Raw genomic sequence first — 123,594 nt, 5'->3', positions numbered from 1 at the left:
ATTGGATCGTTTTATCTTAATTAAGTGTGCAGAATCCATCCAGGTTGGGGAGAGTGCCAATTTTCTTTTTCGCCCCATTCCGCTCTGCTTTTCCAGTTTGGAAAAAAAAAAAGAATCCCCACTTTAATAAATATTTCTGGAGCCGGGCTGTGATATCACCGAGGAGCAGCGATCGGATGCTGTCGGGTTTCTGTGGCTTAAACAGATTGTCTGCTCGCTGTTGTCAGTGGAGCTGCAGTGGTTTTCGCTCGGTCGGGTGTTGTTCCACACCTCCTCCTGCCTTCATCTCTCCTTCCTTTCCCTCACTCCTGTGTGTTTGTGAGTGTATTTTACGCTCTGCACACGAAAGTGGTGAAAACTCCGAGGACTTAGTCCAGATTTTTGAATCTGAAGAAACTTTCCCCAAATCACAAATCTGGGAAAGATTCTTCGCAGCCTGTGCATGGTTCGTTTTTTTTTGGCTCGTCCACTTCATGACATTTACATTTCTTATTCTCTTCTAAAGCCTTTCCCCAACAAAGGTTTTAGAGCTGCAGGAGTGATTGACATTTCTCTTTTCATTAGTATGTTCCCTTTGCAAGCACCAGCCTCCTGCTGTGAACAGCCAGGCTCGCAATTAGGATACAATAATGTGAAATTAAGAAATGAAAAGTAGCATTTAAAATCAAGAGATGTAGTTTGCTCATTAGAGTTAATATAAAATGTTATTCCTTCATACCTACACATCTTCACTGATTGTTAACCTTGAGACACTAATAATAATTTCCTCAATAATGAGCAATTAAATGGAATCATGTTCCCAGTCTGATCCCGCGGCCCCGGCACCTATTCAACATGTAATTTTTGCAGCTTTAATTGCCCGCAGCAATTAAATAGCCCGTTCTAATTGTTCCATTGTGAGCGTATTAATAATGAAGCACTAAATTTAAATTCTGCTTTGGCTTTGCCTTAAAGATAAATTCAGAGGGACCATTTTGTTAAAGCAAAGTCGCCCAAAGGCAAAACTTTCCCCTCAAGCGTACGGCTAATGTCCACAGGTCTCGCCTCCATTAGAAAAAGCTTGAACTTGAATTGTAGAAGTAAAATTCTGGATTTGGGGGAAGAGTGTTGGAAGAGGAGATAAGGCGAGAAGGGAGAGGAAAAAAAGAGAATTGAGAGAGAGAGAGAGAGAGAGAGAGAGAGACTGCAGCCTTGACAATCTCCCCGTGATTATTGCAGCACACATCCCTCCCTCCTGTGCTCGGAGCCAAGGTCACACCGGATGATTTCAACAATAATTCCACACCTGACTCGTCCATCGCAGCGTCCCGGGCAGATTACCCCGCGGTGTGAACAGGCTCAGGACGGCAGAGCGCCGCGCTGCCAGCCGACAAGATGTTTTCAAACAGGTCTGATTTTATCTGGCTCACGTAGCGCGAAGTGGCACAACACTCACCGAGGCCCGGGAATCTGAGAGCTGCATCAAGCGCAGATCATCAGAGTTTAGACACAGGGGGAAGAGATGAAGAGAGGAGAATTAACTGGAGGTCTAACAACAGCGGTGCTCACTCGGGCAGACGATTTACATCACCGACAAAATCTGTCTGTTCTGTACACGACAGGTTGAATAGGGAGCAGTGATGAGGCCAAATCACTGCATACATTCATTTTGTGGAGCTGTAACAAGGCAAATCACATTTCCTCATGTAAACGCCACTTTAAAATACAATTTCCTGTAAATATAGGTTGTGAGGCGTTTAACAGTAACACGTGTACAGGCCAAGATCAGACGTTTTTCCAATGTTCCGAATCTTACCCCAGCAAACCTGGACACGCTGAAAAACACGAGCCGGAGATGGAGTCACAGACCGTACAATCAATGAGGATCCACACCTGTCTCCGGAGCTGACACAAACCCGATTCCTCCTGCGTTTGGAAATGCATGATGGGACTTTGAAGGGACGGGACCAATGATCCAGAGTGCTTTTGTCTCCCGCAGACAAACTGTGTTTCCTCTGCAGCAGCAACGCAGACACTTTCCCATAAGTTTGCCGCAGGTTTTTTAAAAATTGATTTCCAGAGGCGTGCGTCGATTTCCGTTTACCTCAGCATCAGCTTGAAGAGAATGAATGCCACGTTTATCAATATTTTTCATATTAGCAATGAAACAAATGACTGTGTCACCTAAAAGAGTCAGTTTTTTATGACAAACCCACAGAGAATAACAGCCAACATTCTGAATATGAATATAGAGCAGCTAACTCAGGAGCTAATGTAAGTACAGCCTACGTCACTCAGCGAGTTTATGATAGTGTCCTGTGTTATCACTACACACAAACATATATGTGGCATTGGTCATAAACTCTGCCTCCTCCATGTTAATGTATGAGACGAGTATGGTTTCTGTCATTTCAGCTAGTTCTTATCCAGTGATGCGTGTTAAAGTTTTGGATTGTTCCAGTACGTTTGATTTGAACTATTTTTATTTGATTGACATGATTTAATATCATGATTGACAGCTGAGATGGCCTTGTGATTGGCCAAGCTCCAATTGATGTCAACAGTGCAAGATGGTTGCACTAAAGTCCAGTTTGATCCAGTTTGAAATTCACAATAATGATGAAGAAATGCACCTTTAAAGAAAACAATGCTAGATGCTGAAAGTAAATGAGTTCTTCTCTGGCCCTTACCTTCCACCAAGTTTGAATAAAATTGGTTGAGGTAGTTTTTTGTGAAATCCTAGGAACAGCCAGGCAACCAGCAGTGACAACCTCCTTGAGCTAATGCTGCCGGAACCTAATCGATGAACTAACAGGGACATTGTGAAGAGGACGATAACGATTTGAAAGCTCATTTGCTCCATTAAAACCAGCTTTTAACCATCTTGACAGACAGAGGGACTAAAAACCCATTATACAACTTTTCTTCCCATCTCCAGATATAAAACTAAAAACACACCTATTCAGACTATACCTTGAATAAAAAAAAAAAAAATGACTAACAATTTTTTAAAAATTACAATTTAGTACCACTTAAATGGCACTTACTTATAGAATTTGGTAGTTTTGCTTAATTTTTGAAGAAATTGTACTTAATTCTTGTTGTTCTTGGTTTGTACCCTCGGGGTTGAATCGTATTGTAAGTCGCTTTGGATAAAAGGGTCAGCTAAACAGTGGTGGAGGAAGTACTGAAGTTTAGTACTTAAGTGAAAGTACAAGTACCCAGGAAAATATATACTTAAGTAAAAGTAAAAGTACCCCTATCAACAATCCTACTTAAGTAAAAGTAAAAAGTACTTACTTTTAAATTTACTTTAAGTATTAAAAGGAGCCACTCCGTCACAGCAACATTTTGGCGAAACTGTGTTCATAAAATGTAACGAGTAACGACACATATTGTAGAAATGTAGCGGAGTAAAAGTATAGATAATAGCTGCAAAATGTAACAGAGTAAAAGTAAAAAGTATGCACTATTATTTTTACTTAAGTAAAGTACAGATACGTAAAAATGTACTTAAGTACAGTAACGAAGTAAAAATACTTCGTTACATTCCACCACTGCAGCTAAATGAAATGTAATGTAATGTAAAAAAAAAACAGGTAAATCTCTGAGTGAAAGTGAAAAGAAGGGACGCCTGCTTCCTCCGCTTCACGTGTGGCTAAATGAAAGACAAATGCGTCTAATTAGTCAGACAGCAGGTGCAGTAAAATGCTTGGTTTTGGCAGCGGGGGGGGCATCTCCTTCGGTGGGCTGTAAATATTGACTGCTGCAGATCGGGGGGCGTCGCGAGCCGGTTGCGGCTGCGGCGGGGGGGAGGCAGCTGACCGTGACAGCAGCTGTGACAGCCGGCGTGCACTTCCTCTCAGCTCGCCACGCAGAGTCAGCGTCCTCCGTGTCTGGGGACGGAACCACTGCTCGGCAGCGCTTGTGCATTCATGAGTCTGCGTTTGCAATTGTCGGTCTCTCTCTTCGGGGGTTGTGTATACACAGAGTGACTTCACCGGGACGCCTGTGGTGCTTCATGCTAAGTCGGCCTGCGTGACTCTGACATCGCCACGTGCTCACTGTACATCTGTTTCCTGTACTTATACAGTGCACACAGGCCCGGATCTAGACTGCTCAGATCGGAGGGGGCAATCAAATTTGGGGTGGGCGTTTTCACACAGTGGAATTAGTGTTTTAAAGAACGCGTCACAATATTATCAGATCGGTCCGTCCCTTTTATGAATCGTTATCGGATCATTGAAATTAAGATACATTTTAATCAGAGAATAGTTTTTCTTTTAAACCCAGCCCTATGTCCAACCAGCAATTCAGAAAACAGGAAATTCGGACTTGGCGATTTAAAAGAGCAAAGTTGACCAATTGGATGGGCAGAGTAGAAATTTGGGTACCACAGCCAGCCACCAGGGGGCTGTCAAGAGGATTTGGCTTCAAGTTTGGTGTCTGTCATGTCGCTCGACCTTTTTTGAAATTAGGACAGAGCAGAACATTTCCTCGCGATCCGGGCCCACTTGCACACTGGTCTACATGCATGTTTTTGTGTTTGCCCGTATGTGTGTGTGTGTGTGTGTGTGTGTGTGTGTGTGTGTGAGAGACTGACAGCGGTGTCACTGCAAAGCCTGTGTGATGTGGTCGCTGGTGGAGACCCGAGGGATTCAAGCTCTCCAGGGTCCAGGATGAGGGAAAGGGAAGAGAGACAAAAAAGAGAGGGAGAGGTGGAGAGACAGATGGAGGAGGTGAGGTTGAAAAAGAGATATGCTGAATATATAAGGAAGGAGAGAGAGAGGACGACAAGAGAGACAGATAACAGAACTGTTTTGATCAAAAGCGCTCGTATTTACTCTGCCTGAACTCGCCAAATGAACTTTACATCAGGACGGATAAAAATAATGTGCTTTATGAAATAAATTGAAATAGATTTAATTAAGTGTCAACTGTAAAACCAACAGAGTGTAATGATTTATATTATCTGCTTAAAAGTGCAGTGCAGCTCGAGTGCGTGCCCAGCTGTAAATGCCATAGCACGGGGCCGATCTGAATCTATCTGCAAAACTGAATACATTTCATATATTTACAACACCCACATTCGGGTGGTCCATGTTTTATTTATACGTCTAAACTCCATCTGAATATGAACTCTTTCAATGCGACCAGGCAAGAGGAAGTGTGCACGTGATTCACGAGCCGTCGCTTACAATTAGCGCCCGGTGAGCTGCCATCATCGATCACGCTAAAGAGTGGGATGGTCTTAATCTGATCTGCTGTTACATCTTCATTAAGATGATCCTCTCGAAGATGAATAGCGAAGGCCCACGCCAGCGTCTCCTGGATGTTAGCAAACACTGTCATTCTACATGTTGGTCTTAAGAAACAGAATGAAGGATGTTGCAGTTAGATATGATTACAGTACAGTTAGGAATTCAATTAGCTTAAATAGATTCTTTTTTTATAATGTCTACTGAACTTGAAAGAGACGGACACACTAGTGCTGAAATGAAATGTTGAATTACTCGTTTAATCATTTATTTATTTCATCAGCTTTTTCTGTTTGATATCAAAGTAAAAGTCACTCAGTCAGTAGGTTGAGTTGGTTATGTGGCTGGGTGTGTCTGTTGGTCTTTTGGTCAGTGGGTTTGTTTTTCAATCTGTTAGTGGTTTGGTTGGTCTGCTGGTTGCTTGGAAAACGATGTGAAATAAAAAAGACGATAAATTAGTACATTTTCAAGTTCATTCTGGGGTCTTGACGATTCAGAGATCTGCGTCCATGAAATTTTGACATGCATTATTCATTCATCATCATTTTACAAACTCAACAATTGCCAAATGAATGAAAAAGTAATGAAGAGATTCAATTAAAATTAAAAGATAAAACATTTTTTGCAGTTTAATCAAACCAATGGTCCTTCAGCGTTTCTCTTTTGTTATTCCCTAGGATAGTTACCAACACACCGAAAAAAAATCTGAACAGGAAACAGTAAATGATGCATGAAGGGGACAAAGGGAGGGAAATTGAAATAGAACTTGAGCGAGAGATGAAATAATAGAAGAGGAGAAAGAGGTTTGGCTGTTTTTTTCGGTTCTATCATTATATTGTTCCTTGGAAATTGTGCTTATAAGTTACTGTGAAACCCGAGACATGCCCACAGTTCAATTAGTTTCACCGTTTAGATCAAGAGAGACAGTGAAGCAACCGGGAGCATATGTGTGTTTCTCTGTGTGTGTGTGTGTGTTTGTGTGTGTGTTGAATTCTAAGACCCCCTCTGAGCCGCCCAATATTCCTTTTCATTCCCAAGCCACTGAGCAGTGTGTGCTGTCAGCTCGGCAGCAGTGTGTACTGGTAGGAACAGGCACTCCTCTACATGGCCCACTGATCTCTACAGGGAGCAGAGCACAGATCTGGAACGCACACACACACACACACACATATAGACGGAACACACACACACACAAAGACAAATCCTATAAAGTAGATCTATTCTATGTTCTGAGGTATTCATCTCAGTCCATATTTATCCAAACACCACATGGGTAGAACATGCACTAACCGTTGTATTGTTTATTTACACACAGACGCAGGGGCCACCCACACCCACACACACACAAACACACACACATGCACAGACACGATCCCCATTCCCGAGCGCAGCACTGCAGACCCCCCCCCCTCGCACAGAAAACAGCGTGACCTTTGAAGCCATCTCATCTCTGGCTGAACGAGGAACGTGAAGCATCCTGTGTGGTTCAGAAATGAGTTCACAGTTATGCCCGAGTTGAGAATGAGAGCCCTGGAGAGATTGCCCAGCGATGAACAGCAACCTTATGGAGGGGGGGGGGGGTGGGGTGGTGGGGGCGAGAGGGGGTTCAGGCCTGAGTTCTGTTGCCACTGACAGACCACGACACGCTGGGATAGATGGAGGCTTCACACGGTTTCGAAGCCAATGCGGCGTTTATAAAAAAAATCTGAATCTGTTGTTCATTTGTCCGTTAGTTTCTTCTTTCTGTCTCTGCCCTTCATTGCTTCATGACTAATTAATTCGCTGGATTAATCGTGAAATAAGTTTAGATTCACATAAAAAATTTACTCAACTCATGTTTAGGATAGATAATGAATTTGAGTCAAACAGAAATGCCCAATAGTGGCTCTTCAAATGTAGTGATTAAATATGTTGATATATTTTATGACATGATAAATTCAAAATCTCTTTCCTTCTTGACTGTTGTTTGGATAAAACTAACACTTTCAAGAAGAGATCGTGATTTTTATCACTTGTGAAAATACAGCCCAGTTCGAGAGATTTATCCAAACAGAAAAGGCTTTTCTCGCAGAAGGAATTACAGAAACAGTAAGGAACCTTATTTACTTCTAAAGATTTATTTACACTGTCATAGTAGTTTCTTCTGACCTACCTGCATATTTACAATTCCTCGGAAACCGACAGCGTTTCTCGGAGGTTACAGTGCTGGTTCCTCACTGTAAACATTAATTAGTATATGTACATATTTAGATTCCGCACTCGTGTTTTACTTGTTTTCTCCACATTGGTCCTTCAAACCGTTCGCTCCTTTCATTTCATCACAAATAGCCCAATCGCTCCAGGAGCAGTGCGACTTCGTGCATTTCATTTGCATGAATCTGTGTCACTGGCTCCGAGTTCTGTTCAAGGACCAGTTTGGTTTTTTCTCCCCGAGATCAGTGTTTCGAGCTGTTAAAATTTCACGACTGTTGTCTCTGTGTGACAAAGACCAACTGTGCTTTTTATCTTTGATGGCTGTTGCCGATGAGGAGCGAACATAAAAAAACAACAACAGGAGCTTTCCGGTGGGCACGGAGCTACGCTGAGCTGCCAGCAGATGAAAGGAAGGCTGCCCAGTGTGATTCTCATGAACGGCTCAGCTGGGTTGTTAAAAACACAACTAGCCATTGAATGTGGGGCTCAAAGTAACGACATTTATAGCTGCAGTTACTGAATACAAAATTAATAGCTGCTTTGTGTTTTTCTTTTTGCCTCCTGTCTCGCTTGGCAGGCCAACAACTCTGGTGTATGCATCGTCCTGTGAGCCATGTTCACAGTCGGCTTTAAGTGGGTCTCTGTCAACACAATGACTATGTCCTGGTCCAAACTACTGCAAAGTAACCCCAGAGTGAGTCCTCCTGTGCTGCTATTTAGGAAAAAGGTCATTAGCTTTGAATAGAGAATAATTTGGGGTTCCCGGTTTGCTTGGTGATGATAATCGACGGCTTAGGTATCGATCTGCTCTCATCAACAGAGTGCTTTTCTCTATGAGCCGACTCGGCTTTCTGGACAAGCGAGACGTGTGGTATGAATACCAATGCATTCAAGCACAAATGCACTCATCCACATGCTGAAAGAGAAAATCACGAGATTAAGTATAAGGGCACTCATTAGAGTTTTCTCGGCGAACCACAGGGCATAATCGCTGTGTGATGCTCTTTTCACTGCAGCAATTTCTGTTCATTTTCATGCAAGCTTGTTCAACCTCTTGTTCCCCTCGGAGAAACAGGTTATTGCTAAGAATGAGAACGGAGGAGAGGGCAAGTGATACTCAGGGGTCCATTGCACCAACTGGTCTTAACTAAGCCCGGCCTTAATGATGCTTGTTCACGTGAAGGCCCACTTTTGTGATCACTGTGATCAACGACAGCCAATCGCCAATTAAGTCAAAATTACATTCACGTTGGTATCTCTCACATAGGGTTGCAAAATTCCGGGAATATTCAAAGTTGGAAACTTTCCATGGGAATTAACGGGAATTAACGGGAGTATACGGGAATTAACGGGAATAAACGGGAATATACAGGAATTAACGGGAATAAACTGGAGTAAACTGGAGATGTTGTGGGTAATTTATCCTAACTGTATTTACCTTGTCATATACATACATAAATATAAACATTTTGTTTTGTCGTAGGCTGATTTGAGCCCTGAGGAAACTTTGGGCACTTCACTATATGCTTCTGCATCTTTGTGTCATTCTTAACATAGGTCTTTGCACAGTATTTGCAAATGTACACAGCCTTTCCTTCTACATTGGATGGGGTGAAATGTCTCCACACATGAGATAGTGCACGTGGCATTGTTCTGTAGAATAAGATGAGAAAAAAGTTTGTAAAAAACACTAATGCAATGCCAGAGATATAAATAGTTTGCCAAACAATTGGAATCGTATGTAAACATATTTTACAATTGATGGATAAATGAATGGAAATAGGCTAGATGAACAGATGAACAATCCTCAATCAGCATGCTAATATATTTTCCCCAGTAATATCATCGAAACTTACCTGACTAGTCCTGCACACTACATTCCTTACATCTTTAAAATAGAGTTTTGAATGATGATTTTTTTGCTCAGCGTTTAATATTGCTTTTTTTTTTTTCAAAATTCCCCAAATTCCCGAGCTAAACTTCCCATTTTAACATGTCTCCCCCAAAGCTCCGAGGGAGAATAAGCATGAGAAAGACGAGTTTCACTCACACAACACCCAGTCTCCGTGAGAAGAAGGTTGAAGCCTAAATGGTGCAACTGGTCTAACCGTCAGGTCGGGCTTAGAATGCCAAGTTACCCCCGACTCAGCTTGAGATCACAAATTACCAGTTGGGCGAACCGGCACTAGACTGGCAGCTGGAGAATGGTGTGACGGTTCCCTGTATGTTGTGTCTTCCATTTGTTTCTAGGACTGGGGAGCAGAGACCTACTTAATTGGTCATTAGGAGTGATTGGCGTGCACCTGGGCCCGGGTGCCAACGCCCTATAAGAGTCTGCTTCCCCAGTCCTTCTCTCTCTGTTCTTTGCAGCTCCATAGCCATGCACACCTTTCAACACTTATGTTGAAACAACACACACCTATAATCCACTCATGCATACACACTCCACACTACGGACTTACTGACTTCCACATCCCATACTTTTATTATAAGTTGAGCACTTGGATTGGTTTGGTTTGATTAAATACTTATTTTGATTGGGAAACTGTTGTCTCCCGTCTTTTTTGTTGTGTAGCCTGGCGCCCCTAGGCCAGGTGCGTAACAAAGTGGGGGCTCGTCCAATAATTTGTTTGTACAGTGAGTTTGGAGCGTCAATTTAGTCTCCCTCCTGTATTGGATTTGTGAATGGAGTGTCAGTTGGGAATCTTTCCGGGAGGTTCCGTCGTTCCATTGTTTGGTCAACAGTCCGGTGAGTAGACAAAGCAATGTTACAGGCTTGTTATTCGGACTTTGGGGAGATGCAGTTAATTGTTATGAGTTGAATTAATCTGTTTAAATTTGAGTTAATTTGATTAGGTTTGGTTATTTCAGTACAGTACGGTAGCTGTTTGGTTCATTTTGTGCGGTTGGAGAGTTGTTTATTTCTGGTAGTTGTGCAGCTAAGTAAACGTCATTTGGGACGTCAAAAGTTGCCTGGCTGGGTTTTTTTTTGTATTTGTTGATACGAGTGTCCCTGGTAGGTGCGCTTAGCTGCCTGGGTAAAATAGCTCGTTGGTTTAGGCCGGGGGGTGGCTAGGTGCGTCAGGTGCGGCAGTAGCGAGAAGTTCGAACTGAATATCTCGACTCGGGGGCACGGCTAAGGGGGGCATGCGGGTCGCCAGTTATTGGTTGCCTTTCCTCCCCTTTGGTATGAGCTAGGCCTTTGCGGTGGCCTTCAGTGCTTAGAAATCCTCCGCAACCGGCACACGAAGAGGGTGGAGTTAGCTGGGGTTTATATAGGCTAGGGGGACACTTGTATGGTATTTTGTTTGTTTGTTTTTGTTTGGTTTGCCAGCTAGGAGGTTCTTAAAGCGCACAATACCCAGGATGGTGACAGTGGATGACGTTGTTCAGTCTCCCTCGGTGGAGCTCTTAAAGCAATGCACCAAAGACCAATTGCTGAACATTGCAGATCGTTTTGGATTGAAAATTGAAGCTAGTGATAGAAGGTTAAAAGAGACGTTGTTGGAAGTCTTGAAAAGAGAGCTATGTGGTATAGCGGTTTCAACTGAGGAACGGGATAAGAAAGAGGAGGCGTCTCTTTCTCCCGCAGTAGGTGCCGCAATGGCGGTGCCTTCACCAGCAGCTATGTCAGGGTTGACGTTCGACCAACAAAAAGAATTAATCATTTTGCAAGCTAAAATACAAACTGATCGGGACCACCAACAAAAAGAATTAATCATTTTGCAAGCTAAATTACAAACTGATCAGGAACAACTTAGGCTAGATAGTGAGTATGCTATTGAAAAAATGAAACAGCAGACAGAACAGGCTAAGTTGCAGGTAGAGCAAAATAGATTGGACTTGATAGGGGATGGTAAGATTTCAGCGGCTGCACAAGGGTTTTCAGAACCTGCAGAACGGTCTGCAGGGGGGTTTGACATTAGTGGCAATCTACGTCTGGTGCCCAAGTTTTCAGAACGTGATCCTGAGGCATTCTTTGCCATGTTTGAGAGGGTGGCAGATATGCGTAAATGGCCTGACTCGGCGCGCACATTGATGCTGCAGTGCGTCTTAACAGGCAGGGCGCAAGAGGTTTTTTCGGCTATGAATGCGGCTGACAGTCAAGAGTATGCCCGTGTTAAGGCGGTGGTACTGAAGTCATACGAGCTCGTTCCTGAGGCTTATAGGCAGCGGTTTCGATTTTGGAAGAAACATGACAGACAAAGTCATTTGGAATTTGCACGTGATTTGACGACGAGCTTTAACCGCTGGTGTAACGCCTCGGAGGTGGAAGATTTCGAAGGCTTACAAGATTTGATGATTTTGTAGCAGTTCAAAGATTCTGTTCCAGCTCGTGTGGCAACATATATCAGTGAGCAGAAAGCACGCAACGCAGCAGATGCGGCGGCGCTCGCAGATGACTTTGTCTTAACGCACCGTGGAGAGTTTAGAGCGGGCGGTGGCAATTATGTTGCTGCCAGTGAGTCGCATGGCCGATTTAATAAACCTCTGCCTGTCGATTCCAGAGCTAACGCCAACAACAGTAGGGATGTGCGTGACTCGGGGAAGGTTTGCCATCACTGTAACAAATGGGGGCACTGGAAAAAAGATTGCTTCTTGTTAAATTCCCCTAAGGCGGGTCATTGGGAACCAAAAGGGGTTGCTACGGCAGCTCCAGTTCGTCCGGTGTCCACTTGTGTTACACCTATTTTCGGTTCAAATGAGAATACATCGGTTGTAGCTCTGAATGCTTACCGTCCATTTATCATGCAGGGGACTGTGTCTTTGGTGCAGGGTGGGGAAGAAGTACCGGTAACTATTTTGAGGGACACTGGGGCTTTTGATTCATTCATTCAAGCTGGTGTTCTCCCTTTGACTAATGTTTCTGACACTGGTGATAAGGTTCCTATCCGGGGCATAGACATGAATATTTTGTTGGTTCCCTTGCATAATGTTGTCCTAAAATGTGAACTGTTCCAGGGAGAAGCAAAGCTCGCTGTGCGCCCAGCACTGCCTATTCCGGGTGTGACGCTGATCCTGGGCAACGACCTGGTGGGTGCTAAGGTCTGGGCTGGGGTCCCGCCGCAGCCGGCAGTGGTGACCGCTGTTCCCTTGGTAACGGAGGAAGCTGATGAATGTGAACATGACTTCCCAGAGGTTTTTGCAGCGTGTGCGGTGACCCGTGCAATGGCTAAGTTAAAAGAGAAATCTCATTTAAATGATTAAATTAAGACAAAAGTATCTGAAAAGTTTTCGATACCTCTTTCTGATTTTCCATTGTCCATAACCCGTTCAGATCTGGTTGCGGAACAGCAGGCTGATGCCTATCTGAAGGAGATATTTCCATTGGTACGGCCAGAGGAGGAGCTGTTTGACAGTGCTTGTGGGTATTTTCTGCAGGACTCATTGTTGGTGAGAAAATGGCTGTCACATAAAGGAAGGTTTGTGGGTGAACCAGTGTTCCAAATTGTGTTGCCAGAGAAACTTCGCCAGTCAGTGTTAAAAGTAGCGCATAATGAATCTGGACATGCTGGTGTGAGAAAAACGTACGATAGACTACTTAGGCATTTCTTTTGGCCTCGTATGAAGAGAGATGTGTCAGCATTTATCAAAACTTGTCATACATGCCAGTTAACTAACAAGCACATGATTAATCTTCTGCAGCTGAAACGATTGTTTGGATCGAAGATGAAGAAACGACAGAAGAAGAAGAAGAAGAAAAGGGATCGAATCGTTAATGTCTGGTCATCCGCTTGCCAAGAAGCATTTGAGCAGGCTAAAAAGCTCTTGTGTACTGCTCCGGTTCTTGCAGCTCCCCGCTTAGACAGGTCATTCACAGTCTACACTGATGCTAGTCATGTGGGGGGCGGGGGCCGTTCTAATGCAAGAGGACAACCTGGGCATAGATAAACCTGTTAGCTTCTATTCTAAGAAATTCAACTCTTACCAGCTAAATTACTCTGTCTGTCTTGCACCCCTTAAAGTGCTTCCGTGGTACCGGTTGCTGGGGTGGAGGCCTGTGACAGTGGGCAGGCGGCCATTTGAGTAGAGGTTGGGTATGATAGAGAGTAGATAGTATATATTTATCTAATGTTAAATGGGTTGCCGGTGATCCCTTTGGGACTCCATCTTTATGGGGGGGGGTGTGACGGTTCCCTGTATGTTGTGTCTTCCATTTGTTTCTAGGACTGGGGAGCAGAGACCTACTTAATTGGTCATTAGGAGTGATTGGCGTGCACCTGGGCCCGGGTGCCAACGCCCTATAAGAGTCTGCTTCCCCAGTCCTTCTCTCTCTGTTCTTTGCAGCTCCATAGCCATGCACACCTTTCAACACTTATGTTGAAACAACACACACCTATAATCCACTCATGCATACACACTCCACACTACGGACTTACTGACTTCCACATCCCATACTTTTATTATAAGTTGAGCACTTGGATTGGTTTGGTTTGATTAAATACTTATTTTGATTGGGAAACTGTTGTCTCCCGTCTTTTTTGTTGTGTAGCCTGGCGCCCCTAGGCCAGGTGCGTAACAATGGGAACACATATGTAGGCAACACATGCCCTTGACAGATATCCACTGATACCAATCAATTTGGATGTGTCAGACTGTGAATTAATGTCATTGTGGCTACATGTTGTACATGATGTGATTAAAGCAAATACACAACGTTGGGGGAAGCAGAAGAGTCAAAGAGACTGTGCAGCTGAGGAGAGGATAGTTGTGAAAAGGCAGAAACAAAGATACAGTTTATTTTGAGTTTAATGCATGAGGACATTATTGATGTGCTGATATTTAACAGGTATGACATTTTCCATGTTAACCATCTAACACTTCCTTATTAGCACTAATAGTTATGTTAGTTTTGCAGGTACTAACTGTCCCCTCTGCCCGGCTTACCACCATGGGGAGCAGAGCTTTCAGCCGCTCTGCTCCCAAACTCTGGAACTCACTCCCACCTGACATCCGAAACATTGACTCCTTCCCTCAGTTCAAATCCTTTCTAAAAACCCACCTTTTCAGGATTGCATTCTCACTGTAGTTGTCATGCTGTTTTTACTTGCACTTTAATTTTAATTGTTTTGTTATTTGTTTGCTCCTGTTTTAAATTGTAAAGCGTCCTTGAGTGACATGAAAGGCGCTGTGAAATAAAATGTATTATTATTATTTGGTCAATAACCAAATAACTGGACAATGTAAAACTTTGATCTGATGATGATGCTGGAGGGAAACAACATTATAATTGCTCTAGTATATGGATCATGTATCATTGCAATCCATCCAGTAACTGACTGAATATTTAATTCAGAACCAAATATGTCAACCTGCTGGTGGAGCTAAGGAAGATTCATCCTCTGGGGACCACGAATGCTTTTTTTAGATTGTGACAATCCAGCCAAGAGTTGGTTCTTATTATAGAAACCAACGAGGTGGACTGACCGGTCACCATTTACTATTCATAGATCCAGGTGAACTTCTGCATGAAGGACTTTCACATGGGATGGAGCTCTGAGCCTCAACGGCCACACTGACCTTTACAAGGGGGCATTGTCGCAATATGTGATGTCATAGTGTGTTATTGCCTTGTCTTGTGTTGGTTATATGGTTTGTACCCAGTCTTATTATAGATCAGACTGGGAATATATAGAAACATATTGTATATATATATATATATATATATATAATACGCTAGTGCTTAGCAGACATTTAAAATATTGTAGTCATTAATATTATTATGCTTAATATTGATTCATGAGCAGTCAGATGAGGGCATGGGGGATATAAAGGGACAGATTACTTTGCTTTAGTAAAATGTCCTTAGAAAAGCTTTTACCTGCCGTGGGTCTATCACTATGTTAGAATTATGGATGTTTTTATAATCCACAGGGTTATGTAAAAGATCACACACCCGTATGCTGTTTAGTTTTTTCCCTGGTCTCTTTATGTTACCCCTAGACATGTTAACAAATAATTTCAAAGAACTAAATCATTTTCCTGTGAGATATAAGGGATTAAACAAACAAACAAACAATAGGTTTCTCGATGACATTTCCTTTCCTAAGTGCCTAAGTGAATTAGATTTTACCAATTTGACTGTTCTAGTTTCTATTTTAGTTCTTGTACAACCTGGCAATTGTCGGTGTTGTTGCCATTACACAAACACACAAACACAAACACACACACACCCACACCCTCTTCAGAAGGAAACAAACCTCCAACAGCATCACCTCCATTAGAAGAAACAACAACTCTCCAGTGGATACTTGTAAACAAACAAGCCTGTAAAGATGATTATATCTGGGGCTGAAGACCTGCTGTAGTTTAGTGCTTTAATATCCTGCAGCCGTGATGTGAAATCACACAACGTTGTGTTATATTGCCCCGTCTACGTTTAGCATTCGCAATCAAAGCTCACACGTGTACCTGTAAATCCTTTTAACGATGCATTTTTCTCTCACGTTATTTTGCAGGGAAATCTCTCTGTCCTCCACTGAGACGAACTGTATAGAGCCCTGTTGGCCGTCACTGATAAAACCTGAGTGGATGGTGTTTTAAGGATATCCTGCTGATGTGATGCATTGTGATAAGACTTTTTGAAGATTCTCACCTGGCAGCGGGCTCTCGGAGAACTGAGAGGAAGTTTGGTTTCGAGGGCTTTTTCTGCTCATCGGCCACTTAGAGATTTAGGTGGAGTGATTATTCCAGGAAGCAGTTTCACCTGCTAACATCCCTCACATGACGGTTTTTCAAATCTTCAACAGAAAAACATTTCTTCCCTGTCCTCAGCGAGAGGCCAACTCAAAGTGCAGCTATTCTTCTTCTTTCTGCTGCCGCTGAACTGCAGGGTGCTCCACAATTTAACGTCCTTGTGCTTTTTCTACAAGGTAATTTACTTTTGCCAACACTCACAAGTGTTTTGAAGATTCTCCGACCACATCAGCCTTTTCTCCTCTTCTCCACAACCTGATATAGTTGAGGGCCCCTTGAGTTCTCCTCGGGACAAAGAGCGAATAAAGACCACGTTAGTAATTGTTCCGTATATAGAAGGTTAAATAACACACTGTCAATCTTTAACTTAGATTTATTCTATATTTATTCTTCTTGCCTAAAGGATGGGTAACCTTCCCTTCATCATGCATTTCAGCCGTGATGTACCAAAGAGAGACGGCTTTTTAAAGAGTGCCACGGTGGTGTAAAGACACTTTATGATGCGTGGCATCCTATTTTATGACCGGCTATAAAAGAATGAAGAAACTCTGAAAAGCTTTTTCTCAGCAAAAAAACCCAAGGCGATCGTGAGGTAATTATCCGACTAAACCTTTAACAGCTTCTGTTCGTCAGAAAATCTGTCCATTGAAGGATGGGTCCGACAAATCAAACTGGGTCTGAGCATTGAGGGGAAATGATAGACAGCCTTTTCTCTCGGAATCTTTATTTCCATTCCCACTAAGCTCAGTCAAAGACTCAAAATTCTCTCTGGCTGCTTTTGAGGGAGGATATAGATAAAGCAATGCATGTCGTGAGCGTTGCTCGATGCAGGGGGAGACCTCCGAGTTCATCTCATTTCAGAGTTTCTGAGCAGCAGCGGAATGACTGTCTGTCCCCCCCCTATCCCCTCCCCTGCTCTTGCTGGAGCGTGCACTTCCTCGGGGCCATGAGAGACCAGGCGTCTCTCTTCCATGCTGCTCCCCACCTCGCTGCTGTCAGAGACACACAGCTCTCCTCCTGTGCGGGCGATCAACAGTCCACTTCATGTGTGCCAGAGGCGTCTCACAGCGCTACACACACACTCACCAAATGCATGTGGGCCATTCCTACACATATTTCAGCGAGAGCTTTAGACGCTAAACTTTTGATCATCTGCAGTTTGACCGGTGGGGTACACACAGGGCTCAGAAAAATCTAAATTTATATAGATGGATTTGCCCGAGGCTGTGTCACAGTTTTCTCTATGAAGTCTCTCTGATCATCACACACACATAGTCACGCACATGCATGAACGTGCATTTACACACAAATGAATGCATAATAAAGTTGGATGAATCTTCGAATTCACATACATTTGCTGCACAAGCAAGGCTGTTACTATAGTTACTACTTGCCTAAACCTAACTATATCCTAATCTTTAACCCAAAACTAATCTTAACCTTGACCTTTACATAACCTAACTCTAACTATATCCTAACCTTAAAACAGGCCTTCACCTTGAAGGGACATACAAGGCCCCTCTCTCTCTCTCTCTCTCTCTTTCTCTCGTCTTTTTGTTGCATATCTTCACCGCGCGCTTTGTTTCTCCTACTGCCTAACCCTTAACCTATAACTTAACCTAAGCCAGACCATAACCTTAACCTTAACCTAACTCTTACCTAAAATTAACTATATCCTAATCTTTAACCCAAAACTGATATAAGCTAAACATAACTTTGACTCTCTCTCTCTCTCTCTCTCTCTCTCTCTCTCTCTCTCTCTCTCTCTCTCTCTCTCTCTCTCTCTCTCTCTCTCTCTCTCTCTCTCTCTCTCTTTTCTTTTTGTTGCATGTCGCTTTGTCTCTCCCACTGCCGACCACATAAACCTTGACACATGCAGTATGCTGTCACACCTACGGCTCTCGTTTTATGGAAGCACCCCCCCTTCCCCCCCCTCACCACCACCCCCTCCCACTCGTGTCTAATTCCCCCTCCGCCAGGCAGCAGATACAGATCCTTGAGCTGTAACAAATGTCTTGTGCAGGAGCTTTGTGCAATTACAGCTGTCCACAGAGCGCATCGCTAACATCTCCGAATCCTCTAATACAACCATGTAGCCAAATGTCATTGTTTTACATGACTGTGCTGGGATATTGGGCGCGTGGAGCCCGAGCTCGGCGCCGCTGCTCAGCCCATCACACTTCTCACGGACGTTTGAACTCAAGCGAGTGTGTCCGTCACTCGAGAGACATTCACACACCTTAACTGCCCTTTTTGCAAAATAACACTTTCATATAGAGGAGGACGAAAGGTTGTTATCCTCTGCTCTTCTACCTGTCTGAAGGATAAATAAACTCAAGTGTAAAGTGTCCTGAAGCATCCTGATATTATCTTTATTTGTTAATTTCTTAGATTTGAGTATCTACGTTTATATTCTTTTACTATGCACCACTTCCCTTCATCGATCTCGACCAGCTCACCTGCAGACATCATTTCCTGTCCCTGATTCAATCGCTTTTAATACGTCTTCGATTATTGGTATGAAATCAGTCCTGCTAAGCTCTCGTGGCTCGGGGAGAACATTATTCAAACAAACAAATTAGCGATGAAGGATTTATCCGTGGTGAATTTGCAGATGTTTGAAAGGAGTGATTTCCTATCGATAGCTGAAGACATTAAACCCCCGCAAATCACTTTATACTGGTGAGCAATATTGTTCCTATTCAATGACCAGGATGTTCTTATTATTATCTTTAAATTATATTTTGGGAGGTCTATACAAATTGTGGAACAAAACTGTATCACTATCCACACTTACCTTTGTATTTAAATCATGAAATTACACAGAATTATTGTCCCTACCCTTCTCTGAACATACTTAATATGGTGGTTTGCATTGTTTGAGTTCCTGGAGCCGCTGCAGAGCCTGATGCCCGGGGCCCACTGACTTCCTCACAATGTAACCATGCTGAAAATGCCAGGACATTACTCACCCTGCTCCTTTTGGCCAACTCCCTGCATTACTCTTCCCTATTTAACAGGCCCTGATTTCATATATTTGCAAAGGAAGAAAAAAAATATACTCTCCCCGGTGAATAATACCCGGTATAACCCAAATGGATTCACGTGGACATGATGAGTAGGTGCCGGGAGTCGTTGTTATTTACGACACGGGTTCTCCTTCTGTCTAAGTGCACCGCGGCGTCGTCCGTCTCTGTCACTACTTTGATTTGACTCACTTTTATAAAATGTATTTTCTCCGGTAAGAGCCAGGGGCCGGTCACATTGATCAGCTCGCCGGGGCCGGACCCGTGCTTTTAAGTGACCGGAGCGGGTTCTACATTGTTAAAGCTGAAGCCTGGGATCGCAGGCTAACTGCTGCTCTGCTCCGCTCAGCACATTTGGTCCCGGCTCCTTCAAGAGCTCTTGTCTCCGTCTCATCTAAACAACCAGCAGCTCCTTAGTGAGTCCCGCTCCGCCATTCACTGTACAATACACAACACTGGGCCCACAGGCAATGGGCAGAATTGAAGGGTCATAAAAAGCCTGTTTGTGTCCCCAAAGTGTCTTCAAGCTCTCGGTGTTGTTTCCCCCCCCTTCCTGTCTGGGCAACTGGCGCAGTGCTGTTCATTGCTGTTGCTCCATTCCCCCACCAGGGAGACATGCCGCCTCGCAGAATGAGTCGGGAAAATGAGCTTAATGCGGTCGGAGAAATGTTTGGAAGCGGCTGGATGTTTTTTCCCCAGTCGGGCATAACTAATGCCGAGACAGGAGCTTTATCTTTTTTATTTTCCATTAGTGTTTCTTTAAGATTCCTGCAACACCAAAATGCATTATTTCCAAGCGGGCAGAGAGAGGGGTGATGGATTTTAAATGTCATTCGTGGCAGCAGTTACCTTTCGGATCTAATTTAGGCTGAAACTCCCGGGCTGTTTAAGAAAGCTTACAAACAACTCATTTTCACCATTGTTTCGACCATGTAATGTGTAATTACTCTCAGCGTTTCCATTCCGGCGGAGAGCAGGAGGGAATCTGAGCTCTCCTCTTTTTTGGGCCGTGTCCTTGATGATAATGTGATACTTTTAAATTTGCTCTTTACATCTGTAGCATACAAAATGTGCCGTCTCCAATATGTCTGCGACTCTACCTTCAAAAAACAGTAGAGGGCACGATCAAGGGATAATAAGCAGAGTGATCCAACATTGTTTCATCCTCTTTCAGTTAATTTATTTTACTTAATTAGTTATTGAAAAGAGGCATAACACTGCAAATGAACATTATTTGAAATATATATTAACATATTATACAAAGGCATCATTTTTCTTCATCATCCTTACTGAGCCCGTTATTTCAGAACATGTCTTTTTTCTTTCATGCGTATGAATAATTATGTTAATAATTCGTTCTTAATTGTATTGAGATGTGCCTTTGCTGCCAGAAGCTTAATTTACTAGACTAGTTCAGTGCCCGTTCTAAACATGCATTGTTGGAATGGGGTGTGTGCTTGGTCCGTGGTAACGCTGGTTACAGCTTTATTTCTAAATCTGCATGAAGAACTGTTCACATGTTAATTTAATGTATGGTGAACATGCTGTTGTTGTGAATGATTACGTTGATGAGTAAGTGTGGCAAACTTAAACGGTTGGATTTAGAGAGCCGCTGTTCCTGTAGGTTATCCAATCGTGCCCGTTACTGTTTCACGAGAAGTAAAAACACTTGTTTCTGTGGGTTATCTAAGGACGTAGAAGAAGACCTGTTCAGATCGACCCACAGACGGTTGCTGGCCCAGCCTCAGGGACTGCAAAGCGCTGGGCTCCTGTTTATTCAACGTTTATTAGTATTGAACGGATCATGTGTCCAAATCACATCGAATCGACACAGCACTTCATTGGGCCCAAAACAACACGCATGACAAGTGTGAAGCCGATAAGGAAATAGTTCTTGAGATACGTGTTTAATTTTTAGACAGAGATTATTGGAATTAATAGATAGATAGATAGATAGATAGATAGATAGATAGATAGATAGATAGATAGATAGATAGATAGATAGATAGATAGATAGATAGATAGATAGATAGATAGATAGATAGATAGATAGATAGATAGATAGATAGATAGATAGATAGATAGATAGATAGATAGATAGATAGATAGATAGATAGATAGATACATAGATAGATAGGTAGGTAGGTAGATAGATAGATAGATAGATAGATAGATAGATAGATAGATAGATAGATAGATAGATAGATAGATAGATAGATAGATAGATAGATAGATAGATAGATAGATAGATAGATAGATAGACCGATAGACGTATGGACGTATGGACGTATGGACGTATGGATAGATAGATAGATAGATAGATAGATAGATAGATAGATAGATAGATAGATAGATAGATAGATAGATAGATAGATAGATAGATAGATAGATAGATAGATAGATAGACCGATAGACGTATGGACGTATGGATAGATAGATAGATAGATAGATAGATAGATAGATAGATAGATAGATAGATAGATAGATAGATAGATAGATAGATAGATAGATAGATAGATAGATAGATAGATAGATGGATGGATGGATGGATGGATGGATGGATGGATGGATGGATGGATGGATGGATGGATGGATGGATGGGTGGGTGGGTGGGTGGGTGGGTGGGTGGATGGATGGATGGATGGATGGATGGATGGATGGATGGATGGATGGATGGATGGATGGATGGACGGACGGACGGACGGACGGACGGACGGGCGGGCGGGCGGGCGGGCGGGCGGGCGGGCGGGCGGGCGGGTGGATGGATGGATGGATGGATGGATAGATAGGAATGCGAACCTATATAAATCAACAGTATATCTGTATGGATTTGATAATGTGTCAGTGTGTTGTGTTTGGAAGGTGAGAAGAGAGGCAGCTGCTTGGGAGGAAGGGAGATGAAGAGCCTTCTGTAAATGACTTAGATTCACACTCAGGGAATTTATCGACTGAAATGAGCCAGTGGCCATTTGTGGAACCAAAGAGGCCATAAGATATGTCAGAGAGGAAAACAACTCTAAGTTTGGGGGAAACACAAGGCCCATGACTTATTGCTGATATCTGTGAGGTATGAGGCCCGGCCTCATCCATCTCGGCCGGGTCACAACACTTCATTTTCCCTCATTTCTCTGAAAGGAGAAAATATGATTCCACCTATCGATTGCTGCATAAATGTGTTGCCTAGTGATGAAAGATGAGGTGTGCCTTGCTTTTATGTGATCCGATTAACCTCCAGCTGGGAGTGGGCTCTCTGCTCGGCTCTGGTTCTCCTGCAGTGTCAGGGTGCATGTGATGGGCACTTAGGGCGATTAGTGCTCCTGTGTGTTTTGTTTGTGGTGATAGATCACCGGGAACATTTCACTAACCAGGGGATTGTGCGGCTCACCAGTGAAGATGACTCTGTATCATGGTCTGCACTCTATTTAGGAATAATGGTTTGGATTGTGAGACTTGATACATGATTTAACATTCTTCTTTATGGTTCTTATAAACCAGGTATGTGCATGGAGAAATGTATATTTTTAGATTTGATTTGTTAAAACATGTCCTTAGTACAGCAATTACAACACTATGAGGGGTTTTCAACAGCTCAGCTCACACAAGCCGTTATCAGAAGCCGTCTTTGATAAGGTTTTTAAACTTCTTGACCTCGTCTTTGGTATTTTCTTCGTTTGAGCAGCAACTGACATCTACATCCAACTCTTCAACAGCTGAAAATAGTATTTTTCTTTCCATTGTTCTGCGAAAGAAAAAGGATGGAAGTTACCTCTTCAAGGTCCCCACTGCAGCTCCTCTACAGAGCAAGCCACCACTGAGAGTAAATGTTTAACGAGAGGGAAACGTCACGTCAAAGATCACGTCCTAATGTTTTACCTGTGGACTTATAAATATGAAAATACTGGATTTCAATATTAGAAGACACAAACCAAGATGTGCGTCTCTTCTTTAAAAGAAACTATCAGTAAAGTGAAATACATCCTGATACCAAAGAGGGGACAAATAACAGCATGAAAACAGCATGACCTGTTTTTACTTTGGAATAACTGCAAATAGGTGCTTGGGTCCGTCTCTGCGGCTGCTCTCCTAAAAGGCTTCTTCTTGGAAAAAGCAACGCCAGAGGTCGTCTGTGCGTCAGCGTTCTATGAGCCATGATTACACTTCTTGTGTTAGGCAACCTCTTAATCCAAAGTAGTGACCGAACCATGACCGTTCCATGAAATTAACAGCGTGTTTATTAAAGTTACCATGGACACCGCTGGGCTCTATTTCTGGAGATGTCCTATGAGTCGTATCAGAGGGAGAAGGAACAAACAACCGATGTGTCAGTTCAGGTTGGAGCCGATGGGTTCAAACCAAATTTTCAAAAATAAGTCACAAATATTCTGCTTATTCTCATCTGCTTCTGAGTCTATATTCGGCTTCCAGTTTACGGCGGCGCTCACATCCCCAGTGTATGTGCATAGCCATGAAAATAGGAAGTAGAATAGATTGAGATAATTTCTGATACAGAACTAAAATGCACATCTAGATGCAGATTGTTTTCGTTAAATCGGGATTTAGTTGAATTTGGGCATTTAGGGAATTCATGGCCGTGTCTGTGGGATTGAATCCAAAATAAACGACGGACCTCATCAGCTCTCAAACTTTTAAAACAGATGAAGGCAGCGTTCTGCCATGTTTGTGAGGGCTCTGCAAGAAAAACAAGTCATGCGGGTCATGCACATAATCCCTTGCTGTGCAGTAATCTTGGACTTTTCTATCGACAATCTCCACCTCCTCCGGTTGCCGCTCATCTTCCCACCTCAATCACTTCTCACTCTATAGATGTGATATAAGAAAATCTCTTTGATTAATATATTACTGAAGACCAGCCAACTTGAGATGTTTGATCAAGGATTGGACGCAGAATGGACACATGGTGGAGGATGAAGCACGGATGAGTGGAGGAGGATGAGAAGAGGAGGGAGGGATGGGATTTCTTGGGTGAAGTTCTACTCAGGTCACCAGAGATGAGGACAGGCGATTATAAAAAGAAAATACGTTTGATTTGATGCCACATGTTTTTGTCTTTGAGACACACAAAGGCTTTAATACCATTTTAAAGAGTTGATTTTAGAAGTTGGGTGTTGCATGTTGTAGGAACATCGCAGGAAATGGTATAGATGCGTTTTAATTTGAAAACCTATGTCCCTGTGGGCCCCTCTGGCTCATGCTACATGAATATAACATCAATACTTTAAATCCTGAATCCAGCATCTGTCTAATGATGCGGCCAGTCCGGTTCAGCCGCACGTTTGATATGTGATCCAACTCCTCAGTCCGCGTCCTGAGGGGTTGGCAGGGCCCAAGAAATCCTCCACAAGAGTTTACAGCCAGGATTTACCACAGGGGTTAAGTTATCCACACAAATCAATCCCTTTTTCATTTGCAGAAACAGTCCTGCAGACATGATTTACAAGTACAGTAGCTGCAGACATGAAATCCAAGGGCAACTCAGGGCTGCAAATCACACTTCGGCTTCGGCTGCCAGTTTATGATGTCCTGGTTGGTATCATGGAGCTGGAACATACTCTGAACCCGAAGTTGCAAATTACATTTTCTTCATGTACTGGGGTATTTAGTACCATCTGTGGCATAGTAAGTACAAACTAGGACATTGTGTCACAACCCCTTGAGGAAAAAAAGGGAGCGAGAGAAATCCTCACTCTGAGCGGCATGCACGATCCAGAAGCAGCTAAGCACTCGCTCCTCTCTTGACACTGCTCTCCGTTTTGTCATTTTTTAAGGGTAAACATTGTTCGCTCAGTCAGAACTGTGTAGTAGCAGTCGCTCACTGTGTACTGACTCAGTGAAGTCTTCACATCCCTTTAGTATCTTACATCTCAGTTGCGGCGGTGAATGAAAACACAGCGTAAACTCCGGCGTCCGAGTAGTTTGAAGAAGGTGCCGAACGTGAATACAAACACAAAACCAACTGCTCGGAGAAAAGTGCAACTAATTCATGGTTATGATTCATTCCACATTTCACAGTTAAGGCATATGATTAGAGAGAAGAGTGGTCTGTGATTAGGTTCAGCAGTGTGGCTGGTTTTCATTTGGCCGCCAGCACAACAATCATAACTGTGGCAGAGGCGGCGGGTAATAGTTTGAGCATTCTTTGTATTTATTTTGGGACAAATTGGACTTGGGTGGGTGATTCTCGATTTCTTGCCGCCGAAGCTTCAATCCGAGTCTTGACCTGTGTTATAAAGAGAAAATACACCCGGCTGCTCCAGCATATCCAGACTTAAAGCAGCTTAAACAGATGGCGGATGGATTGGATAATAACCCTCCGATCGATTCATTAGGCTGGGTTAGATCGTCAAAGACAGCGACTCTTGATAAAAGACATTTCTCAAAGACATAAGAATGAAAAGTAGATCATGAAAAACCTATTACTGGAAATAGCCTGGTGCATGCACAGAATAAGGTTTCCCTTCCTGTCTCTGTCCTTATGAGAGGTATTGATTATTCAATGGATAAATATACTGTCAATTCCTACAGTGAATGCCTTATAACTGTCTTGTACATGTTTCACGACTCCCCAAACCCAAGTAAATTTATTTTTCATTCACCAACTGCATTTGAAGTATTTATTTTAAAAATATTGCTTAGTTGGAGTCCTAGTCGGGACGGTCCTGTCCGAAAGTTATTTTGCCCGACTCTGGTTCCGTCCGTCAGGTGAGCTGCTCGTTGCTCTGCTGCCACCGATCGGCACAAATCACGAATCACTGCCACACGTCACCCAAAGCTAGCAGGGTCCGGGACAGGAAATCAATGGGCTCTCACGGGCCACTCCATCAGTCCAAATATCTGGAGTTTGATGGCAAAGAGAAAGAGGCAGTGGGAATGATTTGCAGGCCGGAGAGGGGGGAAGGGATAGAGGCAGGTCTTAAGGGCCATGCAAGTTCTGGTCAGATTGCATGGGCATGTTTGAGGCGTGATGTGTAGTCTCCCGTAAGAAGAAAACCTCATACCCAGGTTCCTGTACCAATAGGAAATAGATATTTTTCTTTAACTTCCTAAAATTGAGGTTTTCAAATGTGAAATCTCCCCTGCGTTGGATGGGAGAGTTGAAGGGAGCTGAACAGCCCAGGAGATTGACCATGTGTTGTGGAGACATTAAGAAGTTAATTATTGTTGTTTGTCCACTGATTTGCTTCCGATCAGCAGTTAGAGCAGCAGCGGCTGTGACCCTCAGCTCAAAGAGGAAATTGAGGTACTTAAAAGCCAGATGGCAGAAAATTGTCACTGCTTCTTTGAATCATAACTCACAGACAGGATACACATACTTTTAGATCCAGTGTGAATTACACAGTTTGTCCAAATAAATGCTCATAAATCCACAATAAAACAGACTACTCGAGAATTATATAGTTTACAGTATTTCTGTGTACCATCACGCACCTGCATCATATCCCTGCAAACAGTAACTGCTCATTTTTATGATTGGTTCTAACTTAATTGATTTCTCCATTGCAACAATTAACTATACAAATATAACATTATAGAATAATAGAATGATCTGACAACTCTGATTTAGATAAAGGAATATTTGATCAAAGAATAAAGAAAAAGAAAAACTCAATTCCATACAGTATAACATTTGCGAAAATTGTCAAGATATTCCAATTTTCCAGCTGTTACATTTTGTACTAACAGGTAATTATACACATTGTGAGCCATCTGATAAATTGCAGTGTTTAAACCCACTGCAAGTCTAACTTCGCAAAGAGAAAATACGTTTGTTAGATCTTGAGTTGCTTCACCAGCATTGACAATTAGTTTTCAATGTTTTACGGCTGCGTGTATCTCTGGCTTTTCTTTGGTGCATTGCACGGTGGACATGCACAGCGCTCTCCAGATTCACGCCAATTTTCCAGTGTAAACACACAAGATTTCCTCACGACTCGTTTGGAATTACTAATGCGCTGTGGCATTACAGTCTGACCGGATGATAACTTTCCATATCTGACAGTCGTGAAGCACCAGCGACCGTTTGAGTGACAGAGACAGGGATGCAGGGAGACTACAGGAGATCAAGTCATATTAGGGAAAAAAAAAATTGGGAGGCAGGAGAATTTAAAGGACAGATCGAGTTAGTGCGTCACAGTGAAAGGGATCGAGCGCCTGAGCCGAGCGTGAACAAGCCTGATAAGCAAGTGACTCAGAAAGACGTCTGAATTTTGAATTGAGTCGAACAAATTCCTTTTGAATAAGAGCAGCGGCTCATGAAAGTGATATCATATGGAAATGTTTCCAACGAGCCATTTAACATCCCCGCTGGAACCGGCTGCAGATAGGATTGCCTCAGGTTGCAGGCGGTGCATGCAAATGTTCTGGTAAATGTGAAGAGCCGCTGCCGTCCAGGTCATGATTTAATTCCTCCAATTTTTTCTCACTTTGATTTAACACCTTGGCTCATGTTTTTTGTTAATTTGGGTTTAGTCGATGAATCTCTCTGGGCACAATGATGTATAACCACAAGTCTGCTGAGTTTAAAGTGAAAGAGAGAAAACCGGGGATTCACTGTCACTCTCTCTGTGTTTCAGTGGTGGACAGCAAGGTGATCCTGGAGGGCCTGCAGAGATATGGCCCCACGCCAATCTACCTGCCTGTCAGCTACCGGATCCTCAACGCCGAGTCAGCGTTCTTCCTGCAGGAGGCGAACCAGGACTTAATGAGGAACTCCAGCCTGCAGGCTCGCACTGAGTCCTTCTTCATCCATCAGGCCAGGCAGATGCCCTTTATCAATGCTAGCTACGGGCCGCTGTCAGTCCAGCAGCCTGTCCCCCTGGAGCTGCTGCAGACCGTGCCCGGGTCCTTCAATCCAGCCTCCGTCACTTCATCATCTGTGCCAACAACAGCGGCGGCATCGCCCCTGTTTACATTCAACTGGAAGGTCCACACGTATATTATCAGCGAGAGTATTCACCCCAGTTGGCCAAAGGTCCAGGTGTTGTTCTACGTAGCCGGGAGGGACTGGGACGATTACAGTGCCATCCACAAGCTGCCCTGCGTCCGGATGTTTGCCTTCCACGAGACCCAAGAGGTGCGCGGCACGTGCCGGCTAAAAGGTGAGTTGGGGATATGCGTTGCCGAGCTGGAGCCCCTGGCCAGCTGGTTCAGCCCCCCCACTGTCAGGCCGGGGAGGCAGCGGGTACCAGAGCAGGCCCAGGGCACGCCTGTGGAGCTGTACTACATGCTTCAGACGTCGGACAACGGAGACTGCAGCTCAGAGGATTCAAGAAAGGGCAGCCCGGTCCGCTCCGAGCAGCCCCGGCCCATGGGCTACTCTGCAGGCCACACACCCATGCAGCGCATCGGGAGCGTCAGGCTGTTTCAGCCGCTGTTGGAGCTCAAGTTGGACAATAACTTTGTGGTGATGGCTCCTTCCAAACCCATCCGGCAGAGAGAAACAGTCTCCACCTTTCTGTCTTTGTCCACGCTCTCCTCGGTGCAAATCTTCACCCTCAGGTGAGTCGAGCTCCTCCTGGGAGAACACAGTTTATTCTGCTTCTCCGCTAATGCTTTCCAATTTCCCTGTTTAAACAGAATTCCCTGAACATGCTATATATGCAGTTGAATTAAAGATAGAGTGGTAGGGTATTAAATAAAGCACCAATGATTGATAGACCTGTGAGAATAACCCACAAACTGAATCATGCAGATTAAAGATAATAGATAACAGTTTTCAAGCAGCATAGATTAAATACAATCATTGCATTTCCTCTTTCCTACGACCAGACACTTGTTTTGTAAACATCATATTTAACATCGCGTTTAATCATAAATAATCTGCACTTGGAAAAATCTGGGATTAATCTCTGGCATTTGAGATTAGGAAATATGTGCATGATAAGCTTTTGATTTGCCACATCACAGTCAGCGTCTCCTTTGCTGCCCAGAATCATTTGGGTTGTTCAGCTGTTTATTTAGATCATTTGTCGACTTATCAGAAAAAACACAATATCACACAAATGTAAACAAGACAGTGGTATACACACGTCCTTGTGAAATCAATTGCCGCAGCTTCATTGTGTGCACAGACAACGCAGACACACACAGCCCTCAGATCCTTAACCTGGTTTTGCTGTCGCGGAGGAAATTCTAATTTCAGGAGGAAGACAGTATTTTTCGTGTGAAATAACATGATTTCAGTGACAAAGAGATTGTCGCAAACGAAATCTTGACTCTGAACCAACTTGAAGCCTCTTGGTATTTATTTAAAGGGGTTTTCTGAAAGTGGAAGCACAAGCTAAAGACAAAAAATCTCACAAAGTTTGAGTTTGAGTTTACTCGTGGTATTATTTGTCAGGCTTACAGTTGAAGGGTCAAACTCAAAATTGTGTTGGTTATACTTCTATACCTACATTTTGCTTATATTAGATGATGACTTTTACCATATTTGGCTTCATCTCCTATCTCTCTTTTCTGCTTGAGTGAAGTATTTGTGTTTACTGCAACCGATGGGGTTCTGTCGAGAAGGTTTGTTTGTGTTTATCGCTCCCTTCCAAATAACGCTGGAGAGATTACAGTTATCAGACTGCTTAGCACCCTCTAAACTGCATCTTTGATAACCTGCAGGGGATTGTTTTGCCTGGATAACGCCTTAATTATGCTTTTGTGTTATTTATGAAAATTGCTTCATGTTCTCACCTTCAAAATTGCCTGTCGGAGAGAGAAGAGAAAAAAGAAAATGTTTTATCTGAAGTGATTCCACACAACAACAAAGTGGTTATTGATACGTTGAGGGGTGTCTCGTACAAATTACGATTCAAAGTGACGGGTAATTGCTTCGTGTTGTTTGATGCAAATGAAGGTGTAAGGAATATGCTTTTTTTTTCCACCGGGCTACTTTTATGCCTGAGATCTAAATCACGGCAGTTGAAACAGTTAGCAGCCTCCGAGTGGAGCTGTGACAGACAGCCTTGGCCATTTGTCAACCCTGGGTAAGCAGGAAATCTGCCAAAAAGCCTCATTGCTTTTTTTCTCCCACTCCAGTGATGATGAACTCCCATGAAGTATTAGTGCTCGCAGTGTGTGTTTATCACATTTGTCAGCATGTGTGTAAATGGGAGCTTTAAAGGCGGTGGTGGTTTTTTCTTCTTCTTGTGCCTCTTTGCACCAGCGTTGCAGCCCCATCGTTCAGAAGTTCATCTTTTTTCATGTTTTTTCCGTCGGGATGGAGCGGACTTTAAAAAAATCCAACCAAAATACCTCATTAGCAACCAAAAGATTAAACCTCAAAGTGTTTGGAAATCACAGGCTACAGTGCAGTAGTTGATTTGCCAGCTGACCAAACTCTGTGACTGAACACCCGAAAGCTGAGGATTCATCTCGTGTCAGTTGTTTTGATTTCCCCGATAAGACAAAACTCGTCACTTTAAAACACCCTTTAAGAACTCGATATTCTCTTGATGATGATGGTTTGAATTCAAGTCCTTTTTCGCTGGGGGTGGGAGAGTTTGTGCGTCTGTAGGTGTTCAGCACACACGTGTGAGTCTGTATGTTTGCTCGCCCCTGCTCTGCTTCTCTCTCTCTCTCTCTCTCTATGTGTGTGTTTGCATACTGTCTACCGATGCTTGCTTATTCATTGGCGTGGGTGTGTTTATGGACAGCTTACATTACAAGTGACTCTGGTGGGTTGCTCCCACAAGCTGAGGCCTCATTAACTATTTATATGCTATGGAGTTACTTGCTTCTCCACATTATGTCTCCCCCACCATCCACACCCCCCATCCCTGCAGCACAGACAGAAGAATAGTGTCTGTATTCTGGGGCCGGAATGAATCTGAATTGATTCGATACGATCACAATACTTAGGTACATATTCGATATTGCAATACTACAAATATGGCAATTTGATATCATGATATATTATAATTGCAATGTTGAATTTTCAATACTACAAACACAAATATACCGTAGATACTATGTATAGTAGTGATGGTGGTGAGGACTATCTAGGTCCCGCCTTTACACACTCTTAACAAATCTAGTCAGCCTCAGCTGTCAATCAATGCATTTAAAACCAGTTTTATAGAATCAAATTAAACCCACGTTATCATAAATATCAACATTAGAACAGACTTCAGTGTGATAACAACTTCATAATGTAATTGTACAATCTTATTTGCCCAGTCCCATGTAGCTATGTCCAGAATTAACAGTTAACTGCTTAAATTACTACCTCAGTGTACCTCAGCCCCATGCACCTTATTCCTACATATGCAAACATTTTTTATCTTATACTGTATAATTTGACTCTTTATATCGGCTTCTCTACTTTTTTGGAGAAAACTGCAAGATCTAATATACATGTACAATCCTTTTAATCAGAGAGAAGTCATGTGCAGTGTTATTTATTTTGCAGTTGATTTAAGCGGCTGGCTGAGATTTCCAAGGGCCAATAAACCTCAATTCAAAGATGCATCAGTGTATGTTTTTATTTATTGCTCTGCCCTGTTTGTCAGCATCATTTACAATCAGCAGAATGTGTCATTTAATTTATTGACTCACTCTGGGCCCTGCTGGAAAATTGTTGGCATGTGAGGAATTATGACATTATACCAGCAGGCTTTATATTAGGTCACGCTGTCTTTTATAAGTGCAGCTTATGATTTGACTAAATGAACAAAATATTTAACTTTAATGATAATATTCAAAATATATAATTTTGCATACCAATGTCTATCCAGCTCTTAACGTTTAGCAGCACAGATAAATCAGCACACTTAACCACAGGGCTGTTTCACCGGCCATTTTTCTCTCTCTGCCTTGTTGTGTAATTGGCTGTATTGGCTCTAATTTAATGCAATTATTTCGACTGTAATTACAGGAATTCAATCCCAGATAGTTGACAAAACACACAGACATTTGCACACACACACACACACACACACACCTACACACGGAGTCATGAATATTCACACAAACACTCATACTCGCAGACACATCTTGACGCCCGCACACACACACACACACACACACACACGTGCGTGGACCTGCTCGGTGCCAACTGTAGAGTCAAGGGGTGTTTGTCAAGCTAAAGTCTCCCACTGGAATCAGTAATTCCCTGCTCCCTGCCTCATTAGCTGTGGAGAGAGTGAGGCAGCAGGTTCGGGAAAAAAGCGTTCTCCAGCTCCTCCTTATTCACCATGCAAATGAAAAAAACCATTTCCTCCTGAACAAATTAACAGGCTTTTCAAAAGATAAATTGCCCCAGCTGTATTGTAATTTTGACTAAACAATCCAACATCTTTCCACGGACCCTCCCCCCCACCCCCCCAGGGCCGGTGTTGCTGATGAATGCAAATGAATTTTCCAAATCCTGAGCGTGTGGAGGTGGAAGGATGAGATTCCTCATACTGTGCCAACCCAAACAACCAGCATGGGTTGTTTTTGTTATGCGGAGATTTAGCAGGTGAAAGAGGCAGGTTCAGTGTTGAGGCTGTGAATAAAGACGTGGAATTAGCAGAGGCAGTAATTCAGATGCTCGGGATGTGCCGTGCTTTCCTGTCAGATTCTGCTCCAGGTCGGGTTTACAGCTTGTGTGACTCAGCTGATTGTTATTGCCCGTTGTTTGTTCAAATATCAACGGGAGAAAAGGTTCGAATAAAGATGTTCACCTCAGAGCATTAGCCTTATCTTGACGGCACTCCTGTGATTCAGTTCTCGGTAAAGGTCACCCGGGATAGGTATGTTTCTTTTCCATTTCCATTACTGTACTTATCTGTGCTTTTCCTCCCCCCCACTCCCGTATTTTATCCGCCGTTCTCTCTCGCTTCCTTGTGTTTTTTAACCTTTCCCTCTTGGTGCATGCGCTCTGCTCTCCCGTCACATTCTTTGTGCTTCCGCTGAGTTCGACATGTTCCTCCTCCTGCTGCTGCTGCTGCTGCTGAAACTGTGGCAAAAAAAACAACTCCTTTGTTCTGAGATCTAAATATCCAGGAGCCTCGTGCCTGAAATTCTAATTCAACTCTGCCTCGATGTGAAGTTCAGCCTCCTCTCACCCCTCCCTCTCCCTTGCTCTACCCAGCTCCTTCTTTCCCTCCCCGCCTCCTCACCAGTGTTTACTTTGAAAGCGCTCATTCACACATTAATAAGTAATTAGTGATTTGTGGCCTGGGGAGACGTGACTGTGTGGATCTCACTCTGTGTTGAACCCGCCACCGCAGAGCAATCACCAGTTCCCTGCAGCAAGTCATTTGAATCCTTGTACTTTCCACTGTAATGATTTTCCATCACCATTCTCTTCTTGAATTTGTGTCTCAACTGATGAGTATTGGACATCAGGATCCCAGAATGCATTGCTCTGCCACTTCCCTGCTCCCTGTTCGCACTTTCTTTGCACTCGCTCCGTCCATCTGCCTCGGGAGAGGCTTCGCGTCCCACAGGAATCTTTCATGATCCCGCAGCCTGGCAGAGGGTCACAGGCACGAGGCCGCAGCGCTCACAGTGACACATGCCTCCAGGACGCTCGGTACTGACGGGGTCAAGGGTCGCCTCGGTTGTTCTCTCTGGTTCTTTTGAACTCGCGAATGTCTCGCAGGCTCGGCCGGGCAGCAGGAGGGATGAAGGAGGATGGAGTGGGTCCTCCCGGGGGACTGAAGCTCCATGTCTGGTCTCGGTGTTAGAGTTACTGAACTTATGTGTGGTAAGTAGGAGGGAATCTACAGTCGTAGATGCTTCGAGCTTGAATCGAGAAGCCAGAATCAAATGAAGAAAACAATACACTTTTACAGAAATTAAATTTTGTTGTATCTCTTGTATTACTTTCTGGATGTGTATCTGTAGAACCTGACGCCCAAAAGTAGAGTATAGAAAATCCTAGAAAAGCTACAAGAGGAGGCTACACTTTGGAGATATGCAACTGATACATCCAACCTATTGGTCCTCTCTTTAAAGCTATGGCCCCAAAACACATTAACATAGACAATCTGTCACCGGATTTATACCACACTGGCTTTTTTGGAAAAAGATTTCAACAAATCAGATTTAAAAAAGTGTTTCAGGCACAACTTACCAAAAACTACCTTTAATAAAGTCCACAGATACACATTGATTGTGTATAACAAGTTTCTCAAAACATTACAGCTTTGATGTTTAGAAGAATAAACTAAGACGAGACACTTTTCAAAAATGATTAATGTTTCTTCTTTTCACAAACTGAATAAGCTGTCAAAACCTGTTTCAAACATCCTTGTCTTCATGAAAAAAGAAACAAATAGAATATGTGTTCATTGAATACAAATTGAAAAAAGGCTAATTAAAGACTATTTGGTAAGGGAACATTTGGTGAATGCGTTTTAAAGCTATCAACATGATGTTAATTATAATTTTTTTCACCTGACGAAATGTATTTGCTTTTGTGTTCTATAAATGAATTGGTAGGAGACAGAATTGATTCTTTCAAATTATTGTATAGTGTCAAGATACGAGATCTTGACACTATTGGTATGACACTATATACCTGATTAACACTGTTCACTTTGAAGCAATGTCTGAGTTTCTAAAAGGTTTCACTAAAGTCTTATGAGGTAGAAACGTATCGACGATTGTAACATTTTCAAGGTTTGGTATATTTCTCTTAAGGTCTCATTAATAACAGATGTTAAACCTTCACTTCTGAATCACGAAGAGTAAAAGAAAAAGGGAGAAAAGAACAGAAATCACAAACCTATTGAGATTTTTAAAAGTAAAACTGACAACTATTTTTTACTGGATTGACACCGCACATAAAAGAGAATAAAATGTCCCAAAGAAACCACTTTGATATCAGCTGCAAGAATTAGTTTCAAGAATGTTCATATTTACTTTTGGCAGCTATAAAAATCTTCCGTTGGCTCACCAGACACTTCTAGTTATTTTCTTCCCCCAGATAAAATAAGAGCTGTTGTCCCACAGTCAACAGCTCGAGCTGGCACCGGGACTTTGATGGCACCGATAAGTCTGAGAATCATAGACTCGTGTTGTCCTTGAATGTTTACCAGTCACTTCCCATTAAAAATAATGAGGTGCTGGCATTTTACCGTCCATTACGTTGATAGACTTCACTCAGACAGAAAAGAAGCGCAGAGTCGTGCTGTAAAAAAAAATCTGCACTGTTAAGCGATCAAATAACAAAAGCTGCACAAACAATGAAAGTTTGCTCTTAAATTTGTTCCACCACCGTTATGAAGAGATTGTAAAGCTTCTCGGAGATAACTGAAGTGTATTTCTGGTCAGCCGAGAGGTTGAAGTGGTTGTAGAAGTTGATGGTGAAGGTAAGGAACGCGGACCCAGTACTTACAAGTATAATAATGTTTATTACACAGAAGTTTCACAGGTCAGGACGAGCTCTAGAACTCGGAGAAATCACACAGCCAAATGGTGAAGTCTGACAGGCCATGGTCAAACACACATTATATAGAGAGGTTAGTTCCACCCACGTCTTCGGGTAACATGTCACCCCACCTAAGGCCTCCTAATAAGGACGTGTTTTGTACATGAAGATGAAAATACAATGGTCAAGGATCTACCCTTCACCTCCATCCATTTGCTGGTCAGAGGTCATTCTCTAGGTCAAAGGTCCTTCCAAACAAGGAAAGACCTACCTGCATAAACAACTAAAGGACTCTCTGAGAATGTCTGAGAGTCACGAGAATAAGCATCATAAATATCAGCCTGTCATTCTATTTAAACACATGCTAAAATGTTTACTCTAGTGAGTACACGACATAACGTTGGGATTTAGGGCTGTGAGAATAAAGTTCACTTGTGTTGTAAACCCACCGTGCGGCTCGTGATCACACATCAGTCTCGGCGTCTAAAAGCTCGACTAAAACAATCTGAGAACTGTCGTACAGTTTGCTAAACCCAAAAGTGGGACACTGCTGCACTTCAGTTTGATCAGAAACCTAACGGCTCTGTCACAAGTCAGAGGGGGATTTTCTTTCTCATTTTTGCTGATGCAACTTCTCAACTTCTCCCGCAGTTGTTAGGGAACTTCCTGCAACACTTCGACTCCCAACTTCTGCAGCAACGCTTCCTCCAGCTCCTGCAATGTGAGGCGAAGATGATACATGAAGGGGGGGGCCGGAGGCGGTGACAAACAGGTTGGGATTAGGTGCTGGAGCAGTCCCCGGCAGAATAAGCTCTGCCGGCTAACTGTGTGCTGGTGTCTCCCGGCTCGCTCCCGGCTCTCCGACAATCATAAGCTTGGCCTCCTAATCACTTGTTTATCCCTGATGTTTCTCATAAGGATTTGCTTTGATTAGTTTGATCCCGCGGAGTTGACAGCTGCAACACAAACTCGGAATCATGCATATTTTAATGTGGACGGAAGGCAAGGGGAAATAAATAAAGAGAGAGAGAGAGAGAGGGAGAGAGAGAGAGAGAGAGAGGAGTGATGAAATGCTGTGGTAGCTGCTTTTTTAGAAACTGACACTCGGCCACGAAAAAACTCATCTCGGCTACATGAGAAATTGCTTCGCCCACAGTGGGGTCAGAGATGTGTGCAAAGATTGAAACACAGACAAAAACAAAGAATAAACAAGGAGTGAGGGAGAGAGGAAAAGATAAAAAACCAATGGAATCGAGCGACACCATGTTTCTGCTAGTTAATTTAAGAAAAAAAATACATTTGTTGTTTGCCCCACGGCGACAAAACGCTCTTGCCACAGCATCTGGTGTCATCCGTACAAATTTGAATCATTAAAACTTAATGTGCCTGGAAACAAGGGGAAGGAATCGTTGGAGCTGCGAGACGTTTTAAAGACAAACACTGTGTCGCTGTGGCTGAGAAAACAAACAGAACATAGGGAGGGAGGATCTGTGTGTGGAAGTGGAAGTGGAGACAGTGAGGCGGTCGGCCTGGTGTTATCTGTGTGAGCCTGTTGCCTTTGTGCCTGTTGACTGAGGAGCTGTGGAGCTTTCGCAGGAGCAGCTCAGCCTTCTCCATGTTGCCCACTCAAAGCTGCTGGTAAATAAACATAGAACGTAAATTACCTTGCAATCGCAAAGACATGGAGATAGAACCAGACTTAAGGGCCTGTATATGAGATGCCAGAGTGCAGCCCCTCCAAACAGCCACCAGGGAGAGGGCTGGAAAATCTTCCCCTGGGATTTGGGACACCACTCGCCTCATCCTCAGCAGTGACAAATAATATCAATGAACGTTATTATAGCAAAAACCATTATAGATTGACATTATAATAGTGAGACATCTGAGAACTACAGGACAGACGGGATCAACACACAGTCAGTCAGAGTGTTTACATCGGTTTAGTTAAATGTAATGTAAGTTCTTTATAACATGAGCAGTGAAGTTTGCAAAATGTGTCACAGCCATTTCCATTTGCCACTGGATTAAAGCTACTAGAGCCGCTTCTTTTCCTTCTTCTGGTTCGTTTGAATACCACATCTTTTGGTTGGGTCCATTAGTCTGGATCATGGTGAGATGAACCTTTCACACCCCTTGTTTTGGTTCCATCTAAACTGAAAAGGCCAGGGGGTGTGGAGCAGAGAGGGTGAGTGTAAAAGCACCCATACAAAAGTACTGTATGATGCTTCCAGAGAGGTGAGAGAGAAAATATCCCAGCTTTCATCGATCCTTTCATCCATTATCTATAAAGCTTATCCTTTGAGGGTCGACAGGGTTTTCAGCCAATCTCAGCTGAAGAGATATAAACATTTATCAATAAGCATAACTCTTTTTCAGATGTTTTTGCCCGTTTGTACATCTCTGATTTGGTTAATCGCGCGGCTTTGGGGGATATATCACGCTGTTCTATTTATTCTATTCCAAAATCGTGTTTTTTGTGGCTGATAAAAAGCAGAACCACATCTCCACGAAGCCGTGTGCCTGGGAAAGAGAGTAGGTGGATACTCAGCTGTAATGAGTGACAAAAGATGAGAGAGTGGAAGCTGAACATAAATGTACAGGCGGGAGGTGCGACGGTGGCAAACACTCGCTGAGATTAACCTTGACACCGAGTTCCCACTCCATAATTACACGGAGGAGTTTAAAGCAGATCAATCATGTTTCTCGCATTATGGATGGAAGATAAAGCCACTGACCAGGGCAGAGCCACACACACACACACATTTAAAATGACTAATGACGGAGCATTAGAGTGATTTGATTTTATATGTATAATGTGTGATATGATTATACATTTATTCATATCATTTGTCGCAGAATTAGATGTGTCAGTCGTTATTAATACGTTTTTTTTTATCAGTTGGAGTGATGCACGTCCGGGCAAACCACAGATAGAGGGATACAGCCACTGGTGAAACTCTCTGGTAAATGCAGATGTTGACGCTCAGTCAGGGCTGAATTTGGTGTGGAGCTAAACGCAGGAGTCTGGTTCTGGTTCATCATCATCAACCCCGGATCATGTGGAGCCATTGAGATGGTGTCACAGCATCCATGTCAAATGGATGAGGGTTGGAGCACCCTGCCTCTAGCTCACCCTGCTCTTCTAAATATAATAACAATAATCTCTTTTGTATGAGAGAGTTTGCTGAAGCAGAATTTTAAGAATATCAGAAATGTATATTTCTGTAATTTAAGACAAGATCAATGGAAAATTACTAGAAAATTGGATCCCCGGATTTTCCTGCCGTCTTTCTAAGTTGACGTCCTCACCTGCTTCTTCTACCTGCGTGACATCTCTTTTTCATCCATTTGCTTGTTAGAAACATCCTCAGTCTGGGCACTTGCTGACTGTGGGAGTTCTCCAGACACGTTCCTGCTGTATCTCACATGGGCTCACGTTGACATTCTCTGGATATGTCACCAGAAAAGTTCCCGATATTGTCCGGAGCGACTGACTTAGACCTTTGTGTTGTCACAGAGTTGACCGACAGCGATGCCTGTGGTCAGGTCTGAGCATCTTGATATCTGAAGGAAACTCGGTGATCGAGAGTGACAGTATCAGTCCTGGTTTGAAATATTTCACAGAACTTTCTTGCCTTTTGGGAATGAGAATTCACCTTCTGCTCCTCCGAAAATATTGCCCTTTCATGTGCTTAGCTTTCATTCCCAGAGCAGGTTGCCTTCCAGCAGAAATAGGGAGTTTTGATGCAGTGACAAAGACCTGGAGTCCAGGCTGGAGTCGAACTGACAGTGTCTGGGGCTTCTGGGGAGAATCATTAGGCGGATATAATATGCAGCATGCAGCTTGGAGCTGTGCCTTTGGCTGGGCTTTAAGCTGTGTAGTGTTGGTCAGTCTGGTTGTAGCTGGTTGGGAGGTCGGCCATTGATCTGCAGATATAAGCTGGTACTTTGGATCCAAGCCTTCATCATCCTGCAGGGCTGCCACCACTGTGGATGGATAAGCCTTGATCTGCTCAGGGGTCTGGATTTGTGTGTGTGTCTGTGTGTGTGTGTGTGTGTGTGTGTGTGCAGGTTGAGAGAATGATGCCTGTGATAGCTGTTAGTGTGTGTTCATCGCCACATGTGGTTGTGTTTCTGTGTGTTTCTGTGATACATGTGATCTGTACAGTTCTGTTATTTGCTGACAGCCCTGCTGGGTAAAAATGATCGACAGAAGATGAAATGAAGAACTAAGAGATGATGACAGGTTATGAAAACGAGTGAATGTTGCGTAACTGATCATCATCCACCCATCAGAACATTTCTGTGTGAAGAAGTCAACATCGATTTTTAGAAAGAGTTACATAACATCTAAATAACCACTGAAGCAACAGGAGAATAATAAGAGAACATGGAACAGGGAGGAGGAGTTAGTGATTAACTGAAGGGAACTGAAGTTTACCACTGTCAATTCATCTGTTTCAGATTGAGAACAGACATTAAAAAGTGTGGAATCTGGGATATGTTGACTAGAATTCATGTAAAAACCTTGAGGTGTCTGTTTTATATCTGAGTGATGGTAACATCTGGTTCCATAGACAACTTTCTCCTGCTCACTGCCATTCAGCGAAATGTTTTAGCCTAATTGCTTAAAAGAAGCGTATGTCCTTCGTCTTTGTGTTAATTTTTTACTCTCAAACAAACATCAACAGTACAGAGAATGAATGCAACTGTCAATCGAGGAAGTGTACGCACAGTTGTGCTTAAATTCTGTGGTTTTACCAAATGCTTTGTGTGTGTCCCTGACAACTGAAGACACATTTGTAAAAAAACGTTTTGTTTATATTGTTTAACACGGCCGTCTTCCTGCTCGTGTACCAGATACATCATGTGTCAATTCAATATTAATTAAAAATACTTTTCATTCAAAGAGAAACACTGATTAACAAATACACAAATAGCACAGGATGCACTGATTTAAGGTTTTAAATAATACCTTATGAAAATGTTCAATTAAGTAAGTAATAACTCTATAGCTCTGTAAATGTAAGATTTTTCTTTTGCTTCACTGTACCCTAAAGTAATGGTAATGGTTTTGTATTTATATAGCGCCTTTCTAGTCTTGAGGACCACTCAAAGTACTTTACACTTTGTATCACTGATAAGGCCAAAACACTTGATGAGGCTAAGGTGCAAAAATGAAATGATGTCTCTAACATCCACTGGTGGCAGCAAACACCTGATCTTCTGGTAGTTGGTAACTTAAATTGTGCTGAGGACCTTCAAATATACAAGGGATATTCACCATCTTGTCCTGTATTGTAAAATATTTCCTTAAGTTCCTTCAAAAGATGGCAACATTAGTAGCCTGGCTGCCAGACGAATTTAGCCCCGCCCACAACATTTTTTGGTCGGGAAGTTCGGTCTGGAAACTATCTCCGAACAACTATCTCCGAACAGCTTTTGTTCGAACCAATCAAAATTGTCAGGGCGGGCTTTATACGATGATGGACGGATGATCAACAGTTACGTAATCAACTACGTCATCAAAGAGCGCTGGAGAGCTGAGATGTGTAGATGAGGCTGATCGTGTTGGTTAGTTCTCCGTGTATCCTTAAATTCTTTTTACCGGCAAAAATCTTTCTTCATCTTCTTCTTCTACTTCTTCCAGCGTGCGTGCAGTTGAGTTCTGTTGACAACAACTATGCGTCGCTCAATATACGTCTCATACTACGTTGCTCTGATTGGTTGTAGGTCTACCCAATTGAGCGAAGAGGCATTATTTTTCCTGGTTCAGTTGAAACACGCCCCATAATCACAGCCCAATGGAGCGGTCTCAGACTCATATTCTGACTAGAATCATGAGTATGACAACGTCAGGCTACAACATTAGAGTTATTCAAGAAGAAGACGGTGTTATGCCGCATTTCTGAGAGCTGAATACATGGAGGGTGACAGTGAAAGAAGGTGATATTTGCTCTTATGATGATTTTCCAGAGTGTGTGTGACATCATTGCTATATGTCACAGCAAATGGTTTCTTCACTCTCTTTGTGTTATGCACAGCATTCAGTGTCGAGCGCTTGGGGTTCTGTCCGCAAAACGAAAAAAAAAGGTTTTCTATCTGTTCTCCTGTCATTGTACCATTGATGCAAAGCCTCGACAAAGCCTTGGAACTCCGGTTCACCTCACTCCTGCTCCACTCGGCCGTTTTCCAACCCACACTATCACCATCACTCTGGCAGTGGAACACTTCTCCGTACAGACGAGCGGCGTTAAGGCCCGAGGTCGCACCACGAGTCCCTTTGACTGCTTCTCCCGACACACAAACTGAGGCGAAAGCAAAGACTCGCACAAACACATCGAATCGCTCTCAGTTCATTTTCCAACAGCTTTAGCGGCTGCTCAGTGAATTCATGAGAATCGGGAAATGTGATTCAGTCCATTTACAAGGCTTCTGCGAGCGCAGGGTCACAGCTCCATGATCGCTCATGTAGCTCAAACTGACAGCTCTTTGTGGAACTTGCTTACTGGGAACACAATAGCATGTCCATTGTATGTGTGGGAAATGGAAACGATCGGCTTTCAGTATGATGCACGTTGAAGTTACATGTTTGTGTATTATTGTTTTCACATAGTGGGAACAACGTGCAACAGCATTTATTTCTTCTTATACCATCTCAACCAATGTCAGCCTTTGCCTCCACATCGATATCTTCACAAACTCCAGCGTAAATTATCAAGAGAACCTTTTTCAGATAGAATCGGCGTGTCAAATTTAATAAATGATGCGTCTCTGCGATTTTTTAATAATGATAAGATCTCTCCGCTCAGCTTTAATGAGCGAGTGAAGTTACATGTCAGTCTTTGGAAAGTGCATTTTGTTTGTGTGATGGCGTCTCCTGATCTGTTTGCGCGAGTCTCCTGCTAATTAATGTGCTGTGGGAAGAAAATTACAGCCCAGGCTCGGCCAATTACTGCTGCTCGGTGTCGAGACCCGAGAGTGAAATGGAGCGAAGTGAAAAGAGCAACAGGAAGAGAAGAGAAAAACTCTTAGCTGGTGACAGGAGTGGACGGCTGAGGCTTCAGCGAGCTGCCTGTGTTTCTGTCTTTATGCTAAGTGACTAATGAAGGACTTGTGTGCGTGGCCTAATTTTTGCAAAAAATGTGAATTATTTTGACTGCAGCGTATTGATTGCTCGGTCGCTGCCTAGCTAAGTGCTACTTGATGGACTGAAGAGCACATGCCTGTAACAGAAACCCCCAGCCGTCACATTCTGATAAGTGGAATGGGGCTTTGTGGATTCTCCTTAAAGATCAACTCACGTCAACGCAGACTCTCCTGCTGTTGCAATTTGCCTTTTTCAGATGTCAGGAGCATTTATTTAAGATAAGTAGGTTGCATATTTTCCCAAGAAGTCCCTTATACCAGTAGCTGAGCTGCCAGCAATGACCCTTGAAGAACATCTGTGGTTTATGCATCTGCAGGATGTCTGGTGTGGTTTTGGCAAATAATGTATATAAAGATGGACGACATGACAGCTCCCCAATACTGAAGCCCATTCATCTTGATCACCCCCTGGTGGCTGGCTGCTGTATAGGTCATAAATCCATGGACAAAACTAAAAAGTCAAAGGAGGAGGAAGCTGAGAAGCGTTTTCCATCTGTATAATACAGTTTATCGTTTTTAACTCTTTGATACACAAGCTATGCAAACCCCCTATAAGGCACAACATGGGTCAAAAATGACCCGTATTGACTTACAATGTTATTTCATGCACGGCTGAGTGTTTCTTTGCTATATCTTTTAAAATCTATTCATTTTATCATTTAATATTTCAAAGTATTGATTAAAATATCTTGTTTTTGATTACCACAAATCATTATTTTCATTTTCTCTGTCTTAATTTTTGAACTAAAATAGTTTTTGTATTACTTCATCACGTTTACACACATGGGTCAAAAATGACCCATGTATGCAAGTGTGAATTTGATAGGAACCTTTGATTTGTAAATGTTTGTAGTTAGGAACATGTTTACTGTGGACAACTTTTCACATGCCACACTTGTCAAAACTACTTGTAAGAACTAAATCCTGTTGACCTAGCTATCGTAAGCTAGAATTGACCTAGCTTACATAAGCTAACATTAGCTAGCTAAAAGAGAATATGTTAACAGCTAGCTAATAATATTGAACATATTTATCTTTCCCACCAGTAGAGGGAAATAATGTTCAAATGTTATGTGCAGTTATCTTTTCAAAAGATATCAAATATTTTCTTAGGTAAAACAATTGTAAAATAAGACTTACATGAATCGGATGTGCAAAAGCAGCCCGTTTAGTTCTGACAAGTAGTTCTGACAAGTGTGGCATGTGAAAAGTTGTCCACAGTAAACATGTTCCTAACTACAAACATTTACAAATCAAAGGTTCCTATCAAATTCACACTTGCATACATGGGTCATTTTTGACCCATGTGTGTAAACTTGATGTAGTAAAACAAAAACCGTTTTAGTTAAAAAATTAAGACAGAGAAAATGAAAATAATGATTTGTGGTAATCAAACACAAGATATTTTAATTAATACTTTGTAATATTAAATGATTAAATTAATAGATTTTAAAAGATATAGCAAAGAAGCACAGCCATGCATGAAATAACATGTGAAATTAATATGGGTCATTTTTGACCCATGTTGTGCCTTAGAAGGGTAGTGATACAAAAATGATTTTTATTAAAAAAGTAAATAAGGTCAATTAAAAATAAGAATGTGTAATGATCAAAAACAAGTTAATTGAGGAATTCCTGGAATTCTGAATGATGAAATACATTTATTGCAAAGATGTTTAGAATTAAAACTCCATCGGGTCACTTTTGACCCATTTTGTGTATCAAAGGGTTAAAAAGATCAACTTTACCTTCAGGCAGAGTAAGAGTAAATCTTTAGCTTCATTATCTCAGCTTGGTCTCTGTCTTGTTGCTCAGGTCAACTGGTTGTTTGGTTTTGTTCTCACACAAACCTTAAAACCTATTCGTTGAACAGGCTTGTTACTGTCACCTTTGCATTATCAGCGCTGCATGTGTCACAGAATCAAACTCCGGTGACTGACAGCCGGGCCTGCGGCACTTTCCCTGCGTCTTTTGAGAAACGGAGCCTGTGTTCTCTGGCGTCGCCAAGAGCTCACGGAATATAAACAAACCAACTGATGTAACACTGATGAACGAATCAAGTCAAACCGTCATGTTGTGGGAGAATATTTACACTATACATTTTTATGTGGGAAATGCTAAAACACACAAAGTAGGTCATGAGCTTAACACACCTCCGGTTTAACCCTTTTGCTGATGTGACGTGCATACACGTAACCATGGTTACCCAAAATAATCCTGTACAATTATAAGCTGTACATCCCTCATATGGCTCATGACATCCCTTTTTAACAGTTCACAATCTAAAGATGTGATTGCTGTGATGTGAAGCTGAACCAAAGAGGCACATATGAGTTTTTTCACCAAACAGGTTGTTTAACTAATTTGCCATAACAATTATTTTGATCATAGACCGAGAGATATTAGACGCTATTACATTTGATCAGTGTGTTACAGTTCCTGTTCAGATCAATGTCATCGAGGCCTGAAAGACGACTTGTCCTTGGTCCGTCCCCCCCCTCCGCTGGCACACAGGGTTGGACTGTGGTCCGTGGAGGAACAGACCCGACATTGTCACGCCACAAGGCTCGATGCAGACAAGCTGTGTTTGGGGCCCGGGGGAGTCACGCGTGTTCACACACACACTCACACAGAGAGAGAGAGCCACCCTAGGGAGCCCTCCATGAAGGGATTGGTGTAAATATCCAGTGGCAGTGGAGGTGTCGGTGGCCGTGTGAAGTGGAAGCTCTGGTAGCATGGTGCTGGCTGATAAGCACTACTAACAAACAGGGGAGAAGTGAGCCGGTCATCCCTGTTGAAACACCAGCAGCCACACATTTCCCCTGTACCGCATTAAAGCTGCATCACAGCGAGCAGAGGCTCAGACCCCCCCCCCACCCCACCCCCAGGGGGACGAGCAAAGTGGAGGGAGGGCATGACGCTTCCTGAACTTATGGTACAAATTTGAAGGAGTACATCTTTCTGTGTTTGTACACAAAAGACCATTGCGTCAGTGACACAAGGGTTAGGTTGTGTATCAGGGTTCAGTGAGTGAAATGAAATGAGTCTATACACACTAGAAATAGAAAAGCACTTGACACATGAAAGACTTTACATCAAAGACTGCATCCTGGACATTTATCGTCATGCAACTGATACTGGATTTGATATACGCTCATACCACTTTATATACATTTACCAAACAATATATCAGCTGATATTTTGTATAATTTGTATAGGTTGGTAGGTTGTTGGTCCCTTTGTAGTGGAGATATGTTTTTATTGTGTCAATGCACTTGTCCCTGGGCAGGGGATGAAGTGTTTATTTTCTCTGGAAAGTTTTGTTACTTATTTTTATCCTATGAAAAGGGGGTGAAACGTCACACCTGACAGCTGAGACTGACTAATGACTCGTGGAGTATATGCAACAGCAGGACCTGGAAACTGTGGCTCCGCACCACAGTCACTACTGCAGACTCTTAATCCAAAGGACACACAAAGGACCCATATTCAGACTGCAGGACATTTATTATCAGGCAGCTGACACTGGATTTTGTGGGCCGATATATACAAATATATAGATCTGGATAGCAGGTCATACGGCAAACATCGGATGATATTAGTCATATTATTTATATACTGTAATTTGGTAAGTTACTGGTAGCTGTTCCATTTGTAGTGTTGGTTTCTCTAATTAATGTTGTTTTATTAATTTTGTTCACCTTTCCCTGGGCAAAGGACGACAAAATTAAATTATCTACTAATCACATTAAATACAGATCACTGCTTCTCTTTGTTTGAGATTAATCTATTTTCACCATGTCTAAATATGGCCTTGAAGATTTCATATGGATGCATATCTACTATCACAACGTATATCTGTGACAGGCCAGGATCCGCAGATCTCTGTCGGGCTGCAACTCCTACATTTCCCCCGTGCCTTCGGTGATGTGAAGCATGAACTTTCCGGCGAGGGCAAGATAAACTGCTGCAGCCTTTCTGAACTACACACCATGAACAGCGCATGATGAAACCATTTTGCAAGGATAAAGTTGTCTGTTAACGCACTAAGTTGTTTTGTTAAGTGTACCTCATGGCAGTATACTGTCTCCTGATTTGCAACGGGGTCAGACTGTCTGGTATTTTCCTCTCTTACTCTTACTTCAGTATTAAAGATTTGTTGTTTTTACCCGTTATCATCATTAGCTGCAAGACTTGGCGATGAAAATCCAAATCATATTGTAGAACACTTCTTTTCATGCTGACAGTTTTTATGTCAGTCCCACCGTTACAGTATTTTCAAGGAGGAAGAAATCATGCCTTGCTCCGGCTGCAGTACTTCCTACCTGCTCCGGGAAACATGTAAAACCTGTGTTGACACAACGGCATGCTGTGCAGTTTGACTTTGGCTTTGCTCTTGAAGGGGGGGGGGGGGGGGGGAATACATTATTTACTTTTACACAGACGAGTGATGAGGAGGCTTTGTTTTTCTTCATAGAACTACTGATCTCTAAAAAATCTCTGATCAAGTCCCTGAGAGGGAAACTGGGGGAAAAATAACAAGTTGGAGAAGAAGAGATGTTGAGGGGGGGGGATACATAATCTGGATGACGGAAAACACAGTTTAATTTCATTATTCCAGTATATTTCTTGATCACTGATAAAATAAAAGCCCCAATTTGAACAAACACAAAAATAAAAATCTAATTATTAAGGAGAAAGATCAAGCTGTATTTCCATTCCAACAAAACGTCCCTTTACTTTCTTGCATCCTATTTTAACCTAAGAAAAACACAGTGGCCTTCATCAACCCGTGAATCCGTCCTCAATCTTCTCTTTCTCTCTCTGTGCCGTCACCACGTCCCACATTTTCTTTGACAGTCTTCCACACACTTAGATTCGACCCCCTGCTGCACGTCGCCTTGATATAATGGAGCCTGCCGATGGCGTCTGCTCAGCAGTTACCACTTTTGCAAATTATAGAGTTTAAAAGGGGTTCATGTACATGGTTAAATGGCAGTTTTCCCAGCTCAGATCTGAATACCTGCAATTCCACCTTTCATATTTTACAGCAATCTGCAAATAGTAAATGCTAAAGAGAAACGTGTCGACTTTATCAACATGTGAACAAACTTGAGGCCATGAAGCAAACCAAGCTGGACTTCTATTCTATTTCCGAAGTAAGAGTTTCTCAGCATGGGCCAATTCTCCCTCTTTCTGACAGTTCTCCGACGGACGTTGTCTGAAATGTTGGGTTAGCATGGTGGCTGTCACCGCTCCTGTCACTTTGCCACTCCAGCACTTACTGTCCTGCCTGCCTTCCCCCTGGCTCCGCACAAATGTCACAGCGTTGACAAATAAGACGGCAAAAGACATTTAGATCCGGAAATGTACCTAATTCTGGCCAGGGCCCACTCAGCTGCACTCACACTCAGCAGGTAGCATTTAATCGATGGGTTCAGGAATACTAATAGTCCCCAATGGCAGGAGCTGACTGACGCACTGTAACATTTGACCCTTAAACCCGGTGACCCGCATCAGCCGATCAGACGTCCAAGGTCTCAAAACCCAACAGTTATTGAGTCGGTAACTCAGTGAAAGATGAAGTCGAGAGAGGACATAGATTAAATCCCCTTCTGCATCAGTCCTCGGCGGCTTTTGTGTTTGTCCCCACATCCTTCAAAAACCTTCCACAACAGTTTATTAATGCAATTTATGATCTAATTAGCAGGCATAATGAATAGTCAACCATTTGTAACGATCATGATCACAATGTTTTAGCGATTGCCAAAGATTAATTGTTTTGGTAATGGCTTCAGATTGAGGTAATTTGCATACATATGGCAATTATAATATTCTGTGCCTCCTCGCCACCGACGTGCGAAGCGTCACAAGCCGTTTCCTGACTCCACAGTAAATGAACACTCACTTTAACTTAAAACTTTCTCATTCATATCCTTCATACAGTCGATCAGATACCTTGCAACTGCTGCAGAAGACTTCAACCTGCATTGATATTGATGTTTTTATGTTTAGGATTGTGCAGCGTGTGCATGTGTGGCCGAACGAACCAGTCTGCAGACATGCTGGCAGCTCTGTGCGGCTGCAATTAGACACAGCACTGCTCCGAGATAAATGCTAATGTCAGCGCGCTAATGTGCACACAGGAACAAAGCCAGCGTGTTGATGATGAAGATATACTGTATGTCATATGGTTGGAGGTTCTCTGAGGTGAATTTCTGTTTGGAGAGTCATAGCATATATAGTGACTCATTTCCACATCGTTTTATTTTGTTTCATATGCTCACGGGACTCTGCCCCCTAGTGTTTAACGCACAAAATGCATTTCTTTTATGGATAGAGGTGCAGCAAATTTGTGTTATTTTAAGATTGCTGGTTAACGCACATTGATTATGACTATTATGATTATTGACATAGCCATATTATGATCAATGAATGTTTTAAGGAACTATTCCACATTTATTCAACTTTGTTTTTCTGTTTCTTATTCTTTTAGTAACCCAACATAGTTGAAATGTGTTAATCTGGCTGAGCAAGTTTATATCTGATTATACAACTAAACAGGTTAAATACTGTGGACATCTGAATTGGATTAAACAGCCTCTTGGCTAATTCACTTTATGCCAACCTCAATTGCATTCAGTTTGTCCAAAATCCACCGCAAATATTCAGTATTTTCAACAAATCCCAATAATTTACCTCAGAGGTTTCCACAGGAATCAATACGCCTGCGGTTGCCTTGCATACAGACACAGAGCTGTGTGGAAATGAGCCATTGACCTGACTTGACTTTTCCCTGCAGTGCCCCTTTAAGTGCCCGGTTGCAGCACCGACAAACAGCATCAGTGTTAATCTGTGTAACCCTTCCTACATCAGGTTTACCAATTTGCCATAATCTGTCCCGCTACATCCTGGGATTATACCACGTGGTCGCCTTTCTGCGTCCGTCCAAACACTGGATGAGTCCTGGATCATCCGTCCGACCCAACACAGCCAACGGAAAGTCTAATTTTTTCATCCCCTGGATTCAACCTCATGTCAAATAGGTTTTACTGGAAGCAGTGTCTGCGTGTGTTTGCCCTATCCCCTATTTAACTGGCTCGGCCTCCATTCAAATTCCAGCCATAGGGATCAAGCTGTGTCTGCTACAACATGACCCCATTCTTTCAGCTAATCTACAGCAGCAGTGGTAGTTAGTTCCTGAAATCCAGCAGTAAAGCGAAAGAAAAATCTAAAAGTTTTTTAGGACACTGCATTCCTGCAAACACGAAAAAAAATTTAAAAAAAGGAAAATGGGGCATTACTTTCAGATGCAGTTTTTGTCAGTTCATGTCTAAAGCAATAGATGATTTCATTTTAACCAATCAGAATGACTCCGTATCACCATCCATACTATGGGAAACATTAAAAGTCGTACTGAGGGGACAAATAATATCATTTTCGGCTTCACGTAATAAAAAAAGAAAACAAAGACAGGAGGAGCTCATTGATTCTATTCTTAAAATTGATCATCAGTACTCAACAACTCCAACGCCTGAACTATACAAAGAAAAATTAAATCTGAAAGCAAAATATGATTTATTATCTACTGGAAAGACTGAACATAACTTGTTAAGATCACGAGCATTCTTTTATGAACATGGGGAGAAGGCAGGACGCCTACTTGCTCACCAGTTAAAGGCTAAGTCGTCTGCCCAACTCATATCAACAATTAGGAAAACACCTCAAGAATTGACAATTGATCCCCAAGAAATTAATAATACCTTTAAAACATTTTATTCTGAGTTATATACCTCAGAATTCCCTCAGAACACTTCTTCTATGGTTAATTTTTTAGAAACCCTGAATACTCCAACAATTGCACAGGAACAAAGGGACAACCTGGAAAGACCTCTAAACCGACAGGAAGTAGATAACTCAATTAAGGACATGCAGAGCGGGAAGGCCCCTGGGCCGGACGGCTTCCCAGTCGAATTCTATAAAAAATTCTCCTTCAAACTGATCCCTTTGCTTCTCAATATGTTTAAGCACTCGTTTGAACAGACAGCTCTCCCAAAGAGCCTCACAGAGGCTCTCATCACAGTCTTGCTGAAGCCTGGTAAAGACCCGGTGGATTGCAGCTCTTATAGGCCTATTTCTTTACTGAACGTGGACGTTAAGATACTGTCTAAAATTCTGGCCTCTCGAATAAACACCATAATATCAGACATAATTTCAAATGATCAAACCGGTTTTGTGAGAGGCCGTCACTCATTCATTAAAATTCGTAGACTCCTGAATGTGGTGCATTCTCCAGCGTCTGGGGGAGGACCAGAGGTGGTGGTCTCCCTAGACGCGGAGAAGGCATTCGACAGAGTAGAATGGGAATATCTTTTTGCTGTACTGGGTAAATTTGGGTTTGGGCCGAAATTTATGTCCTGGATTCGTCTATTATATTCATCTCCTAAAGCTGCAGTAGTCACTAATAAATTATGTTCACAGTATTTTCCTTTATCTAGGGGCACGCGTCAAGGCTGCCCACTTAGCCCATTACTGTTCATTTTAGCGATAGAGCCCCTGTCAATTAAACTTAGAACTACACCATCCATACATGGCATTAGAAGGATGGAGATGGAATATAAAGCTTCCTTGTATGCTGATGATCTCTTAATATTTTTAACGGACCAGCTATCCTGTAAATCCGAACTTTTGAAGATTCTGGTTGACTTTGGTGGTTTTTCAGGTTATAGAATTAACTATTCAAAAAGTGTGTGTTTCCCTATCAATGATAAGGCAAAGCAGATTCCAGACACAGACTTGCCATTTTGTATATCACATTCAGGTTTTAAGTATTTGGGAATAAATATCACCCCTTCTTTTTCTGAATTGTTTAAGGCCAACTTCACACCTATAATGGAGAAACTAAAATCTGACCTCCAGAGATGGAGTGCTATTTGCCTTTCTTTGGCTGGGAAAATCAACTGCGTCAAGATGAATGTGTTGCCTAGATTTTTATACTTGTTCCAGAGCATCCCAGTTTTCCTGCCAAAATCCTTCTTCCGTTCACTTGATGCCCTACTCTCAAGTTTCATATGGGGAGGTAAATCTTCAAAACATTGCTTGAAAGACCGAGAAAAGGGGGTGGGCTTGCTCTCCCAAATTTCAGGGTTTATTATTGGGCAGCGAATCTGCAAAAAATAATGTAATGGTTTCAGGCCCCAGACACGGGTTGGTGCAGTGAGGAGGCAAAGCTCTGTAATCTGTCATCACTTCCTGCACTGTTAACAACAAAACTTCCTCTCTCCCCATCACAGTTTTCCTCAAGCCCAGTAGTGCGCTCATCCCTAAGAATTTGGATACAATTCAGGCAAACATTTAAATTGTCTTGCCTTTCTATGCTAAGTCCCATATGTAATAACCACCTTTTTCCAGCTGCTGAACTTGATGTCACATTCATACAATGGAACACTATGGGTCTTACTACATGCAAGGACTTTTTCATAGATAATATTTTTCCTACTTTCACGGATTTGGCCAAAAAACACTCTATTTCTAAATCCAGTTTTTTCCGATATCTTCAGATACGCCACTTTATTCAAACGTACAACCCATCGTTCCCTCAATTACCGGAAAGTTCAAACTTAGATGTCATACTAAAGATTCCCTTAACTTTGAAGGGCCAAATCTCTAATTTATATAATTCAATCATGTCGTTTAGTAGTGTATCAACCGAAGACATCAAGACAAAATGGGAGGAAGAATTAGGAACAGCCATTTCAGACGAGACATGGGTTAGAGCTCTTAGCTGTGTAAATGGAACCTCTTCTTGTGTACGCCTCAATCTGATTCAATTTAAAGTTCTCCACCGTACTCACTATAGTAAGGCCAGGCTTGCAAAAATATACCCTGAACTAGATGATACGTGTGATCGCTGTAAAGCCACTAACGCAGACCTAGCTCATATGTTCTGGACGTGCTCCAAGTTGGAAGAGTTTTGGAAATCAATATTTGGGATTTTGAATGTTGCTTTTGGCCTACATCTACAACCTAGCCCTTTAATGGCTATATTTGGGGTAAGGGGTAACGACACTGCGACAGCCACTAACAAGAAAAATGTTATTGCCTTTGCCACTCTAATTGCTCGAAAGGAGAATTCTCTTGGAATGGAAATCACAATTACCACCGAAGGCATCTGTGTGGCTTTCTGATATGATGATGTTTTTAAAAATTGAAAAAGTTAAATACTTTCTTAGAGGATCAACCAGAAAATTCAACAAAGTCTGGGACCCTTTACTGGTCTATTTTGACAAACTTGTCACTCTCCCCTCTCATTAGTATATGCGTTAACGTAAAGCGCAAACGCTTTCATCTTAGGAGAACTTCCTCCCCCACCCCCCTCCTTTTTTTTTTTTTTTTTTGTGGCACAGGGAATGTTAGGGTGGGATGGGGTTTATAAAAATGTAAATTGTTAAAATGCTACTGTTTCATTGTACATTGACACAAAAAGAAATTTAATTGAAATATTGCAACATGTGTGACAGTGTACATCTTGTCTAACAACCAATAAAAATACATGTTAAAAAAAAAAAAAAAAAGGAAAAAAGTTATGACACAAATTTGGGTTAATCTGAAATCCGGTGCTCGCTCCGCAAATCCCATCAGGCGAAGGTCGAGTTCTCCCCTCATGTAGGGCAGCAGATTGGTGATGTTCTCTGAATTTTTACATTGTCGTGTGCAGAGCCGGCTATGATGCACTGGAGGTGACTCGCTTTTTGGCCACAGTGTGTGTTGCGCTGTCACGCCCCTCAGTGTCATCATCCCGTCGGTCCGCTTTCATGTGCACAGTAGCTGCACACACACACGCAGCTCCTTGACATTGCCTACAGTACCCACCCACATCCAGCCTGTTTCGTTATTCTGAATATCATGCATTATTTGTTGCCTCTTTCTTTGACATTCTTTATTTTTCTCACAGTTTTAGAAATAAGCTTAAATATAATATGACATGAGGAGATAATGAGAGCTTGGGGGAGGTTAACGAAAACAAAGTCATCGACTGCTCTGAGCTGTAGGCTTTGATACATTTTGCTTTTTATGAGCAGCAATTTCATGTCCTATTATTTTTTGGCTTCATCCTTTCTCTTTGTTGCCTTAATTACATTATACACCCCCCTCTGTCATGGCTTATATATATAGATATATATATTTGGGCCAGTATACATACTGGCCCAAAATAGCAGCCATGCATTATGCAGAAATACATTAGTGTATCTCATCGTATTATTATTATCGTAGCAAAACATGTTTGAAGCATTCTGCTATTTGTTTAATGTCCAATACTATATGGCCAGTGGCACTGAAATTAATTATTTTTAATGTCATATGAAGCCCAATCCATTAACAGATGTTTTCACAGACAGAGCCACAGACTGAGGCCGATCTTCGTGACTGTGGACGATAGTGATGCTCCCGTCAAACCCCTGGGATCTAAATAAAATGTGTTATCCATTGACGTGAGATGATGATCTTCTCCTCACTAAAATGCATTTAAGATGTACTGTATAATTCAAATCTTGCCCAGGTTTTCAAATGAAATATTCCTTTCCTCCGAGCAGCTCAGGGGCTTCTCTGAATCCGTCTCAAATCCGTTTCTCAGAGCTCCTGCCCATGTGATGGCTCTTGATCTGTCAAGGAATGAGCTCGTGTCATGAGGCTATGGCCAGCTCGCATTTTTGAACCTCTCCTCATTTGAAGTCAGCTGCACTCCTCTGACAGTTATTTCTTCTTCTTCTTCTTCTTCTTCTTCTTCTTCTTCTTCTTCTTCTTCTTCTTCTTCTTCTTCTTCTTCTTCTTCTTCTTCTTCTTCTTCTTCTTCTTCTTCTTCTTCTTCTTCTTCTTCTTCTTCTTCTTCTATTTTTTCTTAAAGGCGAGAGTTTGTTCCCAGAGCTCAGGTCCAGGCTCCCTATGTCATTCATCTGGCTGCTTTTCCTTTTAATTAGAAAAAGACTTGTAGATGTTAGGATGAGGCGTCACCACATTCTGTGTGTGTGTTTTTTTTCCAGACATGAATGAGGAGAGAATTTGGCTGAAGGCAACTCCTCACCTCGCCATGTGAAAATCATCCTACTCTTTTCTTGAATGGTGCGAATATGAGCGACGCCATCTTGTGTCATGTCGTCCATCTTTATTTACAGTCTGTTTAAACATGCGTAGCGTTTGGCGACAGTCAGCATCTCCTCAATTATGTAGCACTCAATGCAATCCACTCCAGGTTGAAATGAATCAGTGGCACTTTAAGCACTACTCCCTTTGATCATCTTTGTCCCCTGATGGATGTTTAGCCCTTTTGACCCGTTACGGCTCTGATACACATCCACTCGCTGGCTGCTCTGGATCACAAAGGTATTGATCCAGAGCGCCGTGAGATGAGGAGGCCGCTCAATGCCAGAGAGAAGTGAAATTGACATTTCACAAGGGTAAAGTGAAGGACAGGATAAGTCTCACGCAAGGCTTTATTTTCAAACAGCCCTCCCAGCGACATTTAGAGGAAATGAGAGGGTGTGGAAGGAGGGGAGCTGATGATAGCCTTCCTCGAATATATCACAAAACATTCCTCTAAATATCCTCTTTGTCTAAAAGGTGAAAAAGTGATGGAATTGTAAACCCAGAGATTGTTCTTTGAGTAAGTTCGGCTAAGTCCATGCAGGGATGGTATTGACAGTTTAGCGATAAGATAGCGTTTGTTTGCAGGCTATTGTATTGGATTGGCCTGTAGACTGCAGGTGTCAGCAGTGTGTCCATTTCCTGAATCTTCAGCTTGGTCTGAAAGTTTAAACGTTCATGGATTTCTTCATGGATTTTTTTTTTCCCCGTTTTTTTCTCAAGCACAATAGCAAAATAATAGTCAGCATAAGGAGAGGACAGCAGACAGAAAGTGAGGCTTTAGTAAAAAATATATGCAGGACTTAAAGTTTAAAAGTTCTCACTATAGGTTACATTGAGTTCAGAAACCTGTGCTGTAGAGTTTAGATCTGACAAGTTCAACTCAGAAGTTCAGACTCCTGAGTAGTTGCAAAAGTAACAGCAGCGCTAAAAGGTTCACAGACGTTTTTAGGAAAATAACAAAACTGACAGTAAAATCCACAAGATACCTGATATCAAAATCAAATGAAATGTGAAATGGATCATGCTCCTTCTCATCATTTTCATTTTATTCATTTATTTATATATTTCTTAACCTGGTGGTGTATCTGAACATAAGAGTCCACAGAGGCAGCACCTTTGTCCAACTGTTCAACAAGTCATGTATTTAAAAGCATTTCAGCTTCACATATACAGAAACAGTAGCAGAGACGAATGTTATATTTGAACTCTGAGACCAAGTTTCATTTTCCAAACCAGGAGTCTTATCATATATCAAAAACACAGACAACAGAGTGAGCTGTAAATTGCCACAGGGCTCGATAAAACACGATGTCTCCACAAAGACAAGGAGCACAGTGACACAACCTGAAGTCTGGGCAGCAAGGTACTGAGATGACGTGAAGCAACACACTGGTGGGTACTCGCAACTCTGAAAAAAAAACAAATAATATTTTCAAACAGGAATTATTGGGATAAACTGGGACCACATTTCAATTTTAATTGGTTAATGTACATTTTGAGCCTCTGGCAGAATCCTGTCGACCCGAATCCCACACGAGTAAGCTCTCAATAAACAAGACGAACGGAGAACACTTACCCGGCTACAGTGTTGGGGAGTAACGGAATACATGTAACGGCGTTACGTATTTAGAATACAAATTATGAGTAACTGTATTCCGTTACAGTTACAAAATAAATAGATGGTATTCAGAATACAGTTACATTGTTGAAATCAGTGGATTACATGACGGTACTTCTCGAGTTTATTCACTCTCTCGTAAATCCACCGGCGGCAAAGCCCCCAGGAAGCAGCTGGAGATCAGGGCTGCCGTAAGAGCGCCCGGACCCCGGTGGCGTGAAAGAGCCTCACCGCGACCGGCTCGGGACCGTTACAGGCCCGTGACCGAGGCTCTGAGAGAGTTCCGTCGCTACCAGAAATCTACGGAGCTGCTGATCCGCAGCTGCCCTTCCAGCGCCTGGTGAGAGAAGACCGACCTGCGCTCCCAGAGCTCCGCTGTCACTGCTCTGCAGGAGGCCAGCGAGGCACGCCGGGTTCACACCGGACGCTGAAGCGCCGGGCAGCGCTAATAATATCACCCGTTGACCCAGTAGTATAAAAGCATATGGTCACTTGTTGCTCCAACATTAACTGCAACAGCGTCCCAATTTAATGTCATCTATCTTCAAGAACTTCTCCGCTGTTTGCTCCGTTCATTGTCGGGTGTCGAGGGTAAATTACATATTCTCCGCCCCCCCCCCTCTTTTTATCTTTATGACTGCTTGTGTGTCTGTAGTGGATGGGCAGAGGGGGGCATTTAATAATGTGATCGGTAAAATTGGTAAAATTAAAACTCCAGGACAACAGAAGGGGAATACAAACTATGGGATGCATACTTTATCATTTATATCATATAAAATGTCATCAATATCGTTTAAAATCATTTTTCAGTGTGTTTCATGGAGCGATACGCTCGCGTCAAGCGCAAAAAAAAATAGACTCAACGCCGAAACGATCGCTGCACGGCGCGAGGCAGCCTTGGCGCAGGGGGGGGGGGTCCTTCAGCGTCCGGTGGGACCCGCACAGAGGTGGAGTGGATGGGAGCCGGACATCCAGCGGGCCCGCAGCATCGGTGGAGAGAGAGTTTAAACTGCTGCTGCTCCACTGACTATAACAACGCCGCAATCATACACTTAAAAAATGCAATACAAACCGGAAGTATTCCAAGTATTCAGAATACGTTACTCAGATTAGTTAATGTAATGGAATACGTTACAGATTACATTTTTGGGCATGTATTCTGTATTCTGTAACGGAATACGTTTTGAAAGTATCCTTCCCAACACTGCCCGGCTACATGTTGACGTTGTACTGGAACTCAATTGGGGTTTGACTGTTTCCCAAATCTGCAGGAACACAAGTTAGGAGATTAACTGAGAAATACCTTGAGTCTGCAGTAATGCTAGTGTCTTGTGAGGCTTGATGCAATGGGAACAAAACAGGTTACACAAATTGTCCATTAAAAACATGCACAACAAGGTCATCTATAAAGCAGTTGGCGACATGTTTAAATTCGAAATACCAACGTCAACCACCTTGTGGAACTAGAGGAATAGTCCGGGGCTCTCAAACATCTCCAGGATTCATCCTTTGATAACCATGAAGGTCTCGTCTAGGTTTTCCTGGTAAATCATGAATTTGTCTAGACCTTGAGACTCACTGCGAGTGTGCATAACAACTTTCAAAACAGTTATTGTGCGCCACAAAGTCTTAATTACAGAGAAGAATATAAACCGTACACGCTGCCTTTCAGTCCTTCCCACTTAATCGAGGCATTTCACTTGGTAGACCTTCAAATTACCTGATGAAGGTTAGCCGAGCAAACTGAAGTAATTATATAAAGGGAATTAGAGTGACCAACAGAGTGCAGGCTGTTTGGTTCCCTTCAAAATTAATAACAAAAAAAACTGTGTGGGGCAGCGAGGCTAAACGGGGGATGTCTGGTGAAGGAGAGTGATTAGGAGTGATGTGAGATATAGGCTTGAGTGTGCGTAGGTAGGGAAGGAGGCAGGGAAGGAAGGAAGGAAGGAATCGATTAGACACAGGGGCGTATGAAAAGAGACGCTGAAAGTGAGACAAAAGGGTCGGACGGCAGAATGCACGGGCGGAGACGAGCTTTGTCTGGTGAGAGTCTTTATCTGATTGTGTTAATCGTGTGCCCCCCCGTTCGCAGTGTTGCCACGCGCCAGCACTTTTAACTAGCTCAGATAATGGGAGGAACAGCATCAAACTCATTAATTGAATTAGCTCTCTCTTTATCTCCACATCTTCTGTGTCCACTCGCCCCTAAAAACACTCCGACAACTATTCCTCAGCTAATTGACTCAGAGCATCTCCAGCGAAAGCCCCTGTTTCACCTTCCTAATTTATCGAGCCGGCTCCCAGCTGGGCTCACCTGTCATTGGCTACCGTCTAATTCAATTATACCCAGAGGTGACGGACATTGTTTTTTTTGTTTAGACGGCAGAGGAATGCAGAGTGGAAGGAAGGAAACGGGACTCCGGGCCAAACAGCTTGTGCGTTTATTTCATAACTCGATTTGGCTGCAGGTGTTTGAGAATTAAGAGACGTGGGCCGACTAAAGTAGCTCGTTGTGATTCGCTCGCTCTCATCTGCGGTATATTGAATTTGGCTAAACTACCTTTTTGAAAATTAAATTGTAAAACATGCTAAACCATTTGTTATCTATGTAGCAGCCTGACTGATTTGCGATCTTCCTTTCAGTGGTTGGATTCTTTTCATCGGGGTTTAGTTAACGATGAAGCCAATAGCTGGTTATACATGAACTCACTATGGCTGTATTACAGCTCTCCTCCATGTGGCCCCCCCACTCTTTGATGGAGCAGCCACAGATGGTTCCTTTGTGGCGGAGCTGATATAAGAGCAATTGTTCTCACTTTCATTTATCTCCACTAAAGGTTAGTCTCCTCCACCAGCTCCACTCTCTCACAATGAGTTAACATTATATCAGATCTCGACACAGACACCCGTGTGTGTGTGTGTGTGTGTGTGTGTGTGTGTGTGTGTGTGTGTGTGTGTGTGTGTGTGTGTGTGTGTGTGTGTGTGTGTGTGTGAGAGAAGTGATCGACTCCTCTCATTTCTCCGTCTCCATCTTTGCCGCAGTCATGATTTGTTGCCACGTGAACAACAATACAGGGAACCATTTTCCTCCTGTTTCTCTCCCCTTTCGTCATCATTATTTCAACTTAAAGCTCAATGCAGGGGAACATCTTGCAAATGGTCTCCTGAGGATGACACTGACACGTCCTCTTCTCTTGTTGTGGGAGATATAAGACCTGAATAGACAAAAATAACCCGAGGTGACTACAAGCTGTTATTTTACCCCTTGAGCCAATAAAACAACCCCTCTTCTCTCCTGACTGTTTCCCTTCATCCTCTGTCGTTTTTCATCCGCCACTAATACAAAGCCTGTCTTTTCTAATCTGCCCGCTCGGTCTCTGGTATTAAACCACCACCTCTTTCTGCTCTAGCACCTTTCTCTTCCAAACCTTTCTTCCAGACCTTTCACATGATATTCTCAGACTTCGGCAAAAACCCAGACCTCGTGTCCCATTGACTCGTATTGTCATGGGAACCACGAGACGTCGAAAGATATGTTTTTGAACGACAGCTTGTAAAGAGCTCCTGCAGTTTCGTCCTTTCCGTTCTGTCCAGTCGCCATCAATGAAATTTGGTGCAGTTAGTTTTAGAGACATTTACTGTGCCTTCTCTTCACCCTCTTTGCCTAAGTAAACTATTTTTCATTTGTTTTCAGATACAATACAAATCTGTCTTGCCCTAAATGTGCAGTGTATTAAACTGTGACTCTTCAGGACAAATTTGTTAATAAATTGCCGAGATTTAAGCGATCGTTATCATTGAAAAAGTGAATTTCATCCTGAACAGTAAATGTCTTTGCAAGGCAGTTTGGTGCATCTTTAAACTTTTTAGGTATCAATATCACTGTGGGGATTTTGGGTTTCATTTTGTTGTTAAAGTTTTTATTGTTCTGGTAATACACTGACAGTTTATGTCTACTACCTGAGGAGCTGTTTGCACAAAATACCTGGTCTCACGCAGCCTTTAAGTTATTCAGAAGTGTTTGTGTTCCATGTAATGTTGTGCTCTGTGAAGGATATTAATATTAATGCGCTCTGGTGGCGTATTTCATTCAGCATGCGAGAGGCAGAGTGCAGGTGTGTTGACATGTTATCCGGGCAGTGGCCGTTCCCGGGGTGTCATTTCCGAGCATCAATCAGGGAGAGCCTCATCTCATCTGTAAATACTCATCCCGGTGATGCAGGGTTTCATGGAATTAATGGGGCGCCTTCATGTGCTGATGCATGTAAAAGGGGGGGGGGGGCTTCCCCTCCTTCAAATTGCTTTCCTTTATTGCCTCCCCCTCCTCTCCCTCACCCCAAATCATATTAGCCAAACAAATCTCATTTGCAAAATGCCATTTGTTAATTTGGCCCCTTGCTCGTCGGCTGCAGCACATGCTCGGTTCTGTGTGTCAAGTTGTGAATGAATACGAGAGAAACAGAGGATGACGCAAACGAGAGAGAAAAGAGAGAAAGAAATAAATTAGTAATTAGAAGTAATTTGGATTTCACAGGACTCGGACCATGGGTTGTATTCGGACTTTGTAGTTCAGCTGTGCTTCAAAGTTCATTGATATTAACATTGATCCTGTCATCAACCATCGAGTGTAGAGATTTATTGATGACTCGATGAATCAATTATTCTATGAAATGCCGACCACAACATCATAAGAGCCCAGAGGAGTTTCTGACATCGCTCTCTCTCTTTTGTCCAAACGCCAACAAACAGAACATCTTCTTTCTTATTCACATTTTTTGTGGCCCTGGGAGCGCGTCCCTCTGCCAAGACCCAATAGTCCCTTTACATTTAATCAATCTGCACCACTCTGCACACTCATTGATATCAGTCCACTCAATGTGCCTATTTTCTCATCAAGATCAATATCTATGAATCATTTCCTGGAAATCAGTGAAAAGGCCCCAAAAATCTAACAATGATCCAGATCTGCACCTTATTTTAATGTCTTCTCCCTTTGGGTAATGCCCCGCCCCTCCTCACAATTCCATAGGAATCGGCGTTGTGTTTTTTTTGCATAATTTCACTTCCAAACAAACCCACAAACAAATGAACCGGGGGGAAGCAAATAACCTCCCTGGCGCCGGCGGAGGTTAACGACTGAAACAATCAATCGGTCATCAAGCTGAGCACTAATGCAATCACGAAAACTTTTCACCACTAGTTTGCAAAAAAAATAAATAAAAGAGAGTGAAAAGTTGCTGCTCTCAGATCACCTCTACCTTCGCATACCTCAAATTGGAATTTGCGTTTGATCAATACGGCACAAAGTTTACCGTAAGAGTCATTAGTTGATTATCACTGCGGTTCAGTGTCGGGCTGAATCTGCCTCGTGAGCCTCCGGTAATTACTGTGCTGTGGCCGAGGTGACGAGTGGGAAGCAGGAGGGCAGACGGGCAATCAGTGGTCTCCTCCTGGTTGTTGTCCACGGCGTCCGCCCCGGCAGCCTTTATCTCGGCTCAGGCCAGTTATTCCTGCCCCTGCAGCCGGGAGAAGATCAAGGCGACCTGGTTGAACATGGAAGATGAAATGACTGTGCTCTTCTGAGGGCTGCTGCATGGTTTATCATGTCATTATCTCCGCTGTTAAAGCTCAGATATATTCTTTCTTTTTCCCTCATCTTTTAGAAGTCTCTTTGCAGAACGAGGACAGTCTCCAATTATATTGATGTGGGGAGAAATTACCCGTCGTTCATGTTCTGCTGAATAGAACTGTGTCTTTCTCCTCACCTTTTTGTGCTGTTGTAAGATTTGCGCGCACACACACACACAATCACACACACACACACACACACACACAAAGACACATGTTCTGCCCCATTTGTACCAGTGGATTGAATAAGAACAATTTGTCATGTTGGGAGAGGAAGTACCGAGAGCAGCTCCTGTACTTCACGGTAACTTCATCTGAGACAGGAGGAGAAGGAGAGTAATGGCGTCGGTTTACCAGCGGAAGGGGGGGGTCACGGTTCTCAGGCACCTGTGTGGCCTCCCACAGACTGTGACCAGGAGTAATGGAAGTGATAGAGGGACAAAACGGGGTTGGGGGGCCGGGGCAGAGGTGAGATGACCCAAACCTCTCTGGAATGAAGTTTGTCTCCTTTTATTGTTTTTAATGATGAGATATTACAGGGAAAGACTATTTCATTTAATAAGTACACTCAAAGAAGGTTAATTTGAACTCCTGACACGTGACCCGCAATCATTTCAATTCAGCCAACACTCCATCTGTTCTCCTGATGCTAGTTTCCAGCACTGGAAATGAAATAATTTGGCTTGTACCTAAGTTTCCTGAAGCAAAATTCATCCGGAGAACAATCTCACAAGGTCTATTACATGATATTATACAAGAACTATTCCAAATGAATGAGAAACCTTTTTATAACTCTATTTTTGTCTTGTTTTTTAACGACTCAGCAGCTGCAAACTTCTTTCTTTGCTTCAGTTTAGGAGGTTTTATAATAATGATGCATGTTTTTCAGTCCCTTCCTGTGGTCCAATTATTTTTATGTCCAGTCTCTAGTTGAGTGTCTGTATGGGAGTGTTTGTTTTTGTGCGACACAATTTAATCGTTGCCTCATTTGATGTTTTTCTTCTGAGGGGGTTTGTATGTGTCGCGAAAGAAGGAATATGGCATAAGAGTGTGTTTTTTAAAACTCTAAAGTTTATTTTGTGGTCTGCTCTGGTGACAGTTCAAATACTGTCTTATTTTCAGGGCTTTTCTTCTAACTTCTGCCCTTGTGTGTGTGTTTTAGGGTCCGGCTGAAGGATGGCGTGGCGTTCCTCGGAGCCAGAGCCAGTAACCCGGTGGCGTGGACGGTGAGCCAGGACGTCCGGAGTGAAGGTCACAGGGTCGTCACCCTCCACTGCCGGAGGAAGGAGAACAGCTTCGGCCAAAGGTACAGTCGTCACTTTGCCTACGTCTACGGGATGAATGGATATGATGAATGAAGGAAATGTGAACTGAACTCCCGGCTGAACGACCGGACAATCATTCACTTCTCGGGCAGCTGTCGGTGGAGCGAGCGAGTGCAAACAGTGAGGCTGAAAGAGAACATGACTCAGCATCTGACCCACTCATTCCTTGGCACTGCCTTGCACGCAGGTCTCTGGTCAGTCCCAAGCGCAGTCAATAAAATGTATTGTCCAGAACACGGTGTCACTATAGATTTCCGCTGTTTTCCTAAAATACATCACGGAGTCACAGCGCTGCATCGGGTGACCTGTTCTTTATTGGACAGAACATTAGGACACATCCTCCTGCAGGAAAAACTCAGTGTGAGAAACTCTGAGAGGTTACTGCAGTGTTCACACCCGTATGAGGACCTGTTTGAGGACCTGATTGATCTGGACCTTCTGACTTTTCAGTTTAGTCCAAAAAAGATAACAGGGGTGAAAGGTGCAAAGGACCATGGTCCACACCAACGGACCAAAAGATGTGGACTGACCCTTCCTTTGGATAGTTTAGACCAAGTGCAGGAAGTTGAGACGGCATTAAACAATAGAAGAAGAAGAAAAAGAAACAGAAGCAGCTCTCAGGATTAGGGTTGGGTACCGAGAACCGGTTCCAATATGGAACCGGTTCCAATACAACCGGTACCTACCTGGACCGAAATGCAACGGAGATTTCGGTGCCTCATTTCGGTGCCTGAGCCAATCGAAGCCTGAGGTCTCCGCTCGTCCCGCCTCCTCACACTTCCGCTCCTTCCTTCACGGGAAGCGGCGGCTCCCGCCGGGCCCCCGGAGGCCCCCGCGGCCGCGGACCCCCGGTGGACAGACTCTTGTCTCCGCGCTGCCCGCGCCCCGCGTGCGTCAGGGCTTCCGTGCAGGTGGGGGGATCTCCTCGTGAGACCTCTCCCCGGCAGGAAAAACTCAGTGTGAGAAACTCTGAGAGGTTACTGCAGTGTTCACACCCGTATGAGGACCTGTTTGAGGACCTGATTGATCTGGCTGCCCCCCCCCCCCCGCCGGGCGCATTTCCTCCCTGGCGTTGCGTCGCGACCTGCTCCGGGTCGGCTTGGAAAGGCTCGGGGGCGGGAGGAACGAAGACCACGCCGAGAAATGTTTCATAAAAGCGACCGCATGTTAGGGGCACGAAGGCGGGGGGCTGAAGCCTGCCTGCGACAGCCCCAGCCGCGGAGACGGGGGGTGGGGGGTGGGGGGGGGGTCTCCGAGTGATGGAAAAGCGACCCTCAGTCTTCATTTGGCTCAGGCACTGAAGTCAGAGTCACGAGTCAGAGTGTGTGTGTTTTGTATTTATTTTTATTTATTTAAGTATAGTGTAAACTTTTGTTAACAGTTCGTATGTTATTCATAGTTTTAAGTTAAAAAGGGTTTTGTATTTATTTATATTTATAATCTACTTTAAACAGTTAATATATTTGGCAATAAAAAAAGCCTTTCTTAGTCAAGTATCGTTTTGTGCACTTTTTTGAAAAAAGTATCGGTTCAGGCACCGTTTAGGAACCGGTATCGTTTTAAAAGTATCGGTTAGGAACCGGTATCGGATAAAAACCAAACGATACCCATCCCTACTCAGGATTGCTTGTAGTCTTTACCTTTAATGAAATCCTGTTTAAACGATGAAGACGTTCATGTTGCTGGATATGATTCCATAATGATGTAACAGCAGCAATACAATTACGAAATGAATTCCTTTTCTTCATTCAAATTGAAAGAGTCAGCAAATACAACAGCAGAACAGACATCAGATGAAGGCCCGCCCTCAAAACAGATCAAAGTCAAGTGCAGGTAGACGCAGCCCACATAGGATGATGATGATGACAGGATTTATGTCATACAGAAGTTTTTACTGAGCTCCTCAGATAAAAATGTGAAACTTGAACTAACCAGATCAAATGTTAACGATTTCACAGAAACATGAACCTTGGGTTGAAGCCAAGCAGAGTTGACAGATTCAAAATGAATCACAGTTTTATTTATAAATAAAAGAGAGAAAGCAGAATTTCATTAAACTAATATTAAAAGTAACTAATAGGAGTACTTTTAAATTTCTTACCAAGCAACAGTCTTGAGAAGTCAGTCACTGTCTCATTCATTTACCTGAATGGTGGCTACATACGTTTTATCCCCTTAAATACATTTTATTCATGTTTTACATTAAGACTCAACATTTCCAAAGCATTAAATTCCTTTAAGAAAAAGATATTTTAAGCTTTTCAGTTCAACTATAAAAATTCCATCAGCAGAGACTTGCTGCTCCCTCGAGGTGAGTGATCCATCACAGTGTTTATATCCGACAGGGGTTTCACCACAATTCAGTGGTGAACCTTTTTGAAAACTGATGATGAATTTTAAAGATGCTCAAACAAATCTGATTTGTTACATCAATGAGCTATGTGGTCGAAAATAAAAGAACAACTTCAAAATAAGCTCACATAGATATTGTGAAAAGAAGAGATGAATCTTCAGCAGCTTCTTTATTCATTACTGCAAAGAGGCTGCGGTTCAATAGACACTCGAAACTGTGTTGACTGTGAAAATACCGACAGGATTCTGAGTCAAACAAATGTTTACTACAAAGCTTAGAATATCTAAAGCTGTTTTTATAGCCAGTAAGAAATGAAATTGCTAAAAAGGCTTTTTGAATGGCAGGAATTTCATCTAGAAACCCGCGGTGCAGCATGCAGAGTATGGATAGTAGTTCAAATAAACCCAAATCCATTGGGTAATCCTATAAGTATGACTTCAGGAAGTGTTATGTATTGCATATGTTTGAAAAGTTTACTTTAAGCCAGCTTGTGTATAATTAGCTTTGTCGCTGCTGGGTAATTACATACATTCCGAAAAGTTCAACAAATGCAAATATTCGGTCACAACAAAAGAATTGAGAACATGTATGTGCGCTGGTGCGTGGGAGATTGATGCTTACGTGACATTGTGTCCATTAGTGAATAATAACGTGTGTCTTGTGGGCGTGCGAGGATTTACTGTACGTGACATTCAACTCTGCAGCTAAACGGTTTCAGGGGAAGACAAAGTGGCTGCGCACAGGAAGTGACACACCCTTGGCCGCGCTGCCATTTCCTCCCGGGGCGTCGAGGTGACGACAGTGATGAATGACAAGTCGTCCATCATTTGCATGCGTCTCTTTCACGGGTCCCGGCCGAGGAGAGAATTTGAATTATACAGGACTGGCCCAAATCAAGGTCACACACGTCCAATCTGGTATTTTGCTCCACAGTTCTGCACTTGGACAAAAGACTACCTTGAGGTATTGAAGTGATAATGCGACACCTGCTGTGGCCGCGATGCTTTCAAGGTTTTTCTCAGGCGCACACCTGGTTTGTGCCTCTGATTTCTAAACTGGAACAAAACAAGCTCTCTGGATTCTCACTCGTCCGGTCAAATTCTCCCTTTCAGGAAAGGAAAAAGCTTTTGCAGTTATCGAGCCTCTTCATGGAAGATATTTTTCAGAACCATTTTCAACAGAAAATAATGACTTTAAGCTACAACTAAGGATAATTTTTAAACTACCTCTAAAGGCCTCGATAGTAATTTCCTTAAATATCTTTGGGCTTTTATCTGGTACCTGTCAGGATTTCCTTTTTCGACACACTCTCTCCCGTTCCGCAGTAATAGATCCATACTTGTTGAGTCATTTGAATTCAGTCCCGTGGGAAGACACTGCATCAGGCAGGTTAAGTGCTCAAAGATCTTCACGGAAACGAGGGCTGTATGGAAGATGGAAGGCGAAGCGTTCGAGAGGACACGTCTGCTGATGTCGCTGAAGCTCATCAACGCCTCGAGCTGGAAGATAAACAGCAGCGACGGCAGCGTGTCTTTTCTGGGTCAAGGTAGAGACGACATCACTGTGACGTTGTCTTAAAACCCACTCACAATAAAAATAACACACAGAACCGTACAGACGGGCTGAAGTGAGGATCATCACAGACGTTTATCACATTTCTAATTCCCCTTTCGCTTGATTACTGACAAGGGAAAGCAAGGCTGTGTCTGGTGCATTGATTTTATTTTTATGGTACCTTTTTTAAATGTTATGTTGTTATGGATGTGTTTTGAGTGTAACATACTATAAACCAATCAGAGTTGCCTCCGCTCAGATTTTCCAGGTGGGGAGAAAGAACGAATCTATGCAGAGGAAAACACATCTGTTCACGCGTGAAATGGAAGCATGAAGCAAGCAGACTATCTCTATGTGCACAGGTTGTACAACACGCATATGCTCGATATATCCAGGACTCATATTTAAATCTGGATAAACTGACCCTGCAATAACAGTCAGATGCATCACTGACCTCAGACCAGGTTTTTAATCAGCCAATCATTGAATTTTGAGATTGGTCAATAATGTGCCTTAAAGGGACTCTTACCTTTGTTGCATTTTTACACTTTTTGTGGATAAGGTTAAATTGGTATTAATAAGGTAATGACACTCTAAAATGTAAGACAGACCCACCAGGAGTTAAAGCAAACAATTATTTCACTCTCGTAATATTTAGTGAAAACTTCAACCAATAAAATTCTTCGGACCGAAGGACCTTATTGGCCGACAGACCTGTCTGTTTGATGCATGGACATGCAGGTTTTCCGTCTGCTTCTTGTGGCGCATTCGGGCCCGCGTCATCAAGGCGCGTCCTCAACTAGAGGGTTTGTTTTGATTCCACGGCAGACAGTAGCGAGTAGCGACCGTAGCGACTGACGATGGCAGACCAAAGTGGTCCACGGCGTACTGAAACAGCCGCTCCCAGGGGGAAAAACAAAAGAAAAAACACCGCGGATGGGAACGAGGGGGTGGGGCATTGGAGGAAGGCGGGATGATTCGAATGTGCTGTAATTCTCAAATGCAACAAAGGTAAGAGTCCCTTTAACTACGTTTCTGACCATTTATTGAAGTTTACTCAAAAATGTATGTTCCTTTCTTCACACGGTTGGGTTTAGGTTTAGGCTAATCCAGTTGCAGAAAGTAGCTAGAGAACAAGCTACTGGAGGAGATCCGCAGTTACTGCATCTGTATTTCTTGTTTCGTAAATATATGGAAACAAGACTGAGAAGATGAAGGTGTTTTAAAGATGGAGTGGGGATGGTGCGGTTGGTGCATTTAGTCTTTAATCTGTCAGTTGCCTTGGCTGCGAGTACGAAATCAATCACGTCACGTCCTTCTTATCACAAAGCCTGTGTCACGCAGATTCGTCCCCAGATGTGTTGCTATGCACACGGCCGTGCACTGAGTCTCCAGGCTGTAATAAATCTGACTGATGCAGGATCAACGTGGTGCAATGCTCATGAAGACAATACTGGCTGCTCTGTTATGAAGATATACGAGGACATTCAAATGCTGTCCTTCAGCAGCGAGTCCTGCGTCCTCACGGCGTTACCATGGAAGTGGAAGCTGCTTCTCCTCATCGACAAGCTCATTCAAATTCGTTTTGCTGCGGGTGCTACAAAACTCAAAACCCCATCAGCTGTTGGCTTAATTAAGCACGGGAATGCACACACACTTGGGAATCACACACACACACACACACACACACACACACACACACTCTCTCTCTCTCTGTGCCTGCACATGTTGATGTGAGTGGGGTGGGAGGGTCCTCCGTGTCAATGGAGTTGTGGCTTTAGGATAATCACAATCAGAGAGAGAGTCATAAGCCATGCACGTCAGGTACTCCGGCTGCGTCTGGCTCCCTCCATTTCTTTTTTAATGAAAGCTAACACAATTTGGAGCCTCTGTTTGATGGAGGGGACGAAGTGAGAGAAGGAAACAAAGGGAGGTTGTGTTGCTGCGGCAGCCGGGCCTGAACTCGGAGTGTCAATCAGGAGCTTGTCCACGCCGCGGTGAGACTTCGATTTGTAATTGCTGGAGGTGAGGCACGGCGTCCAACAGCTAATTAAAGTAAACTGAATTTAATGGCTGACATTTCTCAGTCTGCGCGCTCTCTCAAATTAACACATGAATAAGAGAAACACGCTGGACTTCAAAGATTCGTTTTTTGCAAACATGAACCAACGTCCCTAGTTTGATCCGTTTGTTGAAGTAGATCCTTTGAGTTATGGATCTTTTTCAGTTTGGATGAAGCTGCAATGCCAGAGCCATATTAGCATATAAAGAACAAACAGGAAGTTCACACATTAAGCAAGGCCACTTTTCTTTGTCCTTCCAAATGTTTGTATTGGTCATTTGTGATTGATCGTGATTATTAATTATTAATCGTCGTATGTTGGGCAACGTAAATACAATTTTCAAACATTACCTCATCCATGAAGGTGATTTACGCCTGATGAGATCTTCATCCGCATTTGATCCCGTGTTGCTTCACTACCTCATCAAATTTTGTCGTTGTTTTGATTGAGACGCCCCCTAGTGGCTGAAGTTACATATTTACTTGTGACAAATATACACTTTCTTTTTCTTTTTTTTTGAATACTTTATTTACAATTTTCAGATACATAACAAAGTGTTGACAATACATAATACAAATTTACAAACAAAAACAAAACAAAACATAGGGTAAAATCACACACCAAAAACAAACAACAAAAATAAAAACAAGCTGCCAGACAGATTACTCAATTACATATATGGTCTTTCGGGAATGTTCTCACATTAGCCCTATCTAAAATATAGGACCAGGTAAAACGAATAAGTGAACAGAGCAATATACTACATCAACTAATGTAGCCAGGTAGGTCAGGGTTGTTGTGGAGTTAAAGATATATTGCACTGTGCCAAAGCAGGTCCCGATGTTCTCTCAAACTTTTTCTGTCTGTTGCCTTTGTGGTGACGCAGTTTTTCCATTTGAATTACAGAGAACATCTCATTAAGCCAGTGTGTGAAGCAGGGTGGAGAAGTAGACTTCCAAGCCAGAAGAATAAGTTTCTTAGCGATCACCATCCCAAGGTGAAGAGCAGTTTGTGTGTCATAAGGAAGCTTAAGAGTCTCTGCTGAGCATCCAAGGATGGCCAGATAAATATACACTTTATTTACGTTTGATTAGAGCTGCTAGTATAGTATAGTAGAATATTTTCTCAATCAATAGATTCTCCCATTATAATTTCTCATGGTGGCTTCGACAAATTTTGTTACATGTTCCTTAATTAGTCATCAGTATTATCAGGCCCAGCCCAAAGACACTCAGTTCACTATCACACACTGTGGGCAGCAGAATTCTATGTTCTACATTATGAGACTAGCCAGGCGTAATAAAAAATTACAAGACATTAGGTTATGACTCTAATTTACCTCTTCCTTGCTCGCGAGCTGATTTTCTGCTGGCTCATCAAAGTGGAGGCTTCTGGCCCTGAATGATGGTCTCAAACAGAATGAGGAGGACCACTGGTGTGAAGCTGTTCCCACACAAGTCAATTAAAGAAATCTCCACAGCACCTTAAACTCGCTCATTCACAACAGTTTGTGGTTCATGAAAAATATTTTACTCTCTTTACGAGACTATTTTATCGCAGCACTCTGAATCAGAGCAGGACAGATTTACTGTCCCTCGCTGTTTATTGAACCTTGTGGGGCCGTAACCTCTCTTTTAGTGACAGCATTTAATTTAGACTTGTGCCATATTGCAAGTGGGACAAATATGGGTTAGCTCCAGCCTGCTGTGGCCTGGACTAAAAAGTGCCCTGATGCTGTTTACCTCTGCGAAGGAGGAGGAGGTTTAGTTTTCATCCCTTTCCATCATATTGTCAGTAGTAAAAACCACAGAAAGGATTTTCATGAAGCTCTCTGGAAAGATGGGTGAGGACCAAGAAAAAAATCCATAACATGTTGGCACGGATCTGCAGAAAGAGGCAGATCCGGGATGTTTCACTTGTTTAGGGCATAACAGGGCATTATAGGGATTTATTTTACATTTTCACCATATCCCTGGAATAAACACTATCTTTAGGAAAACAATCACACATATTATGGACACACTGATGTCTATAGCTGAAAAAGTGGAGCCATACACATAGAAGACACCTGTCTGTGTGTTAAGAAGTCACGTGATCTCCCCAGTGAATAATGCAGAGGAATTGTTGAAAGTGTCTTTGCAGAGAACCTCCCGCTGTGTTGTGCATGTGTGACAGAAAAACTGTCACAACTGTTCAGCTCCCAAGCAATTCTCCGGATTCTACCTGTAGGTCATGTCTGAAAACGGCTCAGGAGTGTGTGGAATGTGCTGCAGCCTGATTGAGTTTAAGCCACATCTGTAGTATCGTCTAAAAGATGCTCTAACATGCAACACTCAAATATGTTCTGTACAGTAAATATTAATTGAGTCTCGACTGTGTGCGTACACACATAAGCCTGTGTGCTGTCTTCCTCAAACACACACACACGCAATCAAACAAACAAAACCAGTAAACAAACAGAACCCTGCGGCATCCTTTCACCTCCAGACTCCGTGGGATCATGAAACATGTTACTTCATTCATTTTTTCGTCTGTGACTGCTAAAGAAGACTCCTGCTGTGAACTAGTGGGAACACAGTTTATACTCTGAGAGATTGACAAGACGACGTTGCAAGTGACGCAAACCCTGCAAAGCAAAGGCTCTTAAGGCTGCTGTCTAAAAACAACACAACAGAGGCACATCTGTGGGACGACACAACAGGATGAATGGAATTAAAATTCGAGGGTGTATGTGTGTGTGTGTGTGTTTTCACTCCTTGCAGGTGTGGTGTAATTTATTTCAGGGTCAGGATGTTGAATGCGGAGAAGTTGCGTGGAAAGTTTCACACTGAGGCTTTGATGAAGAAAGTGTGGCTCGTGTGTGTGTGTGTGTGTGTAAAGTCCTGGTGTGAAAATAGGTTAGCGATGCAAATTGTTTTCCAGCCGTCGTGTTTTAGGCATCGGCGTAATCGAGGCTTGTCATTCCGTGTTTGCCCCAGCCATCTGCTGAGGGAAGTGACACGAGCCTCTGAGGGTTTTTTGCTGTGAAACAGAGGAAGTGAGCGATGGGGGGGGCGGGTTGCGGAGTGAAAACCCCAAGCTTGTTTTAGACTGAAATGATTAGCATACTCCGCAGTGAGCCCGGGATGGAAGAAAGTCACAAACCTAATATAAATAGTCTATAAAGATTCCAGTTAGATAAGATTGCCTCTGCTAAGCATTGTTATATTGCCGGGCGAGATTTCTATCCAGGGCGCCGTTATTTCCCTGTTTTATTGTTATGTGACATTACCTGCTGAGGTGTGTAAACAGTTGTGTTGCCAGGCGATAATTCAACACCACTGTTTATCACCATCCAGCTGAAACACGTATAGTGATGATAGGATCTCATCTCGCTGCTGTCATATAAATTTTGTTCTGTCCGAATCAATGAGTCTGAGCGAGCCGGGGATTTCCCTTGTAGGGATGGTAAAGTTAATCTCTGTCTGTTGGTCAGTTGTTTTCATATTTATACAACTATTACATGGATTACCATTCAATTGACAGTTGGTTTTTAAGGAATTATTTAAACTTGGGATAAGGGTTGCAAAGGGGCGGAAAGTTTCCATGGGAAGTTAAGCTCGGGAATTTTGGGAATTTTGAAAAAAAAAAAAAAAAACGCAAATTAGACACTGAGCAATAAAAACATCATTCAAAACTCTATTTTAAAGATGTATGGAATGCAGCACACGCTGCACGTTGAATTTTAACCCTCCACTGTGCATTCTTCCATCACATGCACAGGTAATTCCCAGCATCCTGCACACTACAGAAGAGCTATTGAGGCCTGCTGTAGTGTGCAGGACCAGTCAGGTAAGTTTCGATGATATTACTGGGGAAAATATATTAGCATGCTGATTGAGGATTGTTCATCTGTTCATCTAGCCTATTTCCATTCATTTATCCATCAATTGTAAAATATTTTTACAGACGATTCCAATTGTTTGGCTAACTATTTATATCTCTGGCATTGCATCAGTGTTTTTTTACAAACTTTTTTCCCATCTTATTCTACAGAACAATGCCATGTGCACTAGCTCATGTGTGGAGGCATTTCACCCCAAACAATGTAGAAGGAAAGGCTGTGTACATTTGCAAATACTGTGCAGACCTATGTTAAGAATGCCACAACGATGCAGAAGCATATAGTCAAGTGCCCAAAGTTTCCTCAGGGCTCAAATCAGCCTATAACAAAACAAAATGTTTATATTTATGTCTGTATATGACAAGGTAAATACAGTTAGTATAAATTACCCACAACATTTCCAGTTTATTCCCATTAATTCCCGTATATTCCTGTATATTCCCGTTAATTCCCATGGAAAGTTTCCCACTTTGAATATTTTGCAACCCTACTTGGAATCCCAGATATTCTTGCTTTTAAACGCACATCTATAGGAGCATTGGTGGGGTGGGAGTGAGGCGGTGAAAACAAACATGACTGAGTCTTTGCTTTCTTTATAGATAACAGACACATTCAGATAAATGATGTTTCATTTGCAGTTTATTTGTTTAAATTCTATAATTTCATTAGGCCACTATTAAATGCTTTAGCAGCACTCTGCCTACATATTCTTAGACTCATAGTATATTATATTACCTATTGTATAGTCAAATACTTATATTCATATTCATACTTCTACTATATATCATATCATACTCTCTGTATATTCTTGTTTACATAAGTCTATATACACATATTTATACATGTGTACATGTTATAATTACTATTATTATATCACCATTACTATTATTATTATATATACTGTTGCTGCCATTATTACCATATACTGCTTTTATATTGGTATAATTACTATCATATATAAATATATATTATGTTATATTATATACTATATATACTGTACTATTCTTATATACTGTAACAATACCATTACCATCATATCATCAGTACTTTTACCATCATCTTGCCAATGCACCTTATCTATCTATTTATTGTATTCTAACAATACCATTACCATCATATCATCAGTACTATTACCATCATCTTGTCACTGCACCTTATCTACCTATTTTATTGTATTTTATCTTGTGCTTCTGTTTTTTATTCTTTCTACCTCAATATTTTTAATTTTATTCTATTGTATTGTATTGTATTTTATTGTATTCAAATATACCGGCTGCTATGACAACTTAATTTCCCTTCGGGGATGAATAAAGTACTCTATCTATCTATCTATCTATCTATCTAGTGTTTATAAGTGTAGCAGCTCCAGTGGCTCCTATCAGAGAGCACTGTTTAAATCCTTAAGGCTAAGTTGGCATGTTTTTCAGCCTTGAGTTGTTTCTGCAGGTTTTCTGCTTTTAGGCTGCGTTCAGACACACAACCCTGGCCGTAGCACTCACTGCTGCTAGAAAAGGTCAATCCTCTGCCAAGGCCCAACAGTCCCCTTGGGAAACAACTTTTAAATTCACCAACTCCAGATTTAGCTTTGGGTGTGCACCAAATTACAAAAACTCATGAATATCAGAAAGTTGAAAATAAAGTAAAAAACTACTTTCCTGGATGCACCCCTTGATCAGGATCCGCACCTGAAGTGAACGGGTTCCTCCTTGGGTCACACATCACCCCTCAACAGAATCTGATGATATTGGTCGAGCTGATTCTGCATAATCCTGCAAACTAACGAATAAGCAAACAAACGTGGACGAAAACACAACTTCACTGGTGAAGGAAAAATAATCAACTAAGGGGGACACGATTTTAAAGTGAGTGAGACACGTCCTCCTCATCCCCAGTGGAATATTTGTCCTTGCACGTCCTTGAGGAGCAGAATGGAGAGGGAAGTATAAGGTGAGCAGCAATGGATACTCTCGATGGAAATATTTCGAGGGGATGTTCATGTATGCAGTGATCTCTAGGTTAAATCTTCGAGTTATGTTTACAATGTGCACGATCAAAAGCTCCATTGTTGACCAGGCCGAGGATAAAAGGCACAAACACATGGAGCCGTGTGGATCCCTTTGTGCTGCTCACTGGGTTCGATCCCTCGTAGGTTACCTGGAGCCCCGGGAGCACGAGCAGCCGACTCTGAGCCACATTCTGAGGCTGTGCTGCCTTCATGATCTCATTATGCACGTCTAAGTGGCCTTGAAACAGCATGTACATTTTAACCCAATTTGATTGATTGTTCTCATGATATGGTAATAATAGCCCGGGGCAATCTTTTTCCTGCTCTTCATCACTTCTTCGCCCCATCTCAATGACAGGTCCTCTCACTCGCTTCACCCCTCATTTGAAATGCAAGGCAATTACAATGTGGCTTTTTCTTCCTGTCATCAGAAAATTGTGGGAATTTTCGCCTCACATATGCGTTTGTTATCAGGAGCAGCGTTGTAATCCTGCAGTGGGTAAACCATACGTTAGCTGGGCATGTCGAATTTGTGAAATTACCCTGCAGAGCCACAGTTTGGGCATAGATTTGTGTACCACGGCTGATTTGAATAAAGGATTGTCTGTTCATTCAGCGGTGACATTTAACTACAACCCCATGAACTGCGAGTCCATGCAAATGTACATTGTTTGGGTTAGTGAATATGTGTCTGTAAGGCAGCTTTACTTCATGCTGGAGAGTCGTTAGGAGCCGGAGTAGCTGACAGAACAATGATGAGGGAAAATTGAACGAGAAAGGAGTTCGATATTCAGTCCTCTTCACTTCACGGGCAGAGGTCAGAGGGCCTTGTGCTGTTCTCTCTGATTGCACCAGGCTGAGCTCACGGGGGGGGGATTGAACGCACACAATCAATGGCCAGTCCGAGCAGGACCAGAGGGACTGCATTTACAACCTGATTTAAATCAAAGGTCCCTTCAGCCAAGTCCGATTCCAGCTCTCCATACTTCAGTGAGATGCACGGATGTTAATGACCTGACTGCCGAGGGTTTCCACGGGTCTGTGTGTGTGCAGCACATGTGCACCTATTTATCTGCATTTGATTAAGAAGGAAATTAAAGAACAGGCTTCCATTAGTTTGGCCCTTGAAGAGCGCAGCAGCGTTGATTAGTTCATGTTGTAATCGGCTTAATCAACAATGGTTCAGAACAATGCAGTCCGGCAGACAAAATGAAGAGCTTTAGACGACGCGTACGTGGGAGGAAAAAAAAAAAAAGCAAAGTAAGTTAGCGATAAGGGGTGTTTACCTTTGGAGGCGTGTGTTTGTGTGAGCGAGTGAGAGAGAATGCATTTTTCCTGCGTGTCCTTGAATGTGTGAATGGTCCTTTGAAAGTACAGTTTTACGGATGATGGACAGGGGAGGCGAAGCAATTACCCTTTCAGGGTGGTCTAATTTGTATGTTTGTGAACCGCTGTTTCCTTCAATTGCCTTATCGCAGGGGTATGGGTAGCATTCAATTTGGTATTAAAAAAAATATCTGAATACATTCTGTAATCCTTTTAGGCAATCTTCCAGTGGCTTATTTCCCTGTGTTTACTCGTAGGGCCTCTAATGCACCGGTGAAATGGCCTCTTCTCGCTGCCTGCCTTGTATAATAAAAAAGATTCCTATAAGACAGGCAACTGTGTGATCGTTGGATGGATCTGCATTATTGATCGTGTGTAATTTAATTTGCATGAGTGGCATATGAGTCGTATGTGTTGCGGGGGGGGGGGGGGGGGGATCATCCTTTATTCAATCATAGAGGAAACGGCCCCCTGGGTCTAACACGATCAAAATAAAAACACGGAACTTATTCTTTCCTTCCAACCTGCCACCTTCGATGGAAATCAAAACGGACACGATGCTACTAATGAAACATAATTAATTCAACCACAGGGCCAATGATTTATTCCGCATCCTCCACCCTCCTCCACCTTCCTCCTACGCCCAACCTCAACAACTCGAGACGTGAATTACTCACTTACAGTGGATTCTATGATACTCTATGATACTTGACCTGGGTTTTATCAGTGTACAAGTACTAGAACAACGTGAAGTGAAACATCATTTCACTTCACCCCTCGGGGGTTTGGTGAACTCGACACTGGCTCGGTGGCTAATCAAGGTAATGCAGCCTAAGCCGCTGATGCACGAGATCGGCTGGAAACCAACAGGGGGTTAACGTCTTCTCTTATCTGCTCTGTCAGTCGGTCGTGCTGGCCGGATAACGTTTAGAAGCCGTTTCCCGATGTTGTCCAGTAATAAATTACAAACCCCACAGTCCGATACAGAAGCTGCGCCATAATCATGTATTTATACAGTACTAAAATGAGCTGTTCTTGTTCCTTGCAGTATTTATTTAGGGATACAGCGTGTAAGTGCATTTGAAGTAAAGGTAAAAGTGAAGCCGGCTTTCCTTCTAACAAAGCTCTGTGTAGTTAATCTGACTTTTACCAGCAACCAAGCCGGGGCCGGTGTGTGGACTTTGCCCACAGACAAGCTGGAGATTGGCCATGGAGCCTGGTGGTGTTTGATAAGGCAGCCTTGTTGGCCTTGGGACCGGAGGCTCAAACCCTCTGATCCACTTCATCTTCTAATAAATCATCTGCTGAATCCTTGGCCTCTGTTAATGCTTCAGAGCTCGCTTTGAGGTGTATGTTATACTCAAGGTACTGCGGGAACTTGTTCAGGGATTTGCACATTTTGGATTTACACATCACGTATAAGGTTATTAGGATCCAAACGTGGAATAGTGACAAAAAGCTTTAATTATATTGTTCAGAATCAAACTTGTGTAAATGAAATTTGGCATGGACACATTCACCAGAATTGTTGTTCAACATTCAGTAAGACTCTGGGGTGTGTATGTGTGTATTTTCTTGTTTACTGGGTGAGAAGCTGGAATCAAAAGACTGCGACCTTAGAAGGTTGTTTGCACGACTCTCGTCTTTGAACACCCGCTGGAGAGAAATGGAAGGGAAGGAGAAGTAAGGGCCTGTACGCCTCCCTCCCTCCCTCCTCTCATCAAGTCCTCCTCTCATCCTGCGGGTTCAGGAGGAGAAGGTTCTGTTTACTTGACAGATTAATGAGGCGAGGGAGCAGAAGCAAGGGGTCCGGGGTCGGCGGGGGGTCACGGCAAGGCTTGGCATTCTTATTAACCCGGTCCACATACACCGATTTAATAAACTGGACCAGGGAGCAGGGAGTTTGTTTGTTCAGGTCTGGGGCCGGGCCGGCCGTGCACATGCATCAGGATCCATCGCCTGTTTTATTGGTACCTCCAAGAGTGAGAGAGGGAGAGGGAGATGTGAGAATAGAAATGGGCTGATTCAAGGACACACACTTTTCTGAGGCCTAAAAACCCTGAAAATATAAATAGGATTTCCATTCTAGTGCATTTTAAACAGGCACCAATCCAAACCAAGAGGCCAAATGTGCCGCATGTGAATTACTTTGGAAAAATGTCATTGGGAGTTCAAATTTTCATACAGTAGTGAAGCACAAAGGAAGAAGAAAAATCGATCAGTAAAGAAAATTCGTTCTCCTGGCATATTGATTAACTAAAAACGGAGAGAGATAAAAAATGAAATAAATTACTATCATAAAATAATCCCTACTACACCATTATTGACTGTACCTCACCCGAACAATAGGGAATATCACACCTCATTAGAAAGTATCAAGGACACAACCAACACTACCCTTTGTAATATGTGAACATAAATTAATACAAATCCCTTCAAAATAATTCACTCAACTCTCTCTTGCTCTTTTTAAATGTTAATTCTACTGTGGCGTCTCAGTGTCAGATATTTTTGTTTTACTAATATTCGCCTTTAATCCTCATGTTTACAACACCCTGCTGCGTTACCTTCTGGATTTCAAAGTGTCAACCATGTTGGTGAATATGCTTCTGGCAAAATGAATAAAAGTGGAGACGATTATGAAGTTAATTTGCATCGGCGATGCTACATGTAATATTGTATGATTTATCGTTGATCTTTTTTTAACCTCTCTTAACACGAGGTGGATTCCAGGAACTGTGGAATATAGCCAACAATGTGAAAAACATAAAAAATTAGATGATTGAATTTTTTAATTAACCCCTTTTCACTTATCATGCAGGTTACTTTAGGTAAAAAAAAAATCCACCTGCCGGTATCTGTGTGCCATAAAACCGGATTCTTTCCTCGGAGCACAAGTCCCCACAGTCACTTCATTTACATGATATAGTGAGAGGCTTCATTACATTAGCATATAACTAGTAATGATTCATTGACACTCATCGTTGTGTTGTCATCCCGCCTATCCCAGTTGTTCTTAGCCCCCCCTCCACCACTCCTCAATGTGCTCTCCAGTGTGATGTAATATTTTTAACACGTAGTAGACTTGAGGACATCATGGACACGTCTGTCTGGGACATCTCGGAAGTGTTTCTGAGGCTCGGATTCTTTGCAGCATCTCGCCCGTTCGAAAGGCAGAAAATCATTATGTGGGTTTCGAACCTTGTTAAGAGAAAAAAAATCCTTAGTGTAATAGGCTGAGAATAAATGCAGACAGGCCTTGTTAGAAATGCACACATTTGAAGAAGCGATAGCAAGACTTCGCCACAACAAGGTCACGCTCTGAAGCGCGTGCATACGAGCGGCCTTGAGATGATCTGCATGTCATCGGTTCAAATATCCAGCCAAGGTTTTTTGCTACATGTCAGATGCAGACTAACGACAAAGGTGGCAAGACTTTCCACAAAAGCAAAAACTCTAAGAAACTCGAAACATCCAGTGGGTATAATGATGAAGTCGTGTGTCTATTCGTGGAAAACATCGGAGTTAAGAGCAGCGGTAAAGTGCCATTCAAATGCTCTGTTTGGCCTTCACTGTGTCCATCTCATAACCAAACATATGCGCTGCGGGAGAGAAAAGGCGAGTGAACCACAACGCTGCCACAAAATGATGCCACGTTGAGAGATAGAAAAACACAAGAAAGAAAACTTAAAATAAAAATAGAGGGGTGGGTGAATAAAAAGGATGATGGGGGGGTAAGCCAAAAGCTAAAAAAAAAGAAAGGGAGATGAAAAGATATAGTATAAAAGAAGACTCCAGCAAGTGCGATCAAATAGATATACTCTGTGGACGCAGTGCACAAAGCCTGAAAATCATGCACGTACTGGGATTTAAGTAGCATGCTGCAACTCGGAGGCAAATAATGGAAAGGACAACTCGATATAATCCCTTGTCATCAGCGTGTGTACTGTATGTGTGCGTCATCAGGAGGGGGGGGGGTGTCGTCTCCGGTGGAGAGTTTAGACTCCGAGGGGAGATTAGCCAGTCACACTGAGTAGATCTTATTGTCCGGGATAAGAGGATGAGCACCCATAGCCCTCTGGAGAATTTTTACTAACACTCTTTACAGCTCCCAGGAATCAATAAGGGAACATGGGGCGGTGTTTATACAGTGGCTGATTGTGTTTTATTGTATCCAGCATTTTTTAAGTGTGGCTCGTAACCGGCCGGCTGCTCCTCGAGAGCGGGTTTAGTGCCCGGGAGGTAGAAGGTGGAGGAGGCGTGGCTTCCAGTGGTCTCCGGACGCCTCAGTCAAGGAGTTCAATGGTTTCAACTCCACACCAGCACGGACTGGAAGACAAATATTTCCCTCAAATCCAATTTTTTGCAAAGCCTTTTGCTCACTTCCACACATTCTTTAAACTTTTATTTGAGAGGTGACTCAGAGGTAAACACTCGTTCTCACGGGGATTCATGGAAGGTTTGTTTGTCTTCAGCAGCAGGAGCATCTCTTTCCTACAAATTAGCTGTAATCTTACAAACAGTGACTCCAGTTACAGACACTGAAGTGCATCTTGTTTTCAGATCATATTTAGATATTATTCTAACCAGCGATGAGATCTGTCTGAGATCAGATTGTCTGGTTCATATCTTCCTCTCGTATCCACAAAAACAAGATAGAAGAGGAAGAGGAGACAGTAACTACTCATGAGGATACATCTTTGTGTTTGCTTGCTTTTTCCATCATCTTTCCTACGTTCCATCATCTACTGTCATGAATAACAGCCAGTGTTGAGGACAACTCTGTGTCTGAACCCGTGAGCGGCTGCTGCTTCCTCACTGGTTTGAAACAGTTGCATGTTATTGCATGTTCCTGCGCGCCTACTTCCTGGATGTGGATTGACAACATCCCAAAACAAACGCTGAACGGTGATAAGTGAGACCACATTTTTTCATTTCAATACATTTTGGAGACTGTTGCATGGATTATGTTCTCTGGTGATGCTTTATTAATTATTCTTAAAGGAAATGTGTGATTACAGGCAGGATCTTCGCCATGTTCACTAAAACAGCTTGTGGTGGTTAAAGGCTTTTTTTTACATAACATTTTCTTTGAGACCTTTGATTCGAATCACCACAGATCTTTTTAAATTATTGAACAAAGATCACAGTCTTGTGATCCAAAGCTTTGAGCTGCCTAGAAATACCGACTGTTACTAAACCTCAGTCTGGTCACACACTGATATGTACCAGGTAACATTTACCGGACTCCAGTGTAGTAGTAAAGTTTATCATCCTGCCAACAGCAGATATTGTAGTAAACACACATTCAATATACTGACAGTGAAGATAATTCAAATACCTTAAATAACAACGTCTCCATTGTGTTGATTAAAAAAGACGGGGAAGGTTTTCACTCTGTGTGTTTGACGTTAACATTCTGATGAGACAGTGTGTGTGTGTGTGTGTGTGTGTGTGTGTGTGTGTGTGTGTGTGTGTGAGAGCGTGTGTGTGTGTGTTTGTTAAAATCTATTTACGTACATTTCCAGGAGCCCTGCTGCAATGTGACAAGCAGGGTGTTTCTGAAACGGTGTTCAAGAGAAAAACTGACACTTTTTTTCTTACTTGTTGTGACAATGAGTCAAATTTAACTGACTGATGACAGTGATCGAATTTGCTTTAAAACAGGTGATTATTGTTCTGTCACCACATGTCAGGTCTGACTCAGAAAAGAGACAAGACTCCCCTTGCAGTTTGTGTTCCATGTTTATATATCTTCAATTCCCTGTGTTTTCTCTGCGTTTAGTCCCTGATTGGCTTTTGCTGTGATATGATACAAAGTCCATGGCAACGCCTTCATTTGATTGGCTGATGCATTGGAGCCACATCTGTTTCATGCTCGACTCTCGAGTCCTCTCATTTCACACAACGCTTGAGAGGAATTTAAGAAAAGATATGGCACGGGGAAAAGATATAAAAATAGACCAATGGGTAAAGAAAGGAGAGAGGGATGGTGAGGAAGAGAGGACAGGAGGAACAGAAGGGGACAGGGAAGAGCGAGAGGTCAGGGGGAGGAATGAGCAAGAGAGGCAGCTACAGAACTAAACAGAGGGGGGTGGTGTCAGAAAACATCGAAGAGGAGACGGACCAAAGAGAGGAACAGGAGAATCTCTGCTTGTTTCACTCTCTGCCCTCCAACCCTTTTGCACTCTGCAGGTCCACAGTGAACACAAACCTCTGAGGCCGTCCAGCAGAACCCATGTGGGCGCTTCAAAGCTCCGGGAACAATTACTGTTGGATATTCTGGAGCAAGAGGTCTTGCTTTAGTCGCTGTTACTTAAAAGACTGTCAGATGGACGCATGTTAGTGCTGTTAGTGCTGGAAACAGAAGACCATGCACAAAAACATCACTACGTTAAAATGAACTTTTCTCAGAATAACTAAAAATAATTAATGTTGATGCATGGGCTTATAAATAAATGCTATATTTTTATTTCCAATGGACTTTTGTGAGAATTAATAACATTAATATCATTTGAATACTGTAGTGGCCCTTAAGTCTGATCCAAGATCCTATCGGCCACTTAGTATTTTGTTTTGACTTGTGTTACAATCAATTAAAGTTGAATTTATTGTGAAAAACCATCCTGCTCTCTTTTAAGGCAGATATATTTGAACTAGGATTTATTGAAGCATGCTTTTAGCCTCCATGCATTACATTACATTACATTACATAACATCACATTAATGCACGCGTCTGAGCGGAGGATCTACTGCTGCGTTGTTCACTTGTTAAAGGAAAACCTCTGGAGAAAATCCATATATCCTTTATATATCACACATATATCAAATATTTCAAGATGGTCGATCCAATCCTTTTAGTATCACGATATCCACCAAACGTTTTGCCCATGTGTACCAAACAGCACATCACCTGTCACAAGCTATAACAGTACAAACGTATTCTAACACATTGAAACAAAAAACAGGAACACAACTGTCACTATTCAAACAACTATTGTACAAATAATGTTAGCCCGTACGTGTCATAATAATATATTTGACCAAACAAGGACATGTACTGAAGAGGCTCTGATGTCCACAGCAGCGATTAGAGTTTCCCAGTCGTTCCAGCTCAGCTCTACAAACCAATCTGTGCTCAGACCGGAGCAGCGCTGGTGTCCTGGGTTTGATGGATCCTGGGGGAAATCTCCCGAATACATAAATTGGTGTTTCCACATTTCACCTGCTTCCTGACATGGTTTCGTTTTTATGATCTCTTTCATTATCTGTCTGTCATATGTCAATGTTTATGGCTCCATAAACACATCATCCCACACAGATGAAACAGGCATCACTGGGTGGAAGAGCCACCAGCAGCAGCAGCAGCACAGCCCCCCCCCCCCATCCCAGACAGCACAAGGTTAGGGTTTACAGTGTTTTACGAGCGTCGTACATTACTACACAACTGTGACGTGTCTCGGCGAGCTCTCTTTGGGGGAAAATTACACCAGGAATACATTTTTCAAGATCGCTCCTTATAATTTTTTTCGTCTTATTCCGTGGCCCCTTCCCTTCTTTCTCTGCAACTCTTCCTCCTGCTCATCAACCCATCTCAACCCCCACAGGTCCTCCACTGGCGGAATAACTCGCCGGTAACAAGCTTTCCCCCCAAACTATGGCGTCGTGTTGCACGGCGGGTTCGGCTGTTCGCCGGTGCAGTGGAGGATGAGTGTCAGGGGCGAGCTCTGCTGGTTTCAATGGGATCTCATTAGCATCATTGGAGGCAAGAGACAGATATTAGACCTGAGATAGGGGAACTCATTAGAGAGGAGCCTGGACTCCCTCGAGATGCACACGCACACAAAATATGGTTTCTGCTGCACTCAATCCCAATTTATTAATCATAATATTCTAATGACCCCGGACTACACCGGGCTAAATGACCTCATTACGCACACATTGGGGGAAAGCTTCTGCCGAACTGGAGGAGTCGGAGGTAGTCCACTCTGTTAATGTGACCTTTATCACCACGCAGCCGATGGAGACCAGGTTTTATTTATTAGAGATATAATAATATTTCCCCTCGAGGTCTGGAACCAATTAGAAACAGAACCTACTCCTGTTTATAGAATCATTGATGCCACAAACGCAGAAAATACTTTTTGCTGCACAGCTGGAGAGTAAGTGAAGTATAAAGAATGAAAACAGCTGCGGAAGTAAATCGTGTGAGAGAGAAGGAGAAAGAACAGGGATCACGTTACCAAGACGTCTGAGGATTACAATGAAGGAACATTCAAGTATTCTGATTTCCTGACTTATAGAAGTGATCGTTACCACTTACATGACATGAGTGTATGAGGTGAAAAGGGAGGAAATAAGCTGAGATTGAAGCCTGAGGAAACTTGTTCCTGTTTCCTCAGGCTGTGTCTGACACCTCTCATTCACTAACCCTTACTTTACTATATGTGGAATGTTTGTGCAGCGCTGCTCAGCTCGTATTAACATTTGTACGATAGTCAGGCTGTTCCTGCTGTTCCTGCTGCAATTTTTCATGATGCATTATAGGAAACAATAAGGGCGCTATATAAGAAATAAAACAATTTGACTAAACATTTGTGAAGTGGACTATATAGTGATTAGTGAGTGATTTCGAACAAAGACTCAGTCGGACAATATCATCATGTTTACTGGAGTAGATCAGCATTTTACCCATTTTTATTTGTAAATCACTTTATATCCTAGTTTATATAAGTGCAATAGAAGTAAGTTAGTCTGGAATAAAACTCTATAATTAGAAGAAAACAACTATTAGTTTGAGAATCCAAGTTTTACACCCAATCATCTTCATGACTGCTGCACAAGACCGAAAATTCACTGTAATTTCTCCAGATATCAGCCTCGTATATTTCTAAATAAAGTCTACAACCTTATGTGGGACTTGTGCGTCCTTTTACCCCATTTAGAGATGATTAAGATTTTACACTGTGAAAGAAACGACTGTGTGACAGATTTAGCGAACACAGGAGGGATCAAAGCAGGGGGGGGTGGATAAGACAGATGGCCGCCGGTAGCTGCTCATCCTGTCCATCGTCACACCTGATTTGTTGAATTACTGCCGGTCTCACATGTCAGGATTCAATTATGGCCGAGGCAGCTGTGTAAACTGTTGTCCACACAATTTCTCCATCTGTTAATTTTCCCCCCGCTGCCGACCGCCAGGCTTCAAAAACTCTATTTGCTGAAGGAACGTCAGTCGTGCTGAGACAACTGATTGATCGACCGGAAATTGATAATTGAAGTCAAGCATCTACAGAATAACACATTTGAAGACTCTATAGGAAACTGTGATGGTCACGGGTGGTTCATTTCTTTGAGATCCTATCGACAAAACACGGTATAAAAATAATCATCTAGCTGTGAAGATACATCTGCTGGTTTCTCCCTCAGAAACAGCTGCATTAGTGTAAAGTTTGTCTTATAGACACACAACTGTAAAGGTTCCAGCTGCAGAATCAAATAAAGAGCCAAAAGTGCCAGTGACATATCAAGTATGAAAGGTTTCTCCAGTCGGGAATTGTAAACATAGATTTATATATAAAGGCTAGATGTCTCGTTCGACGGAGCCGGACGTCCGCACATGGCGGCCATCTTGCTAGAGGGCAGCTCGCTCACCCATAACATTGTGTTGGTAGTGGTAAATAACCATAACTTGCTCAATTTTCAACCGATTTTTAAACGATCTGGTTTGCTATAAACGTCAGAGATGTAGATATGACACTGCATAAATTATTCATTTTTTTTTTTAAATAACATAATTATTCATAAGTATGCAGTGTCATATCTACATCTCTGACGTTTATAACAAACCAAACCATTTAAAAATCGGTTGAAAATTGAGCAAGTTATGGTTATTTACCACTACCAACACAATGTTATGGGTGAGCGGGCTGCCCCCTAGCAAGATGGCCGCCATGTGCGGACGTTCGTCTCCGTTGGCCGGCAACGCAGACGAGACATCTAGCCTTTATATATGATATCTATGATTGTAAACACACGCACTCTGACGCAGATGTCCTCTCCTCTTGTTCGTCTGATCCACAGTCACACAGACAAACATCTGATCCACAGAACATCAAATAAACAAATCCTCATTGGCACCGACTGACCCAACACAGTAGATCTGTAGCCAGACCCACGTCTCAAAACCTGACCACACAACCAAACGCAGCCAATGGCCGAAATGTTTGTTTGCATCATGTCCTCACACTTGCTGAGAAGACACGTTGGACATATTGGTTCTGAAGTAAATCCTATTGTCTTCTCTCTCTTTAAACCTGAATGGAGCTGTCGGAGTTGGTGTTAATCTCGGAGCGTGCTCGCCCAGGACCTGCCGGACTCACTGTTGATTCACGGTGTTGAAATAAATCCAGGTCTTTGATGTATCATTGTTGTCAGCACTAACCAAATCATGAAAGGAACCCCCCCCCCCCCCCCCCAGGTCTCCAGAGGAGACGGCAGACTTTCCTTCCACTTCTTCTTCTCAGAGATCCACAGAGGTGTTAGGAGCGAACAGAGGGAAACATGGCTGCACATTTAACGAGGCCTTTGTGTTCCTCCGCTCCGACTTTTATTTTCCTGTTTTCGAAATAAAAAAAACAGCATTCATGTAATTTCTCTTTCTTTCCCGGCTGTTACGCCACTTCTTCCCCCCGCCCGGAGTTCCCTTTGTTGCTACGACGACTTGTTTGAAATCTTACAGAACAGCATTCGCTTATTTTCCTCCGAGTGCACCCCCCCTCTACCTGGTTCCGTTTGTGCTCTCACTCCCAACAAACAGCACTGACGAATTGAGATACCTCAAAACGCTTCCTCAAAATGACATGAGTGATTCTCCACCTCGTTTCAACACAATCTGCGGTGACACCAGGGCATTGTTCTGCTGTCCCAGAAGACATCTTGCTTTCACGGTAGCCAGTGTAACCTTGTTTCCGCTCCGCTCCGCTGTTGTTGCTGTTGTTTTTCTTTTCGTCTTCTTTCTCCGTCCGTGCGTTCACCTCTTGCTCTCATCCCCGTCCGCGAGTCAGAGCAGGAGAAGTGATGTGTATTGAATCGTATGGTAATTGTGCTGAGAAAAGGGCACACGGTGCAGATACGCTTCTAATGAGACATGGAGGAAGCGGCCTGACCTCTCCGACCGGCCGGCCGTGGACATTTATCATCCCAAACACATTCTGGCTGCAGGGGTGGAGCGGCGGGGGGAGAGTGCACCACCCTCTATTGGAAGCCACGTGACACTGCAGGGTAAGGGAGGGAGGGAAAGAGAGAGAGAGACACAACAATAAAAAGACAACATGGAAAAAGATGGATTGATTGTGCAATGAGGGACGAGTCGTACTGGTATTGTTCGGCACCAAAGCCGCGGCTGTTTGCATCTTCATTGTAAAGCGGGGGTGCACCCTGCGGATAATTGATTTGTCCATAATTGTTCCTCCATAAGCGTAAAGCACGTAATCACTGCAGTCACTGCCCATGAGCCCGGTGTTGTCAGGCAGGCGAGGACGTCCCACTGCGGCTCTGCGGTTCTTCAGAAGTTTCCGTCTGAGGAAGACCCCGAAGGTTATGGATGGACTGGAGCTCCGGCGGGGGGGGCGTTACTCACAGCGCTCGGCCGTAAACATAGAAAGTAGGGATTTTTCTCCACGAATCAGTTAAGCTGGGAAACCCACATATAACTCCGGTCTGCAGTCGGGTGGGGGGGGGGGGGTGAGACGTTTGCTCTCAGCAGTTTATTTCCTCTGTTTTTGCTTTTGATGTTTAACTTTGATTAAAAGGGAACATGGATTACAGAGGAAAGAGGCAAAAATAAATAGCTGGGAAAGAGCTCGACGGCAACAAGTAACACATGAAAGCTTGAATTTAAAATGCAAACATATCGCTTCTCAAGTAAACTTGCTCTCTTTTTTTCTTGGGTGTTTCATCACAAATGATTTTAGGAATATTTGAATTATTAGAAATCACTTTTTAGACTCAAGCTTTTGCAGTGTCAAAGATGTTCATTGTGTCTTATATGTTGTAATATTAGGTGAGAGACTTTGATAACATTTTAAACAGTAGGTGCAATATCACAGCTGCACCACCAGCTGTGTTGTACCACACCTCAGATAACTACACCCCCCCCCCCCGTGTTTCAAGAAGCAGACCTGAAACCGATCCAACCCCGGGAACCTTCTTCACGGACAACTGGAAGCACATTTATTAAAACTCAGAGCATCACCCCGCTGAAACTGTAAAAAGCCTTTTCTGCCTGACCCAGAATTCTTCCATTCAAGCTGTTTTTCATCCGCGCCGAATTTTCAGCTTCCAAAAAACTGTTCTTTCCTTCACTTTCCTACCAGGGTGGATCCTTAAATCTGCACTTTGAAGTGAGGCTGGTGTCTGAAGTGCGAACACATGAGAGGGAGACGGGGGAGTTTTTTTTTTTAAACGCATGCTTGGCCAAAATATGTTCAAGGAAAACCTTGGATCTTACCCCCTCCAACAACTACCCCCCCACTCCTCACGCGCAATCTTGGGCTCTCTCCAGCCTTGTGTTAGTCGTGAGACAAATTTACCACAAACACACCGTTCAAGACAGAAATATAATAGGGACGTTATTCACCTCAAAAAGGAATCTGATGCACAATGAAACTATTGCCTCTCAGACCACTTTCTGAAAAAGGCCTTTTTTATTTTTTGTTGTTTCTCCGGCAGCGTTACATAACATCACTGTTTGGCTCCGTGAACCACTTCCAGATCCCAGAGTGCAGGTTCTTATATTTCAAGACAGCGAGTATATGTGTGTGGAAAAAAAAAAGAGGCTGCAGTGAGTTTTGACTCCGAAGCAGAATACCTGAGAGAGAGAGAGAGGGGGGGGCTGCAGCTTGATCAAAGCCAGCCCTCGACAAATGAAATGAGTTTGGGATGATTTTATTTCTCATTCATTGTTTTTCTTTTCCTGCTTTGTTTGCATCTCCATCAGCTAAGAGAAAATTATTTGCTCGGCCCCGGCAATCTCCGGCAAGAGGGAAAAATAAATTGCTTTTCTCGCCGGCTCTTCGTGGTTGTGTGTGGATGTGAGAATACATTTCAATCGTGCCGCGATTAGTTTCATATCAGATTCCAGGATGAGGGATGCGTTGCTTACATTTTAGGGGCCAAAAAAAACTACTTTCAGTAAATCTTCATGTGATACTGCAGCAGCGCTACCGATCCCCTTTTACTCTACACCTGATTAAAATGTACAATTATTCTCTCTCTCTCTGTTTTCCGGCCAGCTCTTAACACTCCTGTTAATGAGCAGTAAAGACCAATTTACCTTGTTTTCCCTCCATCCCTCTCTCTCCACCTCCTTTAACCCAATTCCTCCTCCTCCTTGTGTCTGCTCTACTTTTCCCTCATTCTCTGTTCCACTGTCTGTCTCCCTCTGCCACTCATGTTGTCTTCATTTATAATCTCACTGTTTTTAATCTTCTTCCTCTTCCAGTTTTTGTCCTCTTGCTATTCAGTTCACTCTATCCGCTGGTTTTGTTTTTCTCTTTTCCTCCGCCTGTGCCTTTCTTGTTACTACTTATCTTTCTCTGAATCCACTGCTGACACACATCTTCTCCCTCTCTCTCTCTCTCTCTCTCTCTCTGTTGGCGTGCAGAGCTCCGGCGGGGGGCTACCAGCGGGTGCTGCAGGTGGACCTGGAGGTGAACGGGCTGATGGTGACTCAGGGGGGCCGGGAGGTGACCTGGCAGGTGGAGTATCCGCTCACCCGGAGCCTGACCAACGAGGTGCAGACCCTGATCCGCCTGGCACCGCAGGACCTGGGTGGCATCGTGCCACTGGCCATGGTGAGGAGCCACTGGGAGCTTGTGTGCCTGACTGTGGAGGCCAGGAGAGTGATTTGTTCGTGGCCGAAATCTGATTTTGTATATAAGGAGATAGAGAGAGAGAGAGAGAGATAGAGAGAGATGGAGATGGAGATATAGATGGAGAGAGAGAGCGAGAGAGAGAGATGGAGAAAGAGAGAGAGGGAGGGAGAGAGAGAGATGGAGATATAGATGGAGAGCGAGAGACAGATAAATAAATGTATATATAGAGAGAGAGAGAGAGAGAGAGAGAGATGGAGAAAGAGAGAGAGAGGGAGAGAGATGAAGAAAGAGAGAGAGGGAGGGAGAGAGAGCGAGAGAGAGAGATGGAGATATAGATGGAGAGCGAGAGACAGATAAATAAATATATATATATATATATAGAGAGAGAGAGAGAGAGAGAGAGAGAGAGAGAGAGAGAGAGAGACAGAGAGAGAGAGACAGAGAGATGGAGAAAGAGGGGGAGAGGGAGGGAGAAAGAGAAAGATGGAGAGAGAGAGAGGTTGATACTTCACAATTGAACCATAACATGCATAATAAATAACTATAAAGCTAAATAATCAACTAATACCAAATATATAGAACTTAAAATAATTTAAAAAATATATTTGTATGTAATTAAGCATGAATGTGCATATTTTCTAAGTTATATGCATATAATATTCATTGCTGCATATAGATAACTCTGACACCTTTGGTGAAAGATGAAATCAGCCTATATCATCCATTTGATATATTGTTCAGGCTGTAATATAAATATGGGTCTTGAAAAGGTGAAGGCAGGAAAACATCCTGATGTCTCAGACTTCTTGGTTCTGATTGGCCTATGAGGGTGTTTGTGTTATTTCGAAAATAGCCTCCTCATCCTCTTATCACCGTTCAGTGGACTTTCTGAAGCAGCTTGTTTGGAACGGGCTGTTTCTCTGGTCTGTGGTGATTCTGGTGGCAGCAGTTCTTTCTGAATCCTTCTAAGTGACCTGCAGTTATTGAGCTGCTCTTCAACAAGTGGAGACCTGCAGCTGAACTCAGTCCACAGAACCTTGAAGCCTCCGCTGCTGCACAGAGTGTTGTTCACCCGTCTATTCAAAGTTCAGTCCAGCTCCACTCAGTCCAGCTGCCGTTGTCGTGGACGCGCAGTTATGATCGATGTCACAGCCTTTTTATTCAACGTGTATATTTATACAGGTAAGAAGATAGATGCAGAAAAAATATGCAGCAGTTGTCATTGAAGTCAAAGTTCAACAAAACAACATCATTTGAAATGTAAAAAATTCTGCCTTTTGGAATTCGAAAAACTAACGAGACCTGATCCATCCGATCCGACCCGGAGAGAAGCAGAAGAGTGACATTATAAAACCTCATTTTTCCTGCACTTCACAGTTCACTCTCTCCATCTCTTTCCCCAAATTAACATTTTTCCTCTGCGATGACACACTCCATGAACAGAGCAGATAAGAGAGTTCGCTCAGACCCACTCAGGTGTCGGACTCTGACACACACACACACACACACACACACACACACACACCTGAGCCCTGCAGTATTGAAGCGGGACCCACTAATCTGAAAAGAGTTGAGTATAATTTGGGTCCTGTCCTGGTCACCGGGTTCCTAAGTGGAAGCGTTAAGACGTCAAGCAAAGATCACACGGCGCCGGCAGAGAGCCTCCGGTGTTTCTTATTCTTTGGGCCGTCCTCGAGCACATCGGATTTTGAAACGTACCGATGACTTTGAGGTTGAGGAGCTGACCTTCATCTCCGGGTCTGTACTTACTTTTAAGCTGTTAACTTTTGGAGTTACCGCCGGTCGGGCAGCTATTTCAACACCGTTCACCCTAAGATTGAAGCTGAGATGGTTTTTGTTTCTTTTAAAACCCGGTGTTATGTTTTACTGAGGCAACCAGACAATAAAATGTGTCACTGTTCTCATCTGTCCCCTGTCTTCCCACCTGTAGATTTCATAGAAAGCAGAGGAAAGTAAAGATAAAGACATTTATGTAAAGCTCAGATTTTGACAGAATGAGCTAAACAGCTTGAAAAACAGCAGCTCCACTCCTCATTATATTTCCTCGACTGTTTCCTCGAATCATTTGTGATCTCGACACCCTGAGCTATTTTTCCACGATTGCACAGCTTGTTGTTCGTCTTGCACAAACACAAATCTGGCGCACAATGGACTGCTCCTTCTTCCGACTGTGCACAATGCATCAGTGGCGACAGAGGAAATTATGACGAATTAATACATCAGGCCCAATGTATTTTAAACACCAAGCTCGTGCATTGTCCATAATCTGTCAGCTGTTAGTTTTCCGTCAGCTCGTCGCCTGCTGGCTGAGAACTTAATTGAGTTTGGATTTAGAAAGTCCAAACAGGAATGAACTGGCAAGTGGCTTCCAATCACTAATTGTGTTTTTGATAATTACTATGTAAATGTGATGAATTGTTGTATAATTGTTTGTATTTCCAAAATGAAAAGAAAGGCATTCCGTCTGTCTCTTGAAAGAGAAATAGGAATAATTGTAATTTTTCCTTGCCGATAAAGGCCATGTAAAAGAAGGGGGAAAAAATCAAATGCCTTCAAGCACTTCGTAAACTTTTATTATGGCAATTTGGCGAGGCAGCAGTTCAGGGATGATTTATGGTTCCTGGCCGCTGAAGTCGCCTTGAGACTTTGACTTCGAACACTTCTCAACTTTTAATGTCTTTTTAAAGGTGAGTGTGGAAATTACATTTTTATATGATAAATAGACAAGTCACGGGAAATGTTGTGTCCTGTACATCTGGTCGAAAAGTGTGGAGGAAAATTTAATTAATGGCGTACTAAACAAATCCATCTTTAAATAATAAGTAAGGACAATGCGCAAATTCAACAGGAACAATTTAACTTTTAATGTGTGATTTATTCATATTTAAACAGGAAATTTCAATAAACTGATTCAAAAAAACCATTTATACCAGTGAATTTCAATTATATTCAACTATAAACACTGTTTAACATGATTTAGAGTGATGCAATACTCATTAAAAACCATAAAGAGCTGTCCTCTGAATGTGCCTGACTTTTCCCATTAATATCCACAAATTATTCTCTTAGAAATCAACAAAAAATGATCCATTTGAAGGATATTTCGAAAGTGGAAAAACAAATGGCTGGACCCGCTCCCTGATCTGCACCAACATGTCATATTCTTCCCTGATTCATAACACACGCTTCTGCTTTTGTGGGAATGTGTCCAGTCGTTACAAACAAACCAATCAGAAAATAATAAGATTGGGGAAAAAACATAACCAGAGGCAACTCATCATAGCATTCGCTGCAATAACACTTTAGTGGAGAATGAAACTGATAAAAACCAACTTGTCCATTGAATATTTCCAGACACACATTATTTATTCATCATTCATTGGCTGCAGAGTCTTGATGTTGTTGATCTGAACATTTAATCACCGACTTATTTGCAGAAATTTAAATTCAGGGGGGTTAATGGAAGTAAATATCAATCTGAAGGGAAAAAAAATCACTGATGATCACTAAAGAAAACATAAACTAGAAAAACCACCAGCGCTTACATTCATTCATTATCTTTACAGTTCATCCTGGGAGCTGCAGCTAATCCCGGCTGACTGTTCAAAAGCTACACAACAGATAAACACAATTAATTTCTCCCACAAACAATCATCTGAACGAGAAATTGAACCTACAATTGAAATCTTTGGTGTTTTTAAACCACAAGAAGGTAAATACACATGTTCTAATAGAGAGATCAGTAACCAACACTTTGCATTGGAAAACTTTTAAAGGTGATGTTTATTGGAATCGTGAATTGTTTTTCATCAGGACGGTTTTCAGATGATGAGTTTGTACTGTAGTGCACCCCCACCCCCCACCCCATGTGGTTTAGTGCCTTAGTTTATAAGACACTCTGTTTGACTCTGTTTTAAATAAATAGATTTAACAGCAGGGACAAGTTGAAGGTGACTTAGAGATGAGGAAGTTACTTTAAACACAGGAAACAAGCGTTATATCATTTTATGATTACTGTACGAGAGGACTCACCTTGATGATCTTGCTGAACCTGAGTCCTGAACACCGGCTCCTGCGTCATTCAGAGAAAAGCCTTTATATCTTACTGATAATGTGATGTTATTTATTTGCCTCGGAACGAGAGGATAAACTGTGCGACCTCGATCCGACGCAGACGCCGAATGTGTTTCTTTAACAAGCTTGAAAGACGCCACATGCTGGGAACATGCAGACGGAGAGGGCGCTTCTTTTCCGCTGCTTCCTCCCATGAATTTTTGATCTCTCTCTCTCTCTTGCCGCGCTGTGCTTCTCTGTTCTCTCATTAGAAGAGACAGCCAGCGTGGCCCCCATAGCTCTTTACAGTACATCCCCAAATGCTATCATTAGCATTTGATCCATCGCCTCGGAAAAAAGCTCACAGCATTTCAAACTCGACAACATTAGCTCGGTGCTCGTGGTCCCGCAACATTACCACCAGGGCCATTAGCAGAGAAGCTCAACATTGGATTTAGTCTTTTTCAATTTTTTTTTTAGGGAGGGGGGGGGGAGGGTCGGTCACGGGTGAGTGCCTCTGTCTACAGTAATTACAGCTCGGCCGAATGTGTCTGTCTATGTACCGTCTCTGCAGATAGTGACAGACGGGGGAAACAAGGACAACTAAGAAGAAGTTGTGATCTCTGCAGGCGAGTGAGAGAGATACAAAAAAAAAAGAGAGCGGCCCCTCATATCTGTAATTTACACACAGCGCTATCGCAGCATCGCGACGAGCCAGCGGTCTTGGAGCCGGCCGCCATCAGTCACACTGTCACGCTGTCAGGAACTGTATTTGGAAATGGCCCGGCGGAGCGCTAATAGGCTGCAGAGCGAAGTTATCCACTGGCATGTTAAGTGTCCTCAAGGCAGCATTAGCCATCTGCATGCAGCCACAATGCCTCTTATAGCTTAATTAAGTCCTCTTGTGGATATACAGGCCACTAATCCACGGCTGTGTGTGGTGTTGTGTGTTTTGACAACATTTATCCCTCTTTCACTCTCACCACTGGTGGATTCATCCTCGTGCACCAGGCTTGTTTCGCACCTACTTAATATATTACATCACATTACATTTCATTTAGCTGACGCTTTTATCCAAAGCGACTTACAATAAGTGCATTCAACCCCGATGGTACAAACCAAGAACAACAAGAATCAAGAAAGTACAATTTCTTCAAAAATAAAGCAAAACTACAGAATGCTATAAGTAAGTGCCATTTAAGTGCTACTAAATTGTAAGTTTCAAAAATTGTTAGTATTTTTTTTTTTTAAGGTATAGTCGGAAGACGTATGTTTTTAGTTCGCGGCGGAAGATGTGTAAACTTTCGGATGTCGATATAATCACATACAAGAACTCTGAGAAGGAGACGGAAAAACAGAAACTCTTATTCAGCTCTAGAAGGCTGTTTACAGGCTGCAGGAAATATCCAGACGACTTGACTTGTGAAAACCATTGGCGTGTTTCCAAAATACAATAATCTGATTGGACGAGAGCCCACAGTTTAACCAATCAACCGGTCGAAAAGGAGACTTAATTTTTGGATCCTCTGCAGTTGCTCTGAGTGCTCATGGTGTCGTCCACCTGTAACTGTGAGCACAAACAAGGTTACAGTCAAAGAGCATCGCTCCTGTGAGGACTGACCCACATATCCTCATGTCCTCTGTGCCTCAGACACACAAACTTTATTTCACTCCCGTCACCCGACGTCTCTCTCATCCCTCTCGATGCAGCTTCTCTGTACAACACGTCAGTCAGGCTTTACTTTGAAGCCGAGCCTGTCCGCTCTGTAATTTGTTGTTGTGCGTTTGCTTATTTCTCACTGGCTGGCCTTCCCGCACCCTTTTCCTCCACGCTGTCAATCTGGCCGGAGAATCTTCTTCTTTTGGCCAGCTGGGCCCAGAGAGCAGCGCCACACGGCCCCTCTGGCTTCTTCTAATCAAATGACCTCCAGAAACAGAAGAGAGCGCTTTAAAATATGGACGAGCTTTTATCAGGGTCGCCCGATTTGCCACTGCTGACTTTGGCGTTTCCACTCCTCATGATAAAGAGCGAAAAAGTATGAGGGGAGCAAAAACAACAGAGGCTTTATATTTAATCTCACTAAAAGTATTTAGAGCTCGGAGGACGCGATAACAAAATCCAACAGATTGTCAGGCCAACGAGTTATATAATAAATCAATATCTAATTAATGAGGAGAGTATAAATCACTGCGGCTCCTGATTTAATAATCAATAGTGCTATTTCTTACTCGTGGTCATGGCAGAATACTGCAATTGTAGCGGCTCGGCCAATTGTGTTAAATCAGTGGAGACAAAGGAGTTGATTATCAAGCTTATTTCATCCTCACAAAAAGACTTCAGACTCCACTAACATGTTTTTTTTGGGAGTAACTAGTGTCGCTGACACAATCCAGTAAATAAGTTATAGTGTTTTATTCATCGGCGCTCACCTCAGTTTCCCTCAGAGCTGCTAATTAAAAAAGTTTTAAAAGTTCTACCTGAAAACACTGACATCTCCCTCACTGCTGGGAAAAAGAGTAATTTTCAATCTTTTGTGCCCATTCTATCACCACCCAAGTCATTTCAGTTATCGGCAACTCGCTCCGACTTCTCTCCAACCTGAACCTCAACAGTTGCAGAATAACTTGGCTCCTGCGCCTTTTTCCTCCAGAGCCATAATAGTGGAAAAGATTACATTCTATGAACACCACTCTCCCCTGCTGTTGTATCACTATTACTGAAAAACCGAGGGGGGGAGAGCAATGATGAAATAAATATAATCCTGGGAGGTGTGGACTCCCCCTGCCCTGGCTCTCAGTTCTATCTCCCCCTATAGGCTGTGAGATGTCCAGATGTTAGTGAGGAAGCGTGAGTCTGTCGAGCGGCTGGAAGGAACAGAATGTTTTTATTGATAATTGATAATTGAAGTGAACGGCCGAAAGTGCTGCAGAGGCGGTTTGACTGTAAATCCTTCAGCTTGGTGCTGCACCCTGAAGTACAGGACATGTGAGCTCAGTCAATCACTCTCTGTCAGTGTTTGTGCAGATTTGAGCCGAGTTTCTTCTGAGTGTCGGAGGCGTAGAATGTAAAATAAAGATGGACGACATGTCTCCACTTCTGCCCACCATCCAGAAGTGAAGCCAAAACATGCGAATGTGGCCATCTTGAACATTTAGAGTCAGTGCAGTTGCAAACTTACCAGATATTAAAATTTGAAAACATATCAGTGTGATAAGAATGAGAAAAATGATCTATGAGTTGATTTTTTGTTTGGTCCATGTGCAATCTATTTCACGGGAGGTAGAACTTGTGACCTATACCGCAGCTGACCACCAGGTGACAATCAAAATGCTTTGGCTTCACTTTTGGGGAGGAGGCAGGTTGGAAATCGTTTTATGGAGTCTATGGACATATATAAATCAATAGATAAAGAGATATAAATCCACCCCGGTGTTTCAGATGTTTCTTTTTTCCACAGCTGTTGGGTTGCATCATGAATGGAACCGTGACACTGTCCACTGGTCATATTCACTCTGGCTTTCACTTTCATTTAAAAAAAAATCTCTAAGTCATTTGACAGGTGGCCGTTTTGTTGGTGTCATCATGCATCCGGACTGCTGCATAAACCCACACGGGAAAATCCAATTCCAGTGACTGACAGCAGGTCACGCTGCAGTTTACTGTGTCCTATCGCTCATCCTGTCAAAAGAGCTTGTGACGAAATACATTTGAATGAATGTGACTTTGACTGAACCTTAAAGAGGATAAAACAGACACATATACAGAAGCATTTGTACTGTAACATAACAGATCATAGAATCTGCACATTAAAATGGTATCAAAGATTTATTCATTATTATATTTTCCTCACATATTATTTATTTATTACGTATTTGTGGGGATTTCCCCTGGGATCAAGTCGAGCTGTAGAACTGATGAATATGTATCTACACTTCCAGACTTTAGAAATTAGATTAGACATTTTGCTTGATGTATGTGATCAGGCTGTATAATAAATATAGGGAATACAGTTTTGTCTGATTGTATTGACTGTATATACAGCTGTAGTAACCCTGATTGTCCACCACTCCAGAATCTCTTCACAAAAGCGTTCATTGGGGTTTTAAGTTAATTAATTTCCCTTTTTTTTAACAAATCAGGGAAGGTCCTCCACTCACATATTGATGCACATGTTACAATGGTTACCAATTAATCCTTGCTTGGGCGACCACAGATCAGAATATTGATTTCTCAGTATTTCTCCCTAGATCTGGTTGAGTGGTTTGTATTTTCTGTACATGTTTGTGTTGTTGTTGTTACACGTTGGACCAACTGAAGGGTTAAGGATTCATTGTCATGTGCATTTTGATGCATTTGAGCAATTTGCAGAAATAATTAACTTGAAGTGGAAGCTGCTGTAAATTGAGATATGGAAAAACAACTATAAAACCTGGAGCATTGAGCATTTTGATGAGACAGAGGTAATTATTGCTGCTGCAGTTTGGATGAATCCAGACCAAGGACGCCTCCAACCTACTGCACTCCTGTCAATGCAAACTGGAAAAACTAAATCCATGAACTGCTTTCAAGCATCTTCCACGGCCTGCTGGTCTCCAGTCGTGAGGGATACAGTGCTCACAGCTGCGTATACCAACAGCAGACTTTGCCCTTGAGCTTGTAGACGCTCACATACACTAACTATTCTTTAAGCACTGCTGCTGTAGGTTGTCTGCTACCATACACATCATTCATCCACAACCATATCAGCCCCCACACACTCCACCATTGTACCCCGGCAGCACAGAAGCGTAATGGCCTTTTATCGATTCTTCCTTCTCTCGCCGTCTTTCTTCTCTTTTCTTGCTCTGCTCTCTGCACCCCAATGAGAGGTTGTTAAGATAAGCTGCTGCGAGGGGAGGGAGCCATGCCCTTCTTTTTTTTTTTTTGTCCAGAAGCTGGGTAGCAAGGGTGTGTTTGTGCTTGTGTTAAAGTTGCACATGTATGCAGCACATATGTTGTGTGGGCTTGTGTCTGTTTAGCATACGTGTGTTGGCGTGTTGTAGGTTAATAACACGAGAACTTGGAGCTACAAGGGTTTATCTGCTGTTGTGTGCGAATTGATCCAGGAATACGAGACGCATTTCCTCCCAGGAGGGTATTAGGAAAGCAGCTGGGAGCCGGGGGGGGGGGATTCTATGGAAAAACGATCCTGCCCTTTGTACCTCACGTCACTCAAGCTGTCATGTAAAGTTCCACTTAATTTCAGTCAAGCGATTGTGTGTATTGTAATCGTTCATCTCGACTCACTCAAAATTCTAATCTTTGTGGCAGAGGCAGCTTAATGGATGCTGCTGGAGCTCTTGTAGACCTTTGTTTTCATAATGGAGTTCCAGTGTTAATGGCTCATTAAGTAAAAACGGACCCTTTCATCGCGCGCGCGCACACACACACACACACACACACACACACCCATACACACTACACTTTTATAGGTGCTTATTCGTCGCCGGAGACTGCACATTCTGTGTTATTATATAATCATGGGCAAAAATGTTCATTGTTCACATGAGGAAACAAGGAGGAGAGTTGATGTGAAGGTCTCGGGTGCAGAGCGTCGGCTTTATAGGAAGCAATGCACATAAATGTCATTTGAATATCGTGTGTGAAGAATGTGATTCGCTCTCAAGCTCAAGCAGAGAGAGGGAGGACCGGTACAGTGTTTGCCTTCATTCTTTTTCCAAACCCCAAACGTGCACATTAACTGAAAACATACACACGCACAACCTCTTCAGATATCATAGAGCCTGAAATGTATTAGAGGAATAATGATTTTGCTTCAACTATGTGCAGAATCAGGGCCGTTGCAAGAGGGAAGGAAAAGAGAGGTGGGCCCTCCGAGAAATGACGGCTGATTCACAGCAACCACAATTTTGGAAGAACTTGATAAACTCTTTTTATTCTATGATTGGACTCCCCTGATTGGGCCCAATGCCAAAAGCTTTCTGCCAAAAAATTGGGTGCTTAGCGCTGTCGACCCACAGCGGGACGGTTCCCGGGTTTGAATCCCAGTTTGTCTTTCTGTGTGGGAGGTTTGCATGTTCTCCCTGTGTTTCTGTGGGTTTTCTCCTGGTACTCCTGCTCTCTTCCTACAGTTCAAAGACATGCGGGGGTTAGGTTAATTGGAGACGTACAAATGTGAGCGTGAATGTTGGGTTGTCTCTGTATGTTGCCTTGTGATAGGCCTCTGCTGGGATTGGCTCCAGCTCTCTCCGAAACCCTTAAAGGATCAGTGTTATAGATGACTAGAATGTCTATGTATGCCCACTTGCTCACTTTTGCCCAAACACATCACTTAATTTCTCCTTCGCCCCTTCCTCACTTTCAGCAGCAGGACCTCGTTTCCCTCGTGGCAGAACAAACAAACTCACATATTCTGTGAGAAAAATATGCGATAAACACCGACAGTCATTCACGCGTTTGAAACAATTCCTTCGTGCGCACCGGGAAGAAAAAAAAATCCAAAAGCACTTCCAAACAAACATCCTCCATGGCCGAGCAGTCACCGGATGTGAGGAAGGCATGGCTCAGGGTTGTGCACCGACAGCCGATTGTGTCCTTGAGCTCGCACACACACATACACTAACTTTTCTTTGAGCAGTGCCTCTGTGGGTCGGCTGCCACCTTGCAAACCATTCATCCACAAAAAAAAACACGATATGCCAAATAGGTGAAGTATGTAAGAAATCGCAAATTCAAGGTGAAATGTTATGCCCCTGAAAAACAAAGATTGTAAGTTGTTGTTGTATATTGTAAAGACCCTGAATATATGCCAGAATAAAAACTATTGTCCGCTTGTGTCAGAGCAGTTTCCTTTGAATCTCCTCTGTGAGACTTTGCTTTAAGTGTAAAAGGGCAAAGTCAAATTCCATTTCAGTCTTTTTCTCCTTTTCGATACTTCATAAAAAGGTTGTGGTTTTATACGTTGTGTATAATATAAGACATAACTGAGAATTCAAGGCCCATTTTTCCAATATTTTGCTTGTATTTTATTGGGGTTTTACTGTAACATTATACTGTGGTGAAACTCTTTAGATCAGGGCTTTTTCTATAGAGGAAAATAAAACAGCCATGCACTCACAAACGTTTGCCACCTGCAGAAGAGGGCGATAAATAATAGTCTCCCTTTTCCCATTCTTCAAACTGTTCCCAAGTGTAGAGTATTGACAATCTCTCTGAAGTGACTTCCATACGTGTCAGAGGGAGCGATCGTAAAACAGAAAAATATGATGTGCAAGAGAGGAAGAAACAAGGCGGAGAGGACCTCTTATTAATAGGCTCTGGATTCTTTTATCTACAGTTGAGCTTTAAATTGTCTTTTTTTCTTTCACCGAATGGAACACGAGGGTAAAGACACAAAGCAAACACCAGCTCTGACGAACAAAGAGCCGTCTAGAGACCAGTTTTCCTTTCAAAAGGTTTAGGCCTCTTAGTAGTATGTTATTGAAACTAAGCTGTGATGAACAGGAACCACTCTTACCGTAAATCCTCCGAACAAACCGACACACCGAGAGCTGGAGGATTACCAGACGTTGTCTTAATTGATCTCATTATCTTGTCCCTGCTCCTCTCTCAGAACGATCGGGTGATATCTCCTGAACGGCTGCGATTTGACATAAAGTATTAATGTCAGTGTTTCTTTTTCTTTACTCACTTCAAATTAGTTTTGGGAAATCGCTGCGAGAAGATTCCGCTGACCGTTCTTTAAAGGTTGACCTGCACCACACATCAGACTGTCTTACTGTACTATTATATAATGTATGTGAAGAGGATGTATAAATCCTCTTGTGTCACCAGTTAGATATGAAGACTTAGAGGGATTTCACATTTGTTTGGTCCGGACCTTTGGACTCTCCAGTTTAGTCTGAACCACAAAGGGTGAGAAAGGTGCCACAGACCAGCAGATGAAGATTTAATCAAGCTGAACCATGATCGTTTTGTTTGCCAAGAAAAACATTTTCTTGGATAGTTCGGACGAATTTGCATGTGAGACGGCATTAATCAAGAGAAGGAGAAACAGAGGTTGCAGCGGCTCACAGATTTGAAGGCTTCGCCTCAGCATCATAAAGTATGAATGAGATTCATTTAGCTGGTTATGATATTACAGTGGCAAAGAGATTACATTTTCTCCATTTAAACGATAAGACTTTTTTTTCTATGCCCTTAATTCAAATAATGTACAACAGTTAAATTGACAACATCCCCTCAAAAACTCTCAAGTACAGGTAGATCCACGTGGTTATTGACAGGACTTATGTCTGTTGTGCAAAGTTTTTTAGTTTTCTCCTTGAATAACAATGTAAAACCAAAACTGAATCGGATGTAAACTATGTAACACCGACATGGATCTTGGTTTAGATCATAGTTTAGACTTTCAGGTAGTTGGTATTTGAAAAGGCGAACTTGCCAGACCTCTGCACCGGCCTCCTCCTCATGAGCTTCATGGCCTTTATTTCAATGTACAATAAGAGGACAAAAAATAAATTCAAAAATGGTAAATAATCCATCAAGAAAAAGTTGGTTTACTTTGTTTTTACTGTTTTTTTTAAACCCCTTTTTTAATTTTTACTTTCTATTGATTGGATACATTTTCCACTTGTTAAGTAGTTTATTGCACATATTAAATAATGAATTGATGTTTAATTTAGTTTTATTTATTTGCAGATATTATCTTAATGGAAATTAATCAACTGTCAAATATTTTAATTGCCCAATTATTTAATGAAATGAATGATTTTATTTCCCTCAACACTGGGTCCCCTCCCTTCACACGTATGTAGATGTATATAATCACTGTAGCTGCAAATATTACTGCTTCTGGCTGCTCATTGTTATGTTTGGCTACTTAAACACATTTCAAAAGGGGACGTGATGGGATTTGACGTCTGTCAGCACTGGTAGAAGACAAAAAATCAAGAACAAATATCCGCAGCAAGTTCTCTGATAAATATATTATGATGTTTTTACATGTTACAACAAACAGTGTAAAGATATTGTGATTTCTATCCATTGTACTGATCTTTAACTCCTCAGATCTGACAGCACATGGGGGATCATGCTGTGATTGTTTCAGGTCTCACATTATAAAACAGCCTCCCCCTCAACTGAGTCAGTGCTACTTTGAAAAACTTCTAAAAGGTTTTGCTGTTTTTTTTTTCTTCCTTTCTAATTTGTTGCTCACTACTCGCTGTTATATTTTCTAGTAGAGTGCACTTAAGAGTAATTCACTCAGGTCATTTGCAGTGAAGGCGCCGTCTTTGAGCTCCCGCTGAGTTCCTTTTATTTGACTCATTCTTTTCCTCTTCTTAATGCCAGTCTTTGAAGTGCACTAAATACTGGCGTCTCGTCACGCTGTTTAATCTCCATCAGATCACTTCCCCTAATGTGTCCGTGTCAGTCAAAGACACTCGGCACATCAAGGAACTGAAGAAAGGCTGAAACACGGCAGTTAAAGCTGATGAGAGCTGGCGGCTCTTTGATTGAGCCCTCGAGGAATATGACGAGCAACGAGTCTGCTGTGATAATGTTGGGGAATTACTGTCAAAGAACATTATCACATATAGTTTGTACAGTAAGGAGGGGTGAGATGGTGTTGGTATAAATGTATCTGCAGCTGGTTAAGGTGCTGACCCCTACAAATACACAAATATACAGGTACAAATATACAAAAAGAGTGACCAGCGTTTGAGGGAGAAGAGTTTGAAATGCTGCTGGACACATATGTATGAATATTGTGGTGAACAGATGACCAGAAACATCCAATCAGTTGATTAACGTGGCACTAATGGAGTAGCAATAATTATGCAATCAGTATTAGGGTTGCAAAATTCCGGGAATATCCAAAGTTGGAAACTTTCCATGGGAATTAACGGGAATTAACGGGAATATACGGGAATTATCGGGAATAAACGGGAATATAGGGGGAATATACGGGAATTATCGGGAATAAACTGGAAATGTTGTGGGTAATTTATACTAACTGTATTTACCTTGTCATATACAGACATAAATATAAACATTTTGTTTTGTCATAGGCTGATATGAGCCCTGAGGAAACTTTGGGCACTTGACTATACGCTTCTGCATCGTTGTGTCATTCTTAACATAGGTCTTTGCACAGTATTTGCAAATGTACACAGCCTTTCCTTCTACATTAGATGGGGTGAAATGCCTCCACACATGAGATAGTGCACGTGGCATTGTTCTGTAGAATAAAATGAGAAAAAAGTTTGTAAAAAAACGCTAATGCAATGCCAGAGATATAAATAGTTAGCCAAACATTTGGAATCGTCTGTAAACATATTTTACAATTGATGGATAAATGAATGGAAATAGGCTAGATGAACAGATGGACAATCCTCACTCAGCATGCTAATATATTTTCCCCAGTAATATCATCTGAACTTACCTGACTAGTCCTGCACTCTACAGCAGGCCTCAGTAGCCCTGCTGTAGAGTGAAGGATGCTGGGAGTTATCTGTGCATGTGATGGAGAAATGCACAGTGGAGGGTTGAAATTCAGCAATGCTTGTGCTGCATTTCATACATCTTTAAAATAGAGTTTTGAATGATGTTTTTATTGCTCAGCGTTTAATTTGCGTATTTTTTTATTTTTTTTCAAAATTCCCGAGCTAAACTTCCCATGGAAAGTTTCCGGAAACTTTTCGCCCCTTTGCAACCCTAATCAGTATACATGGAAATGCAAACGTAAAATGATTGTTCACACTTCAATTTAATGGTTGGCTTTGTTAATATAATCAGCCCACCACTTTAAGACAATATGCTTGTTTGTCTTTCTTTAGATAAAACTAATTTAATCTTTGTATGTTCATGTAACATGCAGAACTGTCGAAAGGCCCATTTCCCTCCTTCGGTGAAGGTCAGCCTTTTTCTGCTTGGATAATTTGCATTTATTTTTTCCTTTGCAGGACACGGAGATCCTGAACACGGCCGTCCTCACGGGGCGCACGGTGGCCATGCCGGTGAAGGTGGTCACCGTGGGAACAGACGGAGCAGTCTCTGACGTGACGGAGTCCGTGGAGTGCAGGTCCACAGACGAACAGGTCATCAAGGTCAGTGGGGCGTGTGCCGCCAGACGCTGCTTCTATTTAACCTTTTCAACTGCACATCTGCTGCCTCCCTTCTCGTTGTTAACCTGTGTGGCTGAACGTGGGCCGGTGAGAGGAGTGAATGGTGCGGAGGTGGTTTGTGCACATTAGTCTCAGATGCAGATCCCAAATTTCTGCGAGAAAAATTGGCTCTCATTTGTTTTCCTCTTCTGGTTGAATGGGATGCAGGAAATTGGAAGTTTTTCCTCAGGCAACGAATCAATATGTCAGAATTTTTTTTAATGAGCAACATATTCTATTTAACAATCATCTGGGGAAATGCTGTCCTTGTTAAACTTACTGCTAGAAGAGAGTATTTTTCTTAATTATAGTACTATAGTCATGATTTTTATTCCATAAAGAAACAAATTAAATAACAGGAATTTATCGATAAATTAAATTATATGACCACTACAGCTACAGCTCAACTAGTTAGACAAGGAAGGAAGCAAGGAAGCAAGGAAGGAAGGACAGGAGGGAGGAACTCTTTAACTCAAAGAAACTAAGTAACAAGACCTGTGCTTCGGAGGCAATTTTACAGGTCTTACCCTGGATTAATTGAGATTTTAATTGAAGCTACAACTAGTAATGATCTTTTATTGATTAGTCTATCAAATATATTTTCAATTAAGTCATTATTTTTCAAATAGTCCTTTGTTTAATTTACTAATAATTAATTATCATAGCCTCTTAATATGTGAAGCTTAAATTCAAACAATTTCTCATAAAATATGTAATTGACAATAAAAAAAACACATAAAAAACACAGTGGCAGTAATTAAGAGGCATCTATCAAAAATACAAACAGTAATCACATCACTCTGGCTCCATTATTTATGTACAGTGTGAATACAGGAGGTGAAAGATGAGCTGTGTTTCCAGAGAGTGGGAGCGGAACAGAAATGTCAGAACAGTCACTGTAAAATAATGTAGATAAGACTGAAAAAAATTGAACTCTCCTATACTCCGCTTGTTTTTCATCATCTTATAACCTGACATATATACTTACTCATCTGATATGAGGCGAGGAGCTGAAACTCAACAGGACAGCTGCACAGATTTAAACACAAGTTGCTGCTCGTTCTAAAGGGCGGGGAATGACGGTAAATGCCCACAGACTAATGTTGAAATGATGGTGTTGCATATACTGCAAAGTATTTTACGAGCGCTATGATATGGATTTGGACGTTTTATTGCATAAAAGACACGATTTGACTGGAACAAGAAGAGTTTTCTCAGCCCGTGCCTGCAACTTGCCAATAACACGAGTCTTAGAAACCATAAAGTGCTCGATTGATTTCCTGCTCGAGCAAGTATCAAATCTCTCCACGTTGATTTTCATTGGCTTTCAGAAAGCTTGGGTAATTAATCCAAAACCGTATATGGAATGCTGCACAAGACGTCTTCATGTAAAATAAATATGACCAAACCACAAGTATTAACGCTGTGAAAAGTCTGAGCTTGTTTCGGTTAATATCTGCCCTTCAACACGTCGCCATTGTGTTATGAGAAGCAGGAAGAAAACGCTTTGGGAGAAATAAGAAAAAGTGTGTCGCGAGTGTTTCTGTGCACCATACGTGCACATTAGAGAGAAGAGCCAGATCTCTCGAAGGGTTTAATTATCCACTGAAGCACCACACATTGTGACGCTGACCTCGGCAGCGTACTCGCCTTCCCACCCGTCTGGTTTGGGAACAGCGAGCGGCGCTCCTCCTCTCTCCATCCAATTTTCAAAGGGGGACTCAGAATAAAACACTTTCTGATTGGAAGATATATCTTCCTCCACTCTTTCACTCAAACTCTGAGGGTTTAGTCACGTCTTCTCCACCGTGGTGGTGTCGTTATCCTGAAGTTATTCCAGAGTGAACCACACAAAAACCCTCATAGGACCACATTCATTGATTTCGCAGTTTCACAACGAAAAATTGTTTTTATACTATACTGTTCTATATTAGTCGGACAGTACAATAATCGTTCAAGTGATTTTAATGCAATTATTCCAACAATTCACTCGTTCCATCTTCTCAGATATGAATATTCAACATTTTATTTTTATTTTCTATTATAGACGCCTGAAATCATTGTAATTGTCAGACAAAAGAACGTAAAATAAGGTTTTATTATTTGACAATCCATCTTCTAAAGCAATAATGTGTCTCAGACTTCCTGTATAATTAAACATTCATTTAAAGCCATCTAATTACCTCACTAGTTGAATTTTATTCCACAGTGTTGTGAATAGAAACCTAAAAACTTGACATCTTTCACAGTGAGAACTTTTCTTTTGTAATTTTCCAATTTTTTTAAATCAAAGTTACAATCTCATTTGGGCAGAATCCTGACAATCATCAAACACACACTCAAAATGTGTTTGGAATAATAATTGGTCCATGTACCTCCATGCAGAGTCTGCTCCTTGGCCACCATCCGTTCTGCAAACGTGTTACTATCAGTAATAAAAGCCTCGGCTAATTGCCTGTTTTGATGGTGCATGTCCTCCCTCCTCCGCTGAGCTGCTCTCCTCTGGACACGGTGCAGAGCAGTGGTGCACACCAGCGTCCTCCTCTGATCCATGCTGATGAGTTTGGTTAAAGCGGCTGCTGTTTGTCTTCTTCTCTTCCGATGCCCATCGCCTAGCAGATCAGATATCAGGGTCATCAGACAAGGGGGTCTCTCTGCGGCCCCGTGCTGCTTCTGACTGGCTTCCAGCACACGTCCACGTTTTAAGACAGAGCAAAACAAAATGCTGTTAGAATATATTTTAATAAAATGTTTATCGATCTTGGTTTGAGTTGTTGTTGTGCAGACTTGTCAAAACTGGATTCTGATGCTTCGCTAACATTGTTTTGTGGAAACTTTTATGCCAATGAAGCGCCTTTGAAATTTGAAGATGAATATTGGGCTCAACAAACAAAATCAAAACAAGGAAGTGTCTGATCTTTCTTTAAAATGAGTTGTACGGCATGTTTTCCCTTTTGAGTCGATAGCACAGACCCCTGCTGTGGATCTGATGAAGCACAGAGGCTCATGCAGGGAAGTCTTTAGATTTCAGAATGAAGCCAATTGCAGTTTGCTGCTGTAAGCAAGAATAATGTAAGAAAATGCCACTTATTTCTGCAGAGCAATTATTATTATATCTTAATCACCTTTTCCATAAATGACACAATTTGGATTCTGTAATGTCCGCAGAGTAAGTTTCTGCATGTGGCTCTGGATGTATTTCTACAAGTCTGCGTGAATAGCAACACAATGGGTTGTTTCCATGGAGAAGAGACATTGATTTGTTCGCAGGTTTCATAACAAACTCCGAGGCTGCAGAGATCAGTCAAATGCTTCTTCTTCATGCAAAGCATTAGATGTTACTTTCCTGGGATCTGAGTGAAGTCCTGACTGTTATGAACTCCTATAGCTTCCATAAGGAGAGATAAAGGTGGCCTTGCTCTATTAACAGGGGAACAAGAGTGGAGAGTGAAAGGCAGAGAGGGTTTGGAGTAAAAGCTTTGGGGGGGGGGTGTGAGTGAGGGAGTGAGGTGAATCACTTCCTGGACGGCATTATCCGGTAAGCACCGGCGAGGGCGGACGGTGCCAATTCTTTAAATGAGTAAAACAATCTGAAGTTTTTAATTTAATTTTCAGATTGCATGTACAGCCGGCATACAGCAGTGAGTCTCCGTTCACCGACTGTTCACACACTGGATCTACACCGTCAGTTATATTAGTGAAGTCACAGTTTGGATTTCCCTGAAGCCGATCCGCTCCACACGGGAAAATAGATCCCAGTACAGTTCGGCCGCCTCACAGCTATTTATAAGATCCCTCCCCTCTGCTGCCTGTGTCAGGTTTAGATCAAGACAAATTGCATGTAGGGCTGCAAATACAATTATTTATGTTATTCATTGTGCTGATGAATGAATGAATAAATTACTTAGCAAAAAAGATTTCAAATAATAAAGGGAGAAAAACTAGAGTAACATTCAAAGTGCATAACTCTGTCAAGGCCCAACAGTTGCCTTATGAAAATACACTTATACTCACTAAATACAGATTTTATTTGGATCATAAATATCCGTCGCCTGAACAAGCCAGATTTTCTTCATCAAGCTCCATGAATTATTCTCCGAGAAAAAAAATTCCCAGGATCTGCCTTGTGATCCGAATCCATAGGTTTTTACTTTTCTTTGAAATCTGTTCAGCTGTTTTTGCGTAATCCTGCTAAGTAACAGACGTGAAGTTAATGATATAAATCAGAGAAAAGCAACAGATCCACATATTTTAAGAACATGGAACCGTAGAGCCCGTTTCTTTCTAAATTACTTCAAATGGTCAAATCGAATGATTTCAACCCAAATCCAAAGTTTCATATCCGTTTTTCAAGCAAACTTTCCTTAGTGATCTTTACAACAACCACAAATTAAGACTAAGACTTTTGTCACTGTTGATCCAACCAAACTTAAATTAGAGTCTTCACCCTCTTTATTCATCATCCTTTTTGTTCTCATGCAGGAAGATGATAATAACATGTAGGATGTACAGCTATAGTGTTGTAGATTGAAAAGAGTGGGAGAGGAGGAGGAAGAGGAAACAAAGAAGAGTAGGAGGAGGAGGAGAGAACTGACAGACACCAAGCTGTCACTTTTGTTTTTAGAGGGAGGAGCTGGTTTGACATCATCTGAAAGTAAAGCTGCCAAGCTATATGCAAATAACTGGGGACAGATGACAGTCTTCTTGTTACTGTTTAATTTTTTGTGTCGGCACAGAGACATGTGCTGAAATTATCAGTTGTGCCAGTCAAGATTATAATGGCACTGGAGATGGAAATGAATTGAAAATGTGGGCGATTACAAACAAAGTTCGACGACTTGGCCGTCAGAGGGAGAAAGTGTTTGATGGGAAGATTCTGCAACTTTGAAGATAATGACAAGACGCTTCTGATGTTTCCTGTTATATCATCTCCTCGTGCTGGAGCTGCATCTGAGGAACCTCGGTCACTGATTGGAGTTGTACTTTATCCAGCCAATCTTGATTCTGTTTTGAGCGAGGGTTCGGTTGAAGCAGGTTTGTGTCTTTTCCTCGGCTCCATCTGTTAAGCTGGACCAAAGTCAAAATACTTACGCGCATATTATTATCCGGCGTGCACTTTCTTTATAGATGCATCGGCCTGAACGCATAGAGAGGAGGAGACAGAGCAGACCTGAGACTCCAGGTTCCTCTGAAGCAAAGCCAAATCTTTCCACAATCAAGGGATCTCAGATGAGACCTCAAAGACTTCAGCCGGACAAAGGGACAGAATTTAATCTTCCCCCCAAAGCAGTTAAAATGACAAAATTAGACTTTTACAGCCCCGATAAAACTTAATAGGGCTTATTAGAGGGGCTCTTAGACCAGTTTGGAATACTTAAAATCATCTTTTGTCCAAGTAGTTGGTTTGAAATTGATTCTTTCTTTGTCTCTCATCCTGTCATCTCTCTTCTGTTCTTTTCCCTCAGGTGTCGGAGCGATGCGACTACGTGTACGTCAACGGAAAGGAGACGAGAGGGAGGAGCAGCGTGATGCTCAACTTCACCTACAGTTTCCTGAGTGCACAGCTGGAGATGAGCGTCTGGATGCCCCGCCTCCCGCTGCTCATCGACGTGGCCGACCCCGATCTCAGCCAGATCAAAGGATGGAGGGTTCCTTTCAGTGCAGGGAACAGGAGGTGAGACCTGCTTTTAAACTATGGTAATCGGCTGTGTTTATAGCGGACGACCCTCTATACCCCCTGAACCACAGCGGCCGGATCTGCTATTTCCAACATAACAAGCTTGATCCTTACACTTTCTAAAAAACAATCCTAAACTCCTGGATGTGCCAAACCGCTGCTGCAGGAGCTGAATGGATTTTATCCATCGTGCACCCATTTATCACAGGTTGGCTATTTTAAGACAGTCCCAGGACGAAGCTGAATATCTTTATTTAGGTCATTAAACTGAGAATGTTTTAATAATCCTTGCACGAGAATCCAAATACTATTCTTCACCTGGGAAAATATATGGATTCAGACACATGAGGCATAAAACACAGGTGCAGCAGCAGCGGTGGTGGAATGATACTCATCGTTCACTGGACTCGTCTCCCAGAAGATACAAATTAATGATAATTTTGAGCATCACAGAGCGTGGAGGAAAATATCCCTGAGGGTAAAGAAATGATGAGAAGCACAATGATCTGTGCAGAGGATCGCAAGTTGTTCAAGATGCTTCTAATTACAAATATTTCACTTTTGTTAATCGGAATGGGGCCAATTAGAACTGAAATAATATTCCAATTAAAAAAGGTGATCATTGAGACCTCATTCTTGAATTTAAATGAAGCTGTTATTAGCATGATCATTATTACTATCATTATTATTAAAATACTTTTTGAAAAAGTAAAGAGGAATGAGTCAGTGCCCCAGCGTTAAATAAGGAATCAAAACGTTTCTCATCTGAGCCAGGAAATCACATAATGGGGATAATTAGAGGATGTAGCTAAAAAGTAACTTAGGTTTATTTGGTATGAACAGATACAATACATACAGAATTCCACGGCAACATTTAAATGCAATGCATCACCACGTGTTATTTTCCAATGACTATACAGACAATATCTTACTGTCATTCATTATCTCCAATAACTTATGGGTGTAGTAAATATCTATACCTTCAACTACAATACAGTAAGTTCTAAATACTTCATATACTGTTTATAAGTATATGATGATAGTAAGTGACATCAAAGTGTCTTCACCAACTCACCGCTGTCCTTTCCCATTGGCCTTCAACCCACAGGGTGGCGCTCTAACACAAATACCCCCTGTTACACATGACCGGTCACGTCAGTCAAGTCTGTCGAGTGCATCACTGCATTCAGAACGCATGACATGTGATGTGTATCTGCATGTGTGTAGGTTTACTAGAAAAAAGAAGAGGACGCTACATAACAGAGTTTTTCTTGGAGCAGGTTTATCGATGTGTGCCTGCATTAAAAATGCACTCGCTCATTCACATAAGCCAGCGAGCCACCTCATTACACCTTGGCAGACCCGTCACTCACTGCAGCAAACACGACCCGACCCCGTGTTTCTGCCACCGGCCACAAATGTCACCTTGGTTTAGACCGACGTCCCTTCACTGATGTGGAGTGAGGAGAACGGGGGGGAGGGGGGAGGGGGCGGCTAGAGAGAGGGAGGTTAGGAACGATGCTAAGCCATTGGGCCACAGCATGTTAACCTGTCAGCGTGTTTTTCTGCCTGACCGGCCATGCCTCATTAAACCTAATGAAAACTGTCACTGTCAACCCCCGGCCACCTCACTGGTCGAGTTAGAGGGAGAGAGAGAGAGAGAGAGATGGAGCCAGTGCTTGTGAAAGAGAATAAAAGGTGAAGGAGAGAAGTGGAGTGAGAGAGTTGAAAAATAGATAACTGGAAAGTCATGTTCGAAAACGATTGTGAGGAAATATAGATCGAGAGTCGGACAATGACACAGCAAACAAAGCTGGTCGGGGACAGAGAGCGCCGGGAGGTGAAGAGCGGATGGATAACAGTGATCTGAACGCCCCCCCGACCTCGTCTTCGTCAGCGTGGTCGAGTCTCCGGAGCGGATCTTTGTCCCAAGGCCGCATCTTACCCGTCACTGCAGCTCCCACAGCTCAACTCAAAGAATCAGAAACCATAATACAATATGTTATTGTTTACCTGCCACGACTGGAGTCTGAGAGTGTGTGTGTGTGTGTTATCATGGCGATGTCATTTGTGTGTCTGTCCCATCTGTCTTGATTCTACACCCATGATAGCATCACAGCCGTGCAAGATAGTGTGTGTGTGTGTGTGTGTGTGTTGTTTCGATCAAAATAAAGTCCAAACTTTGTAATGGCTCATAGTTAAAGACATCAAAATATTGACAGGTATCAGGCTGTACTTAATATGACGTATTATAGTCGGAGCCAAGGATGTATTTTGGAGTTTTAATGATTTTTTTGAAAGTATTCAATCCTATAACTTTTTTTTGGTGGGAGGGATGCAGTTAAATCCAACAAAGTTTCTCTTCTTGCCCTCTGTAGTCTAATGTGGGTATTTTAATTTCATAAAGGAATATATGAACTGGACCTAAATAGGAAAGAAGTAAAGGAAAAGGACAGAGTGTTCGAAAATTCAATGGACTGAGCTTGCAAAACATTAATTTGCTTTAAAAACGTATACTCAGAGATCTATATCTACAAAGTGTTTGCTGTGGGCTAAATAAATGGCAGACACACGGCAAAATATCAGCTGCCCTTTGAAAGAAAATGAGAAAGCAGGCAAAGCGGCAGTTTGTCACTGCGAGCTGTTTTAATGGTTTTTCTTCTGAAAACACTGGGAGCCTCTGACTCCTGGGAGGTCAGGCTCACCTGCCGCACAGGAGACAGCTGAGGCTCCGACTGCAGAAAATACATCAGAGGGTTTCGGAGACTTTGTGGACATTCACGGTGATAAGGAAAAAATGAATTACACCGAATTGCAGTCGAGAAAAAGTAAAATTACACTAGTGTTAACCTTCAAAGTATCTTTTCCTCCTGGGCACTTCTCAGAGTCTGTACTTTTCCTCAGATGGTTGTAAAGTAATTGATTTGATTTCCTTCGCTCATCTGCTCCTCTTATCGTTCTGCATCAGGTACGAGCGGGTCACGGATGACAAGGATGATGGGGATGCGGCCGAGGAGAGGACGGAAAATCCTTGTGTGGCCCAGTATCAGAGCACCACCCTGCGCGTCGTCACTCACTTCGTGGCAGACGGCAGAGAAGCGAGTGGACCCACGGACGAGGACGGGCAGGGCCAGCAGAACTTCCTCCTGGGCACGGACTGGCAGGTGGAGGTGACACAGCTGGTCGCTGATTCACTGAGGGTGAAGGACCCGAAGGTCGCACAGCTGCTGGACGGACAAGTGCTGGTGGGACTGAGCCCGGGAACCACCAACCTACAGGTAGTTAGTGTGTGTGTAGGACATTTTGTCTGGTCCTTGCATCTTTAAAAGGGGCTTTTTAGGTTATCATCAGGTTAAGGGTTTGGTTAATCTCCATACGCAGAATCTATAGGCCAGGGACAAGATTTTTGGGCCTTTATATTACTGATCTCAGTTTCTGGGTTGACCAATCACGTTTGAGCAGACAAACAAAAGAGGCAGAACACATTAACCATAATTCTTCGGCTATTGGCTTTTTAAATTAGCTACATTCATATGACAGGTTTGCCAAAAAACATCACCTGGACCTCAAACATCTACGAAAAGTATGGTTTGTGTGTTGTGTTGAGAGAGAGACTTAACTAATGTGATAATAGAAACTAGCTGGACTATAAATTGCAAATACCAAACTGTAGAGTCCTGGCCCAGATATCTCAGACGACATCGGAGGCCTCAAAAAATTGTCCGAGATAGGAGTTGGGTTATGGTTAGGCATTTAGTTATGATGGTGAAAGTAAGGGGAATGAGTGTCCTGACAATTATGTAAAGTGTGTGTGTGTGTGTGTGTGTGTGTGTGAGAGAGAGATAATGTCACTGCTCCTCCATTTCATTTCACAAATCAGTAGAAACGGACACATCCGTCTCATCAATATATTTCTCAGCCATCACAGAAGCTGCAGTAGTTAATGTATGGAGCACGTAACTGAGCGTTTTGTATGTCACTTTTATAAATCGTTACCTCTAACTTGACTTAGAGCTGCATCAGTTTCCATCACCAGCTTTTTTGACACCTACACTGAAACACATTCTAAATCCTGCCTGCTAAGTTCTGATAGGCAGTTTTCTGGCTTCTTTTAACCCACGGTGTCGGTCGTAAATCTGTCAGAGTCCACTCTCATCTATCCCGTTTCCTATAGCAACAAGCATCTGTACACAGCGAGCACGCTCCTCTTATCTCTCCGGCGCTAAACAGCAGTCAGACAATGATAACGACAACCCGGCGATTGCAGCAAACCCAAATATTTTTCCGTGGGGTTTGGCCGAGACAGACGCGTGTAAATGCAGAGTGGATACTGGATCTGCATTCATCATGGTGCTCAGTTTCTGCTGGATGCAAACAACAGGCAATTCTCTGCATAAGCAAAACAACCTTGTGTACCATGTTTGAAGTCGTATTTTCCCATATGACCAGACATACTGCAAACGGTTGGACTTTAAAATAACAAAGGAAGAGGTTAGAAGGAAGCAACACGGATGGAGAGGGTAGAGTTAGAAGGATCAGGCTTTGCAGCAGAAAAGCATCAATAACTACATTGATTTGCAGCTGGGCACAAACACTTAAGCTTATCACAAGTTGACAAAGAAGCATGGCTTCATGGCATGTCTTTTAAAAGCTCTCACACACACACACACAAATCTATTTATCTGCTTCAACAACCAGGTCCTTGCTCAGGACAGCACGAGCGCACAATCTCACTGTAAATAAATACCAGTCTGGCATTTACAAGATGGCCCGACACAGAACAACGCATTGTTGGATCAGTGGACTGTAATAATAATAATCTCCCTCTATTTTATTTATCAATGGAGCCGTGTGCACTGCAGGACTGATTATGTGTTTAATACTGTGACCGGCTCAGCGACGGTCGGGACGTGATTTGATCAGAGGGGAAAAGGTCAAAGAGATTTAAGATATCAGCCTTTGTTAAGTTTGATATCGATGAAATGGGGGACAGAAAAAAAAGGGAAAGTGAAATGTTAAGTCTTTGTGAATGAAAAGATACTTTTGATTGAACCCAGATCAATTATGTTAACACTGTGAGAAATAGACGAACCGCTGAGAATACATGTTCCAGTGGCTTTTCCAGATTTTTCTAAAAACAACACAATCCATTATAATATCACAGCTTCATCTGACCTTTATTTCTCCTGGCGAAGGGGGAAAGAAAAAAAAAAAAGCTACATTCTTCCCCTGATTGCCTCCTTCTAAGCATCGTCGCAGCCGCGCTATTAACAAAAACATCCATGCAGCTACACATTTGACTTCCAGCAACGTTCTGCATGTGCTGGGAACGTTCCAGCCTCTGACTCCGATAATCAGCAAAGCACAAGTGATGTGTGAGAAGAACAAAGATTTGTTTTTCCTTCCCCAACATTTGGTTCGTAGAGGTTGTTTGCTCCTGTACTGTTTTTCATATTCAAACGTAAGAAGAAATATTGCATGGATGGAGAAATACTACTTCTTACACAATGTATTTATCATTTCTATTTGACAGCCAATTAGGGATAAATAACCAGTGTTAGTGCACCAAGCTGGTATTATGTTGAAATATATTACCACTACAAATCGATATTTAACATTTTACAATTAAGTAGACTGCAATTAGGAGTCCCCATTTCTTTAGATCCACCCCAAATCTAACTAGAAAGGCACTGAGCAGACTGCATACACCGCCCAGGCTCCACTTCCCCCTTATGAAACAAAGTAAATTTACTAGATCGTAAAATATGCTTAATTCTATCATTAAGACCCAACATTACATTATCTCGGCTACACATTGGTGGTAGTTACAGGTCTGTCACCATACTCTCCTATGAAAACACATTTAAATCCACTAGATCAACATTTGTATTTAGATCCCCGTGAAATTCAGGAAGTCATTCACCAACTCCCTAAATATTTCGGAATCTTTTCATCAAGTTTTACATGATTCTCTGAGAAAGCAATAAATATGTTGAAATATTCCTGGATTCGCATGAAAATTTGAGGACTTCTTCTCCGACCCATAATGCATCCCTTCACCAAGTTCCCTGGTGATCTCTTTGGCAGTTTGTGCATGATCCTGCTTACAAACCGTGAGTGCTCATTCGCTGATTGAGAAGCTCCAAAATCAGAGAATAATAGTAGGCTGCCAAAAAGTCAAACTGGAAATATGGACACTGGGAAAGGATTTTATTCATTTTATAGCCGTCCTCTCTCCTCAGTCATTGTCACATATCCAGGAAACACAGATCTAATATATTTCTGCTTCAAATACTGGGATCAGAGTGTGAATAACTGAATGATTGCAATTAAAGACCCGGATTTGATGTATTAGAAGATTTCTTGGAGGCCAAGGACTGGTTAATTTGGTCATTAATACACCGAGCTGCAAGGAATTAATTATCCACCGTCTTTGACATGTTATGGATACACCACTTACATGCGAGCCACATTCTGCTGTTAACCACTGCAAACGTGTCAGAGTGATAGAACCAAGTCCGGTTCATGAGATGTTGTCGGTTGCACATGACCAGGTGCAAATGGGATTTCCGATCGGTCAGGTGGTGGAAGCCTTCAGAGATTCAGACAGAAATCATACAAGACTCGGACGGCTTTGAATAGGAAAGGGAAAAGCCTGTGAGTGGGCTTTAAATTGATCTCTGGAGTGGAATGAAGCTTCTTGTAATCTCTGGGACTGCGGTGAGGAAGGGACTTGACTGAAGTGTGGTGGGGGGGGGAATCCCACCACTATGGATGTATAGGGCCAGAGGCCTAACTATTTTCAAGATTCAACTAGAGGAGTGGTGACATTTTTCACATGAGAGCAGAATAAAGTCTGACAATTACTAGGATGTAGTCGTGGTGAGGGTTGAAGGGAGTTTTGATCCTTTAAAGGAATGTAAAACAACGTGTTCAGTTTATAGATTGGGCATCCTGGTAACTTTAAAAGCAGTGAGTGTGCAGGTTTTTATGGTGTTATGAGATTTGGCAGCTTCCTCTAAGCGGAGGTGATAACATGACTTATTTAACTGTAGACTCAGGTGCCAATTTACCTGCTTATGTTTCGGTAGATTAAGTTCCAAATTGGCAAATCGTCATTTGGATTATCCCCTCACAAAACTCACGGATAATGAAATGAACTGAAAAACCCAAAGCTGGAGAACAGAGATTATTACCTCCGCCGAGAAATATGTGTTTGCGCCGCGTCAGTTTGTTTGAAATCAAGATTACCTAACTGCAACTGAACAGATTTCCACGAAACTTGGAAGGATGCAGAACCAGTCAGGGAGGAAATAATGAAATCTTTAGTCTGGATCCAGACTCTTTAACATTGTGAGATTGGGCATTTTTTCTTTTAAAAAAAGTAAAGCACATTTAGGAAATCGATATGTGGAATGCACACTGCATCACATTTTAGTTTTTATATTTTTGCTAAAGTGCATCGGCCAATTTAACAAAAATGAACTCACGCATAAAAAACTGCAAAATTTGATTTAACTTGGCCAGTTTGTCTATATTTCATTACAAGCCAGTAGCCCTCGGAGCTCATCTCATTTCTGAATGAACACTGGTGGTTTCTATTCATCCGTGTGCACAGTTAAACGTGTGAAACTCTCCGCCACCAATCCGCCCTTTTAACCTTTTAACCACATCTCAGAGATGCAGGGTCACAGCACGTGCACCGTTTCTCTGAGACCACACTGATTCCAGCAGCGTGTTATCATTCAGGGATATCAGCTTGACTGTGTGGGGGCCAAAAGGGAAAATGAAAAGAGCTGCGCCAGAGGGAGGAAAACAGGGGAAAGGGTCTGTGCAAATGAGGCAGTGATCCGTGCCGACAGTTCATTATGGCTGGTAAATGTGGCCGTGCGGGGGTGGCTGGAGAAGAGACTGGAGCCCTAATTGGAGCGGATGGGAAGGATCCTCGTCTCATAACAATATCACAACAATTTACATGCTTACACCTCCGGCAACCCAGGAAGGCGGAGAATGTCTTAGAACGCTTGTTTATTTAATCAGTGTTTCTTTATCTATGCAGTTCCTCGTATGTTGTCTCCACGACTAAATATTGGTAGAATGGAAACACGGGTTTATTCTTTCATTCTTTATTTACATCCATTGATCTGAGTCCTGCAGCTGCGGCTGCATAACTGCAGGAACCTTTCACAGTTTCAGAGAGAAAGGTGCAACCAGCTTCACCACAGGCTGAGCAAACAGCCTATTCCAGACATGGAGGTTTAGAACCGACACTGCACTTGTTTCAACAATGACCACAATTGTTACCCAAGAATAGCAATGTGGTTATTATTGTAACCGTGGAAAACAAATCCTTAGTTAAACAAAGTTGTAATTTAGACCCAATCCAAACTAACAGAGTTTAAGTTTCCTACAGAAAGTCAGTGGTAGTTGATTGTTTCTCTTATAATCACGTGGTTATTGTAGCCATGACGACTAAAGTCCCAGTTCAGCCAAGACAGTGATTGCATTTAAAACCGAGGTGTTTGTCAAACCATATAAATCTACTGTACAGTGGTCTCTGTAAACCTAACTTAACCTCAGCATCGTCTCATATTACGAATTTGTGATATGGATGAATTTTGGAAAACTGAGACGAACTATATTGAGTAATCTGGGAGGGTGGTTACAAATTAAATTTCAGGTAGTAAAGATATTGTGTGGAGGTTGTCATATTGTGTGTCATGAGGTTGTGTTCTTTGAGATTAACTTTGTTACTGTTGTCTTTAAGAATTCTTTTTGTAAAACTGAGCTATACTGCAACATTCCATTAAACTCTGTTGCCATATGTGTTCAAGTTGTTTTTGCCTCTAACCCTAGAGTGTGACTAAATATTACGGAACTACAGAGACATTTCTTGACAAACTGAGAGAGCAGGCTTCAGCTGTGGGATTGAACGTCTCATTATCTACACTGACACGACTGTCAACATCAATGGCCACCGGCAAATTGGCTCTTCCCCTTAATTTGGCAGTAACAACGTCATCTTGGATCTCAACAGCGAGCGTTTGCATGTGTTGCAGGTGCTGTCCCCTCTGACCTCGGCTGTCCTGGCCGAGCGGAGCATCCGGGTGCTGGAGGATAAAGTCACGGTGACAGAGCTGGGGGTGCAGCTGGTGTCGGGACTCGCTCTCTCCCTGCAGCTCAGCCCGGGGAGCAACAGAGCCATCGTCGCCACGGCCACCACACAGGAAGTCAGCGACTCACTCAAACAGGTACGAGTCCCGAGACACAGCTTGCATCACTTCACATCATTTCCCGACCGCTCATGAGGAGAGAAAGAGTCTAATACTGTATTGTATTAACAATGCAGTGTGTTTGGACTAAAAGTTCAGGGTTGTATCTGGGTTATTATGGAGTCTGTTACTCATTATAGTTCTTCTTTTATAATTAATTCTTGATATAGTGAAGCCATCTCCCCGATTTGCATATCCAGCCAGTGTATAGCTCGGTTGTTCCTGTAATTATAATTTCAAATGGAGGAAGGCTGCAGTCTGTTCCCTTAGAGAGAAAGGCAACGGGCTTTAAGGAGAGCAGTTTCAAATCCACTTGTTTCACTGAGCCTCCCCACTGTAATTAAGGCTCACTTTTACATCCCCCATGTATCTCTGTTTCCACTCACAATTATGCATTTATAGGAAATGTGCAGATTCATGTTATTTTCCGGGTTATTTGCACGCCGTGTCACTGCTCTTGTACAAATGCTGTCGTCCCCCCCCCCCCCCCCCCCGTGTGTCTGTGCTTTAGGAGTCCCTCATCAGTGCTTGGCTGCAGTTCAGCGACGGGTCCATGACTCCGCTCGACAACTACAATCCGGCCCATTTCACCCTGGCAGCCACTTCCCTGGATGAACGAGTGGTGGCGGTGCAGCGCAGTGCGACCTGGAAGTGGCCCGTCATCGTTGCGAAGGGCGAGGGTCAGGGTTTGCTTGTGCGCGTTGAAATGAGCCAGACCGAAATGTGCCAGAGGGGCAAGCGGCGCACTCTCTTAGCCACCGGGATGGCTAATGTGCAGGTGAGGTTCGGTCAGTCCGAGGAGCAGTACCGACAGCCAGGAGATCGGCGAACACGGCCGGATCCTCCTTATTACGGTGGATCTATCTCTGACATGGAAACCGGGTTAATCAACCGTGGAGCCACTACCATCAGGGGCCATGTCCCGGTGAGGCCTAATGGCGGCCGTCTATCAGCCGACAGCGGAGCGAGAGTCCCGAGCGAATTCTCCGAATATCCGGATCAGGGCGAGCTGCCCCGGAGCCGCAGCACGGACGAGGACTTGTTGCCGTCTCGACGAGGCCTCACAGACCTGGAGATCGGTATGTACGCCCTGCTGGGAGTCTTCTGCCTCGCCATCCTCGTGTTTCTCATCAACTGCATCTCGTACGCGTACAAATACCGCAGCAAACAGCTGACCCTGGAGGGCCCGGAGACAATGCCCCACACCCACGACTGGGTTTGGCTGGGCCACGAGGAAGGGCTGTGTCTGCAGCAGCAGCAGCAGGACGAGCTGGGCGGCACTCTGGAGGAAGGGAGTCAACTCTTAAACGGAGTCTGCCAACGAGGGAACGCTGGCGTGGGAGGCTGCGGCTCGAGTCGGAACGAGTCTCTTAACTCACCCACCACCAAGAGGAAGAGGGTGAAGTTCACGACCTTTTCCAACGTCAAGGCCAGTAATGGATGTCCTGTGCTCAGCCCATTAGCGCTGGTGCAGACCAGTGAGATCAAATGGGTTTGTCCAGACATTGAGCTCGGGGACTCAAAGGATCTTAGGAACTACATGGAAAAGCTGAACGAGAACGCGATTAAGAACATCGCATAGGGCGCTAACAATGAACTAAAGAGAAACTCACCTGAATGCCTTCAGAGCAGGGGGGGGAGGAGGAGGGCCAGAGGGAGGAAAGGAAAGACAAATTGGGGGTGCAGGGAACCGAGGGGGGCTGCCGTTTGACAGAACAGCAGGGTGGTGCGTTCAGCCTCTGCTGTTACCATGACGCTACTCAGCTAACGGTAAGGAAACGGACGACCACGAGACGTGAATCACCATGACACCACAGCAGAGTGATGAAGAGGGGGAGATGTGAACTTGATAGTTGTTGCTTAATGTTTGTTCTTTGTCTTTAATTGAGGTTCAGTTTCCGTTTCTATGCACCATTGTTTGACTTTTTTAAATCATCATGTTTTAATGTTGTGTTTGTTGTATTTTTTGCGCTTTGTTGCTTTTCTTTTTAAAAGTTGCTGTACCACCTGTCGCTGATTATAGACCCGATAGGGGAGAAGAGTTAAAAAGCAATTTTGTATTGTATATAAACAAGAGCTTGATTTGGAGGTAATATATGTACAGTAACATTTTTGTAAAAGTGTTTGGTTAGGTTTTGTTTTTTTGTTTTGGGGTTTTGTTTTGTCTCCAGAAGGCAGATCCATGCATGATGTTATTAAAGATGAGGCATGTGTGTCTGATCTGGAACCTGAAATGAAAGTGTATAGATGAACCAATACCTCTGGAGAAGGTCAGTTTAGTATAATTGCATTCATTCATTGTGGAGCTGAGTTTTTGGTTTGGTTTGAATATGATGATATTTGTTTTTGAATTTTTTTATTTTGCCCCTGGATTTTCCCTTCTTAGCTTTAAACCATTATTTATATGATCCCTTTTGATTATGTTGTATCCTTCAGTAAAAGTACACTTCTTACATTCAAATCCAAACAAGTTACACTAAATACCGACACACCGATCACCATTAAGAGCATCAATAGACAATCACACAAATATTATGACTCAATCCCTTCATTGATAATGTTCCAAAAAAAATATGTCCAGTTTACAGCTGACTGCGGCCTGAATGAGATCAGTAAAACACACATTACTTCTGTATATGAAATTTTGGATCATTCTAGTCAGTGAATGAACACAAATGATGTGTAATGAGCCCAAATCCAACCTCTTCACTACTCCTGTCATATGTCAGTATTAGTCAAGCCCATTCTTTTATATCTCTGTTTTGAAATTGGCTGCTGGACTAATTAAAACTGAAGGTGACTCTTCTCCATCACGCTGCCGTGTGATTCATTGATCCGTCTGATTTATTTTTCCCTTCATTCCGTCTAGTTCTGCTCATCTCCCCGGTTCTTGTGAGCTCACAGACAAGTGGCTTCATTAAATATCAAAATGAAGTGCCTGCTGTTGTTGATAGTCGGCGC

The 123,594-nt window shown here is 42.6% G+C and overlaps 1 protein-coding gene across 1 annotated transcript; it reads left to right on the top strand.

Moving 5' to 3' along the window:
* The first annotated feature begins 27,662 nt into the window (after positions 1-27,662).
* On the top strand, positions 27,663-122,215 carry si:dkey-112m2.1 (transmembrane protein 132C). The gene is made up of 8 exons (XM_061075758.1): positions 27,663-28,669; positions 63,221-63,364; positions 90,234-90,423; positions 105,484-105,627; positions 111,150-111,358; positions 114,330-114,639; positions 120,421-120,612; positions 121,145-122,215. Exons 1-8 carry the CDS (start codon positions 27,663-27,665, stop codon positions 122,213-122,215), a joined length of 3,267 nt encoding a protein of 1,088 aa, XP_060931741.1.
* The last annotated feature ends 1,379 nt before the right edge of the window (positions 122,216-123,594 follow it).

Source organism: Limanda limanda, chromosome 1 (assembly GCF_963576545.1).
Source record: "Limanda limanda chromosome 1, fLimLim1.1, whole genome shotgun sequence".
NCBI classification, from domain to species: Eukaryota; Metazoa; Chordata; class Actinopteri; order Pleuronectiformes; family Pleuronectidae; genus Limanda; species Limanda limanda.
The sequence above is the reverse complement of the archived record's forward strand: the minus strand, read 5'-3'. Positions and strand labels throughout refer to the sequence as shown.

Excerpts from the sequence above, each read along its gene's own strand:
- si:dkey-112m2.1 (XM_061075758.1), top strand. The coding sequence starts at position 27,663 with ATGATGTATAACCACAAGTCTGCTGAGTTTAAAGTGAAAGAGAGAAAA. Across the intron at positions 114,640-120,420 it reads CGGGAACCACCAACCTACAG|GTGCTGTCCCCTCTGACCTC; the intron begins GTAGTTAGTGTG and ends CATGTGTTGCAG. Across the intron at positions 120,613-121,144 it reads TCAGCGACTCACTCAAACAG|GAGTCCCTCATCAGTGCTTG; the intron begins GTACGAGTCCCG and ends TCTGTGCTTTAG.